Below are 144,179 nucleotides of genomic sequence, written 5' to 3'. Positions count from 1 at the left end.
TTTCTATCCACTTTACAGTCCATTCATCCAGCCCATATTTCTTTAACTTGGCGGCAAGAATACTGTGGGAGACTGTGTCAAAAGCTTTGCTAAAGTCAAGGAATAACACATCCACTGCTTTCCCCTCATCCACAGAGCCAGTTATCTCATCATAGAAGGCAATTAGGTTAGTCAGGCACGACTTCCCTTTGGTGAATCCATGCTGACTGTTCCTGATCACTTTCCTCTCCTCTAAGTGTTTCATAATTGATTCCTTGAGGACCTGTTCCATGATTTTTCCAGGGACTGAGGTGAGGCTGACTGGCCTGTAGTTCCCCGGATCCTCCTTCTTCCCTTTTTTAAAGATGGGCACTACATTAGCCTTTTTCCAGTCATCCGGGACCTCCCCCGATCGCCATGAGTTTTCAAAAATAATGGCTAATGGCTCTGCAATCTCATCCGCCAACTCCTTTAGCACCCTCGGATGCAGCGCATCCGGCCCCATGGACTTGTGCACATCCAGTTTTTCTAAATAGTCCCGAACCACTTCTTTCTCCACATAGGGCTGGTCACCTTCTCCCCATATTGTGCTGCCCAGTGCAGCAGTCTGGGAGCTGACCTTGTTTGTGAAGACAGAGGCAAAAAAATCATTGAGTACATTAGCTTTTTCCACATCCTCGGTCACTAGGTTGCCTCCCACATTCAGTAAGGGGCCCACACTTTCCTTGACTTTCTTCTTGTTGCTAACATACCTGAAGAAACCTTTCTTGTTACTCTTAACATCTCTTGCTAGCTGCAACTCCAAGTGTGATTTGGCCTTCCTGATTTCATTCCTGCATGCCTGAGCAATAGTTTTATACTCCTCCCTGGTCATTTGTCCAATCTTCCACTTCTTGTAAGCTTCTTTTTTGCGTTTAAGTTCAGCAAGGATTTCACTGTTTAGCCAAGCTGGTCGCCTGCCATATTTACTATTCTTTCTACACATCGGGATGTTTTTTTCCTGCAACCGCAATAAGGATTCTTTAAAATACAGCCAGCTCTCCTGGACCCCTTTGCCCTTCATGTTATTCTCCCAGGGGATCCTGCCCATCTGTTCCCTGAGGGAGTCAAAGTCTGCTTTTCTGAAGTCCAGGGTCCGTATTCTGCTGCTCTCCTTTCTTCCTTGTGTCAGGATCCTGAACTCGACCATCTCATGGTCACTGCCTCCCAGGTTCCCATCCACTTTTGCTTCCCCTACTAATTCTTCCCTGTTTGTGAGCAGCAGGTCAAGAAAAGCTCTGCCCCTAGTTGGTTCCTCCAGGACTTGCACCAGGAAATTGTCCCCTACACTTTCCAAAAACTTCCTGGATTGTCTGTGCACCGCTGTATTGCTCTCCCAGCAGATATCAGGGTGATTAAAGTCTCCCATGAGAATCAGGGCCTGCGATCTAGCAACTTCTGCTAGTTGCCAGAAGAAAGCCTCATCCACCTCATCCCCCTGGTCTGGTGGTCTATAGCAGACTCCAACCACGACATCACCCTTGTTGCTCACACTTCTCAACTTTATCCAGAGACTCTCAGGTTTTTCTGCAGTTTCATATCGGAGCTCTGAGCAGTCATACTCCTCTCTTACATACAACGCAACTCCCCCACCTTTTCTGCCCTGCCTGTCCTTCCTGAACAGTTTATATCCATCCATGACAGTACTCCAGTCATGTGAGTTATCCCACCAAGTCTCTGTTATTCCAATCGCATCATAGTTCCCTGATTGTGCCAGGACTTCCAGTTCTCCCTGCTTGTTTCCCAGGCTTCTTGCATTTGTGTATAGGCACTTAAGATAACTCATCGATCGTCCCTCTTTCTCAGCATGAGACAGGAGTCCTCCCCTCTTGCGCTCTCCTGCTTGTGCTTCCTCCCAGGATCCCATTTCCCCACTTACCTCAGGGCTTTGGTCTCCTTCCCCCGGTGAACCTAGTTTAAAGCCCTCCTCACTAGGTTAGCCAGCCTGCTGGCGAAGATGCTCTTCCCTCTCTTCGTTAGGTGGAGCCCGTCTCTGCCCAGCACTCCTCCTTCTTGGAACACCATCCCATGGTCGAAGAATCCAAAGCCTTCTCTCCGACACCACCTGCGTAGCCATTCATTGACTTCCACGATTCGACGGTCTCTACCCAGGCCTTTTCCTTGCACAGGGAGGATGGACGAGAACACCACTTGCGCCTCAAACTCCTTTATCCTTCTTCCCAGAGCCACGTAGTCTGCAGTGATCCGCTCAAGGTCATTCTTGGCAGTATCATTGGTGCCCACATGGAGAAGCAGGAAGGGGTAGCGATCCGAGGGCTTGATGAGTCTCGGCAGTCTCTCTTTCCTAGTTCTCTTTTAAACCCTGTTATAGTCCTAGCCTTCACAACCTTCTCAGGCAAGGAGTTCCACAGGTTGACTGTGTGCTGTGTGAAGAAGAACTTCCCTTTATTTGTTTTAAACCTGCTGCCCATTAATTTCATTTGGTGGCCCCCAGTTCTTATATGATGGGAACAAGTCAATAACTTTTCCTTATTCACTTTCTCCACACCACTCAAGATTTTATAGACCTCTATCATATCCCCCCTTAATCTCCTCTTTTCCAAGCTGAAAAGTCCTAGCCTCTTTAATCTCTCCTCATATGGGACCCATTCCAAACCCCAATCATTTTAGTTGCCCTTCTCTGAACCTTTTCTAATGCCAGTATATCTTTTTCGAGATGAGGAGACCACATCTGTATGCAGTATTCAAGATGTGGGCATTCCATAGATTTATTCTCCGTCTTATTCTCTATCCCTTTTTTAATGATTCCTAACATCCTGTTTGCTTTTTTGACTGCCGCTGCACACTGCGTGGATGTCTTCAGAAAACTATCCACGATGACTCCAAGATCTCTTTCCTGATTAGTTGTAGCTAAATTAGCCCCCATCATATTGTATGTATAGTTGGGGTTATTTTTTCCAATGTACATTACTTTACATTTATCCACATTAAATTTCATTTGCCATTTTGTTGCCCAATCACTTAGTTTTGTGAGATCTTTTTGAAGTTCTTTACAGTCTGCTTTGGTCTTAACTATCTTGAGCAGTTTAGTATCATCTGCAAACTTTGCCACCTCACTGTTTACCCCTTTCTCCAGATCATTTACGAATAAGTTGAATAGGATTGGTCCTAGGACTGACCCTTGGGGAACACCATTAGTTACCCCTCTCTATTCTGAAAATTTACCATTTATTCCTACCCTTTGTTCCCTGTCTTTTAACCAGTTCTCAATCCATGAAAGGATCTTCCCTCTTATCCCATGACAACTTAATTTATCTAATTTACATAAGGCAACCTTATGAGCCTTCTCCTGACCACATGTGGCCCAGGGGAGGGTCTCTATCACCCCTCCCAACATCCCCTGATATTCCCAGAGTGCCCTCTCCTGTCATGTGGCTTGTAAATTTGACACCACCACTCTCCAGAACCATCATTTCCCCAAAAAGCAGGGCAGTGGCTAATGGGCAGGTAACGCTGGAACTGGTCATTACACCTACTGTTCAGAGCCCTGCTGCAGCTACTAAACCACAGTCTTTCCCCAGGAATAATACCAAGCTCCTGTAGAGCCCTTTTCATCCATAGATCAAAGCCCTTTACAAAGGTCAGTATCATTATCTCCACTATACACTTGTGGAATTGGAGGCCCAGAGAGGTGAAGGACCTTGCTCAAGGTCACTCAGCAAACCAGTGTCATAGTGAGGAATAGAACCCCAGATCTCCTGACTCCCAGGCCAGTGCACTATACATCACAGCACACTGCCTCCCTGAGTTTCTCACAGCCAGCGCTCCTGCCCTGCTCCCTACAGAGCCCTGGCTGGGACAGGCTGGCACTGAAGTAGCCAGGAACGCTGACACAGCTAGTGCTCCTTCCCCATTCCTTCTGTGTGGAATGTCAAGCTCAATGACAAGCTCTGCTTTCCCCAAATATAAAACCTTTGGTTGCAGTGGCTGTGCTATCATTTCCAGCATTGTCCAAGCAGCCTCTTCAGACTTTCCTCCCTTCTTGTGTCTGCTCCCTGCACCCTTCCCTGATATCCTTCTCCCCAGAATGCTTCCTTCTCATCATCTGTCTGCAGAGGCTCTGAATTCTCATCCTTCTCCTCCTCCCCTTGTCCTTCCTCCTCTTATTGGTGTGTTACTGAGCTGTTGCTGAAGCTCTCAGAGGGGAGTTTACACTGCACTCCTTTCCATAATGTCGCTCTTAGCTCTGATCTACACTACAGACCTATAATCCATAGAACTAAATCGCTCACGGCTGTGAAAAATCCACACCCCTGAGCGATGTAGTTATACTGACCTACCCTCCCATGCAGACAGCGCTATGTCAATGGAAGAGCTTCTCCTGCTCACACAGCTATCGCCTCTCGCAGAGGTGGTTTTATTATGCTGACCGCAGAGCACTCTCGCGTTGGCATAGAATGTCTTCACCAGACACCCACATCAGTGCAGCTATGCTGCTGCAGCACTGTATGTATAGACAAGCCCTCAGAAATCACAGCAGCAGTAACAGCAAAGTTACCACAGCTTTGCTTTCTTCAGAGGCCTGTGGGAAGAATGAAATAATAGACCATTGTGAGATGACAGTACAGAAGTCCCCATCTGGGGTTGCTAATTCACATTTTCCTGGCCCCGTGCAAAGCTTAAAAGCCAGCTAATGGCCTGAGCTTTGATTGAGAAGATAAAAGTCTACACAAAAAAACCCCAAAAATATTGTGCCTCATTCTATGGTGAAAGTTGGGTGATTTTTCATTCTCAATTCTCTTCCTTAGGAAGGACCTAATGCTGATCCGAAATACTCAGACCAAGCATTCTCAAGAGGAGCAAAAACATGGGAGGAAATACAAATTCTAAACCAAGATCCTTTAACTTAATTTGCACCTCAATTAAATTAAAATGCCTTTGTCCAAATCAGAACTACCTTATGTAAGTGTATTCATCCATGGTTAGGAAAACAGGACTTGTGTATAATCAGAAACAGGACCAGTCTCGCAGCTGCTGAGAATAAACACAGCTGGGAACATTCATCTCTCTTATTATTATTTGTATTACCATAGCACTGGCCTAGGGACCAATCAAGGACCAGGACTCTACTGTGCTAGGCTCTGCACGAACACAGAATAAAAAGATGGTCCCGGTCCCAAAGAGCTCACAATTGGAGACAAGAGACAATGTCTGGATACAGACAAACAGATGGTGGGGGTATAAGAAGACAATGAGACAACATTGGTCAGCACTACAGGACAGGCAGGGGTTTCAGAATGCCAGTAGCCTGACCATTATCAAGATTTTGGAGGAATCACAGCAAAGATTGTAGCGAGTTTTGAAGGAAGACAATGAGGTAGCTTTGTGCATGTTTTTAGGAAGCTCTTTCCAAGTGTGAGGGGCAGCATGGGAGAATGCACAAAGGTGCTTGTTTGAAAATGTAACAAGTGAGGAATGGTGGCAGGAGTTCACATTTTTGCTAATGAACAAGAGCTGGTAGGTGGGGTGGAATAGACCATGAAGGGTCTTGACATGAAGACAAGCAGTTTATGTTTCATGCAACAGAGAAGAGGAGGAATGCAAAGAGACGAGTGAGATGGTCAGAGCAGCTAGCTAGGAGATTGCACTAGCATTCTGAATGGATATGTGTAGGGCAAGATTGCATTTGTCAAGACCGTGAGAAAAGGATGTTGTAGTAATGGAGAGGTGATATGATGAAAGCAGCTGTACGGATGGATAGGAAAGCCTTTATCTTAGAAATGTTATGCAGAAAGAATCTGCTTGACATGGGTTTGGCTGATTACATTCTATTCCTTTCAGCCACTCACACGCCTCCCACTGGCGCTTTACTGCATTGCTACTTATAATACCTAGCTCTTGCAGATCACGGTGTTGCTTTGGGTATCATTCCTGTTCAATTAAACTCATCTCCTCCCCTCCTGAGACTAAGGCCTGGTCTACACTACACCTTTAATTCGGATTTAGTGGCTTTAATTCGAATTAACTCTGGAACCGTCCACACAACGAAGCCATTTAATTCGAATTAAAGGGCCCTTTAATTCGATTTCTGTACTCCACCCCGACGAGCGGAGTAGCGCCAAAATCGAATTTGTCAATTCGAATTAGCGTTAGTGTGGCCGCAATTCGATGTTATTGGCCTCCAGGAGCTATCCCACAGTGCACCATTGTGACCGCTCTGGCCAGCAATCTGAACTCGCATGCACTGGCCAGGTGGACAGGAAAAGCCCCGGGAACATTTGAATTTCATTTCCTGTTTGCACAGCGTGGAGAGCACAGGTGACCACAGAGAGCTCATCAGCACAGGTAACCATGCAGGCTGATAATCGAAAAAGAGCACCAGCATGGACCGTACAGGAGGTACTGGATTTGATCTCTATATGGGGAGAGGATTCAGTGCTAGCTGAACTGCGTTCGAAAAGACGAAATGCCAAAACTTATGAAAAAATTTCCAAGGGCATGATGGAGAGAGGCCACAATAGGGACACAGATCAATGCCGCGTGAAAGTCAAGGAGCTCAGACAAGCCTATCAAAAAGCAAAGGAGGCAAACGGTCGCTCCGGGTCAGAGCCGCGGACATGCCGCTTCTACGCTGAGCTAAATGCATTTCTAGGGGGGGCCGCCACCACTACCCCACCTCTGACTGTGGATTCCGAGCTGGGGATAATCTCATCAGGGACACCTGATGATTCCGCGGAAGGGGAAGAGGAGGAGGAGGAGGACGAGCTGGCAGAGAGCACCCAGCTCTCCGTTCTCCCCAACAGCCAGGAACTGTTTCTCACCCTGACTGAAGTACCCTCCCAAGCCTCCCAAGCCAGCACCCAAGACCATGACCCCATGGAAGGGACCTCAGGTGAGTTTACCTTTTAAAATATAAAACATGGTTTAAAAGCAAGCATTTTTAATGATTAATTTGCCCTGAGCACTTGGGATGCATTCGCAGCCAGTACAGCTACTGGAAAAGTCTGTTAACATGTCTGGGGATGGAGCGGAAATCCTCCAGGGACATCTCCATGAAGCTCTCCTGGAGGTACTCCAAAAGCCTTGCCACAAGGTTTCTGGGCAGTGCAGCCTTATTCCGTCCTCCATGGTAGGACACTTGACCACGCCATGCTAGTAGCAAGTAATCTGGTATCATTGCCTGACAGAGCCTGGCAGCGTATGGTCCCGGTGTTTGCTGGCATTCAAGCAACATCCGTTCTTTATCTTGCTGTGTAATCCTCAGGAGAGTGATATCGCTTAGGGTAACCTGGTTGAAATAAGGGAATTTAATTAAGGGGACTGAGGTGGCCGTTCCTACTGGGCTGTTTGCCTGTGGCTGAAAAGAAATCCTTCCCTGCATTTAGCCAAGTGCAAGGGGGGGGGGGAGGATTGGCCCAGAGCTTTTTGCGTTTTGCTAGCAGGGATCTTCCCTGATACCAGCCAGGCGGTGGGGGGAGGGATAAAGCACTCATCCCAGAGAATTCATGGCGGGTGGGGGGGGGGTGTTAGTTTGGTTCCTGCAGGGATCTTCCCTGATACCAGCCACGCGGTGGGGGGAGGGAGAAAGCACTCATCCCAGAGAATTCATGGCGGGTGGGGGGGGGGGTGTTAGTTTGGTTCCTGCAGGGATGTTCCCTGATACCAGCCACGCGGTGGGGGGAGGGATAAAGCACTCATCCCAGAGAATTCATGGCGGGTGGGGGGGGGGTGTTAGTTTGGTTCCTGCAGGGATCTTCCCTGATACCAGCCACGCGGTGGGGGGAGGGATAAAGCACTCATCCCAGAGAATTCATGGCGGGTGGGGGGGGGGGGTTAGTTTGGTTCCTGCTGGGATCTTCCCTGATACCAGCCAGGCGGTGGGGGGAGGGATAAAGCACTCATCCCAGAGAATTGGATGGGGGGGGGGGTGTTAACCTTCAGCAGCAGAAAACAAGCTAACAGGAAAACTGCAGCACAACGGGCTTTGCTTGGTATGTGGGAAAGCAGGGCGCAGAAGCCTAAAGACAGTGGCTTACCATGGCAGCATGCAAGGTGAATTCTGTTGCCCCGACCTGCGTCTGTGATCTCTAGCAGCAAAGCCACAGGCACTCAATATTAAGAGGCAAAATGCGACCTTGCACAGAAATCACATGTGCTATGTAATGTGAATAGTATACACCGTGAAAGAGTATAAGCATTGTTCTGAAAAATGTATCTTTTAAAAAAATTCTCTCCTTTTTTCACTCCCTCCAGCAGGTGCAAATGTTTCAAGCCTCCCTCCTCCTTCCCGAAGGCTATCCCAGATAAGGCGTCGTAAAAAAAAAACGAGAGAAGAGATGTTTTCCGAAATCATGCAATCCACCAGGAATGAAAGAGCTCATCTGAATGAGTGGAAGGAGACGGTTTGCAAGTATAGGAAAGAAGCCAGTGACCGTGAGGACAGGAGGGACCAACGTGAGGACATGAGGGACCAACGTGAGGACATGAGGGACCAACGTGAGGACAGAAGGGACCAACGTGAGGAGAGGAGAGACGCTCGAGATGAGAGGTGGCGGCAGGAAGATCAGAGGAGTCGGGAAGCAACGCTGGGGCTGCTGCGTGAGCAAACAGACATGCTCCGGCGTCTGGTGGAGCTTCAGGAACGGCTGCTGGAGAACCGAGTGCCGCTACAGCCCCTGTATAACCCCCCTACCTCCTCACCATGTTCCATAGCCTCCACACCCAGACGTGTAAGAACACGGGGGGGGAGGCTCCATACACCCTCCCATTCCACCCCAGTGGACAGCCCAAGCAAAAGGCTGCCATTTTTTTAACCTTTTTTTACTGGGCTTTTCCTTCCCGCTGATCCTCCTCCCAAACCCCACTCAGGTTCTGTGCCGCTACAGCCCCTGTATAACCCCCCTACCTCCTCACCATTTTCCATAGCCTCCCCACCCAGATGTGTAAGAACACGGGGGGGGAGGCTCCGTACACCCTCCCATTCCACCCCAGTGGACAGCCCAAGCAAAAGGCTGCCATTTTCTTAACCTTTTTTTACTGGGCTTTTCCTTCCCGCTGATCCTCCTCCCAAACCCCACTCAGGTTCTCTCCCTCTTTTTATAATCAATTCATAAAGAATAAATGATTTTTAAACAATGGTGACTTTATTTCCTTTGAAAGCAAGCTGGGGGAAGGGGGAGGGTGGGTTCCTTACAGAGAATGAGTCAATAAAGGGGGCGGGTTTTCAGGAAGGATAAACAAACATAAATTTCACACTGTAGCCTGGCCAGTCATGAAACTGGTTTTCAAAGCTTCCCTAATGCGCAGCGCTTCATCGTGTGCTCTTCTAATCGCCCTGGTGTCTGGCTGCGAGTAATCAGCAGCCAGGCGATTTGCCTCAGCCTCCCACCCTGCCATAAAGGTCTCCCCCTTGCTCTCACAGAGATTGTGAAGCACACAGCAAGCAGTAATAACAATGGGGATATTGGTTTGGCTGAGGTCTGAGCGAGTCAATAAGGATCGCCAGCGACCTTTTAAACGGCCAAATGCACATTCTACCACCATTCTGCACTTGCTCAGCCTGTAGTTGAACAACTCCTGACTCCTGTCCAGGCTGCCTGTGTATGGCTTCATGAGCCATGGCATTAAGGGGTAGGCTGGGTCCCCAAGAATAACAATTGGCATTTCAACATCCCCCACGGTTATTTTCTGGTCCGGAAAGTAAGTCCCTTGCTGCAGCCGTTTAAACAGATTGGTGTTCCTGAAGACGCGAGCGTCATGAACCCTTCCCGGCCAGCCCACATGGATGTTGGTGAAACGTCCCTTGTGATCCACAAGTGCTTGCAGCACCATTGAGAAGTACCCCTTGCGGTTTATGTACTGGGTACCCTGGTGCTCCGGTGCCAAGATAGGAATATGGGTTCCATCTATTGCCCCACCACAGTTAGGGAATCCCATTGCAGCAAAGCCATCCACTATGACCTGCACATTTCCCAGAGTCACTACCTTTCGTAGCAGCACCTCCGTGATTGCTTTGGCTACTTGCATCACAGCAGCCCCCACAGTAGATTTGCCCACTCCAAATTGATTCCCGACTGACCGGTAGCTGTCTGGCGTTGCAAGCTTCCACAGGGCTATCGCCACTCGCTTCTCAACTGTGAGGGCTGCTCTCATCTTGGTATTCTGGCGCTTCAGGGCAGGGGAAAGCAAGTCACAAAGTTCCATGAAAGTGCCCTTACGCATGCGAAAGTTTCTCAGCCACTGGGAATCGTCCCACACCTGCAACACTATGCGGTCCCACCAGTCTGTGCTTGTTTCCCGGGCCCAGAATCGGCGTTCAAAGCCTATAACCTGGCCCATTAACATCATAATCTCCAAAGCACCGGGGCCCGCGGTCTCAGAGAATTCTGTGTCCGTGTCCATGTCCTCATCACGCTGGTCGCTGCGCTGCAATCGCTGCCTCCTCCTCCTCCTCGCCTCTTTTTTCTGGTCCTGTGTAAGCATAAACTCCACGAGAAAGCGCGAGGTGTTTATAATGTTCAAGACTGCGTTCTGGAGCACAACGGGATCCATGCTTGATGCAGAATGGAGTCTGCAGAGTTCACTCAGGAAAAAAGGCGCGAAATGGTTGTCTGCCGTTGCTTTCAGGGAGGGAGGGGGAGGCTGTACCCAGAACTACCTGCGACAATGTTTTTTGCCCCATCATGCACTGGGGTCTCAACCCAGAATTCCAAGGGGGGTGGAGACTGCGGGAACTATGGGATAGCTATGTAAAAGCTACCCACAATGCAACGCTCTGGAAATCGATGCTACTATGGTAGCTTGGACGCACACCACCGAATTAATGGTGCCTAGTGTGGCCGAATACATTCGAATTTATAAAATCGGTTTCCTAAATTCGAATTATATAAATTCGAATTAATCCTGTAGTGTAGACATACCCTATAAGTGACAACTGTCTGAAAAGCAAAACCTGGGCAGGAAGTGTCCTGCCAGAGAACCTCATCCCTGCTCTACGAGGGGACCTTCAAGCACTGGAATGCGTTACCTAGGGAGGTGGTGGAGTCTCCTTCCTTGGAGGTTTTTAAGGCCCGGCTTGACAAAGCCCTGGCTGGGATGATTTAGTTGGGAATTGGTCCTGCTTTGAGCAGGGGGTTGGACTAGATGACCTCCTGAGGTCCCTTCCAACCCTGATATTCTATGATTCTATGATTCTCCAGAGTTGGGAGAAGAAGTCAGCTTTCATGTACACCTAGGATAGATGGGAAAGGAATTGTAGTGAAAGAAATGGAAGATATCCCGTCTCGCTTATCTCCCAGAAGCCAAAGTAGGTATGTTCTGTTATACATTTTCCAGCCAAGCAATAGGCCTCACCCCTGTCCCCTTGGAGATGATCCCACAGCCCAAGAAAACTCACTATCAGCTAATGTGTCCCAATATTCAGCCTAAAAATCTCCTTAAACTCCTTCCAATGCTCTTAATTATAACTCCTTGCACCACGATAAATAAATCATCTCCATCCTTAGGGCCTGATTCTCCACTGACTCTGGTGCAAACTAGGTGTCAACTCATGGAAGTTAGTGACTGGCTGGTGTGAGAGGAGAATTAGGTTGGTGTAATGGCCCCCTGGGGAATACACCTAGTACGGAGCAGGTTCTGCTAGTTGCACACCACATCAGCAGGAGTCCTGGGGTGCAAGGGGCATTCCAGGAAAGTGAGAGGGGGTAGCTGTGATGTATCCAAGAAGTCCCCAGGGTTGTGAGGCACCTTGCTGCCAAGCCTTGTCTGTGCCTGCCATGGGTGAGCTCCCCAACACCATAGCCACGGGCAACACAAACACTCCCCTCTCTCTGTACAGGCTAGATATAGGGACACTCCAACCCCTGAACTCTCCAAGCATCCCTCTGGAGTGTCCAGACTCTGGCTCACTGGACGCTCGTAGTATTCACAGATTCGCTGTCCCCAAAGAAGCAGTGCACCCAGCTTACCAGTTCCACCTCAGATCACCACTCTGTTTAACACGCAGCACTTAGACATGTTTATAGTGAAAACAAGTTAAAATTTATTTAACAAAGTATAGAGATTTGAGAAGTAGCAAGCTGAAGTACTGGACACAAATGGTTACTTGTAAAACAAAATCATAACACACAGTCTAGAGCCTATACTTAATTACAAAGGTATTTTCCTGTCTAATGAAGTTTAGTTCACCCAAAGTCTTTGCAGCGTTTTCCAGTCAGGTTGTCTGTGACCTTCCTTTCACAAGACAGAACACACTGACAGTTTGTGTCCTCAGTGAAGGATGAAGGGCATCTCTCTGCACCCCAACTATCCATTGTCTTCACTCGTAAACATGGTCCCTCCCTGCTAGTTGTTCTCTCCTGTGTGCTCCTTTGTTGATTTTACAATCTCTTGATTAGCATTTGGCCTCCATTGTAAAGCAGACAATATACAATATACACATAACCAGCCAGAAAGAGGTAAGTGTCCTTTCCCTCCTGCCTGACGGGGGCATGTTGATCACCTTCTGGTGACCTGCCTTAAGAATATAACTTTCAGTACAGATATATGATTCCTTAAACATTACCCATACATACATTTCAAAATGAGTATGATGAACAGTGGGCTACTGACTCTCAGTAGAGACATCACAAGCCACCCTTTGGTGAACTAGTGTGCATATATTTGACCCAGGGGATCCTGGTAAAATTGTATGCGCCCCCATGCCTCTGCCAGTTAGCCCAAACAGGTTCCTCGGTGATAGAGGCCAGGATAGACCTTTGCACCAGTGATTCTGCACCCCTACAAAGCTATGCAGGGGCCTTAGAAGCAGTGATGCAAGTCAGGGGAGCCCTCAGGGGCTATTACCTACTTAGGTAATCTTTTTCTCTGTCAGTCACTCAAGCTTCTTGATTATGTTTCTTGCTCTTCTCTAAGCTAGTATCAGTTTTTCTATATCTTTCAGGTAAGGTTGCAAAATTTGCAGATGATACAAAACTACTCTAGATAGTTAAGTCCCAGGCAGACTGTGAAGAGCTACAAAAGGATCTCACAAAACTGGGTGACTGGGCAACAAAATGGCAGATGAAATTTAATGTTGATAAATGCAAAGTAATGCACATTGGAAAACATAATCCTAACTATACATATACAATGATGGGGTCTACATTAGCTGTTACCGCTCAAGAAAGAGATCTTGGAGTCATTGTGGATAGTTCTCTGAAATCATCCACTCAATGTGCAGCGGCAGTCAAAAAAGTGAACAAAATGTTGGGAATCATCAAGAAAGGGATAGATAATAAGACAGAAAATATCCTATTGCCTCTATATAAATCCATGGTATGCCCACACCTTGAATACTGCGTGAAGATGTGGTCACTCAATCTAAAAAAGATATATTGGAATTGGAAAAGGTTCAGAAAAAGGGCAACAAAAATGATTAGGGGTATAGAACAGCTTCCGTATGAGGAAAGATTAGTAAGACTAGGATTTTTCAGGTTGGAAAAGAGGCGACTAAGGGGGGATATGATAGAGGTCTATAAAGTCATGAGTGGTGTAGAGACAGTAAATAAGGAAGTGTTATTTACTCCTTCTCATAATACAAGAACAAGGGGCCACCAAATGAAATTAATAGGTAGCAGGTTTAAAACAAACACAAGAAAGTATTTTTTCATGCAACACACTATCAACCTCTGGAACTCCTTGCCAGAGGGTGTTGTGAAGGCCAATACTATAATGGGGTTCAAAAGGGAGCTAGATAGGTTCATGGAAGATAGGTCCATCAATGGCTATTAGCCAGGATGGGCAGGAATGGCATCCCTAGACTCTGTTTGCCAGAAGCTGGGATTGGGGGGAAGGGATAGCTCAGTGGTTTGAGCGTTGGCCTACTAAACCCAGGGTTGTGAGTTCAATCCTTGAGGGGGGTCACTTAGGGATCTGGGGCAAAATCAGTACTTGGTCCTGCTAGTGAAGGCAGGGGGCTGGACTCAATGACCTTTCAAGGTCCCTTACAGCTCTAGGAGATGGGATATCTCCATTAATTCATTTTATTTTTTTTAATTGTGTGACAGGGCATGGATCACTTAATTATAACCTGTCTGTTCATTCCCTTTGGGGCACCTGCCATTGGCCACTGTCAGAGGACAGGATACTGGGCTTGATGGACCTTTGGTCTGACCCAGTATGGCCGTTCTTATGTTCAGGTAATTACATGAATTACACAGAGAGCTGTAGAGGACTATCCCCTTCTTGTACCACGTGATGCTCTTATGAATACAACTCAAAATGGCAATGACCAATCCACTACTAGAAACACCTCCATTCAGTGATGATTGTGAATTACTTATTGAGATCTGCCAGTTAGCCAGTTCTTAATCAACCATGTACGTTAAAAAATAGCATCCTGGTTTATTGATATTGTAAAGTGCTGTGCAGTACTAAGTCAAACACCGTACAAAAGTCTATGTGATTACCTTTATCTATCAAACTTCTAATCTCATAACAAATTTAATCAAGTTTGTGTGTCAAGACCTATTTTCTATAAAACCACATTGATTGGCATTAATTATATTCCTGTCTTTTAACTCTTTATTAATGAAATCCCGTATTAGTTTTTGTATCTTTTTACCTGGGACTGATGTCAGGCTATCATTACCCGGATTGTTCCACTTGGTCTTCTTGAATATCAACACAACATTAGATCTCTTCCAGTCTTCCGGAATTTCCCCAGTATTCCAAGATTTACTAAAATGAATATCAGCCAGAGATCTCCTCAACCACCTCTTTTAGATTCTTGAATGCAAGTTATTTGGGCTTGTGCATTTAAAAATGCCTATACCTGGTAAATGTTGTTTAGCATCCTTTGTTACTAATGGACTGGAAAATGGTTCATCAGCCTCATCTGATATGACTAAATCATCGTCCTTCTTTCAAAATACAGTACAGAAATATTAAATGTTGCTGCATAATTGCTAACAATTTTACTATCTCCATCTAGTAACAAACCTGTACCACTGCTATAATTTTTGTTCCTAATAAACCTAACTCTTTCACTTAGACCATCCAATGGGCTCCTCAAAACTCTTGAGGAGAGCTGAACTTTGGCATTTTATTTATTCTGGTTCAGAATGAATCATCTGCTGACACCCTGTCATTGTGACAATGGTAAAGAATTACAGAAAGAGTCACTTTCTTCTAACACTGAACAAAGAACTTTATTAGAATAAGAAACAATATTATCCCTAAAGTTTCTCTCCCTGTTTCATTGCAAAGTTTCTGCCTAGAACCTTGCCCAGCCTCCTACTTGCCTGGATTCTTGCTACATATCCTCACATCAGGCTGAATTATAGATCAGAGCAGTTAAGTGCAAGTTACGGTACAGAGTGTAAAGTGCAAGTTACGGTACAGAGTGTAAAATGGCCAGACAGAAAAAGCAGATTCTAAAGCAGGAAATGTTTCTGCCAGATGCTGAACATAACAGATGATAGATGATATGTTTTCTGCTATGTGTAATATTCCAGCTGATTATAAAAGGAAGGCTCCATGACAATGCCATCTAGAAGCCTCATCATGTATTGAGAAAAGGTGAAGACTTAATTCTGCTGCAGGCTGCTCTTGAAAACGGTTGCCATGCTGATGTCAATGTTTGGGCTAAATTTCAGCTCCAGGGTGTGTACACTGATGACGTGAAACCTCATGCCAATGTGCTACAGGTGTCACGTGCGTACCTACTCATGTCACCAGGACGATAAATCTGAGATGCCAGCATCAGAATGGAGAGCAACTGTTAGCTCTAGCAGGAACCACCCTGCTGTCAAACAACCCCGCCACCAACAAACATGGGCTAAGAATCATTCTCTCCTCACGTGCCCCCATAAGAGACTCTCTGCCCTAGAATATTGCTGTGAGATTCCTCCCAGCTGCATACCAAGAGTCCTCAGGCTTTGAGAACTCCTTGTGTCCTGCTGCAGCAGCACCTTCATACCCCGTCATGCCCTTACCCCCCAGCAGGGCACCCTCACACCTTTATGCTCTTCCAAGTGTTTGCCCTTTTTTGCCCGAATATTCCCTGCCCTGTGTTGAGAGGTCTCATGGCAAGACTTCTACCACCAGAAGCACCCTCTGCAAGAAACACACCCTCCAAGCTTGTTCTCATTTTGCAGTCACACAGGGGACACCCACTCTCTTCATGACATGAGCCCCCAGGGGCTAATTTCACACATACCTGCTGTCTCCAAACTGCAGTGAAACAACAACTGGCAACCCTCTGGGCTGACATTCACATAACACAGCCCCAGGGCCAAAGGTTATAAACATCTTGCCTCCTCTTTTTTCTTTACAGACACTGCAAATCCTTCTTCCCCTCCCCCATCAACCCAAACCCACATACACACACACACACAGGCTCAGAATCACTTATCAGTGCTCCTCTACACTGTCTGAGAAACTGAACTCCAAGATGAGAATTGTGTGCTAATTTCACAATAGGGAAGGAATGCAGAAGACTGCAAGCAGCATAGACCAAAATAAATCTATTTTACGATGAATTCATCGTCTCAGAACATATGCATTGAGTTCTGTAATGAGAAATGAATGTGACTGTGTAGTCTGTGCTGCTCTGAGATGCATTTGGCTGCAGGAGGGTCTCAAAATTAGTTCACTCCTGAATGACAAATCTCAATGAGTATAAACTTCTCATGAATATTCATTAACTTGTCAAACTTTTGTTTGTGGTGAGGCTGACGTCACAGCAGGTCACAGCCATTTGAAAAGCTCCCCAAAGTCCCTCTCCCCCACCTCCTCCCTAGAGGCGGATTTTGCTTTTAAGTTCAGAGCAACTCATTTTTGTTCTTACCCTTTGGCTCGTCCATCAGTGCCAGTGTTCTCTCCCCTCCTTTCTCAGCCTCTGCTGGCTCTGAGCTGCTTAGCGAGAGGTGCATGTGAAACAGAGCTATTTAACGGTCCATGGCTGTGGGAGGGGTTAGTTTAACTCTGCATGACTCAGAAGGAACTTAGAAGCAGGTCACCCTGTGATTTTTCATTAAGGCAGAAATTAACTCATGATTGCAACCTGCTTCAGTCCCAGGCTTCCACTAAGAGAGTGCCACAAAGTGTTTGGTAATAGGACGCAAAAGCTGCCAAGAGAATACCTTGTGCCTTCCCCTTTTGGGACGTAAGCAGAGGCAGATATATGTCTGGCTGTGCAGGCACTTTTCAAAGAAAAATAGTGACTTGGACATAAACAGAAAGCAATTATTCATCAGTCTTTGAAGTCATCTAACACTCAGACTCCCTTGGCTCTGGCCAGACTGTATATGAGAGGAAGAGCTACTCTTAAAAGGAGATAGCTTTGCCCTCCCTTACTTCCATCTGCTACATTTCACCACCTAGATCCAAACACACAAGAAAAATGGAAAATACAGCTGGGAAAGGAGAAAAAAAGAGAGAGGTTGATTTATAATTAATTTTTGCAAACTTTGCTGCATCCACAAATTCCAATCACAACGGTACAAATCTGGGCTCTTCACCCCACCCCTTCTGTGCCCTGGGCCCCTCACCTTCACACACTTGGAGCTCCTGCAGAGAGGAAGAGTTGGTTTACTGCAGTGGTCCCCAACCTTTTTCGTCTGAGCCACGGAGGACTGTGTTGGCGGATGAGCATCCGCCGAAATGCCGCCGACAAGCGGCAACGTCAATAGGCGGCGCTGCCGAAATGCCGCCGACAAGCAGCGTCATCCAGAGGCGTCGCTGCCGAAATGCCGCTGATTCAGCATTTCGGCGGCGACGCCTCTGGATGACGCTGCTTGTCGGCGGATGCTCGTCCGCCAGCCACTACACGGGCGCACTTAGACGCCCCGGCAGGCGCCATGGCACCTGCGGGCACTGCGTTGGGGACCCCTGGTTTACTGTTTGGCTTGTGACACATGCACCCTGCTTCAAAGAATGGCTAAACTCTGAAAAATGACTATAAAAATACTTTGCAGCCTACATGTTTATCATCTCTCAGTAATCCCAGAAACAGTTTGCCCAGTTTACAAGTAAAAAAGATAAGCAGTGTTGTAGCCGTGTCGATCCCAGGATATTAGAGAGACAGTGGGTAAGATAATATCTTTTATTGGACCAACTTCTGTTGGTGAGAGAGACGTGCTTTTGAGCTACACAGAGCTCTTCCTTAGGTCTGGAAAAGGTACTGTCACAGCTAAATACAAGGTCATAGCTTAGCATAACTAGTTAGCATATATTGTAAGGGACCATTCAAGGCTAAGTGGCCCATTAACACCCCTATAATCATAGGACAAAAAGGGGGGTTACAGATTGTTGTAATAACCATAAATCCAGTGTCTTTATTAAGACCATGATTTTTAGTGTTTAGCCAAGTTATGACATTAAGCTCCCAGGCTTGTCTTTTGAAAGTGTTGCGCAGGTTCTTTTTGCTGCTTGGACTCTAAAGGGGCAAGAATCTCTAAGCATAAGCAAAAGACCCCCAGTTGTTTTGCCTGGGTTAGCCCCAAAGGACATATAGAGTTTGCTTATGATAGAAGTTTCTATTTAGCTACAGGCACTTTGGTTTGAGATCTGAGATTCAACTGACCTGGGTAAGTGACTGGCACTAAGTGACTGGGAGTAACATGAATATTGCTGTGATTTTTGGAGTATGTAACCATTTATGACGTAGGCCAGCTTGCCTGGATGCTTAAATTCACAACTTTGCTAGACATTAAAAATCATGGTCGTAATAAACCAACTCACCCCCCTTTTTGTCTTTTGACTACAGAGCTGTTAACGGGCCACTTCATCTTGAATGGTGCCTTAGAATATGTGCCAATGACTTATACTGAATTATCTGCTCAACCTTGTATTTAGTTGCCATCCTAGTGTACACTAGAATCGCTACAGTGACGCAGCTGTAGGATGTAGCTGTGCCACTGGAGCACTGCTGATGCAGACAGTCTCTCCCGTTGACATAATTACTACACCTTCCAGAGCAGCAGCAGCTATGTCGGCAGGAGAGCTTTCACATCAGCACTTAGTTTGGTGTACCTTATGAGTCCATTGCATACTCAGAAAGGGTAGGGGCAAGGAAGGACATGGGTTTTGTGGATATATGATTATGCAGTTATTCAATTTACCCCAAAATATGAATCCCCTGACTGAGGGAACGCAATGTGACCCAGCCAAGTATGGAAACCTCCTTTGTAGGGTCACAGAAGACAGTAGTCTATGGCAGGGGTTCTCGCAACAAATTTTTTGGTGGGCTCAGAGTGTGGCCACCAACTCTTGCTCGTGGCCACACTGACACTTTTCCCTAAAATTATTTATTTTTCCTAAAGTTAATAAAGTAATATGCACATATATACATCCAAATCATTGTAATTAATTTATGTAAGGTTTTGGGATTTTTTTGTAGACTCAATAATAAAAATATTGCACAGTTATCTCTATTCTTTACTGGACCTAACAGAATAGAACACAAATAAGGTGCTTTGCACGTTCTTGTCTTTTTTATTATTGTTTCTTTTGCTTTTTTGGTAAAAGTGGTTGTCTGTACAACAATTCTGAAGTAAATTTAAAAATGCTTTGACATAATAGAAGTCCAAATAACAACGAAAAACATATCTGGGAGGCTTGGGTCAGGGGAGGGGGGGCACAGCTGCAGCTGGCCCAGGGCTCCTCTGGGGAGGTGGGCGTGCTCGGTGCTTCGGCCGGCCGGGGGGGGGGGGGGGGAGGGGATGCACTCTGGGCTTCGGCCAGCCCAGGGCTCCTCCAGGCAGGTGTATGTGTGTGTGTGTGCGGGGGGGGGGCTGTCTCGGGGTTCGGCCAGCCCGGGGCTCCTCCAGCCAAGGGGGGGGGCACTCAGGGCTTTTCCAGGTGGGGGGCTTGTGGTTCCAGCCACAGGGCTGGGCAGAGGGTCTCGGGGCTCCGGCTGCAGGTGGAAGAGCTGGAGTCGGGAGCTAACCCCCTCAAAGGGAGGCTCAACCCACTGCCCATGTGCCACCACTTGCCTCCTCACCCCGCCGCTCGCTTCCTGCATCCCTCCTCAGTCCCCCATGCACCGCTCGCCTCCTGCGTCCCTCCTCAGTCCCCCATGCACCGCTCGCCTCCTGCGTCCCTCCTCAGACCCCCACCCGCCGCTCGCCTCCTGCCTCCTCCTCAGTCCCCCACCCGCCGCTCGCCTCCTGTGTCCTTCCTCAGTCCCCCACCCGCCGCTCGCCTCCTGTGTCCTTCCTCAGTTGCCCACCCGCCGCTCGCCTCCTGGGTCCCTCCTCAGATGCCCACCCGCTGCTCACCTCCTCTTACCCCCCCACCCGCCGCTTACCTCCTCACTCCCCTGCCACAGACTCCCCCCTGCCAGCCGTGAGAACCCCCGCTCGCTGGTGGCTCACCGTTCACCTCCTCACTCCCCAGCTTGGAGCCGGACCCGCCCCCCCGGCCTGCCGGCTCACCGCTTGCCTTCTTACCCCCCCACCAGACCCCCCACCAGCACTTGCCTTACTGCTCGCCTCCTCACACCCCCCCCGCTTGCAGCCAGACTCGCCCCCACATCCGCCCGCCTCCTCACCCTACTGCTGGCTCACCGCTTGCCTCCTTACTCCCCCGCCAGGCTCCCACCCACCGCTCGCCTCCTCACCCCCCTGCCCACTGCTCACCTCACCTCTCGCCTCCTCACCTCTGTGTCCCACCTGTGTCTCCAGAGAGGCCGCACATGCAGAAGCAACAGTGAGGAAAGGGAGGGGCTGATGCTCCCCCTCCCCACTGCCCAGGAAACTGCCGTGGCCGCAGGGAAACCCACTGGTGGCCGCATACGGCCATGGTGGCCGCATTTGAGAAATGGTGGTCTATGGAACTTCCCCATGGCCCAGAGTGGGGGAGGGCAGACTCTGTAGCATCATGCAACATGCTCGTTTAGACTCGGTCTGGAAGGGGAAGCGGGATCCAGCTTTTGCAATTTGACTTGTTTTCTCCCTCTGTTTATGGGTAGAATTTTAAATGTTAGTTACAAACTAGGGAAAGGTAACCATAGCTACTATGTTACTGAGGTTTCTATAAAGAAAACAAACCCCCAAAGGCAGAAAAGCATTTGTACTCTGTTAAGGTTCCAGACAATCTGGGGAGGAAGTTTTAAAATACAAAAATAAAAAAGAGGAAACCAGATGTAATTTCCAAACAGCTCAGGGTCTGGAGGGAGAATTCAGCCCGGAAATCAGAATAACAAAGCTGACAAATGGCTGCCAGTCTCCTACTACTGGAGGTGCTGAAAACCAGAGTTGAAATAGCAGGAGAAATTTTTCCTGCACCCAGATGGTGATCACCTTAAATGCTGAAATCTGTTGATCACAAACCTTTATTATTTTATCACAATTAGCATCATTGCAGATGCAATATTTATTCATGCAAATGTCCAGTCCCTTCTTTCTAGCCTTACCAAGCTATTTGCCTCAATAATATCCTGCTCCAGTAGGTTCTACAGATTAATTGTATGACATATAAACAATAATTTTTCTAGTTGTTTAAAATTTGCCAGGAGATAGGACATGCTGCCTTAAAATCCAAGCACAGACTGGAATTTAGGACATGCTAGCTTGACGACCAGGGAACAGGAGAGGAGGGAGGAATGGAGAAAGATACAGTGGAAGCCAGAGAGAATCCTTCCCTATGGAGAGCAGGGAAGGAAACAGCCACAAGAAAACGTGCTGGGTGGGAGCTTGGGAACAAATCTGCAGGAATTAAAAGCCAATGACATTATCTCTGGGGATTGAATGGGTATCAAGGTTTCTGAAACAATTAATCATGAAGTGGAAAACAGAAGGTGCCTTTGCCAGTCCCTAATGCAATATTAAATAGATCCACATTGTCTTTGCTTGCAGCAGGTTGCAGAGAAGGAGGGGAAGAGGGAAGTTATGCATGCAGCTGTGGTAACCATTTTCTACATATTTCAGAAGCAAAGCCAGGTGGCAGATTCAAGAATCTGTCTACATGTCAACACTGGCCTTGACAGAGGAACGTCAGGAACTGCTTCCTTATTTCACCATCAAAGATCAGCAGTCATATAACCAGCCCAGGAAGAAGGGCAACAGGGACACATTCTCATATGGTATCACTCAAAACAGACAGATTAGAAGGGGGGGGAGGGATAGCTCAGTGGTTTGAGCATTGGCCTGCTAAACCCAGGGTTGTGAGTTCAATCCTTGAGGGGGCCACTTAGGGATCTGGGGCAAAATCAGTACTTGGTCCTGCTAGTGAAGGCAGGGGGCTGGACTTGATGACCTTTCAAGGTCCCTTCCAGTTCTAGGAGATGGGATATCTCCACTAATTAATTAATTATTAGAAATGGTAAATCCTGAGAAAGACAAAGAACATGCTTAAAGGCTGGGAGGAGGAGGAGACTTCCGTACAAGGAGAGATTAAAGAGACTAGGACTAATTTACTTTTGGGAAGGAGGAGACCAAGAGGAAACATGATAGAAGGATATAGAAGAATGCACGGCCTAGGAAAGTTTGTTAGAAATCATGTTCCCCAATCCTATAACATAAAAACAAGGGAGCGCTCAATTAAATTAAAAAGCAAGAAATTTGGAATGAATAAAGAAAATATATCTTTGTGTTGTGTATAATTAACCTATGACATTTGCTTTAACAGGATGTTACTTAGCAAAAGCCTTAAATTATACACTTACATTAAGAATTCTGGCATCAGCCAGTGGTTCTCTAACAACTCATTAACTCAGGACCCACTTTTACCAAAGCTAGTGAGTTTATGTCCCATCTTCACATGTGGTAGATGCAATATTCATAGACTGAATATTAATAAAACAATTATTACTGAGATATATAAAATAATAGCCTTACCAGTACTGTGGCAAGCTTCAGTGAGACGGATGAGCTTGTTTTGTGTGCACAGAATATCCATTTCTGTAAAGACAGATGAAGCAATAATCAATAGCAACTCATAGGGGGAGCCTGGGGACAGAACACGTTTAGGGTTCCTGGTCCATTGTTTCAGCTGCTCCATCATTCTGAGAAACTCCACACTTTGTACTAGGCCATCTGCTCCTCTTTCCCTCTCCTCCCCTCGATGGTGCAGAGGCCTCCAAGGGAAGTAGCTAAGCAGCCCACTTGCTGGTTTTGAAGAGGGAAGAGTTGCTGGAGAAGCTCCATGTTTCACAGGAGAGAATGAAAGAGCAGGAAGCAGACAAGGCCCAGCACCAATGCTCTTTTAACAGACTGAGCAGGAGGAGAGGATCAGGAATCACTCTGCTCCCCCCTCCCTTCCTTTGAAAAATGCAGTGGCTCCACTCCCTCCTCTGAAACAACTAGTCTCACTGGGGCTGCTCAGCTCCTTCTCTTAGAGGTCCCGCTCCACTCCTGCAAGGCAAGGGAAGAAGGAGTAGGGCAGGGGTAGCCAACCTATGGCACGCGTGCCGAAGGCGGCACACGAGCTGATTTTCAGTGGCACTCAGACTGCCCGGGTCCTGGCCACCGGTCCGGGGGGGCTCTGCATTTTAATTTAATTTTAAATGAAGCTTCTTAAACATTTTACAAACCTTATTTACTTTACATACAACAAAAGTTTAGTTATATATTATAGACTTCTAGAAAGAGACCTTCTAAAAACATTAAAATGTATTACTGGCACGCAAAACCTTAAATTAGAGTGAATAAATGAAGACTCGGCACACCACTTCTGAAAGGTTGCCGACCCCTGGAGTAGGGTGACCATATGTCCTGATTTTATAGGGACAGTCCCGATTTTTTGGGGCTTTGTCTTATATAGGTGCCTATTACCCCCCCATCCCCTGTCCTGATTTTTCACACTTGCTGTCTGGTCACCCTAAGAAGGAGAAAGATGCAGAGAGGAAGAGGAGCAACTGGGAGGCTGTGTGTCTTCCAAGTGCGAAGAGAGACATGGGAGCAACAGCAGCAAATGTGTTCATCCTAAGTGGAAAAGGGGAGAGGAAAACAGGAAGAAACGGCATTCACTGTATTATTTCTGGGGAAGTGTCACGTGGTTGCTGGCCCCTTAAGGGGAACTGGGGCATTAGCCTCACCTGTGACAATATCAGCTCACCTCCCAAGGTGGCTAATGATGAAAGAAGGTCATGTGATTAACTCAGGCCAGACCCGGGGGAGATAACATTCCAGCTAAGAGGGCTGGGGGAGCCAGCCAGAACAGATGGGAAACAATAGCTGGTCGGAGAAAGCAGACGTAGGTGAGAGCTGTAATAAGCAGGAAGCTCGTGTCTGAGACTTGTGCTCAGAGGTTTGAGCCTGACAAAACACTCCAGTTAGGAAGGGGTAGGAGTGGCAGGGGGGATAGAAGCCTGGCAAGAGCTACCAAGACTGCAAGGACCCTGAGGATCCAAGAGGGTGCTGGAAGAGCAGCGGAAGAGGTTGGGTGGCTGACCTCTTAGAGCCTGAGATTTGACCAGGCTGGCAGAGGCCTGTGAAAGAACTCCAGCTAGATAGGGCTGGGGGTTGCTTATTTTGGGCCTTTATTTTGAGGATTATTTTGAATTACTTAAACAATGAGGAGTCCGGTGGCACCTTAAAGACTAACATATTTATTTGGGCATAAGCTTTCGTGGGTAAAAAAACCCACTTCTTCAGATGCATGGAATGAAAATTACAGATATAGGCATAAATATTGGCACATGAAGAGAAGGGAGTTACCTTACAAGTGGAGAACCAGTGTTGACAGGCCAATTCAGTCAGGGTGGATGTGAATAGTGTCGAGCCCAAAACAATCACTGTGGAACCCTTTTAGAAACACCTCTGTTCAGTGATGATTCCCCAATGACAACTACTTTTTGAGATCTGTCAGTTAGCCAGTTTTTAATGCATTTAGCATGTCCTTTTTTATATTGTATAGTGCTAATCTTAGGGGCAGTATTAACATATCGAGGGCAGAATTAATTGTATTATTTTACAAAAAGAACAGGAGTACTTGTGGCACCTTAGAGACTAACAAATTTATTAGAGCATAAGCTTTCGTGGGCTACAACCCACTTCTTCGGATGCATATAGAGTGAAACATATATAACTCCAGGAATGTATTTAGGGAGCAGCATTTTTACCTTTTTAAAAATACTTCTAAACAACTTTAAAAATCTCTTTTCCACAATATTCTGACAAGCCAGACCTGTGGTCCTTTTCAGCTCACTGCTGTAGGTTTCTGTGGTCATTGCCACATTTAATCTGTCCACAGCGGAAGTGTATCTAGGGAAGCTAGTGGGGAGCAGGATATTCATAGAAACATAGAATATCAGGGTTGGAAGAGACCGCAGGAGGTCATCTAGTCCAACCCCCTGCTCAAAGTAGGACCAACCCCAACTAAATCATCCCAGCCAGGGCTTTATCAAGCCGGGCATTAAAAACCTCTAAGGATGGAGATTCCACCACCTCCCTAGGTAACCCATTCCAGTGCTTCACCACCCTCCTAGTGAAAAAGTTTTTCCTAATATCCAACCTAGACGTCCCCCATGGCAACTTGAGAACATTGCTCCTTGTTCTGTTGTCTGCCACCACTGAGAACAGCCTAGTTCCAACCTCTTTGGAACCCCCCTTCAGGTAGTTGAAGGCTGCTATCAAATCCCCCCTCATTCTTCTCTTCTGCAGACTAAATATGCCCAGTACCCTCAGCCTCTCCTCATAAGTCATGTGCCCCAGCCCCCTAATCATTTCCATTGCCCTCTGCTGGACTCTCTCCAATTTGCACACATCCTTTCTGTAGTGGGGGGGAGGGGGTCCAAACTGGACGCAATACTCCAGATGTGGCCTCACCAGTACCAAATAGAGGGGAATGCTCCTACTAATGCAGCCCAATATGCCATTAGCCTTCTTAGCAACAAGGGCACACTGTTGACTCATATCCTGCTTCTCGTCTGTAATCTGCAGGTCCTTTTCTGCAAAACTGCCACTTAGCCAGTCGGTCCACAGCCTGTAGCAGGGCATGGGATTCTTCCGTACCAAGTGCAGGACTCTGCACTTGTCCTTGTTGAACCTCATCAGATTTCTTTTGGCCCAATCCTCCAATCTGCCTAGGTCACTCTGGACCCTACCCTACCCTCCAGCGTATCTACCACTCCCCCTATCTTAGTGTCATCCCCGATCTTGCTGAGGGTGCAATCCATCCCATCATCCAGATCATTAATGAAGATGTTGAACAAAACCAGCCTCAGGACTGACCCCGGGGCACTCCGCTTGATACCAGCTGCCAACTAGACATCGAGCCATTGATTACGACCCGTTGAGCCCAACGATCTAGCCAGCTTTCATCCAATCCATACTTCTTTAACTTGCTGGCAAGAATACTGTGGGAGACTGTATCAAAAGCTTTGAAGGGAGTCAGGGGAACATGGGTGGTGACAGGAGTCTAGCAGCTTGGAAGGGGATTATTGGGGGCAGTGAAGAATTTGAGGGGATCCCAGTGCAGACTCACCCATTGTGGCCCTACTTCCTGTTACGATCTGAAGAGCCCAGGCCACACCTTGCCAGCAAGGCCCTGAGATGACAAACTCCTTCCTCCGCTTAACTCTGTCTTTTCCATCTACCTGTGCACCAGTAGGGGAAGCACTTTGTAGAGGAGTGGGGACCTCTCCCTGCACTAAATGTCAACCCAACAGCAGATTCCAGGGGGGTTGGAGGAGTCAGTGCAGGAGAATCTACACTCAGTCCCTGCAACCCAGCTGGGTGCAGGAAGGACTTTAACAGGGAGGTTCCCAGCCACTGGCATATTCTTAATTTTAGGACTGTAAACAGAAGTGAGTCCTAATTCAGCCCCTTTCCCACAGATGGGGCCAGGCCCCAGAGTTTGAGATGGCTGCTCTAGATCATAGACTAAATGGTTTTCATTTGTTTTTAATGTGTAATTTTTATAATCAAATGTTTTCTAGCATAAGGAACCCAAACAAATTGAATACTTTAGGCCTCATTCTTCTCTCAAGTGTTACCCCAGTGTCACTCAACTGCCCTCAGCAGAGGTGAACATGACTGAACCTGGTGTAAGTGAAGGATAATTAATTCTGGGGAGCAAAATTCCGCCGAAGACCCCAGCCCCCCTGAATCCTCTGGGCGGCCCTGGGTAGTGCCTCACTCCACTCAACTGTTTTATAGGACAGGGATCTGTAAAAGCTACGTAAAGGTTGATAGAATCCAGAAGTCGCTTTTGTAGAGATGTAAGAATCAAGCCTGTGTACTTTTTCAGCTGGCTTAACAAACACTTCTTGTCTTCTTCTCTTAAGGATTCAATATAAGTGCCTTGATTAGTCAACTTCTGGACTGAAGTCTTTGCTTCTTCCAGTACTTTTTCAATTGATATCTCTCTGACTGATCCAAATGTAACTTCTCTGGCTGGACAGAGATCTAATACTGTTGTAGCAGATGCCTGGATGACATTGTTTAATGACCCAAGTGGTTTCAACAGTAGACTTACAAGAGAGAGAATGGCGATAGTCTTCTCTGAACTTAGTAACAAAAGTAGTCCACCAGCCCAACTACATAGATCTGTCCCATCTCGGTAGATACTTTCCAAAGCCAGTAATAATGGTTGCAGTAATTTTAAGACAACAGCCAAGGATCACTAATGAGAACAACCTGGGAAAACTCACAGGCTGACTAATTTGAACTTCAGTCCCAGTGTATTTTTTCCAAGATGTTCAGTCTTTTTGGACTCTTGCTGAAAAAAGAATATCATGAAGACATTAAATTTATGACTTTTTAATGCCTTTTGAAGATTCTGCAGCTCGTACTAGTGCTAGTTGGAGTAGACGGCCTCTGCAGTGTGTACAGGAGAGATTAGGGTTACACTTTTCTCTGAGCAAAGCTTGTACTTCACTGTGTCTTCTAGAGAAGTTTGCAGCTCCATCAAATGCACAAGCAGCCATCTGTTTGGGGTTCAATTTACAAGCATTTAACTCTTCTAAGAAGTGGGTTGTCACAGATGCAGAATTGGAATTAATTTGCAAACTGGACACCATTAAATTAGGCTTGAATAAAGACTGGGAGTGGATGGGTAGTTACACAAAGTAAAACCTATTTCCCCATGCTAATTTTTTCCCCTACTGTTACTCACACCTTCTTGTCAACTGTTGGAAATGGGCCATCCTGATTATCACTACAAAAGTTTTTTTTCTCCTGCTGATAATAGCTCACCTTAACTGATTACTCTCATTATAGTTAGTATGGCAACACCCATTTTTTTCATGTCCTCTATGTATATATATCTTCCTACTGTATTTTCCACTGTATGCATCCGATGAAGTGGGTTTTAGCCCACGAAAGCTTATGCTCAAATACATTTGTTAGTCTCTAAGGTGCCACAAGTACTCCTCGTTCTTTTTAGAGAAAGGTCATAACTCTGCACCTTTAACTCCAATTTTGATACATATACAGTATGCTTAAGTGATTTCAGTTTGGGATTACCTCGGCACTTCAAGTGTATCAAACCATCATGGCCCAGATCTATAAGGAGCTGATTGGGTGGAAGTAACCGTTGATATTCTACTAATTGGTGGTGAAAAATTATCAACACTACACTAGGAAACTGCATAATATCTTGTACTATGCCTCCTTACACCCCAATCTATAATGTGTAGGAGGAAAAAAACTGTGATGATGGGGGACTTCAATTTGAGTGACATATGCTGGCCATCTCATGTTGCCAGTACTAAAATATCCTTGGAATTTCTAAACATTATAAATGACAATTTTCTAATTCAAAAAGTGTTGCAGCCAACATGAGATAATTCTTTATTAAATCTTGTCTTAACAGATAGAGAATCTAATCACGGACCTAAACATTAATGGTAGCTTAGGTACAAGTGATAATGACTTGATCACATTTATAATGTGCAAGCAGAATAAAATCTAGACTGGTAATATATATACTTGGTGCTTTATCAGGGCCTAGTTCACAAAACTGAAAACCATTATGAGCCAAATCATATACCAGGAGGAAGAACTTAATCAGAAAAATGTGAATGATAATTGGGAATCATTTAAGAACACCATACTAGGTGCCCCAAAAGCCACAAGTGAAGAAGAAAGCTGTACTGCTTAAAAAAAATGCTGTGGTATAGAGGGGAAGTGAAGGTAGCTATTAATTTTATATATATAGCTCATAGGAATTGTAGAAAACTGATAAGGGAAGCTATGGCACACAAGGAGGAATCTATGACCAGCAGAATCAAGGACAATAAGGTGGGTGATCCAGTGGATATACTTGGACTTTCAGAAAGCCTTTGACTGGTCCCTCACCAAAGGCTCTTAAAGCAAATTATGCAGTCATAGATTAAGGGGGGAAGGTCCTCTCATGGATCAGTAAGGGGTTAAAAGACAGGAAACAAAGGTTAGGAATGAATGGTCAGCTTTCACAATAGAAAGAGGTAAATAGTGGGGTCCCCCAAGGATCTGTACTGGGACCAGTGCTGTTCAACATATACATAAATGATCTGGAAAAAGAGGTAAACAGAGAGGTGGCAAAATTTGCAGATGATACAAAATTACTCAAGATAGTTGAGTCTAAAGCTGACTATGAAGAGTTACAAAGGGAACTTGGGGGGGAGGAATAGCTCAGTGGTTTGAGCATTGGCTTGCTAAATCCAGGGTTGTAAATTCAATCCTTGAGGGGGCCACTTAGGGATCTGGGGCAAAATCAGTACTTGGTCCTGCTAGTGAAGGCAGGGGGCTGGACTCAATGACCTTTCAAGGTCCCTTCCAGTTCTACAAGATAGGATATCTCATTTAATTTAATTTATTTTAAATCTCACAAAACTGGATGACTGCACTGAAAAAGTTGATGAAATTCAATGTTGACAAGTGCAAAGTAATGCACACTGGAAAACATAATCCCAAATTTACATACAAAATGATGGTGGTTTAAATTAGCTGTAACCAGAACTGGGTTTACCATGGCGCCACTGGCACCAGGCCTACGCTCCAAAGTTCTTTGCCCCCCTCTCTCTCCTGCGGGGACAGCAGGCAGAAGCTTGGTAATGCAGGCTCCTGCTGCAGCAGGGCATGCTTCGCTAGCAGCCAAGCTCCCCTCTTCCCTGGAGCGTGCCGCGTTCCTGCCCCTCCCCCTCCCAGCACTTTCCCCACTGTCAAACAGCTGTTTGCCGGCATGAGAGAGGGGGAGGAGCTGGGCCGCAGGATGCTCACTGCTCGGGGGAGGAGGCGGAGAAGAGGTGGGGGCGGGGCCTTGGGGAAGGGTGTGGAATCGGGGCATACCCCCTCCAGCCCCCTGCCGTGAGCCACTCAGGGCAGGGGGCTGGGAGCACCCCCACGACCCCAGTCCACACCCCCACCTCCTGCCCCAACCCTGAGCCCCCTCCCTCACCCTAACTCCTAGTCAGACCCTGCACCCCTGTCAGCCATTCTCTGTGCAGACAGCATCATACCTGCCTAGGGCTCTGCAACAATCACACACCCTTATCCCACCACCTAGATACTTAAGAAATGCATAGGGGAAACTGAGGCACCCACACAGTATTCAGAGAAAACATTAAGAACATTCCCAATTCATCACACTGGAGGAGGGGCAGCTCAGTGCAGAGAGAGATGAAGAGAATGGGCTAGAACCAGGGAGAAGGTAGGTACCTGCTCTATTCGGGCATCCTGTTTACCCCCTCCCCAGCCTTGCTGTGCTTGCAGTTTACCCCCAGCCCCTCCCTTGCTCCAGGGACCAACCCTAGCTCCCGACCCACTGTGCTTTTGCCCCCGGCCCCTGCCTTGCTCCAGTCAGGAGGGACTAATCCTACCCCCATGCCCCACTGTGCTCATCTTGCCCCTGGCTCCTGCCTCGCTCCAGCTGGGGATCAATCCCCCACCACCACCATGCCCCACTATCAGGGTGGATAAAAATCAATGATTTTATTTAAATCGGATTTTTTTGATAAAATGCTTTTTGAGGAAAAATCCTATCTAAAGATAGTTTTAATTAAGATACATTATATCTCAGTATGGAATAGGGATTATAAATTCTAATTCTATAGTATGAGACAATATATTCATGTAATGTTTAAGAAAAGTTTTGTAAATGGGTTCTAATAGTTCATGGATTAGGGACCCAATCTTATGGAGTTCCACAGGCTTCTGTATGGATTATTTAGGTTAATCTTTCTATCTACCCAATGGGACTCAGTGCTCAGTCTAGAAGATACCATCAGAGATGCTTAGTTTTGCAGTTCTCAAACTGTGGATTTGTGTCTCCAGAGGTAACATGCTTGTTAATAGCAAAAATGCTTTTAAATAAATAAATAATATATAGAGGTGAGAAATAACAGACCTCAACGCTATTGTCCCTCTGCAAATTTGTGTACACAGAGTCAATCCCTTACCTCTCTCTAAAAGTGAAAAGTTTCAAAAAGTTCATAGATTCATAGATTCATAGATTCTAGGACTGGAAGGGACCTCGAGAGGTCATCGAGTCCAGTCCCCTGCCCGCATGGCAGGACCAAATACTGTCTAGACCATCCCTGATAGACATTTATCTAACCTACTCTTAAATATCTCCAGAGATGGAGATTCCACAACCTCCCTAGGCAATTTATTCCAGTGTTTAACCACCCTGACAGTTAGGAACTTTTTCCTAATGTCCAACCTAGACCTCCCTTGCTGCAGTTTAAGCCCATTGCTTCTTGTTCTATCCTCAGAGGCTAAGGTGAACAAGTTTTCTCCCTCCTCCTTATGACACCCTTTTAGATACCTGAAAACTGCTATCATGTCCCCTCTCAGTCTTCTCTTTTCCAAACTAAACAAACCCAATTTTTTCAGCCTTCCTTCATAGGTCATGTTCTCAAGACCTTTAATCATTCTTGTTGCTCTTCTCTGGACCCTTTCCAATTTCTCCACATCTTTCTTGAAATGCGGTGCCCAGAACTGGACACAATACTCCAGTTGAGGCCTAACCAGAGCAGAGTAGAGCGGAAGAATGACTTCTCGTGTCTTGCTCACAACACACCTGTTAATACATCCCAGAATCATGTTTGCTTTTTTTGCAACAGCATCACACTGTTGACTCATATTTAGCTTGTGGTCCACTATAACCCCTAGATCCATTTCTGCCGTACTCCTTCCTAGACAGTCTCTTCCCATTCTGTATGTGTGAAACTGATTTTTTCTTCCTAAGTGGAGCACTTTGCATTTGTCTTTGTTAAACTTCATCCTGTTTAACTCAGACCATTTCTCCAATTTGTCCAGATCATTTTGAATTATGACCCTGTCCTCCAAAGCAGTTGCAATCCCTCCCAGTTTGGTATCATCCGCAAACTTAATAAGCGTACTTTCTATGCCAATATCTAAGTCGTTAATGAAGATATTGAACAGAGCCGGTCCCAAAACAAACCCCTGCGGAACCCCACTCGTTATGCCTTTCCAGCAGGATTGGGAACCATTAATAACAACTCTCTGAGTACGGTTATCCAGCCAGTTATGCACCCACCTTATAGTAGCCCCATCTAAATTGTATTTGCCTAGTTTGTCGATAAGAATATCATGCGAGACCGTATCAAATGCCTTACTAAAGTCTAGGTATACCACATCCACAGCTTCTCCCTTATCCACAAGACTCGTTATCCTATCGAAGAAAGCTATCAGATTGGTTTGACATGATTTGTTCTTTACAAATCCATGCTGGCTGTTCCCTATCACCTTACCACCTTCCAAGTGTTTGCAGATGATTTCCTTAATTACTTACTCCATTATCTTCCCTGGCACAGAAGTTAAACTAACTGGTCTGTAGTTTCCTGGGTTGTTTTTATTTCCCTTTTTATAGATGGGCACTATATTTGCCCTTTTCCAGTCTTCTGGAATCTCTCCCGTCTCCCATGATTTTCCAAAGATAATAGCTAGAGGCTCAGATACCTCCTCTATTAGCTCCTTGAGTATTCTAGGATGCATTTCATCAGGCCCTGGTGACTTGCAGGCATCTAACTTTTCTAAGTGATTTTTAACTTGTTCTTTTTTTATTTTATCTGCTAAACCTACCCCCTTCCCATTAGCATTCACTATGTTAGGCATTCCTTCAGACTTCTCGGTGAAGACCGAAACAAAGAAGTCATTAAGCATCTCTGCCATTTCCAAGTTTCCTGTTACTGTTTCTCCCTCTTCACTAAGCAGTGGGCCTACCCTGTCTTTGGTCTTCCTCTTGCTTCTAATGTATTGATAAAAAGTCTTCTTGTTCCCCTTTATTCCCGTAGCTAGTTTGAGCTCATTTTGTGCCTTTGCCTTTCTAATCTTGACCCTGCATTCCTGTGTTGTTTGCCTATATTCATCCTTTGTAATCTGTCCTAGTTTCCATTTTTTATATGACTCCTTTTTATTTTTTAGATCATGCAAGATCTCGTGGTTAAGCCAAGGTGGTCTTTTGCCACATTTTCTATCTTTCCTAACCAGTGGAATAGCTTGCTTTTGGGCCCTTAATAGTGTCCCTTTGAAAAACTGCCAACTCTCCTCAGTTGTTTTTCCCCTCAGTCTTGATTCCCATGGGACCTTACCTATCAGCTCTCTGAGCTTACCAAAATCCGCCTTCCTGAAATCCATTGTCTCTATTTTGCTGTTCTCCCTTCTACCCTTCCTTAGAATTGCAAACTCTATGATTTCATGATCACTTTCACCCAAGCTGCCTTCTACTTTCAAATTCTCAACGAGTTCCTCCCTATTTGTTAAAATCAAGTCTAGAACAGCTTCCCCCCTAGTAGCTTTTTCAACCTTCTGAAATAAAAAGTTGTCTGCAATGCAGTCCAAGAATTTGTTGGATAGTCTGTGCCCCGCTGTGTTATTTTCCCAACATATATCCGGATAGTTGAAGTCCCCCATCACCACCAAATCTTGGGCTTTGGATGATTTTGTTAGTTGTTTAAAAAAAGCCTCATCCACCTCTTCCACCTGGTTAGGTGGCCTGTAGTAGACTCCTAGCATGACATCACCCTTGTTTTTTACCCCTTTTAGCCTAACCCAGAGACTCTCAACACTTCCATCTCCTATGTCCATCTCTACCTCAGTCCAAGTGTGTACATTTTTAATATATAAGGCAACACCTCCTCCCTTTTTCCCCTGTCTATCCTTCCTGAGCAAGCTGTATCCATCCACACCAACATTCCAATCATGTGTATTATCCCACCAAGTTTCAGTGATGCCAACAATGTCATAGTTGTATTTATTTATTAGCACTTCCAGTTCTTCCTGCTTATTACCCATACTTCTCGCATTTGTATATAGGCATCTAAGATACTGGTTTGATCTTTCCTCCCAGTTTTGTCCTGACCCTCCTTTCTCTCTGCCAATATAGCCCACATTCCCTCTCGTTTCCGACCCATCTCCCAGGTCTCCATGTTCCTCACTTACCTGCGGGCTTTGCTCACCTGTCCCCGTCGAACCTAGTTTAAAGCCCTCCTCACTAGGTTAGCCAGTCTGTGTCCAAATAGGGTCTTTCCCCTCCTCGAAAGGTGAACGCCATCTCTGCCTAGCAGTCCTTCCTCAAATAGCATCCCGTGGTCTAGGAAGCCAAAGCCCTCCTGGTTTCTATTCAAAGTTCAATGAATAGAAGATAGCTGGGGGCGGAATAGATCTGGACAAAGAGAAGAAGTCTGGAGATAAATGTGAGAAGCGAGGGACATATGCTTTTTTGTTAAAATATTATGTTTGCTGTTGAAGAAAAAAATCCAGAATACTTGTTGTTGCTTTAGTTAAATAAAACAATTTAAATGTCTCTCTGTCTGGTGATCTTCTCCTCCTAATACAGCATGGCAAGAAAATCCTCCAAATATTAATGATTAACCTGTTGAATTGGAGATAGTTCACCTCTCAATGACTTCATAAATATCTGCTTCAATTACCTTTGGTAAATGAAATAACCAAACAATCATTCATTTTCTGATATAGCTGTAAAACTCATCTGAAGTTTTCAAAATAAATCACTGTTTAAAAATGTATAGTGTGTACCTTCTAAAAATGAAACCACCATCTATCTCTGAATTGTGAAGAATGTGTATTAAGGTTATAACAACCAACAAGAATGCACTTTTCTGTAGAAAACCATGATTAAATTGAGTCTTCCTGACTAGTGATTTAAATCAAATCCACCCTGCCCACTGTGCTCTTGCCCCTGGCACCTTCATTCCTCAGTGGGGCCCACAAATATGCTTGGCGCCGGGCCCACAAAAAGTTAATCCGGCCCTGGCTGTTACCACTCAAGAAAGAGATCTTGGAGTCATTGAGGATAGTTCTCTGAAAACATCCGCTCAGTGTGCAACAGCAGTCAAAAAAGCTAACAATGTTAGGGACCATTAGGAAAGGAATTGATGATAAGACAGAAACTATTATAATGCCACTATGTAAATGCATGGTATGCCCACACCTTGAATACTGCATGCCGTTCTGGTTTCCCCCAAAAAAGCTATCTTAGAATTGGAAAAAGTACAAAGACAGGCAACACAATTGATTGGGGTATAGAACAATTTCCATGTGAGAGATTAAAAAGATTGGGATTGCTCACTTTAGAAAAACGATGACTAAGGGGGATGATACAAATGATGATACAGATGATACAAAACTAGTCAAGGTAGTCAAGTCCCAGGCAGACTGCGAAGAGCTATAACAGGATCTCTCAAAACTGGGTGACTGGGCAACAAAATGGCAGATGAAATTCAATGTTGATAAATGCAAAGTAATGCACATTGGAAAACATAATCCCAACTACACATATAAAGTGATGGGGTCTAAATTAGCTGTTACCACTCAAGAAAGGGATCTTGGAGTCATTGTGGATAGTTCTCTGAAAACATCCACTCAATGTGCAACGGCAGTCAAAAAAGGAAACAGAATGTTGGTAATCATTAAGAAAAGGATAGGTAATAAGACAAAAAATATCATATTGCCTCTATATAAATCCATGGTTCGCCCACATCTTGACTACTGCATGCAGATGTGGTCACCACATCTCAAAAAAGATACATTGGAATTGGAAAAAGTTCAGAAAAGGGCAACAAAAATGATTAGGGGTATGGAATGGCTGCCGTATGAGGAGAGATTAATAAAACGGGGACTTTTCAGCTTGGAAAAGAGATGACTAAGGGGGGATATGATAGAGGTCTATAAAATCACAACTGATGTGGAGAAAGTAAATAAGGAAGTGTTATTTACCTTCTCGTAACAGAAGAAATAGGGGCCACCAAATCAAATTAATAGGCAGCAGTTTTAAAACAAACAAAAGGAAGTATTTCTTCACACAACGCACAGTCAACCTGTGGAACTCTTTGCCAGAGAATGTTGGGAAGGCCAAGACTATAACAGGGTTCAAAGCCTGGGAAACAAGCAGGGAGAACTGGAAGTCCTAGCACAGTCAAGGAATTATGATGTGATTGGAATAACAGAGACTTTGTGGGATAACTCACATGCCTGGAGTACTGTCATGGATGGATATAAACTGTTCAGGAAGGACAGGCAGGGGGAGGTGCATTGTATGTAAGAGCAGTATGACTGCTCAGAGCTCCGGTATGAAATTGCAGAAAAACCTGAGAGTCTCTGGATTAAGTTTAGAAGTGTGAGCAACAAGGGTGATGTCGTGGTGGGAGTCTGCTATAGACCACCAGACCAGGGGGATGAGGTGGATGAGGCTTTCTTCTGGCAACTAACAGGAGTTACTAGATCATAGGACCTGGTTCTCATGGGAGACTTCAATCACCCTGATATCTTCTGGGAGAGCAATACAGCAGTGCACAGACAATCCTGGAAGTTTTTGGAAAGTGTAGGGGACAATTTCCTGGTGCAAGTGCTGAAGGAACCAACTACTGGCAGAGCTCTTCTTGACCTGCTGCTCACAAACAGGGGAAAATTAGTAGGGGAAGCAAAAGTGGATGGGAACCTGGGAGGCAGTGACTATGAGATGGTCGAGTTCAGGATCCTGACACAAGGAAGAATGGAAAGCAGCAGAATATGGACCCTGGACTTCAGAAAAGCAGATTTTGACTCCCTCAGGGAACTGATGGGCAGGATCCCCTGGGAGAATAACATGAGGGGGAAAGGAGTCCAGGAGAGCTGCTTGTATTTTAAAGAATCCTTATTGAGGTTGCAGGAACAAACCATCCCGATGTGTAGAAAGAATAGTAAATATGGCAGGCGACCAGCTTGGCTTAACAGTGAAATCCTTGCTGATCTTCAACACAAAAGAAGTGGAAGCTTGGACAAATGACCAGGGAGTAGTATAAAAATATTGCTCAGGCATGCAGGAGTGAAATCAGGAAGGCCAAATCACACTTGGAGTTGCAGCTAGCAAGAGATGTTAAGAGTAACAAGAAGGGTTTCTTCAGGTATGTTAGCAACAAGAAGAAAGTCAAGGAAAGTGTGGGCCCCTTACTGAATGAGGGAGGCAACCTAGTGACAAAGGATGTGGAAAAAGCTAATGTACGCAATGCTTTTTTTGCCTCTGTCTTCACGAACAAGGTCAGCTCCCAGACTACTGCACTGAGCAGCACAGCATGGAGAGGAGACGACCAGCCCTCTGTGGAGAAAGAAGTGGTTCAGGACTATTTAGGAAAGCTGGATGAGCACAAGTCCATGGGGCCCGATGCGCTGCATCCGAGGGAGTTAAAGGAGTTGGCGGATGTGATAGCAGAGCCATTGGCCATTATCTTTGAAAACTCATGGCGATCGGGGAAGGTCCGGGATGACTGGAAAAAGGCTAATGTAGTGCCCATCTTTAAAAAAGGGAAGGAGGATGATCCGGGGAACTACAGGCCAGTCAGCCTCACCTCAGTCCCTGGAAAAATCATGGAGCAGGTCCTCAAGGAATCAATTCTAAAGCACTTAGAAGAGAGGAAAGTGATCAGGAACAGTCAGCATGGATTCACCAAGGGCAAGTCATGCCTGACTAACCTAATTGTCTTCTATGACGAGATAACTGGCTCTGTGGATGAGGAGAAAGCAGTGGACGTGTTATTCCTTGACTTTAGCAAAGCTTTTGATAAAGTCTCCCACAGTATTCTTGCCAGCAAGTTAAAGAAGTATGGGCTGGATGGACTATAAGATGGATAGAAAGCTGGCTAGATCATCGGGCTCAACGGGTAGTGATCAATGGCTCCATGTCTAGTTGGCAGCCGGTTTCAAGCAAAGTGCCCCAAGGGTCGGTCCTGGGCCTGATTTTGTTCAATATCTTCATTAAAGATCTAGAGGACAGTGTGGACTGCACCCTCAGCAAGTTTGCAGATGACACTAAACTGGGAGGAGTGGTAGATACGCTGGAGGGTAGGGATAGGATACAGAGGGACCTAGACAAATTAGAGGATTGGGCCAAAAGAAATCTGGTGAGGTTCCACAAGGACAAGTGCAGAGTCCTGCACTTAGGACGGAAGAATCCCATGCAGTGCTACAGACTAGGGACCGAATGGCTAGGAAGCAGTTCTGCAGAAAAGGACCTAGGGGTTACAGTGGACGAGAAGCTGGATATGAGTCAACAGTGTGCCCTTGTTGCCAAGAAGGCTAACGGCATTTTGGGCTGTATAAGTAGGGGCATTGCCAGCAGATCGAGGGACGTGATCATTCCCCTCTATTTGGCATTGGTGAGGCCTCATCTGGAGTACGGTGTCCAGTTTTGGGCCCCACACTATATGAAGGATGTGGAAAAATTGGAAAGAGTCCAGCGGAGGGCAACAAAAATGATTACGGGGCTGGAGCACATGACTTATGAGGAGAGGCTGAGGGAACTGGAATTGTTTAGTCCGCAGAAGAGAAGAATGAGGGGGGATTTGATAGCTTCTTTCAACTACCCGAAAGGGGGTTCCAAAGAGGATGGATCTAGACTGTTCTCAGTGGTAGCAGATGACAGAACAAGGAGTAATGGTCTCAAGTTGCAGTGGGGGAGGTTTAGGTTGGATATTAGGAAAACCTTTTTCACTAGGAGGGTGGTGAAGCACTGGAATGGGTTACCTAGGGAGGTGGTGGAATCTCCTTCCTTAGAGGTTTTTAGGGTCAGGCTTGACAAAACTCTGGCTGGGATGATTTAGTTGGGGATTGGTCCTGCTTTGAGCAGGGGGTTGGTTCTGCTTTGAGCAGGGGGTTGGTCCTGCTTTGAGCAGGGGGTTGGACTAGATGACCTCCTGAGGTCCCTTCACCCCTGATATTCTATGATTCTATGAAAAAGAACAAGATACATTAATGGAAGATAGGTCCATCAATGGCAATTAGCCAGAATGGGCAGGAATGGTGTCCCTAGCCTCTGTTTGCCAGAAGCTGGGAATGAGCGACAGGGGATGGATTACTTGATGATTACCTGTTCTGTTCATTCCCTCTGGGGCACCTGGCATTGGCCACTGTTGGAAGACAGTATTCTGGGCTAGATGGACCTTTGGTTTGACCCAGTATGGCCGTTCTTATGATCGAGGTCTATAAAATCATGACTGGTGTGGAGAAAGTGAATAAGGAAGTGTTATTTACCCCTTCACATAACATATGAACCAGCGTCACCCAATGAAATTAATAGGCAGCAAGTTTAAAACAAACATAAGGAAGTACTTCTTCACACAACGCACAGTCAACCAACCTGTGGATCTCGTTGCCAGGGGAATATTGTGAATACCAAACATATAACAGGATTAAAAAAAGAATGAGATAAATTCATGGACGATAGATAGGTCCTTCAGTTGGCAGGGACGCAACCCCATGTTCCAGGTGTCTCTAAGCCCCTCATTGCTAGATGTTGGGACTGGATGAGAGGGGACGGCTCACTCGATGACTGCCCTGTTCTATTCATTTGCTCTGAAGCCTCTGGCACTGGCCACTATCAGAAACAGGGTACTGGGCTAGATGGACCATTGCTCTGACCCTGCATGACCGTTCTTATGACTGTGTCTTCGGCACTGGTGCATCGCACCACTGGTATTATCATGACATGCACACACTTCCCGGAACAGGAGACTGCACAACCCCGGCTGCAGGAGGGAAGCACTGGGGAGACCGGACCAGCTTTACTGGGGACGAAGCCGTAGGGCGATGGCACAGCCGGCTCCCGGCACTGTGGAGCCGGGCACTGCTCACACATCCCGGACTGGGTGGGGACTCGGTAGGGGGTGTCCCGAGCCCCCGGGCTAGGTCAGCCCACGAGGGGCGAGCTCTCTGGGTGACGCCTTGCCCGCTGTGGGAATGAGGCTAGCTCTCCTATCGCAATGGTCTCCAAAGTGGGGTGCGCAAGAGGATCCTTGGGGATGCGCGGCAAGAGGAGCGCTTTTTTTGTAATTATTATTTGCTTTGTCATGCGGGAGTCCGAGCAGCTTTTTTTTTTTTTTTGCTTCAGCAGTTCGGGCAGGGGGTGGGTGCTCAAAAAATGTTTACTGATGGGGTGCACGACCAAAAAAGTTTGGAGACCACTGCTCTATCGCCCTGGGTCCCGCCCGAACCCCCACGCTCGCGCCCAGGCCCCACGAGGCGTCGGCGACTCCCTACCAACCGGGGCTGTGCTTGGGGGAGGCCGAGGAGGAGACTGATGTACGCATGAGCACTGTGTGTGGCGGGGGAGGAGGGGTGGCTTCGACACGCGCCTGCGCTAAGATTCATCGCGAGACCAGATCGCTTACGACATGACGTCAGACGTTAATGTATCGGTTCCCTGGCAACGAGTTGATGCTATGGGCCCGAGGCGGCTGCTGCTCCCGCTCTTGCTATTACTGCAGCCGCGGTGGGGGGCTGGGACCCCAAGCCCGACCGCGGGGGGCAGCCCCAGCAGCCCCGCGCGCCCCAGCCCGACCGCGGGGATCGGCCCCGGCCCCCGCAGCCCGACCGCGGGGATCGGCCCCGGCAGCCGCGCGCCCCCCAGCCCGACCGCGGGGATCGGTCCCAGCAGCCGCGCGCCCCCCAGCCCGACCGCGGGGTTCGGCTCCGGCCCTGCCACCGACCCTGTTAGCCTCGGCATGACTCCGGGGGGAAGTTCAGGCCCCGGACCCACCAGCCCAGAGGGAGGCAGCTCCGCGGAGCCGGAGCCCAGCGCGTCTCCAGGAGTCCAGGGAGACCCATCCGCTCCCAAAGGTGAGGAGGCGCCCATAGTCCCTTCTCACTCATTCCCTGCAGGGCATTGCCCAGGCCCAGGGTGCGCTCTCCCCCGGCCCAGCCTGTTTCCTCCCTGCCCCATGCCCTGCAAGGCAGTGCCCAGGGTCCCCTGTCACTGATCTGGACCCAGCCTGTCTCTCCACCCATTCCCAGCAGTACAGTGCTCAGGGTCCCCTCTCACCCTGACCTGGGCTGTCTCCTGCCCATTTCCCTGCAGTACAGTGCCTGGGGTCCCCTCTCTGCTGACGCAGCCTCTCTTCCCCTCCCCGTCCCCTGCAGGGTAGTGCTTGGGTTCCCCTCTCCATCTGACCTGGCTTGTCACTCCCCCTCATCCCCTTCAGGGTGATACCCAGGGTCCTTTCCCATGTCAGCCTGTCTCTCTCGAATCTCCCACTGGCTGGTCTCCCTCACCTACCCCTTACAGGGCGGTCCCGAGGGTCCCCCTCCCCCAAACCAGCTTCCCCCCCACATCACCTAGAGGACAGTGTCTGGAGTCATCTCTCCCCCGATCTGGTGTCTCTTTCTCTCTTCTTAGCTTGTTTGCCCACCTGTATCTGCAACCTGCATTCTGGATCCTGTGACATAAACTGCTGCTGTGATACTGACTGTAACCTTGGCTGTGATCTGGGGGACTCAAGGGCTGCCTTCTCCTTCTGTCTTCCAGGCAGCACCAGGTAAGGTGTGAGGGATCAGCTTCCTGATGCTCTTCAATGCTGCATACAGATACCCTTGCAAAGCAGTGGTGAAAGGCCCAGGGCAGTGCTGATGCCAGACTGCTGTAATGTATTTTTGCCCCTTTTCAACCCAAGCGGCTAGTCAAACTCTGGGACCCGGGAGTAGAAATTGGTGATAGGCAGGTATATCTTTGATGCAGTTTTGTTTATTACAAATGTATCCCACACACCTCCTGGGTTGTGGTGTTCTGTCACATCTAGTGGCACCGAGACCACTTATCAACAGCTTTAGCTAAGGGCCATGGGGCTTTTAGCTCATGCAGTAGAGGCTCGTGCATTTGGCATCCCAGGTTCGATCCCGCCCGCTGACAAACGGGCAGGGCCGGCTCTAGGCACCAGCAAAACAAGCTGGTGCTTGGGGCGGCACATTTTTAGGGGCGGCATGGCCGGCGCCAGAATGCCGCCCCTAAAAATGTGCCGCGGCCGCCCTAGCTCACCTCCGCTGCCGCTCGCGCACCACGGCGCGCGAAACAGCTGATTCGCGCGCCGCTACTCGCCCTCCCTCCCAGGCTCTCAAACCTGGGAGGGAGGGGGAGATCCCGAGCGGCCGTTTCGCGCGCCGCTGCTCTCCCTCCCTGACTTGAGAGCCTGGGAGGGAGGGGGAGAAGCGGCGCCCGCGCCGCGGCCACTCGGAGTCTCCCCCTCCCTCCCAGGCTCTCAAACCTGGGAGGGAGGGGGAGATCCCGAGCGGCCGTTTCGCGCGCCGCTGCTCCCCCTCCCTCCCAGGCTTGAGAGCCTGGGGGGAGGAGGCAGGGCTGGGGATTTGGGGAAGGGGCGGAGTTGAGGCGGGGGGGGGGCGGCCAAAATTGTTGTTGCTTTGGGCGGCAAAAATCCTAGAGCCGGCCCTGCAAACGGGGTCTGTCGGTGTTACACAAAGAATGTACAAAGTTCTGTGTCTCTGAATGCAGAGAGAATCAAATAGCAGGAAATGGCTTTTTTTCCCTACAGCACTAAGAGCATTCTTTTCTAGGTTTCCTACTGGGTCAGCCACCATGCTTTCAGCTGCTCCTTGAGGCTGTGTCGCTCTCTCAGGCTTTGTCTACACTAGCACTTTTGTCGGCAAAACTTTTGTTGGTCAGGGGTGTGAAAAAACCACACCCCGACCGATATAAGTTTCACTGACAAAAGTGCCGGTGTTGACTGCGCTATGTCAGTGGGAGAGCCTCTTCTGCTGACATAGCTACCACTGCTCGTTGGGGGGTGGTTTAATTATGCTGGCTGAAGAGCTTTCTCCCACAGGCATAGAGCGGCTACACAAAAGACCTTACAGTGGCGCAACTGCAGTTGTACAGCTGTGCTACTGTAAGGTCAGTAGTGTAGACATAGCCTCAGTCGGTTCTGGTCTGGTCTCTGTGTATTTTCTCTTTCCACCCCCCCCACCCCCAAAAAAACCAATACTCAGCCAAAAGCTCTTGGGCAGGTTCACATATACCTTTTGTCCTGGGTGGGGTTTATGCTTACAGTTATGTTAATTGAAGGGTGAGTTCACACCTACCAATCTCAATGGTTTTTTTTAACTCCACTCATAACAAGCCTTCTCCTTCTAACACCCAGGCAGCAGTAGCTGAGGTGTGAGGGACTGGCTGCCTGATGCCCTTCCATGTTGCATGCAGACATCTTGGCTAAGCAATGGCTAAGGGGCCATGATAATGCTGATGCCTGACTGAAGTAAATACCCCAATCTCCTTGCACATATGTATGTTAACACTTTGAATCATAAAATCATAGAAGATTAGGGTTGGAAGAGGCCTCAGGAGGTCATCAAGTCCAACCTCCTGCTCTAAGCAGGACCAACCCCAACTAAATCATCCCAGCCAGGGCTTTGTCAAGCTGGGCCTTAAAAACCTCTAAGGATGGAGATTCCACCACCTCCCTAGGTAACCTATTCCAGTGCTTCACCACCCTCCTAGTGAGTTTTTCCTAATATCCAACCTAGACCTCCCCCACTGCAACTTGAGACCATTGCTCCTTGAACTCTCATCTGCCACCACTGAGAACAGCCGAGCTCCATCCTCTTTGGAACCCCCCTTCAGGTAGTTGAAGGCTGCTATCAAATCCCCCCCTCACTCTTCTCTTCTGAAGACTAAATAAGCCCAGTTCCCTGAGCCTCTCCTCGTAAGTCATGTACCCCAGCCCCCTGATAATTTTTGTTGCCCTCTGCTGGACTCTCTCCAATTTATCCACATCTTTTCTGTAGTGGGGGACCCAAAACTGGCCGCAATACTCCAGATGTGGCCTTGCCAGTGCCGAATAGAGGGGAATAATCACTTCCCTTGATCTGCTGGCAATGCTCCTACTTATACAGCCCAAAATGCTGTTAGCCTTCTTGGCAACAAGGCACACTGTTGACTCATATCCAGCTTCTCATCCACTGTAATCCCCAGGTCCTTTTTGCAGAACTGCCGCTTAGCCAGTCAGTCCCCAGCCTGTAGCAATGCATGGGATTCGTCTGTCTTAAGTGCAGGACTCTGCACTTGTCCTTGTTGAACCTCATCAGATTTCTTTTGGCCCAATCCTCCAATTTGTCTAGGTCACTCTGGACCCTATCCCTACCCTCCAGTGTATCTACCTCTCCCCCAAGCTTAGTGTCATCCACGAACTTGCTGAGGGTGCAATCCATCCTATCATCCAGATCATTAATGAAGATGTTGAACAAAACAGGCCCCAGGACCAACCCCTGGGGCACGCCTCTTGATACTGGCTGCCAACTAGACATTGAGCCATTGATCACTATCCGTTGAACCCGACGATCTAGCCAGCTTTCTATCCACCTTATAGTCCATTCATCCGATCCATATTTTTTTAGCTTGCTGGCAAGAATACTGTGGGAGACTGTGTCAAAAGCTTTGATAAAGTCAAGGTATATCATGTCCACTGCTTTCCCCATCATAGAAGGCAATCAGTTTTGTCAGGCATGACTTGCCCTTGGTGAATCCATGTTGACTGTTCCTGATCACCTTCCTCCTCCAAATGCTTCAAAGTGGATTCCTTGAGGACCTGCTCCATGATTTTTCTGGGGACTGAGGTGAGGCTGTCCAGTCTGTAGTTCCCCGGATTCTTCTTCTTCCTTTTTTAAAGATGGGCACTATATTTGCCTTTTTCCAAACATCTGGGACTTCCCCCAATCGCCACAAGTTTTCAAAGATAATGGCCAATGGCTCTGCAATCACATCAGCCATCTCCCTCAGCATCCTCGGATGCATTGCATCTGGCCCCATGGACTTGTGCATGTCCAGCTTTTTCTTTGCTTTCTCACTGTCTGAACACTTCCAATAGAAACTAAAATCCAGACACAGTTATTTTAATATCACTTGGGGTTTGTGTGATCTTTCTCCTGATGTTCAAATGCCTGAGGTCAGTTAAATGATTATGAGGGAGGAGCTGGGGATGTTTGGCCAGGGCTCATACATTGTCATGACAGTTTTGCAAGGCTGGACGTGATGACTTTATAATGAAATTATTAGGGATGGCAACTGAGAGGCAGGGGATAGGGAGACAGATTGGAGAGAAGGGGGAGGAGGTTGGGCTGGGCTGTTCTAGAAAGGGGGAGATTTCGGAGAAGGCTCGTACTCCTGCGATTATGAGATTGTAGAAAGGACAGAGGAGATCCATGCTGGCCCTATATTGCATTGGGAAGAATCCTAAAGTGCCTTGCAAATATACAGATCACTTCTCACCCACAGCTCCTTCTAGGGTGAGACACAATAGCTGTTTAATAATGCAAAACAGCTTGTGTTAGGAAATTAAGAAGAATTCGGTATCCAGTTGGTTGGGGGGGTGGAGGGACATGGAATGTAAATGTATCCTTAGCGTTAGCTCTCTCTCTCTCTTCTGTTTTTTGTGCAGAACTGTGAGTCAAGTGTGCGTGGAGAAGTCTCTTATTTTCAGAAATAACACCCCTCATCACACTGAAATCGTCACTGACCCCAGCGGATATGAGTCTCTGTTCTGTGTGCGTCTGAGTGATTGTAAGTAGTCTTACCCTCCGCACACTGAATGCCCAAGTTCTCCCTGATCAGGGAATCGGTTCTGTAACATCTTGTGAATATGAGGGGTGAACAGTCAGCTGTTCCACAGCACTTGCCAGCATCACTACAGGCCTAGGGTGGGAGAAGGAGTTATGCGCCTTTGAGCTGAAGCCGGCCAAGAAATCTACAAGATTGCCACAAGGTATTATTGAGGCCAAGAGCTCAGTGAGATTTAAAAAGTTAAGACATTTATGAGAATAATTATAACATTCACAAGGATAGTAAAGAAGATAAGAATGCTATAAGGAGTATAAACCCTCTGGCTTCATGGCATAAATCTTGAGTTAGAAAGCAGCTTCCCCAGGGGCACGTTACTCCATAATGGGCCATTATGTGTTTTCTTGCATCTTCCTCTGAAGCATTTGGCAGTGACCATTGTCAGAGACCGAGACCAGACTAGGGCTATGGCTACACTGGCGCTTTACAGCGCTGCAACTTTCTCACTCACGGGTGTGAAAAAACACCCCCTGAGCGCAGCAAGTTACAGCGCTGTAAAGCGCCAGTGTAAACAGTGCCCCAGCGCTGGGAGCCGTGATCGGCCTAGATGAACCAATAGTCTGATCTAATCTGAAAAATTCTGTATTATGTTACTGTGCCTGCCCCTGAGTCTCCCTACTAGTTTGTATTTAAGTTCACATTTCCTTATTGTATAATATGTTTTTCATTCACCTGTTGCTCTTTCAAGGATCCATTCAAATATGCAGATTCATATGGCCTACACTCAGCTGGCTAGGAAAACAAAAATATTTTACTTACTTGCTATGGGCCTGAGCCAAAGTGCTTTGAAGTCAGTATATCCCATTATATAATATATATACCAATGTAACAATTTCTCTTTCAAAAAGCCTGCAGAGGTTTATCAGCCATGTGGTATTTCTTCTTCTGGATCGGGGTGGCCAACCCGAGCCTGAGAAGGAGCCAGAATTTACCAATGTGCATTGCCAAAGAGCCACAGTAACACATCAGCAGCCCCCCCGTCAGCTCCCCCCTCTGCCCCCAGTGTCTCCCACCCACCAGCAGCACCGCTGATCAGCACCTAACCCTCCAACCCTGCGCCTCCCGCCCGCTGCGATCAGCTGTTTTGTGGTGTGCAGGAGGCTCAGGGGGCAGGGTGTGGGAGGAGAAGTAAGGGTGTGGCAGACTCAGGGGAAGGGTCAGGGGCCTTGGGGGAAGGAGTGGAGTGGGGCCAGGGCCTGGAGCAGAGCCAGGGGTTGAGCAGTGAGCACCCTGTAGCACATTGGAAAGTTGGCGCCTGCAGCTCCAGCCCCGGAGTCGGCGCCTGTGCAAGGAGCCACATATTAATCCTGTGAAGAGCCGCATGTGGCTCCAGAGCCACAGGTTGGCCACTCCTGTTCTGGATCATGGTGATGACATTAAAAACTTACATAAAACAGGGAATAAACCCATCTACAGGTTTAGTTTATTTTTTTTTCACCTCACGGATTCTAAAACATGCTTCTCCTGTACAGTAACTCCTCACTTAACATCGTCCCGGCTAACGTTGCTTCATTGTTACATTGCTGATCTATTAGAGAACATACTTATTTAAATTTGCGCAATGTTTGCATATAACATTGTTTGGCCCTGGGAGCTTGGAACCAAGGTGGGCTAGCAGCCCCCCTATCAGCCCCCCTCCACCCCCCTCAGCCCCTCCTGCCCGCGGCCCTGTGGATCAACAACTCCCCCCCCCCCCCCCGCACCTCCCGCCTGCAGCAATCATCTGTTTTGCGGCATTCAGGAGGCTCTGGGGGGAGGGAGGATGAGCAAGGATGTGGCGTACTAGGCAATGTATTAGCTAAAGCAGCCCCCTGCTTCTTCAATTCATATTTCAGCTCACCAAAAGGTAAGGCCAAAATTTTCAAGGGTGTTTTTTAATATTGTGCTTCTTAATATGGGCACCTAACTGTCTCTGTGGATATGGGGAAAGCAGTGGACGTGATATAGCTTGACTTAGCAAAGCTTTTGATACGGTCTCCCACAGTATTCTTGCCAGCAAGCGAAAAAAAATATGAATTGGATGAATGGACTATAAGGTGGGTAGAAAGCTGGCTAGATTGTTGGGCTCAACAGGTAGTGATCAACGGCTCGATGTCTAGTTGGCAGCCGGTATCAAGCAGAGTACCCAGGGGTTGGTCCTGCAGATGGTTTTGTTCAACATCTTCATTAATGAGCTGGATGATGGGATGGATTGCGCCCTCAGCAAGTTCGCAGATGACACTAAGCTGGGGGGAGAGGTAGATACCCTGGAGTGACCTAGACAAATTGGAGGATTGGGCCAAAAGAAATCTGATGTGGTTCGACAAGGACAAGTGCAGAGTCCTGCACTTAGGATGAAAGAATCCCATGCACCACTACAGGCTGGGGACCAACTGGCTAAGCAGCAGTTCTGCAGAAAAAGACCTGGGGATTACAGTGGATGAGAAGCTGGATATGAGTCAGCAGTGTGCCCTTGTTGCCAAGAAGGCTAACGGCATATTGGGCTGTATTAGTAGGAGCATTGCCAGCAGATCAAGGGAGTGATTATTCCCCTCTATTCGGCACTGATGAGGCCACATCTGGAGTATTGCATCCAGTTTTGGGCCCCCCACTACAGAAAGGATGTGGATAAATTGGAGAGAGTCCAGCAGAGGGCAACAAAAATTATCAGGGAGCTGGGGGAACTGGGCTTCTTTGGTCTGCAGAAGAGAAGAGGGAGGGCGGGATTTGATAGAAGCCTTCAACTACTTGAAGGGGGGTTCCAAAGAAAATGGAGCTCAGCTGTTCTCAGTGGTGGCAGATGACAGAACAAGGAGCAATGGTCTCAAGTTGCAGTGGGGGAGGTCTAGGTTGGATATTAGGAAACACTATTTCACTAGGAGGGTGGTGAAGCATTGGAATGGGTTGCCTAGGGAGTTGGTGGAATCTCCATCCTTAGAGGTTTTTAAGGCCCGGCTTGACAAAGCCCTGGCTGGGATGATTTAGTTGGTGTTGGTCCTGCTTTGAGCAGGGGGTTGGACTAGATGATCTCTTGAGGTCTCTTCCAACCCCAATTTTCTATGATCTTGAGATGCCTGGGGCCAGATTTAAAAAAACAAAACAAAATATGCATCTCCCATTTAATGGAGGTATAGGCACTCAGCACTTCTGAAAATCAGACCATCGATGTCTTAAGTTGGGTACTGAGAAACAGAGGCACCCATGATCAGACTGATTTGGAAAATTTTGTCCGGAGGCACTTGCTCAAGATCAGACAAAGTCTGTGGCAGAGGCAAGAACAGAGCTCAGATTTCCTTATTCCCTGTTTTGTGCCTTAACTTCAAGACTATCTTCCTTCCCCTTGGAATAGTCTCTTCTCTTTCTTCTTGAGAAAATGGTGTTTTGTGGCTTTTTAATCATCAAAAGGAAACAGATTTCCGAAATCCTTGCATGTCATACAGCCTTTTGCTGAATCCGGACTGCAGTGATGATGGCTTAAACAGGAATAGTTCCACCATGCAAGGATGCAGTTACCCAAACAGAGAATGCCTTTGAGGGGAATGGGGGGAACCCAGGCCCACCCTCTACTCTGGGTTCCAGCCCAGGGCCCTGTGGATTGCAGCGGTCTATAGTGTCTCCTGTAACAGCTGCGTGACAGCTACAACTCCCTGGGCTACTTCCCCATAGCCTCCTCCCAACACCTTCTTTATCCTCACCACAGGACCTTCCTCCTGATATCTGATAACACTTGTACTTCACAGTCCTCCAGTAGTACGCCTACTCGCTCTCAGCTTTTTGCGCCTCTTACTCTCAGCTCTTCTCATGCGCCCCTCACTGACTGAAGTGAGGTCCTTTTAAACCAGGTGCCCTGATTAGCCTGCTTGTCTTAATTGATTCTAGCAGCTTCTTAATTGGCTCCAGGTGTCCTAATTAGCCTGTTTGCCTTAATTTGTTCCAGCAAGTTCCTGATTGTTCTGGAACTGCCCCTGTTACCTTACCCAGGGAAAAGGGACCTGCTTAACCTGAGGCTAATATATCTGCCTTCTATCACTGCTGTAGCCATCTGGCCCGACCTGTCACACTATCTATCCCTTTCTTAATGATTCCCAATGTTCTGTTAGCTTTTTTGACTGCCGCTGCACATTGACTGGATGTTTTCAGAGAACTATTCACAATGACTCCAAGATCTCTTTTTTGAGTGGATAAACTAAATACATTGAGCTTTGTAAGGTTCTAACCTATAAGGCATGTTTCCCAAACCTCAGTGCATTCTTGTGCTCTTTTCTGAGTCATTTCCATTTTTTCAATATCCTTTTAGAAGAGTGGACAGTAGAACTGGACATAATATTTCGGTAATGGTCTCACTAATGCTGTGTTCAGGGTCGTTACCACCTCCTTACCCCAACTTGATATTTCCTTGCTAATGCATCCAAGGACCATGTTAGCCCTAAAAGAGTACATCTACACTGCCAAAAAAAAAAAAAAAAAAAAAAAAAACCTGATGGCAGCGAGTCTTAGAGCTTAGGTCAGTTGACTTGGGCTGATGACATTCGCGCTACAGGACTAAAAATAGCAGTGTAGATGTTTTGGGCTTGGGCTGAAGCCCTGGCTCTGAGACCTGGCAAAGGAGGAAGGTCTCAGAGCCTTGTCTCCAGCCTGAGTGGGAAAGTATACACTGCTATTTTTAGCCCTGTAATGTGGGACCATGAGCCCAAGTCTGTTCACCCGGGCTCTGGCACTCACTGCTGCAGGTCATTTTTTGTAGTGTAGGCATACCCTTAGGTCCATCAATGGCTATTAGCCAGGCTGGGCTGGGGTGGTGTCCCTAGCCTCTGTTTACTAGAAACTGGGAATGGGCGACGGGATGGATCACTTGATGATTACCTGTTCTGTTCATTCCCTCTGGGGCCCCTGGCATTGGCCACTGTCGGAAGACAGGATACTGGGCTAGATGGACCTTTGGTCTGACCCAGTATGACTGTTCTTATGTTCTACAGGATCACACTGGGAGCTCCTGTTCAGCTACTTATCTATCATGACCTGTAAATCCTTCTCAGTGTCACTTCATTCAAAGACACAGGCCCCCATCTTGTAAGTTTGACCTACATTTAGTGTTCCTAGATGCATGACCTTGGATTCATCTGTATTAAAATGCATGTTGTTCAAATGAACCCACTTTACCAAGCTCTCCAGATCGGTCTATATAACTGATTTGTCCCTTTTATTAGCCATTCTACAACTGTGTGCCCTCTGGAAGTTTTGCTAGCTGCAATTTTATATCTGTTCCAGATAATTTATAAAGTTATTGAATAGCATTGCGCCGAGAAGAGATCCCTGTGAGACCTCACTAGAAAGCCCCTTCACCCCCCCCCCCCCCGATGACTATTCCTCTGTCAAGGGATGAGCTTCTCCAGCATGCCTCTTTGTGGCTCTACTGGTGCACTCAATGCCCCTTTCAGTTCTTTCATTCAATTACCAGGCTTAGCTTGGTTCAGAAATATGCATACCCTTTGTAGAGTCTGGTTTATTACATTTTCTACAGAGGGTGACTGACTTTGTTAGTTGCCCCAGATCACCCTACTCTAGGTCCCAGTAAGAGTCCTGGTCAGCTCTTTGTGCCCGTTCAGGAGAGCACCCCCCTTCCCTGAGTTGGTGTTGTGCTTCAAACAGTCATTCTCTCTCTCTCCTTATCGCGGGATCCTCAATCCTCCTAGCTCTCTTCTTATACCAGGCTATACATCAATGACATGTTTGACATGTAATAAATCGCATACTTGATTGTTTGTCCACACTTTGGTTCTTTATGTAATTTACTTGAGGCCAAATAACCAATATCAGTCAGGTTTATTGCTAAAAATTAATAATATAGTATAGGAAAAAAGATTCAACCTGATAGTTTCTGGGAGGCTATATTGTTCAGCATTTTAAAATTAATCTTACACAGAAGATGTGCTTCCAAATTTCACATTTCCGCTGGTAGTATTTATAGGATGATTTTATAAGTTACAAAACTCTTTACACATCACTAAAATCTAGTTTGTACCAGTTCCTTAACTTGTTCTGTATCTTCCTTATCTTTGTTTTGGATACTAGCATTCCAGGTATTGGTCTTTGAAGGTAATGTACCTCCCTCCCCAGCCTGTATCAGGGCAGAATATTAATGTATTTTGTCTTTGACAGGATTTCCATTTCCTAATGCCAAATCTGACTTCAACTTTGCAAAGTGCTATACATAAATGAACAGGATTATAAAAAGACATAGGCCAGTTCAGGCCATGTGACTGCTAGAAATATAATACAATACAATATAATGGTATGTTCATATTGTGTGCTTAATACATATTAATATATGCGGTGTGAATGATTCATACTGATGATGTGATAGATAAATATTAGCTAAACACATATTGGTCAACAGAAACAGTCACTCTTCTCACAGCAGACACTCTAGCTCTCCTCCTTAGGGCTGGATTATAATTTAGCCAGTTTCATCTTCAACTGGCCCCTTTTCCCTCAATTAATCCTCAGGCTAGGAGGATACAGCAGGCAGCCTTCTGCTGCTGCTGTCTCCTCCCTGCTAGCTCAGGGCCCTGCAGGAGCCTTCTTACTCCCTATAGCAGTTTTGGGCAATCTGCGGCCCACAGGCCGCACGCAGCCGCCCAGAGTAATGCGCTGGCGGGCCACGAGACAGTTTGTTTACATTGACCATCAGCGTGCACAGTTGCCCGCAGCGCCCAGTGGCTGTGCTTTGCCGTTCCCAGCCAATGGGAGCTGCGGGAAGCGGCGCGGACCACAGGGACGTGCTGGCTGCCGCTTCCCGCAGCTCCATTGGCCGGGAATGGCGAACTGCAACCATTGGGAGCTGCGGGTGGCCGTGCCTGTGGACAGTCAATGTAAACAAACTGTCTCGCGGCCCGCCAGCGCATTACCCTGATGGGCCGCAGATTGCCCACCACTGCCCTACCGTGTCTGCAGGCATTTGCTGCCCTGCTGGGAGGAAGGAGAGAACATTATTTATGCTGGTCCCCTTCTCCCAGCTCATTCCCAGTTGGTTGGGAGGAGAGGGGAGCCTTGCCCCTCCCTCTCTGGAAGGCTCCTGGCCCTAGGCCCTTAAAGGATACAGTTACAGGATTTCCTCCCAAGAACTGCTCATTCCCAGGACTATTTCTTCCCCACATCCCCATTTGGTCCTCTTGGACCTTTCGAACCCTTGAAGGACCATGCCATGTGGTGGGGTGGGCTGACAACTACTACTGAGCTACTGCCCTTAAGGGGCAGACTACCCCGTCACATGCTCACTTATAATTACTTAGCGATTTATCATTTAATCAGTTTTAAATTAACTTAATATGGGCTACATTGGTTTGTATAGTTCTAATTTTTACTAAAATCAGAATATCATGTGGGACTAAGTCAACTGCTTTACAGAAGTCTAAGCATATTATGTCATGGTTACCTTTATCAACCATACTTGTAATAAAAAAAAGATAAAATTTGTTTGACATAAAATATTTTCCCTGAAATCATGTTGATTGGCATTAAATATACTATCATCCTTTACTAATTGCATATCAGCTTTTCCTTTTTTTTGCCTGGCATTGATGTCAGGCTAACGAGCCTATATTTACCCAAGTCATCTCTTTTAGAACAGTGGCACAACATTAGCCTTTCCACAATCTTTGTCTAGTGATTTGATGGTGGATTTGTTTGTTTTTTCCCTCCCCAACTTTAGCAAAGTTGAACTATTTCCAGGAGCCGCAAAAAGTTAAAAAATCAGATTTCTCGGTGTTCTTGGCACAGTATGGTGGACCATCATTCATTCCACCATCACAAGACCAGCCATCTTCCTCTGCATTTTACCGGGTGAGTTGGAAGAGCACTCACAAAAATCTAATTGTTTTTCTCTGGGGTTCTTGGTGTTAGCAAGGGGAATATAAGAATGCCATAAGGAGTTAGACCACTACTCTGTCTAACCCATTACAGTGGCTGGTGCCAGATGAACAGAACTGGACAAATTGGAGTGATCCGTTCTTTGTTGTCCAGTCCCAGCTTCTGGCAGTCAGAGGTTTAGGGACACCCAGAGTATGGGGTTGCGTCCCTGACCATGTGGCTAATAGCCATTGATGGATCTAGCCTTCATGAATTTAGCTAATCCTTTTTCAATACAAGTATCAAAGGGGTAGCCGTGTTAGTCTGGATCTGTAAAAGCAGCAAAGAGTCCTGTGGCACCTTATAGACTAACAGATGTTTTGGAGCATGAGCTTTCGTGGGTGAATACCCACTTCTTCGGATGCATGTTAGTCTATAAGGTGTCACAGGACTCTTTGCTGCTTTTTCAATACATTTACACTTTTGGCCTTCTCAACTTCTGATGGCAACAAGTTCCACAGGTTGTGTGTGTGTTAAGGAAGTACTTCCTTATGTTTGTTTTAAACTTGCTGCCTATTAATTTCATTGGATGACCCCTGGTTCTTGTGCTATGTGAAGGGATAAATAACACTTCCCTATTCACTTTCTCCACACCATTCATGATTTTATAGCGTCCAGTCTCCCATCCACCCTCCTCCTTCCCAGGGGTAAAACGGGAAGTCTGCTTCCCACCAAACTTAAACCCCTCTCTCTGTGATCTATACCTAATAGATGCTTGGGATTGTTCAAATTCATCAGCAAAAGTTGCAAGTTCTTTGACCATTTTTACCTTTTTATCCCATAAACACTGTTTTACATCATCATTAGACATATTCAGGAACTGTTCCTGAGCCACCAAATCACACAGTTCTTTAAAGCTTGAAATACCTTTTCCCCTTACCCACTTATCCAGTAAATCTCTCATTTAGTTTACATATGCCACATTACTCAATCCAGTCCCTCTCTTAAAGCTTCTAAATTTTACTCTATAAGTTTCAGGTGTAATCTGAAACTGTTTTAAAACCAATTCCTTAAATTTACCATAATTTGAAACATCATCAATTGACATTTTATTGAATATATCCAGAGCTCTCATAGAGAACTTTGCAACCAAAATGGTCATCTGTTGATCCTCAGGAATCTCATGGAGCACACACAGCCTCTCAAAGGTGATGAAATATTCAATAGTGTCCCCAGACTCGCTGTATGCAGGACACAACCCCTTCCACTTGTGGATTTTTGAAGAGGTTGAGCCCCTAGTGTGGGGTTCTGTTTCCTCCATTCCATTAAGGCTAGTTCATGCTTTCTCTCTTTTTCTTTCTCCTTGTGATGTTCCCCTGGTGTTAGCTGGACTGGTGATCTGCTAGGCCACTTCAGTCCTCGACTCTGGGAGCCAGCCTTACCTACTCTGCTGTGAGAACCCCCACTCCTGGGATGTTCACGCACAGCCTCTAGATGTAAGCTGCTCCCAGCTACGAGAGTGGGCACTTTTGGCCAGCCGCTGCTTGGATTGTGCAACTGAGTGACACGAGCCATTATCTCCGGTCCCAGACACAACCCTAGGAACCTCTGTCTTGCAGTGTCCAGTTATGCCCACTGGACGCTGCAAGCCTATATGGTTCATCAATTTAACAAAGAAATTGATATGTTCCAGGCTTGTTATTCCAAGGGGGGTCTCTGCACTGCTTCAGGTAGAATAAACAAACAAATTTATTCACTACAAAAGATAGATTTTAAGTGATCATAAGTCAAAGCACAAGAAGTCAGATTTGGTCAAACAAAATAAAAGCAAAATGCATTCTAAGCTGATCTTAACACTTTCAATGCCCTTACAAACTTAGATGCTTCTCACCGCAGGCTGGCTGGTTGCCCTTCAGCCAGGCTCTCCCCTTTGATCAGCACTTCAGTCGCTTGGTGGTGATGTCTGTAGATGGAGGTGGAAGAGAGAGGAAGAGCATGGCAAATGTCTCTCCCTTTTATCATGCTCTTTCTTCCCTCTTGGCTTTGCCACCCCCCTTCAGGGTCAGGTGAGCATTACCTCATTGTAGTCCCTGACTGACCAAGGGAAGGGGGGTGACTTACTCGAGAGTCCAACAGATCCTTTGTTGCTGCCTAGGCCAGTGTCCTTTGTTCCTGTGAGGCTGGGCCGGGTTTGTCCCATACATGTCCTGATGAGGTGTGAACCGCCCCTCTGTTCCTGGAGAGTTTTGTCTGGGCTTGTTTTAAGCCATGAGGACACATTTTCAGTCTCATAACTCTATAAACAACAATGCTTAGTGCACCATGAGCCTTCAAAAGACACCCGACATGACAAACTTTGCATTGGATATCACACAATCATATTATAAGGAAGAACATGGGGGTGCAGGGTGTTCCCCCGAAATACAGAGTTGTCACACTCCTCCATTGCTAGCTTCCAGCTTCACTTTCTTTATCGGCCTCTAGCTGTCTCAGTTCCATGGCTGGCTTCTGGGTTTCCATGGCCCTCTCATGGACTGCTTTTTGTCTGGCTTATTCTGCTTCCTGGAATTCCATACATCTTTTGTGTTCTTTTTTTGCTTTCTTCTATCTGCAATCTGTAGAGCTCCAACTTTTTGGTAGCTTTACTTGCACTCATTTTCCTACTTTTCTGCTCCTACTTCCCTTGCCCGAAATAAGCAAACAGAAAATAACAAACCAGTAATCACTTTGTCTGTTCCCTGGCCGACACAGTTAAAATCACCACCAGTGTCTCAGAGCAATAAGCTGTGCACACGACCCTGCTCGCTGCATCACTGTGATGGGTTGGACTCCCCTTCTGGGGTGCCACCTGATGTGCTTGGGGTCCCACTGAGCCTGCCTGTTCTTTACTATTCTTTTAGCCAATTTGTCTAGTACAGAAGTTAGACTTACCAGCCTGTAATTGTCAGGATTGCCTCTGAAGCCTTTGGCATTACGTTAGCTATCCTCCAGTCGTCTGATACAGAGTTAGTAATTATGGAGTTTCATATTTGAGTTCCTTCAGAACTCTTGGGTGAATACCATCTGGTCCTGGTGACTTATTACTGTTTAATTTATCAGTTTGTTCCAAAACCTCCTCTATTGACACTTCAATCTGGGACAGTTCCTCAGATTTGGCTCCTAAAAAGAATCCTCTGCAGTAAAGACTGATGCAAAATAGTCATGTACCTTCTCCATAATGACCTTGTCTTCCTTGAGTGCATCTTTAGCACCTCATTGTCCACTAACTGTTTGACAGAGTACTAGCAGCAGCACCCTGATCACTGACATTGCTGCAGCACAGAAAAGTCTGGAAACAGTTAACTACTTTCTGTTGGGGGATTATGAGCACCTGAGTGGTAATTACCAAGCTATTGATACAATTGGTAGTAATTGGTAGGAACAAGAAGCAGAGAGAGAATCATAGAATACCAGGGTTGGAAGGGACCTCAGGAGGTCATCAAGAAACTCAGGGGGTGATCTGTGTGAAGAAGAGAAGTTGTGTGGAGAGTTTCTGCTGCAATTTGCTTGTGACTTGGTCTGTTTGAAAAAGAGTTGTGGAATGAAAGGTACCCTTGGTGAAAGGGAAACACCCTCGGCACGTTTATAATTGTGAGGTAATGGAAGCAAGGCAGTGCGGCACGCCAGGTAGCTGAGGGAAAATCCTGTGATGGGCTTGATACCGGCTGCCAAGTAGACATGGAGCCATTGATCACTACCCGTTGAGCCCGATGATCTAGCCAGCTTTCTATCCACCTTATAGTCCATTCATTCAGCGCATACATCTTTAACTTGCTAGCAAGAATACTGTGGGAGACCGTATCAAAAGCTTTGCTAAAATCAAGGGTCGGTCCTGGGGCCGGTTTTGTTCAATATCTTCATTAATGATCTGGAGGATGGCGTGGATTGCACCCTCAGCAAGTTTGCAGATGATACTAAACTGGGAGGAGTGGTAGATACGCTGGAAGGTAGGGATAGGATACAGAGGGACCTAGACAAATTAGAGGATTGGGCCAAAAGAAATCTGATGAGGTTCAACAAGGACAAGTGCAGAGTCCTGCACTTAGGACGGAAGAATCCCATGCACTGCTACAGACTAGGGACCGAGTGGCTAGGCAGCAGTTCTGCAGAAAAGGACCTAGGGGTTACAGTGGACGAAAAGCTGGATATGAGTCAACAGTGTGCCCTTGTTGCCAAGAAGGCTAACAGCATTTTGGGCTATATAAGTAGGAGCATTGCCAGCAGATCGAGGGATGTGATCATTCCCCTCTATTTGGCATTGGTGAGGCCTCATCTGGAGTACTGTGTCCAGTTTTGGGCCCCACACTACAAGAAGGATGTGGAAAAATTGGAAAGAGTCCAGCGGAGGGCAACAAAACTGATTAGGGGGCTGGAGCACATGACTTATGAGGAGAGGCTGAGGGAACTGGGATTGTTTAGTCTCCAGAAGAGAAGAATGAGGGGGGATTTGATAGCTGCTTTCAACTACCTGAAAGGGGGTTCCAAAGAGGATGGATCTAGACTGTTCTCAGTGGTAGCAGATGACAGAACAAGGAGTAATGGTCTCAAGTTGCAGTGGGGGAGGTTTAGGTTGGATATTAGGAAAACCTGTTTCACTAGGAGGGTGGTGAAGCACTGGAATGGGTTACCTAGGGAGGTGGCGGTATCTCCTTCCTTAGAGGTTTTTAAGGTCAGGCTTGACAAAGCCCTGGCTGGGATGATTTAGTTGGGGATTGGTCCTGCTTTGAGCAGGGGGTTGGACTAGATGACCTCCTGAGGTCCCTTCCAGCCCTGAGATTCTATGATTCTATTCTATGGGCAGGTTTCTTGCTTCTATGTAATAAAAAAAAAATACTGTTAGTTTTTGTGTCTTTAGCTAGTTCACATTCTTTCTTGGACTGCCTTATTGTACTTTTACACTGGGCCTGCCAGAGTTTATACTCCTTTCTATTTTCCTCTCTAGGAATTGACTTCTAATTTTTAAAGGATGCCTTTTTGCCTCTAACCATCTCTCTTATTCTGCTGTTTAGCCATGGTTGAATTTTTCTGGTCCTCCTAATGTGTGTGTGGTTTTTGTTTTTTAAGTTTGGGGTGTACTTCTAGTTTGAGCCTCTATTATGGTGTTTTTAAATAGTTTCTAGGCAGTTTGAAGACATTTCACCCTTGTGACTGTTACTTTAATTTCTGTTTAACTAATTTCCTCATTTTTGTGGTGTTCCTCCTTTTTGAAGTTAAATGCTGCTGTGGTGGGTTTCTTCAGCATTTTTCCTTCTACAAGGATGTTAAATTCAATTAAATTCACTGTTGCCAAGCAGTTCAGCTATACTCACCTCTTGGATCAAATTCTATGTTTCACGTAGGACTAGATCAAGATTTTTCTCTCCCCTTTTGGGTTCCAGGACAAGCTGCTCGAAGAAGAAGTCACTTATGGTGTCTAGAAATTTTATCTCTACATCCCTTCCTGTGGTGACACATACCCAGTCAATATGGGGATAGTTGAAATCCCCCATTATTATTGAGTGCTCTCTTTTTTTTCCTATCGTCTCTAATCTCCCTGAGCATTTCACAATCACCATCTCTGTCAGATAGTTGGTAGTACATTCCTACTGCTGTACTCTTTATTATTCAAGCATGGAATTTCTATCCATAGGGATTTATGACCCAGTCTGATGAATTTAAGATTTTTAATTTTATTTGACTCTGATTTCTTTCGCATATAGTGCCACTCCCCCATTAGCGTGACCTACTCTGTCATTCCTATATATTTTGTACTCTGTTATTACCATGTCTCCTCCTTCCACCAAACTTTCATGATGCCTATTATATCAATATCCTTATTTAATACCAGGCATTGTACACCTCTCTTAGTATTTAGACTTCTAGCATTTGTATATAAGCACTTGTACATTTTGTCAGTGTTCAGTTGTTTAGCTTCGGGTGTTACATTTAACTAGGATTCTTATGTTTGATTCTTCCTTACTAACTCCTACCTGTACTTTACCAACATCTTTCTTATCCCCTTTAATAGAATATAGTAATAAATTCATCCCTAGGGGCTGGAGGAATAAGCTGTTCCCTTGTCAGTTTTCACCCAGCCCTTAGTTTAAAAAATCCTCTACAACTTCTTAAATTTTACATGTCAGCAGTCTGGTTCCATTTTGGTTTAAGTGGAACCCATCCTTCCAGTATAGGCTTCTCCTTCCCCAAAAGGTTCCCCACTTCCTAATAAACCTAAAACCCTCCTCCCTACACCATCATCTCATCAACAGATTGAGATCCTGCAGTTCTGCCTCTCTTTCTAGTCCTGCATGTGAAACTGGAAGCATTTCAGAAAATGCTGCTGTGTAGGTCCTGGACTTTAATCTCTTACCTAGCGACCTAAACTTGACCTCCAGGACCCCTCTCCTACCTTTCCCTATGTCCCTGGTACATACATATACCATGATCATCAGCTCCTCCCCAGCACTGCACATAAGTCTGTCTAGATCCCTCATGATAGAAAGAGGGTCTCCTCCTATCTAACTTCTCTCCCCTACAACCCACATCCTCCCTGCAGTTCTTTTCACTCTCCTTATCTGAGGTCCATGAAACTGGATTATGCTGTTGAATGGGGTTTATGATTAGCTGTATGCATTGGGGGGGGGGGGGTTAAGGTGCAGGGGCAGTGGGACTCTGCAGGGGCTTCCAGGTGAAGGTGGTTGGGGCTCAGCGGAGGGGTCTGGGTGTGGGGGCCTCAGCAGGGGGGTCTGGGTGCTGCGGGAGTGGGGCTTGGTGGGGTGGGGGTCTGGGTGCAGCTAGTTGGGGGTCAGTGGCGTGGAGGTCTGGATGTGGGGGCTAAGGTGGTGGGGCTCATCAGGGTGGGGGTTTGAGTGCAGGAAACTCAATAGGGGGTGGTCTGGGTGTAGGGGGGCTCCAGATGCACAGTTTGAGGTACAGTGGGTGGGGTTTGGGTATGGATGGCTAGAGGGATTCTGGTGTACGGGGTGAGGCTTGGCAGGGGTTTCTGGGTATGGGAGTCCAGATGCACAGGAGTTGGGTGGATGAGGGAGCAGCTTGCCATACAGTGACCCCTCCCCCCGCAGCTGAGGAGCAATGGGGCAGGAAGCAGGGGAGGATGCTGAGCTTCCTGCAGCTGGGGGAGGTTTCTGGGGGTGGGTCTGACACAGCCCCAGCCACTCCTTGCAGAGGAAAAGGAAGTCCCAGACTCTCCTGCATTGAGCCCAGCCGGGACTAGCAGCGGATCCCGGCTCAGGGTAGGAGCCACTGGCTGGGGTGTCCCCAGCCCTGCAGTGACCTCTCCGCCAACTGCTCTGGGTGCCTGAAACTATGTACCTGTGCAGCTAGGGAGTGGTGCGTGACTGCTGTTGCAGCTTCTCTTTGCGTCTCTGTCAGAAAGTCATTTTTCTTCGGGGAAGCAAAGAAATCTGTGAGGGACGTGAATTCTGCACACACACAGTGGCATAGAACCCCACAGGAGTAATAAGTATGTGTACTATGAGCATATTGAGCCATTGCTCAACAAAGGCAGAGTTAAAGTTGCATTGGCATGTATCTTAACTCTGTATTTTCTAGTTTTCAGAGGTCAGAGTTTTGCTAAACTTGACGTGCTGGAAGGGTATGAGATACCTCTGGTCAACCTTAGTTCTGCATTAACAAAGTGGTGTTTTTGTTTTTTTGTTTTTGGTCAGTGAATTACTTAGGAGTGGGGGGTTGTGTTTTTTTCGTTTTTTTTTTTTTTTAACAGCAAGAAATTTTGTTGGTAAGAGTGGTTATTTAGGCATTTGTAGTTCTCACTTAGGTTTGCAGTTGATACAATGCTATGGCTAGGTAATAACAAAAAGACTTTTTCATCAGTGGATCTCAAAGATCTTTACATCATTACACCATTTTCAGATGGGAAATTGAGTCTCAGAGGTGTGAAGTGACTTGCCCAGGTTCACCCAGCAGGCCAGTGGCAGAGCTATTAATTAACTCCCAGTCCAATGGTCTTCCCACTAAGCCACACAGATGCTAGGTGATTCCTAATTGCCACTCCCAACCCCCAGTACTTTTTGTTATCATGGATGGGGATTATGGTTATGTTTTGAGATGTTGGGAGTGTGTGGAGGGTCAGTGAGAGAAATCCCAGACATGGTATATGTCCCCAAATCATGGCAGTTCTATTATATGGCGCTTACAGTAACTAAGCGCATGAGAGAAAACTGGTGTGTCTCTTCTTCTCCAGTCCTCTCCCCCACCATTCCCAGTAACACGTTGGCTCGAGAAGGGCGAAACGTACATTTCTGGCTCGCCCTCCTCTTCCTGTTCCATTAAGCCATTCATTGGTATTGTAAAAGCCATTAGCACGTAATGAGCCATTGCTCTTGTGCTGTCTCCTGCCCTATGCTGCTGCATACTCATATCGTAGGTGGTAGTTTACTGGAAGGTTGTACACCTCCTTGGTTATGTAGCCTGCACTGCACACTGATCTGGGCCCCTCACTTCCACTACCTGTCCCCAGCTGGGACTCCTGCCTCTGCCTCAGCCAACTTCCTCAGGCCCCCGACCCCCTCATTTTGAAACCAGAACCCTCCCTTATACACTCTGGCCAGTCTCCCTCTCCCAGAGGAATGGTGTGGGAGTCTCATTGGAGGAGAAGGTATCTGTATTTGCGTCTGTCTTTGTAGTGCTTGTATGTGTAGAGGCCTGTAGGGGCAGCGTGCTGGGAGGGCGGCTGAGCCCTGATTAGGGGGCGGAGCTTGGCTGATTAGGGGGCCTAGAAAAGCGGCCACCCAGCCAGGCAGCGGCACAGGAGCCGGCGAACAGGGCTGCTAACAGGGGAGTTTGAGTGGGAGGTGGAAGGGGAGGCAGGAGGGCGCGGTGTCCCGTGTGCTGTGTTACCCCAGGTGCGGAGGGCACAGGTGAGCAGGCGGGCACAGACAACAGCAGCCATGAGCCAAGCAGCAGGGGACAGAATGCAGATGATTGCATGTGGCAGCTGCGGTATGTACATGGTCCTAGCGGGGGTGCCTGAACAGAGGTATGTCTGCATGAAGTGCCGCCTAATAGAGCTGCTGGAAGAAAAGATCCGAGGTTTGGAGATGCAGGTAGATACCCTGGTAGAGTTTAGAAGGGGGTTCGAGCAGCTAATGGAGCAAAGGCAAGGAGTGGCTGAAGGGGAATGCTCAGGGGTACAGGTGGAAGCAGGGGCAAAGGCCTGTGAGGGGGGAATGCCAGGGGGAGAACAAGGGCAGTGGAAGCATGTGAGAAGCAGGCCAAGGAAAAGGAGGGCCAGTGAAGGAGAAATAGAGCTCAGGAACAGGTTTGGGTGTTTGGACAACGAGGAAGGGGTGCAGCAGGTGGTAACTGAAGGTGGGAGGGTGAGGAAGAAGAGAAGAGCGGCTAGTCCCATAGAAAGAGGGGAGGAGTTGATGGAAACAGCACCAAATCTGGGCCCCGGGAGGATACAGGATGGCATAAGGGGGATTATAAGGGAAAATAGGAATGGACGGGGGTTGCAACTAGAGGGAACAGAGGATAGATTAGTAGATCGCACTGTCACCAGGCAAAGGCAGGTTTACGTGATTGGGGACTCCTTACTGAGGAGGTTAGACAGGCCTGTGACCAGGGCGGACCCAGAGAACAGAAGTGTGTGCTGCCTACCGGGCGCTAAGATACGGGATGTGGACCTGCGGTTGAAAAGGATCCTAAAAGGAGCAGGTAAGAACCCCTTGATCATCCTTCACGTAGGAACGAATGACACAGCTAGGTTCTCGCTGGAGACAATCAAGGGAGATTATGCCAGGCTGGGGAAGACGCTTAAGGAAATCGAGGCTCAGATCATCTTCAGTGGGATTCTGCCTGTTCCTAGAGAAGGGCAGCAAAGGGGTGACAGGATTGTGATGATAAATAGTTGGCTAAGGGAGTGGTGCTATAAGGAGGGCTTTGGGATGTATGGCCACTGGGAGGCTTTCGGGGACAGACAACTGTTCTCACGGGATGGACTTCACCTAAGTAGGGAAGGAAATAGACTTCTGGGAGGGAGGCTGGCTCATCTCATCAAAAGAGCTTTAAACTAGGAATTTGGGGGAGACGGTTGGGAGATGTCCAGTTAATCTCCACGCCAGATTATAACATTGAGAGGGAGGACAACGAGATAAGAACGGATATAGCCGGGGGGAAGAGATTGGACATAAGGAGGAGGGGGGGGATGGATACTAGACTAATAGGTCATACTGGCGGTACGGTGTCCGTACCAAATTGGATAACGAATGTGAGAGAGGCTAAACGGCATAAATTAAGATGTTTATACACCAATGCGAGAAGCCTAGGTAACAAAATGGAGGAATTGGAGCTCCTGGTCCGAGATATGAAACCGGATATCGTAGGACTAACCGAAACATGGTGGAACGGTAGTCATGACTGGAGTACAGGTATGGAAGGGTATGTGCTGTTTAGGAAAGACCGGAACAAAGGTGAAGGTGGGGGAGTAGCATTGTATGTCAATAATGAGGTAAACTGTAAAGAAATAATAAGTGATGGAATGGATAAGACGGAGTCTGTCTGGGAATACTCACATTGGGTAAAAGAACTACTAGAGCCTCCCCTGGGATAGTGCTTGGGGTGTGCTATAGACCGCCGGGATCTACCCTGGATATGGATAGAGAACTCTTTAATGTTTTTAGGGAAGTAAATACTAATAGGAACTGTGTAATCATGGGAGACTTTAACTTCCCGGATATTGATTGGGGAACAAATGCTAGTAACAATAATAGGGCTCAGATTTTCCTAGACGTGATAGCTGATGAATTCCTTCATCAAGTAGTTGCTGAACCGACGAGGGGGGATGCCATTTTAGATTTGGTTTTGGTGAGTAGTGAGGACCTCGTTGAGGAAATGGTTGTAGGAGACAACCTTGGCTCGAGTGATCATGAGCTAATTCGGTTTAAACTAAATGGAAGGATTAACAGAATTAAATCGGAGACTAAGGTTTACGATTTCAAAAGGGCTAACTTTAATAAATTAAGGCGACTAGTTAGGGAAGTGGATTGGACTAACATATTTATGGATCTAAAGGCGGAAGGTGCCTAGGATTATTTTAAGTTGAAGTTGCAGGAGCTGTCGGAGGCCTGTATCCCGAGAAAGGGAAAACGGTTCATAGACAGGAGATTTAGACCGAGCTGGATGAGCGAGCGTCTCAGAGGGGTGATTAAGGGTATGTCTACACTACGAGAGTAGTTCGATTTTACTTAAATCGAATATGTGGAATCGATATTACAAAGTCGAACGTGTGTGTCCACACTAAGGACAGTAATTCGACTTTGTGAGTCCACACTAACGGGGCAAGCGTCGACATTGGAAGCGGTGCACTGTGGGCAGCTATCCCACAGTTCCCGCAGTCCCCGCTGCCCATTGGAATTCTGTGTTGAGCCGCCAATGCCTTCTGGGTAAAAAAATGTGTCGAGGGTGCTTTTGGGTAACTGTCGTCATCCGACCGTCACTCCCGCCCTCCCTCCCTGAAAGCGCCGGCGGGAAATCAGTTCGCGCACTTTTCTGGTCAGTGACAGCGCGGACGCCACAGCACTGCGAGCATGGAGCCTGCTGCGACCATCGCTGCAGTTATGGCCGTTGTGAACACCTCGCACCTTATCATCCACCTTTCCCAGAGGCAGATGCTGAGAAATCGGGCGAGGAGGCTACGGCAGCGCGGTGAGGACCTGAAGTCTGAGAGTGGCACAGACCTGTCACAAAGCACGGTACCCCGCGCCGAGGACATCATGTTGGCAATGGGTCATGTTGATGTTGTGGAACGGCGATTCTGGGCCCGGGAAACAAGCACGGACTGGTGGGACCGCATAGTGCTGCAGGTCTGGGATGAATCACAGTGGCTGCGAAACTTTCGCATGCGGAAGGGAACTTTTCTCGAACTTTGTGAGTTGCTGTCCCCTGCCCTGAAGCGCAATGACACCCGGATGCGAGCAGCCCTGAGTGTCCAGAAGCGAGTGGCCATAGCCCTCTGGAAGCTTGCAACGCCAGACAGCTACCGGTCAGTCGCGAACCACTTTGGCGTGGGCAAATCTACCGTGGGGGTTGTTGTCATGCAAGTAGCCAACGCAATCGTTGAGCTACTGCTCTCAAAGGTAGTGACCCTGGGAAACGCGCAGGTCATCATAGATGGCTTCGCCGCGATGGGATTCCCAAACTGCGGTGGGGCTATAGATGGAACTCACATCCCTATCCTGGGACCGGACCACCAGGCCAGCCAGTACATTAACCGAAAGGGCTACTTTTCAATGGTGCTGCAAGCACTGGTGGACCATAGGGGACGTTTTACAAACATCAACGTCGGATGGCCGGGCAAGGTTCATGACGCTCGTGTTTTCAGGAACTCTGGTCTGTTTAGACGGCTGCAGGAAGGTATTTACTTCCCGGACCACAAAATAACTCTTGGGGATGTGGAGATGCCTATAGTCATCCTCGGGGACCCAGCCTACCCGCTAATGCCCTGGCTCATGAAGCCCTATACTGGCGCCCTGGACACTGAAAAAGAACTTTTCAACTACCGGCTGAGCAAGTGCAGAATGGTGGTGGAGTGTGCTTTTGGCCGTCTCAAGGGGAGATGGAGAACCTTACTGACTCGCTGTGATCTCAGCGAAACCAATATCCCCATTGTTATTGCAGCTTGCTGTGTGCTCCACAATCTCTGTGAGAGCAAGGGGGAGACCTTTATGGCGGGGTGGGAGGTTGAGGCAAATAGCCTGGCTGCTGATTACGCCCAGCCAGACAGCCGGGCGATTAGAAGAGCCCAGCGGGACGCGCCGTGCATCCGGGAGGCTTTGAAAGCTAGGTTTCTGAGTGAGCAGGGTAACCTGTGACTATTAAGTTTGTGTATAGAGAAGCTGAACCTGCCCCCGTTTCTTTACCAAGTAAATATTCACTATCCTCTCCAGTTACATACCCCGTTCCCCCCCTTCCAACACACGTTTAAAAATAAAATCACTTGAATTTTGTTAATGAACACCGTTTTCTTTATTACTGTTTTCTCGGTAAAGTGTTGAACCTGGGACGCAGACTGTGGTGGGGAGCGGGTGTAGTGTACTGATGCAAAGGACGCTTCTAAACTCTGTGTGTGTGGGCTATGTGACTTTGTGGCAGGGGGAGGACGGTTACAGATCCCCTGCTGCGTGGCTCTGTGATCCAGGATAAGGACCGCTGCATAAGATCTCTAACTGCCCTCCCCCACCACAAAGTCACAGAGCCCCCCCCCCCCCCCCCCCCGAACATGAAAACCACCTCCCAGACTGACCAGGGTAACTAGTGACTGCAATGTGTGTGTGCCCTGCTGCTGAACCTGTCCCGCCTCTGTACCCTGGTAAAGGTGACTGTCCTGTCCAATTACCAACCCCCTTCCCCCCGTTCAGACAGACTCTCCTCTAAAAGAACATGATGGAAACAGTAATTAACAGAAACGTATTTTTTATTAGCAACTGCACATGAAACTGGGGAATGAAACTTGGACGGGGGCTTGGGTGAGGCGGGAAGGAAAGGACTTTTCAAATTTTGGGGAATGAGAGCCTTCTGGTGCTTGAGCAGTCTGCAGGGGTGGAGTGAGAGTTTTCATGGACTCTGCCGCCCCTCCTTCTTTGGACTTTGGGTGAGGGGGGTATGGGACTTGGTGGCGGGGGAGGGCGGTTACAGATATACTGCAGCGGTTACAGATATACTGTCCTCCTGCCTCCGGTCCTGCAGAACATCCACAAGGCACCGGAGCGTGTCCGTTTGCTCCCTCATGAGTCCAAGCAGCGTTTGAGTCGCCTGCTGGTCTTCCTGCCGCCACCTCTCCTCCCGTTCCATGTCTGATCGGTGCATTTGGGACAAGTTCTCCCCTCACTGGGTCTGCTGGGCTGCCTGGGCTCGGGAGCAGCCCATAAGTTCCGAGAACATGTCCTCCCGTGTCCTCTTCTTCCTACGCCTAATCTGCGCTAGCCTCTGGGAGTGTGATGCCAGGCTAGGTCGGGAGACAGTCGCAGCTGTGGGATGGGAAAAAGGGAGTGAATTCCTCAGAAAGATTAAATTTTTGGGTGAACAAAGAACATAGTCTTTCTCTGTGAACAAGACCATGCACAGCACCTATCACATGCGCACTCAGGACAAGGTTGAATTTTCGGCCTTCGCATTCAGTGCCTGGGGTCTTGCAGTGCAGATCAGAGAAGCGGGGCAGGACACCGGAATTTGTGTAGCAGGCCGACATGGTAAGCCGTAGACTTGTGGCTGCTTAAAACTTTAATAATAGCACTGGCCTCCTTTCACGTTGAAAGCAATGCCAGTCCCTGCTGCCAGCAATCCGGCAAGCATGAACTCTGCCCCTGTCCCACCCCCTCGTGGCTGTCCCAGGGAAAGATCCCTGTATGCTGCCCCCTCCCGCCTCCACCGCGTGGCTGTAAGCCGCCGGTTACAGTTCTGTAAAGGAACAGGCAAGCAGTCCCAATACTAACATTCCCCTACCTAATTCAAAGCAGGTCACCATGAGCGACATCACTCTGATGAGGATTTCAGAGACGGAGAAAGAAAGGATGCTTCGGGAAAGCCTGCAAAGACCAGGGCTGTATGCCGCCATGCTCTGCAAGGCAATGATTCCCGAGTACTTGCTGATCTCCTGGCGCGGAAACGTCTCCTACTACGGAGGACACAATAAGGCCGCTCTCCCCAGGAACCTGATGCAAAGGCTTTCCCATTACCTCCAGGAGAGCTTCATGGAGATGTCCCATGAGGATTTCAGCTCTATCCCCGGATATATAGACCGGATTTTACTGTAGCTGCACTGGCAGGGACTAAACAGTAGAGCGCCTAGGGCAAACCAATCATGCTAAACCGGACATGGTTAGATTTTTTTTCAGTAGTTGCACTGCCAAGGACTGAAACGTTAAGCGCCTAGGGCAAACTAATCATGAAAAACCCATTGTTATTATTGTTAATATTCCTGTTCTGTTAAAAATAAATGTTTACATGATTAACACTTACTGACTGATCCTTCCCCTGATTCTGTGTCCGGGTTAACGGCTGGGGACGGTTGGTAGGGGATCTCTGTAAGGGTGATGAAGAGATCCTGGCTGTCGGGGAAATCAGCGTTGTAAGCGCTGTCGACTGCCTCGTCCTCCTCATCTCCTTCCTCATCTTCCCCGTCCGCTAACATGTCCGAGGAAGCGGCCGTCGACAATATCCCATCCTCAGAGTCCACGGTCAGTGGTGGGGTAGTGGTGGCGGCCGCACCTAGGATGGAATGCAGTGCCTCGTAGAAACGGGATGTCTGGGGCTGGGATCCGGAGCGTCCGTTTGCCTCTTTGGTCTTCTGGTAGCCTTGTCTCAGCTCCTTGATTTTCACGCGGCACTGCGTTGCATCCCGGCTGTATCCTCTCTCTGCCATGGCTTTAGAGATCTTCTCGTAGATCTTTGCATTCTGTCTTTTCGATTGCAGCTCGGAAAGCACGGACTCATCGCCCCACACAGTGATCAGATCCAAGACTTCCCGATCAGTCCATGCTGGGGCCCTCTTTCTATTCTGAGATTGCATGGCCATCTCTGCTGGAGAGCTCTGCATCATTGCCAGTGCTGCTGAGCTCGCCACGATGTCCAAACAGGAAATGAGATTCAAACTGGCCAGACAGGAAAAGGAATTCAAATTTTCCCAGGGCTTTTCCTGTGTGGCTGGTCAGAGCATCCGAGCTCGGACTGCTGTCCAGAGCGTCCACAGAGTGGTGCATTGTGGGATAGCTCCCGGAGCTATTACCGTCGATTTCCATCCACACCTAGTCTAATTCGACATGGCCATGTCGAATTTAGCGCTACTCCCCTCGTTGGGGAGGAGTACAGAAGTCGAATTTAAGAGACCTCAATGTCGAACTAAATAGCTTCGTGGTGTGGACGGGTGCATACTTAATTCGATGTAACGGCGCTAAATTCGACATAAACTCCTAGTGTAGACCAGGCCTAAGAAAAAACAGAAAGCGTACAAGGAGTGGAAGATGGGAGGGATCAGCAAAGAAACCTACCTTATTGAGGTCAGAGCATGTAGAGATGGAGTGAGAAAGGCCAAAAGCCGTGTAGAGTTGGACCTTGCGAGGGGAATTAAAACCAATAGTAAGAGGTTTTATAGCCATATAAATAGGAAGAAAACAAAGAAAGAAGAAGTGGGACCGCTGAAGACTGTAGATGGAGTGGAGATTAAGGATAATCTAGGCATGGCACAATATCTAAACGAATATTTTGCATCGGTCTTTAATGAGGCTAATGAAGGGCTTAGGAATAGTGGCAGCGTGACGGATGGGAATAAAGGAGGGGGGGTTGACATTACCGTATCCGAGGTAGAAGCCAAACTCGAACAGCTTAACGGGACTAAATCGGGCGGACCGGATGATCTTCATCCGAGAATATTAAAGGAACTGGCGTGAGAAATTGCAAGCCCGTTAGCGATAATTTTTAATGAATCTGTAAACTCGGGGATGGTACCGTTTGACTGGAGAATAGCTAATGTGGTTCCTATTTTCAAGAAGGGGAAAAAAAGTGACCCGGGTAACTACAGGCCTGTTAGTTTAACATCTGCAATATGCAAGGTCTTGGAAAAATTTTTGAAGGAGAAAGTAGTTAAGGACCTTGAGGTCAATGGCAATTGGGACAAATTACAACATGGTTTTACGAAAGGCAGATCGTGCCAAACCAACCTGATCTCCTTCTTTGAGAAAGTAACAGATTTTTTAGATAAAGGAAATGCGGTGGATCTAATATACCTCGATTTCAGTAAAGCGTTTGATACGGTACCGCATGAGGAATTATTGGTTAAATTGGAAAAGATGGGGATCGATATGAAAATCCAGAGGTGGATAAAGAACTGGTTAAAGGGGAGACTGCAGCGGGTCGTACTGAAAGGTGAACTGTCAGGTTGGAGGGAGGTTACCAGTGGAGTTCTTCAAGGTTCGGTTTTGGGTCCGATTTTATTTAATCTATTTATTACTGACCTTGGAACCAAATGTAGGAGTGGGCTGATAAAGTTTGCGGATGACACAAAGTTGGGAGGTATTGCCAATTCGGAGAAGGATCGGGATATCCTGCAGGGAGATTTGGATGACCTTGTAAACTGGAGTAATAGTAATAGGATGAAATTTAATAGTGAGAAGTGTAAGGTTATGCATTTAGGGATGACTAACAAGAATTTTAGTTATAAGCTGGGGACGCATCAGTTGGAAGTAACGGAAGAGGAGAAGGACCTCGGAGTCCTGGTTGATCGCAGGATGACTATGAGTCGGCAATGTGACGTGGCTGTGAAAAAAGCTAATGCGGTCTTAGGATGCATTAGGCGAGGTATTTCTAGTAGGGATAAGGAGGTGCTGGTTCCGTTATACAAGGCACTGGTGAGACCTCATTTGGAGTACTGTGTGCAGTTCTGGTCTCCCATGTTTAAAAAGGATGAACTCAAACTGGAATGGGTACAGAGAAGGGCCACTAGGATGATCCGAGGAATGGAAAACCTGTCGTATGAAAGGAGACTCGAGGAGCTCGGTTTGTTTACCCTAACCAAAAGAAGGCTGAGGGGGGATATGATTGCTCTCTTTAAATATATCAGAGGGATAAATACCAGGGAGGGAGAGGAATTATTTCAGCTCAGTACTAATGTGGACACGAGAACAAATGGATATAAACTGGCCGTCGGGAAGTTTAGGCTTGAAATTAGACGAAGGTTTCTAACCATCAGAGGGGTGAAGTTCTGGAACAGCCTTCCGGGGGAAACAGTGGGGGCGAAAGACCTCTCTGGCTTTAAGATTAAGCTTGATAAGTTTATGGAGGGGATGGTTTGATGGGATAACGTGATTTTAGTCAATAGGTCAATAACGTGCCATCGCTGGTAATTAGTAACAATGGTCAATGATGGGATATTAAAAGTTACTACAGAGAACATTTTCCGGAGGGTCTGGCTGGAGAATCTTGCCCGCATGCTCGGGGTTCAGCTGATCGCCATATTTGGGGTCGGGAAGGAATTTTCCTCCAGGGTAGATTGGCAGAGGCTCTGGAGGTTTTTCGCCTTCCTCCGCAGCATGGGGCAGGGGTCGCTTGCTGGAGGATTCTCTGCGACTTGAAGTCTTTAAATCATGATTTGGGGACTTCAACAGCTGAGTCAAGAGAGAGAATTATTCCAGGAGTGGGTGGGTCAGCTTTTGTGGCCTGCATCATGCGGGAGGTCAGACTAGATGATCATAATGGTCCCTTCTGACCTTAAAGTCTATGAGTCTGAGTCTATGAGTGTGCACCGTAACTATTTATTTCCTGGATTTCAGATGTTTAAATGTGTTGGCTTAGGATGTCCCCCCTCTTGTGCCTCCCAGATCCTGGCTGACATAGGGGCCAAGGAGAGGGATTCAGACAACCTGATAGGGGCAGGGTCTCTTAGATCTCAGGACACACAGGGGTCAGGGAAAGCCCCCAGGGGAAAGGCTCTCCCAGCTCTCAGCACACACAGAAGGGGAGAATTCAGGGCTGACATACCCCCTCTAATCCCCCAAGTTCCCTGCCACCACTCCCATCCTCTCCCTTCTCTACCCTACACTCCCATGAGGCACAGCAAATTTCAAGACAATCCAGGAATGTGTGTGGCTCGTGGAGCACTTAGAAAAGTTGTCCTTTAAACAGAAAACTCTTCTAAATCTTAACTACAGCCGAGCTGGTACTTTGCTATAATATTGTATGAAATTTAATCATCAGCAACAATTTTGGTATATACAGATCCAGCACAGAATAATCCTGAAAGTATAGGAAGCTGGGAGAGGTGTGAAGTGGCCCATTCATTTCTGTGATTGTCTTGGCTGAACAAGAACACCGCATGCAGATGAATATAGCCAGAAACAATAGTTCTGAGATGTCAACTGCTCCAGTCATCTCTGTGGATGTTCCCATCCCCATCTCCCCAGTGCTCGAGAAACCTGTGATGTGCAGCAAGTTTGCCTGTTCTCAACTTCTCAGTAGCAGTGTACTCTTGATGCATGCTCCCAGCATGCCTGTCCTTAGCTTCCTACCCAGAGGGCAGGGCTTTGCCAGATGCTGGCTCCCATGGAAGGCAGAGAGTGGGGCTCTGACCTCCCAGAGGGACAAGGCACCCATATCCCATGGGGGGACAGGGAGAGGGGCCAAGACACCCCCAGAATGGCAGACCTCACCCAGACTCCAGCTTATATGAGGGGGCATAGAATCATAGAATATCAGGATTGGAAGGGACCTCAGGAGGTCATCTAGTCCAACCCCCTGCTCAAAGCAGGACCAATTCCCAACTAAATCATCCCACCCAGGGCTTTGTCAAGCCTGACCTTAAAAACCTCTAAGGAAGGAGATTCCACCACCTCCCTAGGTAACTCATTCCAGTGCTTCACCACCCTCCTAGTGAAAAAGTTTTTCCTAATATCCAACCTAAACCTCCCCCACTGCAACTTGAGACCATTACTCCTTGTTCTGTCATCTGCTACCACTGAGAAGAGTCTAGATCCATCCTCTTTGGAACCCCCTTTCAGGTAGTTGAAAGCAGCTATCAAATCCCCCCTCATTCTTCTCTTCTGCAGACTAAACAATCCCAGTTCCCTCAGCCTCTCCTCATAAGTCATGTGCTCCAGCCCCCTAATCAGTTTTGTTGCCCTCCGCTGGACTCTTTCCAATTTTTCCACATCCTTCTTGTGGTGTGGGGCCCAAAACTGGACACAGTACTCCAGATGAGGCCTCACCAATGCCAAATAGAGGGGAATGATCACGTCCCTCGATCTGCTGGCAATGCCCCTACTTATACAGCCCAAAATGCCGTTAGCCTTCTTGGCAACAAGGGCACATTGTTGACTCATATCCAGCTTATAATTAAAAAAAAAAAAATAATTAATGGAGATATCCCATCTCCTAGAACTGGAAGGGACCTTGAAAGATCATCGAGTCCAGCCCCCTGCCTTCACTAGCAGGACCAAGTACTGATTTTGTCCTAGATCCCCAAGTGGCCCCCTCAAGGATTGAACTCACAACCCTGGGTTTAGCAGACCAATGCTCAAACAACTGAGCTATCCCTCTCATCTGCTGTAACCCCTAGGTCCTTTTCTGCAGAACTGCTTCCTAGCCATTCGGTCCCTAGTCTGTAACAGTGAATGGGATTCTTCCGTCCTAAGTGCAGGACTCTGCACTTGTCCTTGTTGAACCTCATCAGGTTTCTTTTGGCCCAATCCTCTAATTTGTCTAGGTCCCTCTGTATCCTAGCCCTACCCTCCAGCGTATCTACCACTCCTCCCAGTTTAGTGTCTGCAAACTTGCTGAGAGTGCATTCCACGCCATCCTCCAGATCATTAATGAAGATATTGAACAAAACCGGCCCCAGGACCGATCCTTGGGGCACTCCGCTTGAAACCGGCTGCCAACTAGACATGGAGCCATTGATCACTACACGTTGAGCCCGACGATCTAGCCAGCTTTTTATCCACCTTATAGTCCATTCATCCAGCCCATACTTCTTTAACTTGCCAGCAAGAATACTGTGGGAGACCGTATCAAAAGCTTTGCTAAAGTCAAGGAATAACACATCCACTGCTTTCCCCTCATCCACAGACCCAGTTATCTCCTCATAGAAGGCAATTAGGTTAGTCAAGCATGACTTGCCCTTGGTGAATCCATGCTGACTGTTCCTGATCACTTTCCTCTCCTCTAAGTGCTTCAGAATTGATTCCTTGAGTACCTGCTCCAAGATTTTTCCAGGGACTGAGGTGAGGCTGGAAGTGGGGGGTCAGATCCACTTAGATAGGCAGAGGCCCCTCAGATCTTGGCATAGGGGAGGCAGGGGGAAGGGCTTAGAGACCCCCAGATGGGCATGGTTCCCCATATCCTGACTCTCAGGGAGTGGGGGCTCAGCCCTCTCAAAAGAGGCAGCCCCCCCCTAGATCCTGACATACTTGGGAGGGGAAAATGTGGGGGTAACAAGTGCCTCTGCCTGCAGAGTGTAACCACTGAGTTTGTGGGTGATGGGTGTGCAGTTGAATGGACACAGCTCAACTCTTTTCTGCTAATAATGTTATGATTTTCTTGCTCCTCCAAAGGCCTAGTGTGTGACAAGCACTGTGGGGATAACTCTGAAGCGATTGAGACCCCAGAGTGATGATCTCAGCCATGGCTTGAGCCCTATCCTTGGGCAACAATACATTGATTAAAATTAACAAACCTTCAGGAAACTTTTTTCCCTACAGGGGACAGTATTCTGGGAACCCTTGGTCAAATGATCACCAATTAATTTGAGTCATTAACTCTACCCCTGTACCTCCAAATGAGGCACACCAAATTTCAAGGCAATCCAAGTAACCATGCAGGTTTTAGAGCACTTCAAAGAGTCAAGCTTTAAACAGAAAGCTGGTCTAAACCTTAACTCTAGCAGACCTGATGGTTTGCTATAATTCCTTCCTGCATTGATGGTGTTCAGTCCCTTGCACTTGATATGGGTTTTCCATGAACACTTTTCTAAATTCTCCAAATTTCCTTTTCAGGCTGGTGATCCAATCCAGACCTACTTTGCTGCATCATCTGTACTGAGCACACTAAGACAGCCAGTGGGAATGGGTGCCGATGGACTTTGTATTGATGGGAATCCTGCTGGTGAGTGTGGTGATGGTAGCAGTTCCAGCTTTATTGAGGATGACATTTCCTACTGATATTTTTTCATGTCTCTTGTTCCCTTTTTTCAGGTTTCCTGCAGAGTAAAAGCACAAGCTGTACTCGGACCTTCACCAACCTGAGCAGCAGCTGCACCACTGATCCTACCCTGGACGCAGCCTCATATTACCGTGACTTCACTATACTAAAGGTGCAGATCGTCTTCCCCACCCTCAGCAGCTTCTTGTACTGTGACTTGACATCCTGTTCTAATGACTTCAGCACTGTTTTGCCACTGCCTCTTCAGCTAATTTAGTAGAGCTCACTTGTGTGCAATTCTCAGGGTCTCCCAATCACCTTGGCCTGCCTTTCAGTACAGAAACTGATTTTAATGAAGGATTGTTTATTACTGTGAGCAGCCCATCCATTCCATTCTATGTTCCTACAGAACTCCTGGATCAAGAGCATCCTGTCTTGGTGACTTGCTGCTATTTAATGAATCATTTGTTTCTTCACCATCTCTTTCACCTGTTCTCTTCAGGTAAATAAGATATCTCTTCACATCTTTTGTGGTGAAGAAACAAATGATATTTAAAGAATTTATTGTGGTTTAACGTAACATAAAAATGGCCCTACTGGGTCAGACCAAAGGTCCATCTAGCCCAGTATCCTGTCTTCCTGGCCAGTGCCAGGTGCCCCAGAGGGAATGAACAGAACAGATAATCAAGTGATCCATCCCGTTGCTCATTCCAAGCTTCTGGCAAACAGAGGCTAGGGACACCATTCCTGCCCATCCTGGCTAATATGCTCCATGAATTTATCTAGTTCCTTTTTGAACCCTGTTATGGTCTTGGCCTTCACAACATCCTCTGGCAAGTAGTTCCACAGGTTGACTGTGCATTGTGTGAAGAAATACTTCCTTTTATTTGTTGTAAACCTGCTGCCTATTAATTTCATTTGGTGACCCCTAATTCTTGTGTTCTGAGAAATAGTAAACAACACTTCCTTATCTACTTTCTCTACACCAGTCATGATTTTATAGACCTCAATCATCTCTCCCCTAAGCCGTCTTTTTTCCAAGATGAAAAGTCCCAGTCTTATTAATCTCTCCTCATATAGAAACCATTCCATACCCCTAATAATTTTTGTTGCCCTTTTCTGAACCTTTTCCAATTCCAATATCTCTCTTTTGAGATGGGATGACCACATCTGCACACAGTATTCAAGATGTGAGTGTACCATGGATTTATAGAGAGGCAACATGATATTTTCTGTCCTATTATCTATCCCTTTCTTAATTATTCCCAGCATTCTGTTCGCTTTTTTGACTGCCGTTGCACATTGGATAGTTCTCTGAAAACATCCACTCACAATGACTCCAAGATCTCTTTCTTGAGTGGTAACAGCTAATTTAGACCCCATCATTTTATATGTATAGTTGGGATTATGCTTTCCAATGTGCATTACTTTGCATTTATCAACATTAAATTTCATCAGCCATTTTGTTGCCCAGTCACCCAGTTTTGAGAGATCCTTTTGTAGCTCTTTCGCAGTCTGCCTGGGTCTTAACTATCTTGAGTAATTTTGTGTCATCTGCAAATTTTGCCACCTCACTTTGTTTAGCCCTTTTTCCAGATCCTTTATTAATTTGTTGAGTAGGACTGGTCCCAGAACAGACCCCTGGGGCACACTACAATTTACCTCTCTCCATTCTGAAAACTGACCATTTATACCTACCCTTTGTTTCCTATCTTTTAACCAGTTACCAATCCATGACAGCACCTTCCCTCTTATCCCGTAGCAGCTTACTTTGTGCAAGAGCCTTTGGTGAGGGACCTTGTCAAAGGCTTTCTGAAAATCTAAGTACACTATAGCCACGTTTTGAGTCTTTGGCTAACTGTTTGTGTTCTGGTTTTGACTATTTGCACTTCAAAAATTGCTCCTTTCACCCTCCTAATTTCCATCTAACACTTTATCTGCCACAGCATTTGCTCCTTTATTTTGACTTCCCTAGGTTTGGATTTCTATTTTCTGAAGGATATCCCTCAAGAGGTGCCCTCGCTGCCCACAGGCCCAACATGTCCACAGCCGCCTGGATTCCCTCACCCCGCGGACTGTCGTAGGGACTTGTCCCTGTCCCTGCTCGGGGTGAGGCACCCTGCCCCCAGCCCAATAGGGACAATTTCTTTTTAAATGTCCATGCTTTGTATAGGCATAACATGCCCTACATTCCCTGCCCGGCCTGCGGGTCCTGGCGCTGGGCTTTCCGTCCCGCTCTCGGCAGCTCCTCTGAAACTCTCCGAAACAATTTTTCTCCCTCCTCCTTGTAACAACCTTTTATGTACTTGAAAACTGTCATCATGTCCCCTCTCAGTCTTCTCTTCTTCAGACTAAACAAACCCAATTTTTTTCAATCTTCCCTCATAGGTCATGTTTTCTAACCTTTCATCATTTTTGTTGCTCTTCTCTGGGCTTTCTCCAATTTGTCCACATCTTTCCTGAAATGTGGCACCTAGAACTGGACACAATACTCAAGTTGAGGCCTAATCAGCACGGAGTAGAGCAGAAAAATTACTTCTCGTGTCTTGCTTACAATACTCCTGCTAATACATCCCAGAATGATGTTTGCTTTTTTTGCAACAGTGTTACACTGTTGACTCATATTTAGCTTGTGATCCACTATGACCCTCAGATCCCTTTCCGCAGGACTCCTTCCTAGGCAGTCATTTCCCATTTTGTATGTGTGCAGCTGATTGTTCCTTCCTACATGGAGTACTTTGCATTTGTCCTTATTGAATTTCACCCTATTTACTTCAGACCATTTCTCCAGTTTGTCCAGATCATTTTGAATTTTGATCCTATCCTCCAAAGCACTTGCAACCCCTCCCCGCTTGGTATCATCCGCAAACTTTATAAGTGTACTCTCTATGCCATTATCTAAATCACTGATGAAGATATTGAACAGAACCGGACCCAGAACCAATACCTGCGGGACCCCACTGGTTATGCCCTTCCAGCTTGACTGTGAACCTCTGATAACTACTCTCTGGGAACAATTTTCCAACCAGATATGCACCCACCTTATTGTAGCTCCATCTAGGTTGTATTTCCTTAGTTTGTTTTTGAGAAGGTCATGCGAAACAGTATCAAAAGCCTTACTAAAGTCAAGATATACCACATCTCCCAAAGTCCTTTTTTGTGTCACAGTTTTCCAAAGTATAGTCTGCTATTCTGGAAGTGTGATTGTAACAGGGATCTGCCCAATTTTGCTCTGGTGCCTCATTTTCCCTTAATCTCCCATGGGTTTTTCATCTTCAGCAGGTGACATAGCTCTCTGGCCAAGTCACAAAAAGATCATCCCTTTAAATCAAACCAAACAAACACACATCTTCCATCCTAGTCTCACGAGGCACAGCCCTTTCTCCCCTAGGGTCTGTTTTCTTTTCTGCACCACACTCTTTCAGCACTGCACTTCTCTTGGGCTCAGCTCTGGCCCTCCTGGGCTCTTAGTTCCTTCATTCTCCCCGTGTTCCGAGGAGTCACCGCATGACCTTGCTTGATGGCAGCATGAACAGTCTGTCCATCCTCTCCTTAATATTAGGGGAGATTAAGGGAAACTCACAGGGTGGCAGCATAGGGGTAACCCACATCCATCGTCGGTTATGGGTTCCCAGCCTTGGGTATCCTGAACAACCAGGCTGTCTGCCCAGTCATCCCAAACTTCCCTGTCTTCCTCCTGTGTTCTCCCAGCCTGCTATCCTTCTCTTTATAGAGCACTGACTCCCAGGTCTATTTTTTTCTGGAGTCCTCCCACCCACTCCTGCTAAAGCATCCATTCCCAGTGCCACTCTCTCTGGAGTTTCTCTGATCTGATCTTGCTCTGATCACAGGTCACTAGCTTCCTTGAAGGCCCAGTTTAGTTGCATCAGCTTTGTAACATGACTTCAGCACACTCTCCCTTCAGTTGGGGAGGCAAGCTAAGCGTGGCACAGGTGCAGCTGAGGTCCAACCCATGAAAAAGGTCAGCTCACCCTGTAACAGTGACCTACATTCTTTGTTCCTAGATGTATGACCTTGCAGGTAGCTGTATTAAAACACATTTTGTTTGACAGGGCCCAGTTTACCAAGTAATCCAGATCACTATGTATGACAGCCCTGTCCTACTCATTATTACCACTCCACCAATCTTTGTGCCAACTACAAATTTTATTAGCAGTGATTTTGTATTTACTTCTGGGTCATTGATGAAAAGATTGAATAGCATCAGGTTTCAACCGATTCTGAAGAACCCCACTAGAAACACATCCCCTATTGATAACTGCTTTGAGATATGTCAGCTAGCCAGCTCTTAATCCATTTAATATGTGCTGTACTGATATTGTATAGTGCTAATTTTTTAATCAGAATGTTGTGTGATGCCCAGTCAAGTGCTTCACAAAAGTCTAAATCTATTACATCTATGCAGTTACCTTTATCAACCAAACTTGCAATCACATCAGATAATTAAATCAGGTTTGTTTGTCAAGAGCTGTTTTCTATAAAACCATGTTGACTGCATTAATTATATTCCCAGAATTTGATTGATTTGATATCAGCTTTTCAATTATTTTTCTTGAGGTTGATGTTGGGCTAGCTGGCCTATTTCACTAGGATCCTCCTGTTTTCCCTTTCTGAATATTGGCACACCATCATTGCTGTTCTATTCTTTGGGAATTTCCCTGGCAGTCCAAGATTTATTAAAATGAATATTGGTCTAAATATTAATATGCTGTTGAAATGGATGAGACAGTTTGCTCCTCCCAGAATTATTTTTTCAGGATGTCTGCAGAGTAGAACAGTTGTCACTGCATCAGTTACACTTGGTTTGTATTTTCAAGGTTTACTTCACAACCATGGGACCTAGAAAATTACATTTTCGTAAATGAAAGCTGAGGTTCTTCTGTAATCATCTGATGCCAGTTGCAGGAGCCCTCGGCACAGGCCTGTAGTACCTTAATTTGGCTTTGCACACAGCAGGTCACTAGCAGAACCAGGAAAACAACATAGGTCTCCTGGGTCACGGACTAGTGCCGTATCACTAGACCATACTTCTAGATTCTAGAGCACAAAGTTGGTGGCGAGTTCCACAGCCTTGGAATAGGCAGGGCTCTGCTTATCACCATATTATCTAGACACTGGTGTGTGATCTCCTAGTGACTCTGGGCACTTACAGTTAAAACACATCTGTTGATTTTTCTTTTCCAGGTCCCAGTTAATATGACCGTTGTCCAGCTCATGCAGGTGAGACTCTGCCAATGAAAATAATTCCTGCATCTGAGATGAAGGGAATCCTGAGTCTTGAGCCAAGCACTTTGGGGGAATGGAAAAATTCTGTGTCTGAGACAAGGTTTTGGAGGAGAAAGCCACATTGTCTCTGGAAAAGGAATATGGGGAAGGTTTCAGATATGAGATGGGGTATACTCTAAGGTGGTGTGTGTGTGTGTGTGTGTGTGTGTGTGTGTGTGTGTGTGAGTGAGTGAGTGGAAGATCTTTGGCTTGGGATGGGCAGAGATGGAGTAGAGAGCAGGCCCTGGTTCTGGGATAGATTGGGAGTGGAGGGGCAGGTCACAGACAGAAATGTGGTTGAGAAGGGAAAGGACTCAGACTTGGAAGTGGTTTGGAAAGAGGAAGCGGGGGAAGGCCCCAGTTCTTCAAGTGATGATCCCTATGTGTTTTCCACACATAGGTACACATGCAGGTCTGAGTCCGGAAATTCTTCAAAAGCAGTGTCCGTTGATCTGCACATGCAGTAGCTCCCCTTGTGCTCCCGACCAAGGATATCTGAGGCAGGGCGGGTCAATGCCTCTCCAGTTCCTTCTTACTTCTGCATAGCCTGAGTTGGAGTCATGTCCTCCTTCACTATAACCTGTAAAGTAGAAAATATTTTTAAGTAGTTTATATTGTAGTTTAGTAGTTTAATTTTCTAATAAGTTTAGAGTAGATTTTTCCTCCCCAGTTGAGGGAAACCATCCCTGGTTCCGGGATTATGCCCAGAGTCCTGGGATTCAAGAACTGCGTCTCCTGCCCTTGCTCCTTCTCCATCAATGATGAACATCAACAGTGCTTGTACTGTCTGAGTGCAGCACGTATCTCTGCAAAGTGCAGTATCTGTCGATCCTTACCACCCAGAACTTGAGAGGCACGGGGGCTTTGCCTAAGAAAGTACCTGATGGAGGAGGCTATGAGGCCCCTCTCTGATCCAGGCCCAGGAGAACCCCCTGTATGTCAGCCTCAACCAGCCAGCCGTGCCCTCCAAGCATGTGCCTTGGAGTGGAGCCTCTAACACTGAAGCCCAAGGGCTCTTCCTTCAGGGCTCCCCATGAAAGTAGAGAACACTCTGATGGGCACAAGGACAGAACCATGCAAAAGACAGTCAATAAGAAACGTGTTTCCTCCCTGAGCCGGTCCAGGTTGGGTGAGATGTCATGTCTCGCTCAGAACCAATGGAACCAGCTCTGCCAAAGACCCCCAAGTTGGAAGGCAAGGTGGGCAAAAAGAGAGATCTGCCGGTTCTGAAGGTGGTACCGAAGCGTAAAGCACAGATGCCCACCGGTTCTATGAGTCCTGGTCCGCACCAATTGTCAGCACCACCTTGTTCATTTAAAGACCATTCAACTGCAACAGATGAGCTGAGTCCTTCAGGTGTAACTGCTGGAACTCCTCAGACCCTAGGCTGTTACTTATGTAACACTGGAAGATATATTCAACTTGGTGGTGGTACAGGTGACTGCAGACAGTGCTTGGTGGCACTACCAGAAATTCACTCTGGCAGATAAGGGCTCTGAGAGACACGACCTCCTGGTAAAGAAGGTCTTCTCCTCCACAGGTCTGCAATTTTATGTCATTTAACGAACAACCTTTGTTAGCGAAATATGACTTTAATAACTACTCCAGGCTCACGGACTTCAGAGATAAACTTCCTGTCTTCTTTTATTTATTTAAATGTATTACATCACCATGGGTTCGTCTCTGGTTGCTATAGTGAAACTCAAGGAGCTCAATCTATTTAGATTAACAAAGAGAAGGTTAAAGGGGTGACTTGATCAGTATGTAAATACCTAGGGGGGACAGATATTTAAGAATGAGCTCTCCAGTCTAGCAGACAAAGGTATACAAGTTGAAGCTTGAGAAATTCAAACTAGAAATAGGCATAAAATTTTAATAAGGCTGTTGATTAGTCGCAGTTAACTCACGTGATTAACTCAAAAAATTAATCGTGATTAATCGCACTGTTAAACAATAGAATACCAATTGAAATTTAATAAAATATTTTTGGATGTTTTTCTACATTTTCAAATATATTGATTTCTGTTGCAACACAGAATACAAAGTGTACAGTGCTCACTTTATATTATTTTTTATTACAAATATTTGCACTATAGAAATGATAAACAAAAGTAATAATATTTTTCAATTCACCTAATACAAGTACTGTAGTGCAATCTCCTGCAAATTGTAACCAAACTTGTTTGTCTGAGCGATTGGCTGAACAAGAAGTAGGACTGAGTGGACTTGTAGGCTGTAAAGTTTTACATTGTTTTATTTTTGAATGCAGTTATTGTACATAATTCTACATTTGTAAGTTCAACTTTCATGATGAAGAGATTGCACTACAGTACTTGTATTAGGTGAATTGAAAAATACTATTTCTTTTGTTTTTACAGTGCAAATATTTGTAATAAAATATATATATAAAGTGAGCACTGTACACTTTGTATTCTGTGTTGTAATTGAAATCAATGTATTTGAAAATGTAGAAAACATTCAAAAATATTTAAATAAATGGTATTTTATTATTGTTTAACAGTGCGATTAATCATGGTTTTTTTTTTATCGCTTGACAGCCCTAAATTTTAAGTAAAAGTAATCAACAGTAGGAGCAACTTACCAAAGTTTGTGCTGTACTCTCCATCTCTGGTAATTTTTTAAATCAAGATTGGACCTTTTTCTAAAAGATTCTCTAGTACAAACAAGAATTATTTCAGGTAAATTCTGGGGCCTGTGTTATAACAGAGATCATACTAGATGGTCACAGTGGTTGGTCCCTTCTAGTGCAGATGACACTAAACTGGGAGGAGTGGTAGATACGCTGGAGGGTAGGGCTAGGATACAGAGGGACCTAGACAAATCAGAAGATTGGGCCAGAAGAAACCTGATGAGGTTCAACAAGGACAAGTGCAGAGTCCTGCACTTAGGACGGAAGAATCCCATTCACTGTTACAGACTAGGGACCGAATGGCTAGGAAGCAGTTCTGCAGAAAAGGACCTAGGGGTTACAGTGGATGAGAAGCTGGATATGAGTCAGCAGTGTGCCCTTGTTGCCAAGAAGGCTAACGGCATTTTGGGCTGTATAAGTAGGGGCATTGCCAGCAGATCGAGGGACGTGATCATTCCCCTTTATTCGACATTGGTGAGGCCTCATCTGGAGTACTGTGTCCAGTTTTGGGCCCCACACTACAAGAAGGATGTGGAAAATTGGAAAGAGTCCAGCGGAGGGCAACAAAACTGATTAGGAGGCTGGAGCACATGACTTATGAGGAGAGGCTGAGGGAACTGGGATTGTTTAGTCTCCAGAAGAGAAGAATGAGGGGGGATTTGATAGCTGCTTTCAACTACCTGAAAGGGGGTTCCAAAGAGGATGGATCTAGACTCTTCTCAGTGGTAGCAGATGACAGAACAAGGAGTAATGGTCTCAAGTTGCAGTGGGGGAGGTTTAGGTTGGATATTAGGAAAAACCTTTTCACTAGGAGGGTGGTGAAGCACTGGAATGGGTTACCTAGGGAGGTGGTGGAATCTCCTTCTTTAGAGATTTTTAAGGTCAGGCTTGACAAAGCCCTGGCTGGGATGATTTAGTTGGGAATTGGTCCTGCTTTGAGCAGGGGGTTGGACTAGATGACTTCCTGAGGTCCCTTCCAACCCTGATATTCTATGATCTACATGGTGCCATTTGCCAGATTCCAGATTGCAGATTATGGTGTCTGCAAACTTGGTGCCGCTCGATTTACCAACCGAACAGGGACCACATCGACTCCAGCTTACTGTTCCCACCAGAGTTATCTCCTCCCTTGCTTAGTGGTCGAATCTGGAAAGTCCTGTGGGGATTTCTTTCAGCCCTCCTATGCCTAGGACCACCCTTGTTACAGACGTCTCCCTTCTGGGATGAGGGGCACTCATCTGAACAACTACACTGCTCAGGGTACCTGGACCCCATGAGAGGCCAGGCTACATATAAACTTACTGGAACTGAGGGCGGTCTGCCTTGTGTGCAAGGCCTTCCTTCCCTTCATGCTGGACAATATCATTGCGATGGTGTATATAAACAAACAAGGAGGAGCAAGATCTCATCCCCTCTGTCCTGAAGCCGTCAGTCTTTGGAATTGGTGTGTTAAGCACCACATCACAATGCAGGCTGTATACCTCCTGGGTATTCACAACGCCCTTGCAGGCGAGCTAAGCAGAAGATTCTCTGCAGATCATGAATGGGAGATTCATGACTCAGTCCTAACCATGATATTTACACAATGAGGTGCTCACTATGGGACCTCTTTTCATCCTAGATGAACAGAAAGCTTCTCCTATGTTGGTTTAGGGGAGCCATAGGTTGCAACTCCCAGGGTGCTGCTCCCTTGCTGTCTTGGATGGATGGCCTCAGATCCTCCTTTCCTCCTACCCCCCCCCCCACAAGTTATAGAGAAAATATGCAGTGACAAAGTCAATATCAGTCTCATAGTACCTTACTGGACCAGACAGTTCTGGTTCATGGAACTTCTAACTATGTCCACCCACCCATTTATCAGGACCACCCATTTCTGGATCTCCTAATCCAGCATAGGAGGAAAATCAACCACCCCAACCTGGCTCATTCCACTTTATGGCCTGGTGTTTGGATGAGCATCGGAAATAGAATGCTTATGCTCTGCCCCCATTCAGGAAATCCTTAACCAAAGGAAAGGATTCCACTAGAACCTGCTACCTAACCAAATGGAGGCACTTTTTGGCCTGGGCATGACTCCACCAACATTTACTAGATACTATGGGCATTCTGGCTGTTCTGGACTCGCTCCCATTCTTGAAGAATTCAGGTCTACTCTTAGTTTGCTGCACCTAGCACCAGTGAAAAGATGTTACGATTTATGAAGGTCTTGATCAGGACCTTCCCACCAATCCTTAAACCTATGCCTCAATGGGACCTTAACCTTGTCCTGTTGACACTCACAGGACCACCCTTCGAACCTGTGGCAACATGTGGCATGACCCACCTGTCCATGAAGGTGGTGTTTTTAGTGGCCATCACTTCAGCCAAGGGGGTCAGTGAGCTAGGAGCCATCATCGCAGACCCTCCCTGTACAGTGTTTCACAAGAGAAATTTTCCCTTGGATACATTCCAGATTTCTCCCCAAGATTGATTCTGAGTTTCACATCAATCAAGCAATACACTTACTTGTATTTTTCCTGAAACCCCATGCTTCCTCCGAAGAGAAGAGATTCACTCCCTTGACGTCCAGTGCACCCTGGTGTTCTATCTTCAAAGAACCAAATCCATTAGAAATCTCTGAGATTTTTTACTGCCATAGCAGAAAGATTGTGTAGGCAAGCCATATACTCCCAGAGAATTTCTAAGTGGGTTTTGGGATGCATCTTTAGAGTGCTACAAAATAGCAAGAATTCCTGCCTCTATAGCATCCCTATCTGATGTCCCAGGGCAGCAACTTGGAGTTCTGTTCACATGTTTGCAACATACTACGCTCTAGGTCAGGCATCAGCTGTGGATGCAGTGGTAGGAATGGCAGTATTGCAAGCATCTTTGTTGCCAGCTTCCTCGCACCTTCCTGCAGTCTGAACATTGCTTGCCAATCACCCAGGTATGGAATACACAGAGGGACCATCACTTGAAAAAGAAGTGGAGGTTACTTACTGTTACTGGAGGTTCTTCGAGATGTGTGGTCCCTAGCTGTATTCCGCTACTTGCCCTCCCTCCTCTCTGCTTCAGATCCTGTTGGATTTGTAATAAGAAGATGAACTGGAGAAGTGTTGACTTGCATTGACTCTTATACCCTCAGTCAAGAGTACAGATAGGGACCACATATCTCTAAGAACCTCCAGTTACGGTAAGTAACCTCCACATCAGGGATGGATGGTCACACTCCACTCTTTACTGGATTAACTGATTTTTTATTTTTGCTGCCTCCAGGTGAGAATCACCCCTGTCACACAGCCTGGAGCTCCCCAGATGGATGGCAACACCTGTCACAATGTTGTTTCTGAGGTACCTGAACCACCTTTCCACCATCATTGAGGCAGTGCAGGGCTGGAGTTAAGGCCCCAGGTCCTTGCCCTTTCTCTGACTGTCCTCTGTGTTGGACTTGCAGGTGATCTATGAAATAGAGTTCAATGGGACCCATGGAATCCAGAATGTCTCTGTCCAGCTTAAAGTGACCAGTGTCTCTGGGAACTCTCTGCAGCAGCGGTTCACACTTCAGTTCTGGGTCAGTGCCCTAGTTTCACATGGATCCTTGCAAGGGCTGGGGTTAGTGTCCTGACTTCATTTGAGTCCTTGGGTGAGGAGATCTGGTTAGTACCATGAGAGCATGTGGACCTTGAGGGATCAGGGGTCAACATCCCAGTCTTATACGGGTCCTGTGGGGTATTGGGGTCAGTGTTTTGGTCTCGGGTAGGTCCTCAAGGTAGGGACAGGTGAGCTGAGTGCCCTGGTCTTGTGCAGGGTTGGAGGGGGTTGGTGTCCTGCTCTTGGATGGTCTCTGGGGGAGGGGAGGGAAGAGATCAGGGTCAGTTAGTGCTGGAGAGGCCCACTCTTGTGCCAAGTGGCTACAGTATAATGTGGGAGGTGTGAGGTTGTTTGGTTGACTCAGAACAACAGATGCTTGTTGAGGTAGTTGCCAAAACCCCTCTCCAGTGAGGACAGTGTAATAAGTGTGTGTTTGAGGGGGAGAATATCAGTGACCCAAAACTTCAGGGCTGTGGAAGGGCAAGGGTGAGTTCTTCCTTTGAGTATCCTCTGCATATTCCCATTCATGGGAATGCTCTGACCAGAGCAGCCTGAACGGTAAAATTCTACTAGAAGTAGCCATTGGAGCATCCACGCGCCTCCCTTGCTCGTCCCACTTCTTCCCCCCCCCCCAACCCCCTGCCCCAATTCCAGACGTTCTAGGGCAAGGGTTTAAAAGGAGCATGGCGCTCCATTGCCTCAGTGCCTTCAGCTGTGGCCAGCTGGACGGTTACATTGTTGCTATAGGATCCTTTCAGAACCTATAAGTAGATAGGCAGTTTGTATAGGTTAGTTGGTACATAAGTTCACAGGGTTACACAAAGGATAACATGACAGATCAGAAGGCTAAGAAGCCTGGATTCAAAAGATACATCTGGTGCCCAGGTGTATTCCTAGCATCGGGCACATATCCCAGATGCTTGACATGTTTGGGGGAAGGGCATTCTCCCTCTAAATGTCCAAACTTCTCATCATTTATCACAAGGGCAAAGAGAGACAAAACTGGCTCAAGACAATTTTATTGCATGAAGCACTGAAGTGGCAGCTTGTTTTCAGATACTGGCTTCAGCCCCACCTCTGCCTCCAGCCAACTGTGCAGGGAAGAAGTGAGATTCAGCTTCTATGTCAGGCACGGTATGCAAGAGAGATGTCAGGATCTGAAAAAAAGGTCTGGATCAGTGACAGACTGTTTCCAGAGCTGTCCCATTTCAGAGAGACTCAGCTGCAGTACCGAGGAAAAATTTGCAGCCCTCCTCGGTGTCAGCATTATTACAAAGAGTCAATCTGCGTGAGAAGGACATACCAGGACAGAATCTCATTTATAGAGCCAGGCTCTGATTTAAGCTCTCAGTGCAGTGCTAGGAGCCATTCCTCTATGGATCCAACAAGACTGGATCCAGAGGAGCCTGTCATGAGGGTGAGATTTATGGAGCCAATTAAGAGAACTCAGGAGGGTTTGTTAACTAGCACTGCTCTGCATAGTATTACCGTTAAGTAGTAAAGAGATAAGCAGTGCGAGGTAATATCTTTTTTTCTGGACCAACTTGTGTTGGTGAGAGAGACAAGCTTTTGAGCTACACAGAGCTCTTCCTGAGGTCTGGGAAAGGTACTCAGAGTGTCACAGCTAAATACAAGGTTGAACAGATAGTTTAACATAAGTAGTTATTACATTTTCTAAGGGACCATTGAAGGTGAAGTGGCCCGTTATCACCCTTGTAGTCCTAGGACTGCACCACTGGATAAATGCATCACAGAACCAATGATATACCTGAGATACATTGATGATATTTTTATCCTCTGAACAGACGGCTTAAACTCCCTCATAGATTTCCACCACAACTTCAACCACCACTACCCATCCATCAAACTCTCTCTGGAACGGTCCCACACAGCATCAACTTCCTTTACACCATAATCAGCTTCACCCTACAGACAACTATATACAAGGAACCCACAGATCATGACACCTATCTTCATAGATCCAGTAGCCAACCCGAACACACTAAGAACTCTGTTATCTACAGCCAGCCACTCACATACCATAGAATATTGTCTGAGGAGCAAGTCCAGGATATACACCTTAAAACACTCAAAACTGCCTTCACCAAACAAGGACACTCCCAGAGAAGTAGATTGCATCATAGAATGGGCCACCCAAATACCCCAAGAGAACCTGCTTAAATACAGAAATAAAACCCACTCTGACCACACACCCTCGTTGTCACCTACCACCTCACGCTGGAACCCATATCGGTTATCGTCAAACTAAAACCCATACTTGATGTGGACTCCACCCTGAAAGAAATCTTTCCTGAACCCTCTTTTCTGGCCTACAGACAACCTCCCCGCAACCTCTCCTAGCTCAACAGAAGCAAGTTCCCCACATATCAGGACACACTAACTCAAAGTGGCACCAGACGCTGCCGGAACAACAGATGCAAAACCTGCAGACATATCTCCATTGCTACAATGATCAACACCCCCTCACAACACAGCTTTCAAGACCTGTGGGTCTTACACATGCCTATCACAACTTCGGGGGGTACCTCATCCAGTGCACTAAATGACCCAATAACTATGTGGGTGAAAGCAGACAATCACTACGCTCTTGAATGAACTCACACAGGAAAATAATAGACAACAATACCACATCACCTATGGCTGAACACATTCAACAAAGTGATCACTCTATATCTGACCTATCAGTCTTGATCCTCACAGAAAACCTGCACACCACTTTCAAAAGACAAGTCTGGGAGCTTAAATTCATAACTTTGCTAGATACTAAAAGTCATGGTCTTAAATACAGACACTGGATTTATGACTAATTACAACAATCTGTAACCCACTAACCCTTCTTGTAGTTCTGTGACAACAGGGGTGTTAATGGGTCACTTCACCTTGAATGGTCCCATAGAATATATGCTAACTACTTATGTTGTACTATCTGTTCGACCTTGTATTTAGCTGCGACACTCTGAGTACCTTTTCCAGACCTCAGGAAGGGCTCTGAAGATTCTGTAGCCTTTCATGAGTTAATATTGCGAATGTCAAAGATGTTAGATATTCCTTCTGTTTTTGTGGTGGAATCATTGCATCCTATCTTCAATGTCTTTGGGGCAGCGGCTAGTCAATGAGTCACACTTCTCTTGTTAGAGGGAATATTCAGTCTGGAATATTCAGACCATTCAGCCTCTATGTAAGAAGGAAGATAAATTATGTAAGTTCCCGCAAAGAAATACTGTGCTTCATGCTCATCTGCCTCTTAATTTGTTGATGGTCGAAGTGGTACTTCACAGTGGTACTTCACAGAAAAGGTGCCCAAGTTCACTTTACTCCATCAGATGAGGAAAGGAAGAGGCTGGATATATTAGGAAGAAAAATATTTTCTTCAGCTGCATTAAACATGCTCATGTCCAGCTACGAAGCTGTCGTGGCTGGGTACCAATACCATTTCTGGAGCAAAATGTCCTCTTTTCTTAACTTTGTGTTCCTCTGGAAGTGCATTACCAAATGCTGTTTTGACTGAAGGACTGAATGTTGTCAAGCAACAGTTGAAAGCAGCTTTTGACTCCTCAGATACTTCAGCAAGGTCAGTAGCTTTGGCTGCCTCACTAAGAAGAGACACACTGTTAAGACCAATGGGATTCCCTCATGAGATACAAATGAGGATCGAGGACCATCCGTTTGAAGGAGAAGGTCTGTTTATTATTCAGACTGATGAGGTATTAGAGAAGATGAAAAATGTAAGATCTTTTGCTAGATCTTTACGTTTCTTTAATACAGGGAAGAGGCCATATTCAATTCCCATTACACAGGTATCTAAAGTAATACGCCTTCTTCATCTCCTTCACTTCATTACAATTATCAGAGAAGGGCATACCCTTTCTAACCTCAATATTATTCCCCACACCACCAACTACAACAGAGAAAGAAATTTAAGCCTCGCAATAACAAAGGGATTGTTTCATCTTTGTTCTCTGCAGTTCATCTAAGACATCAGATTTGACATGAGAACACAGAGCTTCAAGCCAGTCCACCTGGGCATTGTTTATCCATAGTTTGGAGTCCAGCAGTCCAGTTTTTATTACCAATGGGAGTTAATAACATCAGACAGATGGATTTTAGAAGTTATTTCATGCATGTACATAATTCAATACAAAACCTTTTCTCACAACAATCCACCTGCTTCATATCTGGGCAGAGATCAAAGTAATCTCAATTTGTTCAAAAATGAAGGTTAAGTCTCTGCTCCAGTTAGGTGCAATACAGGTAATTCCATGAGATCATAGAGGGAAGGGGTTTTACTCATGTTATTTTCTAATCCCCAAAAAAGATGGAGGGCCTTCACCCTATTTTGGATTTAAGCAGATTAAACACTTATATAAAGAAATTATGTTTCTACATGCTGCCTCTAATTTAGGTAATATTCTTTCACTCCAGGGTTGGTTTGCAGCTGTGGATTTAAAAGACGCGTACTTGCACATTTCATTCTATAAGACCATGTCAGTGGTTTGTTGTTGAAGAGGACCATTTTCACTACAAGGTCCTCCCTTCCAGGTTATCCACAGCACTTCGGGTGCTTACAGAATGTCTGTCTGGTGAAGGAGCATACCTAATGCTCAGTACCTGATGCTCAATACCTCAATACCTAATTAGTCCTGCACTTAGGACAGAAGAATCCCATGCACTGCTACTGACTAGGGACCGAATGGCTAGGCAGCAGTTCTGCAGAAAAGAATCTAGGGCTTACAGTGGACGAGAAGCTGGATATGATTCAACAGTGTGCCCTTGTTGCCAAGAAGGCTAACAGCATTTTGGGCTGTATAAGTAGGGACATTGCCAGCAGATTGAGGGACGTGATCATTCCCCTCTATTCGGCATTGGTGAGGCCTCATCTGGAGTACTGTGTCCAGTTTTGGGCCCCACACTACAAGAAGGATGTGGAAAAATTGGAAAGAGTCCAGTGGAGGGCAACAAAACTGATTAGGAGGCTGGAGCACATGACTTACGAGGAGAGGCTGAGGGAACTGGGATTGTTTAGTCTCCAGAAGAGAAGAATGAGGGGGGATTTGATAGCTGCTTTCAACTACCTGAAAGGGGGTTCCAAAGAGGATGGATCTAGACTGTTCTCAGTGGTAGCAGATGACAGAACAAGGAGTAATGGTCTCAAGTTGCAATGGGGGAGGTTTAGGTTGGATATTAGGAAAAACGTTTTCACTAGGAGGGTGGTGAAGCACTGGAATGGGTTACCTAGGGAGGTGGTGGGATCTCCTTCCTTGGAGGTTTTTAAGGTCAGGCTTGACAAAGCCCTGGCTGGGATGATTTAGTTGGGGATTGGTCCTGCTTTGAGCAGGGGGTTGGACTAGATGATCTCCTGAGGTCCCTTCCAACCCTGATATTCTATGATTCTAAGAAGGCAGGGGATGTATGTATATCCATACCTAGACAACTGGTTAATAAAAGTGTCATCCAAGGAAGGGATCTTACTACATGTATATCAGATATGTTCACCGTTTGTCAGTCTGGGATTACAGATAAATTGGGAAAAGTCATGTCTAAACCCTACTCAAGGGACTCTTTATAGGAGCAATCTTGCATTTATCTGTGGAGAGAGCTTTTCTCCCAGAGGTGAGATATATCAAAATAAACATATCTCCTCTTCCAGTTACCAAGACAACCGTTCAGTTGCTGGGTCTATTGGCGTTAACCACAGCAGTGACTCCTTATGCTCATCTTCAGATGAGAGACCTTCAGCACTGGTTAGCAAAGAACTATGAACCAGTGTAGATGATGTGCATTGAAAAATATTAATTCCACAACAAGTGCTAATGGGATGGACAGACAATCAAAATGCAATGAAGTGTACACTTTTCTGTCCCCCATAACATCAGTTACAGTGATCACCGATGCTCCTACCTCAGGATGGGGAACCCATTTGAACAATGAATCGTTGGAAAGAGATCATTGGTCACTAAAGGAAAGGAATGTACATAATATTTTAGAACTGAGAGCAATCAGATTAGCTGTCTGGTCTTTTCTACTTCAAATCAAAAACAAAGCAGTTGAGGTAGTAACCTACGCTAGGACAGCATTATATTATCTAAACAAGCAAGCGGGGGACTCACTCTGTGGAATTATGCAGGGAGGCCAAGAGTCTTATTAAGTACTCTATAGAACATGATATTAATCAGTAGCAATTCACATGGCAGGAGAACAGAACACTCTTGTAAATCATCTGAGTAGATCATCAGGTCAGATCCACGAATGGAAGGAAGAAGTAGTGAATCACCCCTTCCGTTTATGGGGGGAACCCAATAATAGACTTGTTTGCATCCCGCAGCAACAGGAAATATGAGAGCTATTGTTCTAGGGCAGGCAGAAACAAGGAATCGGTACTGAACGCTTTTCTAATACAGGGGGGTCAGGGCCTAAGGAATGCTTTCCCCTCATTTCCCCTCATTCAGAGAGTGATAAACAAGATAAGACAGGGCAAAGCCTGGGTGATTTGAATAGCACCAGCATGACCCAGACAGCAATGGTAGCCGGCTTTGGTACATCTGTCACTAGGATTAGTGGAACCTTTATCACTGATATTGGACTTGTTGATGCAATAAACAGGGAAGGTTTATCATCTGAACTTTCAGTCCCTTCTCTTGACTGCATGAGGAATAGACCTTTAGAGGTGCTAGAAGAAAGCCTTTCATTAGAAGTACACATTGTACTGTTAATTCTAGAAAGGAATTCACATGGATGTGCTGTAGTCTTAAATGGAATAGGTTTCTATTGTGGATTTCCATGTATAATGTGGATCCTTATATGGCATCAATTAATTATATATTAGCATTAATTGTATCTTAAGAAGACACCTCTTTCATTATCTTCAGTTATGATTAATCTCTCGGCCATATCATATCATATCATATCATATCAGGGGGGGGGGAGGGATAGCTCAGTGGTTTGAGCATTGGCCTGCTAAACCCAGGGTTGTGAGTTCAATCCTTGAGAGGGCCATTTAGGGATATGGGGCAAAAATCTGTTGGATGATTTAATTGGGGATTGGTCCTGCTTTGAGCAGGGGGTTAGACTAGATGATCTCCTGAGGTCCCTTCCAACCCTGATAGTCTATGAAATCTATGTATCCGTAAAGGGAAAATCAGTTTTTACTAATGATGAAATTTAGAGGTTTTTAAAAGGCCTTTGTATCCTCCAATTTTGTATCCTATAATTTGTATCCTCCAATAAGAATTCCTATGCCCTTCTAGGATCTGAATGTATTACTAGCATAAATAATGAGACTTCCCTTTGAACCTCTAGGACAGGGGTGGGCAAACTACAGCCTGGGGGCTGCATCCAGCCCTTCAGACATTTTAATCCAGCCCTCAAGCTCCTGCCGGGGAGCGGGGTCCAAGGCTTGCCCTGCTCCAGTGCTTCAGCCAGGGGCTTGCCCTGCTTTGCGCATGCAGTGGCTCCGCGTGGCTCCCAGAAGCAGCGGCATGTCCCCCCTCTGGCTCCTATGCGTAGGGACAGCCAGGGGGCTCCGAACTCTGCCCCTGCCCCAAACGCCGCCCCCACAGCTCCCATTGGCCGGGAACTATGGCCAATGGGAGCTGCAGGGGCGACGTCTGCGGACGGGGCAGCGCACCGAGCCGCCTGGCTGTGCCTCGGTGTAGGACCCGGAGGGGGGACATGCCGCTGCTTCCAGGAGCTGCTTGAGGTAAGCGCTGCCTGGAGCCTGCACTCCTTATCCCGCACTGATCCCCCTCCTGCCCGCCGAACCCCTTGGTCCCAGCTCAGAGCACCCTCCTGCACCCCCAACCCCTCATCCCCAGTCCCACCCCAGAGCCTGTACCCCCAGCCGGAGCCCTCCCTCTCCTCCCCCGCACCCATGCCTCAGCCCGGAGCCCCCTCCCACACCCTGAACTCCTCATTTCTGGCCCCACCCCAGAGCCCGCACCCCCCAGCCGGAGCCCTCACCCCCTCCCGCACCCCAACTCCCAATTTCGTGAACATTCATGGCCCACCATACAATTTCCATACCCAGATGTGGCCCTCGGGCCAAAAAGTTTGCCCTCCCCTGCTCTAGGGAGCTGGTCTTTATTTCACCTATCTGTAAAAACTCTGTTTTAGCAATCCCTTCTGCCAGGTGCGTAAGTCAATTGCATGCATTAATGCTGATCCACCATTCAGTGTGTTTCATAAGGATAAAGTGGTTCTTTGCACTCATTCTAAGTTTTTACCAAAAATAGTCTCCAATTTTGACATAGAACAATCTATAGTTTTACCATTTTTCCCCCCAAACCCCATACTCATGATGGGGAAGTTAAATTACACATATTAGTTATGAGGAGAGCATTATCTTTTTACTTAGGCCATGTCTACACTAGCACTTACATTGGCAAAACGTTTATCACTCAGGGGTGTGGAAAAAACACTCCTGGACGACATAAGTTTTGCCACCATAAGTGCTTATTTGCACAGCTCCATGTCGGTAGGAGATGCTCTCTCGCTGACATAGCTACCCTTGCTCATTGAGCTGGTTTTATTATGTTGATGGGAGAGCTCTCTCCTGTCGGCATAATGCAGCTACACGAGTGCTCTTACAGCAGCACAACTGTATCGATACAGCTGTGGTGCTGTAAGCTTGTAAGTGTAGACATGGTGTTAGACAGGGCTAAACAATTTAGACCGTGCTCAAGGCTGTTTAGAGCTTAGAGACCAAAAAACAAGGGTAAAGGCGTTTCTGTACAGATTCTAGGCGGGTTAGGCTAGGTATTTATGTTCTTATGCTCAATTTATAAGATTAATAAGAACATAAGAACAGCCATACTGGGTCAGACCAATGGTCCATCTAGGCCCAGTATCCTGTCTTCTGACAGTGACCAATGTCAGATGCTTCAGAGGGAATGAACAGAACTGGGCAATTATTAAGTGATCCATCCCCTGTCGTCCAGTCCCAGCTTCTGGCAATCAGAGGCTTAGGGACATCCAGAGCATGCGATCGAAGAGATTATCCTTTCCTCAAGGCATCAAAACTCATTCAACTAGATCAAAGTCAACTTGCATGGCTTTCCCTAGACATATTCCTCTCGTAGAGACAGGTAGAGCAACAACTTGGAGTACTGTCCACATTTTTACTAAACATTACTCTTTAGACTTGGAATCTAGATCGGAGGCGAAGTTTGGTAGGGCAGTCCTGCATTCCTTGTTTAACTAGAACTTTGGGTCCTACCATCCCAGGTCAAAGTACTGTTGATTAATATATCCCGTGAGTGGGAATATGCAGAAGACACTCAAAGGAAGAAACGAGGGTTACTTATGTGTGACCAAGGTTCTTTGAGATGGACTCTGCATAGTCATACTCCATGCCTCCCTTTTCCCACTGCCTCGGAGCCCTACTTACCAAAAGGCTTGGGGTCACGGGGGAAGGCACTGAGGCGGGTGAGTGCCACACTCCTTTTTAAGCCTTGCCCTGGAATGTCCAGAGTTTGGGAGGGGAAGGAGGCAAGGGAGGCATGTGGCCGCTCCAACTGCTACTGCTAGTAGAATTTTACAGTTTAGGTCGCACCACTCGGAGCATTCCAATGAGTTGAATATGTAGCATCCATCTCAAAGAAACTGGGTTACAAGTAAATAAGTTCATTTCTGGAGAACCACCTAACTCCCTATGGAGACAGCGTAACATGAATCATAAGTGTGATTATAGAATTCCTCAGGCTCTAGTACACTTTGTTGCAGAAAAATCTTAGGCAGTGGGAGTCTGATGCTTCAGGAACTGTCTCTGGGGCATGGGTACCCAAGCGTCAGGGCAGGCTGCAGTTTGGCTTGCCAGCTCCTAGGTTGCAGAGGTGCTGGTTAAGTATGGAAGAGGATTCTGAGACAGACCGAGGTAGGGGTTTTGTTTTTAATGAGACTTTTAATAGGGTGATTTAAAAAAAAAACACCTTTAGTCACACTCAGCCCTGCCATAAGTAGGCTTGACTCCCTTGTCTGAAAAAGAGTTTTCCTGTTTATCCCATGGCTGAATTGTTTGGGGTGGGAGAGATAGCTCAGTGGTTTGAGCATTGGCCTGCTAAACCTAGGGTTGTGAGTTCAATCCTTGAGGGGGCCACTTAGGGATCTGGGGCAAAATCAGTACTTGGTCCTGCTAGTGAAGGCAGGGGGCTGGACTCAATGACCTTTCAAGGTCCCTTCCAGTTCTAGGAGATAGGATATCTCCATTTATAAAATATATATATTAAAAAAAAAAGTTGATCAGTTCTTCTTTGAGTGCTTGCTCATATCCATTCCAGTCAGGTGTGCGCGCGCCACGTGCACGATCGTCGGAAAACTTTTACCCTAGCAACACCCGGTGGGTCGGCTGTGGAGCCCCCTGGAGTGGCGCCCTCATGGCGCTGGATATATACCGCAGCCGACCCAGCGCCCCCTCAGTTCCTTCTTACCGCCCCTGACGGTCGTTGGAACTGTGGAGCACAGCATAGCTGGTCTCCACACTCCCTAGCTTCTAGCTCTCATTTCTGTAGATAGTTGTGTATAGTAGTTAAAGTTCTTTAGATAGTTGTTTATTTAGTTTTGTAGTTGTTGTAAATTGTTAGCGGGGGTTAAGGGGGTTGTTCTCCCCCCTTTTCCCCCCGGAGCATACCGGGCTCATGCCCAAGGCTCCTGGCTTTAAGCCGTGCGCGTCCTGCGCGAAGCCGATGCCAACGAGCGACCCGCACACCTCCTGCTTGAAGTGCCTCGGGGAAGCCCATCAAGCAGATAAGTGCCCAATCTGCAAGGCCTTCAAGCCTCGAACAAGGAAGGAGCGGGACTTTCGGCTTCGGCAGCTCCTAATGGAGGCGGCGCTCAGCCCGGATCCTCCCTCGGCGCGCCCAGCCCCGGCACCGAGCGCCTCAGTGCGCAGCGCCCCAGCGGCCCCGACCGGCGCCGCGGACAAGTCCTCTCGGCACCGGCAGACTTCGGCACCGCGCCCGCCTCAGGGGACTCGGCGCCGATCTCTATCTCCGGGCCATAAGAAGGCCCGCAAGGCACAGGACATTGCTGCCCTGAAGACGCCGGCTCCCCCGGTGCCGGGGGTAGAGCCGCGTCCGCCTTTGGACCGCCAAAAGCAGGCGGCCACACCGTCGACTCCGGCACCGAGGCCGTTGAGTCCGGTGCGGACTGTTTCACCACCTAGGCTGGTGGTGGAACCTTGTCTCCCCTCAACTCCGGAGACATTTACGACCGCGAGGGACCTGATCGCCCTCACGGAGCCGGCACCGTCGCAACTCCCGGCACCGGTGGCTCCACGCATAGTGCAGTCGAGAGGCAAGCCTGCACTGGTGCGCCCACCGTCTCCAGCCGTAGACTCTCGGCACCGCTCCAGGTCCCGGAGCAGGTCCCGACGCCGCTCGGAGTCCCGGCGCCGACTATCACCTCGGCACCGGTCGTACTCGCAGTCGAGATCCTCTTCGCGACGCCGCTCTACATCTCGGCACCGTCGCGACCGCCGGCGCCGATCGGACTCGAGGCGCACCTCCCGGTACCGGTATGAGCGCCGCTCGAGGGACCGCTCCCGGCACCGGGTGTCGTCGCGATCGTTGTCTCGCTCCAGATCCGGATCGCGGCACCGCCAGGGCTACCGGCACCGATCCCGATCCCGGCACCACTCTTCGGCACCACGCTGGAACAGATCGCCCTACGACCGGCACCGACCGGCACCGCACCAGCCGGGGCCGGATGCATCGCGCTCGGCACCGCCATGGCCGTCGCGATCTGCATCCCATTCCTCTGAGGGGGCCTCTAGATCGGCCTACCCTCCCCAGGGGCAGGCGGCTTCGGCGGACTTCGCCCACTCACAGGACACTGCAGAGGACCCTACGCAGGGACCTGCACACTGGTCCTTTTGGACCCCATGGGCCTACCACCAAGCCCAAGGGGCTCCGCCGTCTGCCTCCCGCTCAGCACGCTCTGAGCCCAGAGCCCCGGAGGCCACCATCTCCTGCCCCCCCCCAGGGGGCATGGAGGCTCCAGTGCCCACGCCGGCGCAGGCCATGGACCCTGGGGCGAGCGAGGCCCAGCTCCAGGAGCACCTAGAGCAGGATTTGCCATTGGACCCCTTGCCACCGGGGGCATCCTCCTCCTCCTCCCCCGATGAGGCGGTAGCGGGGACATCCGCCATGGGCCCGCCCCCTATAGACCTTCGGGCCCATCAGGACCTGTTGCGCCGGGTGGCGCGCAATATGGACCTCCAGATGGAGGAGATCGTGGAGGTTCACGATCCGATCGTGAACATCCTCTCAGCGGACGCCCCATCCAGAGTGGCGTTACCGTTGATTCGCTCTATACAGGCTAATGCCACCACGATCTGGCAAACCCCGGCCTCTATTCCACCCACGGCCAGAGGCGTGGAGAGGAAGTACTTTGTTCCCTCCAAGGACCACGAGTATTTGTACACCCATCCCCAACCGTGCTCACTGGTGGTGTCTTCAGTGAATGCACGGGAGCGCCACGGCCAGCAGGCGGCCGCGCCAAAATCGAAGGACGCTAAGCGCTTCGATTTGTTCGGGCGCAAGGTCTATTCGGCGGGGGGGCTTCAGCTTAGGGCGGCCAACCAACAGGCGCTCTTAAGCCGATACAGCTTTAACACCTGGTCCTCAATCGAGAAGTTTAAAGAACTGGTTCCCCAGGAATCTAGGGAAGAGTTCGGCACTTTGGTAGAGGAGGGTAAGCGGGTGGCACGCACCTCCATACAGACCTCCCTGGATATAGCTGACTCGGCCGCTAGAACCCTGGCGTCGGGTATAGCTATGAGGCGAACCTCCTGGCTCCAGGTGTCAGGCTTGCCGCCTGAACTGCAGCAGACCCTCCAGGACTTGCCCTTTGAGGGTCAGGGCCTGTTTTCTGAAAAGACGGACTCGAGGCTCCAGAACCTCAAGGACTCTCGTACAATGATGCGCTCCCTGGGGATGCATGTCCCAGGGCCACAGCGCAGACCCTTCAGGCCACAGCCTCAGAGGTTCTACCCTCCCCCGCCTCGCCCGAGACAGGACTTTGTCAGGAGGCGGGGTCGAGGCGGTAGGCGAAGGTCGACCGGCCCTCAACCCGGTCAGAACCAGGGCCAGCCTAGGCCACCTTCAGGGCCTAGGCAAGCCTTTTGAAGGTGCGGTCGAGGACGGCACCAGAACCAGCACCCAGGATTCAACTCCCCCCTTCCGGGATCGCCTCTCCCGTTTCCACCGTGCTTGGTCCCTTATAACATCGGACCGTTGGGTCCTTCGCACGGTGGAGAGGGGATACGCCCTCCAGTTTTCCTCGCCCCCCCCCCCACTCCCCCTCCCCGTCCCTCTTCAGGGACCCTTCTCACGAGCAACTCCTTACACAGGAGGTTTTCGGGCTCCTCTCTATGGGAGCCATAGAGGAGGTTCCGCCAGAGTTAAGGGGCAGGGGGTTTTATTCCCGCTACTTCCTGATCCCCAAGTCGAAAGGGGGTCTACGGCCCATCTTAGACTTGCGCGGACTCAACAAATTCATAGTAAAGTTGAAGTTCCGCATGGTATCATTGGGGACCATTATTCCTTCACTGGATCCTGGAGACTGGTTCGCCGCCCTCGACATGAAGGTCGCTTATTTCCATATAGCAATTTATCCGCCTCACAGGCGCTTCCTGCGGTTTGTAGTAAACAAGGTGCACTACCAATTCGCAGTCCTTCCCTTCGGCTTGTCCTCGGCTCCCAGAGTGTTCACAAAGTGTCTGGCAGTCGTCGCGGCATACCTTCGTCGACAAGGGGTACAGCTGTTCCCGTATTTGGACGACTGGCTGGTGCGCGGCCGCACCAGAGACCAAGTTCAAGCTCACGTCCACATAGTGATGCAGACTTTCCACGAGCTGGGCATTCTACTCAACAGAGAGAAGTCCACTCTAGTGCCAACCCAGAGAATAGAGTTCATTGGAGCGATCCTGGACTCCAGAAGTGCACGAGCCATTCTGCCAGAAGGCCGGTTTCAGACCATCGCACGCGTCATTCACGGACTGTGGGCATCTCCATTCACCATCATAAGGACATGCCTTGCCCTGTTGGGTCACATGGCCTCGTGCACCTACGTAACCAGGCATGCCAGACTACGGCTTCGCCCACTACAGGCTTGGGTGTCATCAGTGTACCGTCCTCACCGGGACGACCTGAACATGCTGGTCACGGTCCCGTCCTCGGTCTTGACCTCCCTCACCTGGTGGTTGGATCGCGCGGCAGTCTGTGCAGGAGTGCCTTTTCACGCCCCACAACCCTCCCTCCACCTAGTCACGGACGCTTCGTCTCTAGGATGGGGCGCTCACCTCGGGGAGCACCATACCCAGGGCCTGTGGTCCGCGTCCGAACTAGCCCTACACATCAACGTCCGGGAACTGATGGCGGTGCGACTAGCCTGCCAGGCATTCCTCAATTTCCTACAGGGCCGTTGCGTGCTGGTCCTCACCGACAACACGACAGCGATGTTTTACATCAACAAGCAAGGCGGAGCCCATTCATCGCTCCTATGCCAAGAATCCATTCGCCTGTGGGACTTCTGCATCGCCCACTCGATCCATCTCACCGCATCATTCCTGCCTGGAGTCCAGAATACGCTGGCGGACCATCTCAGCAGGTCCTTCCAGACGCATGAGTGGTCGATTCGCCCGGACATCATCTATTCCGTCTTCCGGAGGTGGGGATTTCCCCAGGTCGACCTGTTCGCATCCCGGGCCAACAGGAAGTGCCAGGCATTCTGCTCTCTCTACGGCCGAGCTCCAGGCTCTCTGTCGGACGCCTTCCTTCTGACATGGAAGGGCCACCTGTTCTACGCCTTTCCCCCATTTCCGCTGGTCCACAGGGTACTGCTCAAGATCCGCACAGACCATGCACGAGTAATTCTAGTCGCTCCCGCTTGGCCGAGGCAGCACTGGTACACCACACTGTTGGAGCTGTCGGTTCAAGCGCCGATCACGCTTCCCTTGAGTCCGGATCTCATCTCCCAGGACCACGGCCGTCTGTGTCACCCCGACCTACAATCACTCCACCTCACAGCGTGGATGCTCCATGGCTGAATCAGACAGAGCGGCAATGCTCGCAGTCCGTCCAGCAGATCCTGCTGGGAAGTAGAAAGCCCTCTACGCGGTCCACCTACTTAGCCAAGTGGAAGCGGTTCTCCTGTTGGTGTGAGCAGCGGGCTACGTCCCCCTTACAGGCACCTATCCCTCTCATACTGGAATATCTCCTGTCCCTAAGACAGCAGGGCTTGGCGTTATCTTCAATCAGGGTTCACCTCGCCGCTATTTCGGCATTCCACCCAGGAGAACTCCCATCCTCGGTCTTCTCTAACCCGATGGTCGTTAGATTCCTCAAGGGCTTAGACCGGCTGTACCCACAAATACGCCAGCCGGTTCCAACGTGGGACCTCAACCTCGTTCTCTCCAGGCTCACAGGGCCTCCGTTTGAACCATTGGCGACCTGTTCGCTCCTGTACTTATCCTGGAAGACGGCCTTCCTCGTAGCCATCACCTCAGCACGGCGTGTTTCTGAACTCAGAGCGCTGACGTCCGAGCCCCCATACACGGTGTTCCACAAGGACAAGGTGCAGCTTCGCCCCCACCCTGCCTTTCTTCCAAAGGTGGTTTCACCCTTCCACGTAAACCAGGATATCTTTCTCCCGGTCTTCCATCCAAAGCCTCACGCTACTCGTCAAGACCAGCGTTTGCACTCTTTGGACGTTCGCAGGGCCCTGGCTTTCTACATCGACCGTACAAAGCCATTCAGGAAGACGACGCAGCTCTTCGTTGCGGTGGCCGACCGGATGAAAGGCTCACCGGTCTCTTCACAGTGCCTGTCCTCTTGGATCACGTCCTGCATTCGTGCTTGCTACGACCTGGCCGGTGTCCCGACGCCACGCCTCACCGCTCACTCCACGAGGGCCCAGGCCTCCTCGACTGCCTTCCTGGCTCAAGTCCCGATCCAGGACATTTGTAGAGCTGCAGTGTGGTCTTCGGTACACACATTCGCTGCTCACTACGCGCTGGTGCAACAATCCAGAGACGATGCTGCTTTCGGGTCAGCGGTTCTGCACACAGCGATGTCTCACTCCGACCCCGCCACCTAGGTGGGGCTTGGGAGTCACCTGACTGGAATGGATATGAGCAAGCACTCGAAGAAGAAAAGACGGTTACTCACCGTTGTAACTGTTGTTCTTCGAGATGTGTTGCTCATATCCATTCCAAACCCGCCCCCCTTCCCCACTGTCGGAGTAGCCGGCAAGAAGGAACTGAGGGGGCGCTGGGTCGGCTGCGGTATATATCCAGCGCCATGAGGGCGCCACTCCAGGGGGCTCCACAGCCGACCCACCGGGTGTTGCTAGGGTAAAAGTTTTCCGACGATCGTGCACGCGGCGCGCGCACACCTGACTGGAATGGATATGAGCAACACATCTCGAAGAACAACAGTTACAACGGTGAGTAACCGTCTTTTGTGCTGAATGAAGGTCTGATCTACCTGGTGCTGATGGTGTCACTTCCCTTTGTAACATTTTCTTTCCTTCTCTTCTGCTTGCCTCTCAGCAGAGCAGGACCCCTTCGTATACCTTGCCAAGAAGTGGAAACCCTGGCTATATCATTGGGGCACCACTCTTGTCTCTAAACAGTGGTGCCAGGCAGCAAGTATCCTTTCTGATATCAGGTTTTACCTGTCACCATCACCTTCTAGCGTGGCTGTACCCTTTAGATTTTGGATTAACTGGGGAAGTGTTACGTGAGTGTCACATTGCAGCTTTTGTCTAACCTTTCCCTTGGGGATAATGGGAAAGGTTCTTTGACAGGGATCTCCAGACGTTCCTCTACACATGAAACACCCTCCCTAAGCTCATCCATTAGGTCATCACCCTCTCCCTGTTCAACTCCCTCCTGAAGACCCACTTCTACAAGAAATTAACCGGCTGACTATAGCAACATTGTGAATACTAAGGAATATCTATGTAGTTAACACAGTGCTTGTTTGGTTTTTTGGGTATCTGCCAAGAGATAGCCATGTTCCACTTTGGGTGCTTTCCTGTACCCTCTGTCCATTTCTCTGTGTATTTCTTCAGAGAAAGGACCATGTTTGGGAAGCATTGGAAAGCACTGCTGGAAACAAATAACTGATAATAATATTGAAGGTGTCTTGACCATGACTGGATTGGAATCATGTGTAAGAGTTAAGGGGGCTTTTAGGGATTCTCTAACTTTGTTGAGGGTGTCACTGGCATGTTTGGGTGGGTATTTCTTTGGTCACAGTGGTTAACTTGGTTAGGGGTGGGTTAGGTACATGTGCTACAATAACTGGCACTGTTGGTAGGAGGTTGCTACTAATTAAAGGATGATCTTGTTGAGGACTGGTTAGTAACCCATGCTGTTTAACTTCTCTTCTATTTGACTTCTTGACACATAGCCCCTTCCCTCAGGTGACTATCTTACAGAGCCAGGGTGATGGAATATGCTCTCAGACTCTCAGGTACAAGGTACAGTTTGGAATGAATGTGAGGACAAGCTGCCAGCTCAGGTAACTATTTCCACCATTCCTTCCTCCCCAATCCTCAGACAAGTTTGCAAGGCTTGGGTAGCACCCTCTCCTGTCATTGCCACACAGGGTTTGCAGGGCTCAGGTTGTGCTGTAGAGCTCATGTAGTATCTTCCTCGTAATTCCCCACATGGGGCTCGGATAATCTCTCCCACACATGCTTGAAGGGTTTGAGCATCACTAGAGACAAGGAACCTCTACAAGAGAGGGCCCTTCAGAGCATCTTGAACACTATTAATTGTGGAGGTCTGTTGGAGAGGTTCTGAGGCTCCAGTTCTAAGCATGTATTTCACAGCACAATACAGGAATGCAGGGCTTGGATTCGAGGAGTAGTAGTATAATTAGGCTTGAAATGATTAGATTTTTATTATTCAATATCACTAAAGATCCATTTTGCACCATATACACACAAACTGATGAAAAATATTTCCATTGATAATAATGGACATTTACAGATAGGCAAAGTAAAACAAGTATCAGAGGGGTAGCCATGTTAGTCTGAATCTGTAAAAAGCAACAGAGGGTCCTGTGGCACCTTTAAGACTAACAGAAGTATTGGGAGCATAAGCTTTCGTGGGTAAGAACCTCACTTCTTCAGATGCAAGTCTTGCATCTGAAGAAGTGAGGTTCTTACCCATGAAAGCTTATGATCCCAATACTTCTGTTAGTCTTAAAGGTCTTAAAGTCTTAAAGGTGCCACAGGACCCTCTGTTGCTTTTTAAAGTAAAACAAGTGATACTTAAGAGTTTGATTTGAAGCTATTTGCTTTGTATGTTTTGACATGTGATGTTGACAATGTGTGTTTTAATGGTTATAAAGCTTGAATTTTTTGAATCTCAAGATCTGCTTGTGATGGGTTTGGTCACAGAGATCCCCTTGGGACTGTCACCTGATGTACTGAAATTACCTCTGAGCTCGTTTTCCCTGCCAGCTTGGGACTCCAGAACCCCGCCTTGTTGAGCCAGATACACTAGCCTGCTGCAACACAGACCCAGGTCTGGTCCATGCCCCCAAAGCTGCAGACTTTAACCAAAAACTGCTCAGCAGGTCACCTATCTCCAGCACCCAGACACCCAGCTCCCAATGGGATCCAAACCCCACATAAATCCGTTTTACTCTGGATAAAGCTTAGACAGGGTAAATTCATAAATTGTCTGCCCTCTATAACACTGATAGAGAGATATGCACAGCTGTTTGCTCCCCCCGGTATTAATCACTTACTCTGGGTTTACTAATAAACAAAAGTGATTTCATTAAGTATAAAAAGTAGGATTTAAGTGGTTTCAAGTAATAACAGACAGAACAAAATAAGTCACAAAAGCAAAATAAAACAAACTCGCAAGTCTAAGCCTAATACATTAAGAAACTGATTACAGGTAATATCTCACCCTCAAAGATGTTCCAATAAGCTTCTTTCACAGACAAGACCCCTTCCTAGTCTGGGCCCAATCCTTTCCCCAGTACAGTCTTTGTTAGATCCAGCAGACATCTCAGGTGGTAAGCAGGGGTTTTCTCATGACTGGCAGCCCCCATTGTCTTGCTACCCCCCCTTTTATAGCTTTTGCACAAGGCGGGAATATTTTGTGTGTGCTTGTCCCCACCCCTGCCTCATCAATGGAAAAGTACTAGGATTAAGGTAGATTCCAGTATTATGTGACATGATCACATGTCACTGTAAGACCCCTCGTCTCCATTCTTCCTGGGTTGGCCCACATGTACACAAGAAGGTTTGCAGGTAAATAAACCATTTACAAACAATTGTCCTAGTCAAGGAGAGCCATCAAGATTCTAAACCACCATTAATGGCCCACACTTTGCATAATTACAATAGGACTTCAGAGTTATACTTCATATTTCTAGCTTCAGATACAAGAATGATACATGCATACAAACAGGAGAAATATATTCAGTAGGTTGTAACCTTTGTTATGATACCTTACAAGAGACCTCTTGCATAAAGTATATTCCAGTTACATCTTATTCACACTCATAAGCATATTTCCATAAAACATATGGAGTGCAAAGTCACACTGCTGTCATTGTCTGACCACAACCCAATAATTTTCCACAACTGTGCAAATTTAAATGGAGAAAATTGAGAAAAATGCTTTAAAATAAAAATTGATTTCTGTAAAGTGGTGTGTGTGTGTGTGTGTGTGTAAAATAACATAGGAATGGTCAGACCAATGGTCCATATACCCCCAGTATCCTGTTTTCTGACAGTGCTCAATGCCAGATGCTTCAGAGGGAATGAACAGAACAAGGCAATCATCAAGTGATCCGTCCTGTCTCCAATCCCAACATCTGGCACTCAGAGGTTTAGGGACACCCAGAGCATAGGGTTGCATCCCTGCCCATCTTGGATAATAGCCATTGATGGATCTATCCTCCATGAACTTATTTAATTCTTTTTTGAACTCAGTTATACTTCTGGCCTTCAGCACATCCCCTGACAACATGTTCCACAGATTGACTTTGCGCTGTGTGAAGAAGTACTTCCTTATGTTTTGTTTTAAACCTGCTGCCTATTTATGTCATTGAGTGACTCTGGTTCTTGTGTTAGGTGAGGGTGTAAATCACATTTCCCTGTTCGCTTTCTCCATATCATTCATGATTTTATAGAGCTCTGTCATATCTCCCCCTTAGTCATCTCGTTTCCAAGCTTTTTAATCTGTCTTTGTGTGGAAGCTGCTCCATACCCCTTATCATTTTTGTTGCCCCTCTCTGTACCTTTTTCATTTCTAATGTTTCTTTTTATGAGATGGGGTGACCAGAACTGCAGTATTCAAAGTGTGGTCCTACCATGGATTTATATAGTGACAGTATGATCTTTTCTCTCTTATTATCTATCCCATTCCTAATGGTTCCTAGCATCTTGTTCACTTTTTTTGACTGCCGCTGCACACTGAGCAGATGTTTTCAGAGAACTATCCATGATGACTCCAAGATCTCTCTCTCTCTTTCTTTTTTTTTTTTTTTTTTTGAGTGGTAACAGCTAATTTAGACCCCATCATTTTGTATGTATAGTTGGGATTATTTTTCCCACTGTTCATTACTTTGCATTTATCAACACTAAATTTCATCTGCCATTTTGTTGCCCAGTCACCCAGTTTTGTGAGATCCCTTTGTAACTCTTCACAATCTGCTTTGGGCTGCATTATCTTGAGTAATTTTGTATTATTGGCAAACTTGTCACCTCACTGTTTACGCCTTTTTCCAGATAATTTATGAATACGTTGAACAGCACTGGTCCAAGTACAGATCCCTGGGGGACATCACTATTTACCTCTCCCCATTCTGAAAACTGACCATTTATTCTGACCCTTTGTTTCCTGTCTTTTAACCAGTTACTGATCCATGAGAGGACCTTCCTTCTTATCCCATGACGGCTTACTTTGCTTAAGAAACTTTGCTGAGGGACCTTGTCAAAGGCTTTCTGAAAGTCTAAGTAGACTGTTTCCACTGGCTCACCCTTGTCCACATGTTTGTTGACCCCCTCAAATAATTCTAATAGATTGGTGAGGCATGATTTCCCTTTACAAAAGCTATGTTGACTCTTTCCCAACAAATCCTGTTCATCTATGTGTCTGATCATTCATTTTTTTACTATAGTTTCAATCAATTTGCCTGGTTCTGAATTTTGGCTTACTGGCCTGTAATTGCCAGGACCAAATCTGGAGCCTTTTTAAAAAATTGGTGTCATGTTAGCTATCCTCCAGTCATCTGGTACAACAGTTGATTTAAATGATAGGTTACATACCACACTTTGTAGTTCTGCAATTTCATCTTTGAATTCCTTCAGAACTCTTTCATAGATTCTTATAGATTCATAGATTCATAGATTCTAGGACTGGAAGGGACCTCGAGAGGTCATCGAGTCCAGTCCCCTGCCCTCATGGCAGGACCAACTACTGTCTAGACCATCTTTGATAGACATTTATCTAACCTACTCTTAAATATCTCCAGAGATGGAGATTCCACAACCTCCCTAGGCAGTTTATTCCAGTGTTTAACCACCCTGACAGTTAGGAACTTTTTCTTAATGTCCAACCTAAACCTCCCTTGCTGCAGGTTAAGCCCATTGCTTCTTGTTCTATCCTTAGAGGCTAAGGTGAACAAGTTTTCTCCCTCCTCCTTATGACACCCTTTTAGATACCTGAAAACTGCTATCATGTCCCCTCTCAGTCTTCTCTTTTCCAAACTAAACAAACCCAATTCTTTCAGCCTTCCTTCATAGGTCATGTTCTCAAGACCTTTAATCATTCTTGTTGCTCTTCTCTGGACTCTCTCCAATTTCTCCACATCTTTCTTGAAATGCGGTGCCCAGAACTGGACACAATACTCCAGTTGAGGCCTAACCAGCGCAGAGTAGAGTGGAAGAATGACTTCTCGTGTCTTGCTCACAACACACCTGTTAATACATCCCAGAATCATGTTTGCTTTTTTTGCAACAGCATCACACTGTTGACTCATATTTAGCTTGTGGTCAACTATAACCCCTAGATCCCTTTCTGCCATACTCCTTCCTAGACAGTCTCTTCCCATTCTGTATGTGTGAAACTGATTGTTCCTTCCTAAGTGGAGCACTTTGCATTTGTCTTTGTTAAACTTCATCCTGTTTACCTCAGACCATTTCTCCAATTTGTCCAGATCATTTTGAATTATGACCCTGTCCTCCAAAGCAGTTGCAATCCCTCCCAGTTTGGTATCATCTGCAAACTTAATAAGCGTACTTTCTATGCCAATATCTAAGTCGTTAATGAAGATATTGAACAGAGCCGGTCCCAAAACAGACCCCTGCGGAACCCCACTCGTTATGCCTTTCCAGCAGGATTGGGAACCATTAATAACAACTCTCTGAGTACGGTTATCCAGCCAGTTATGCACCCACCTTATAGTAGCCCCATCTAATTTGTATTTGCCTAGTTTATCGATAAGCATATCATGCGAGACTGTATCAAATGCCTTACTAAAGTCTAGGTATACCACATCCACAGCTTCTCCCTTATCCACAAGGCTCGTTATCCTATCAAAGAAAGCTATCAGATTGGTTTGACACGATTTGTTCTTTACAAATCCATGCTGGCTATTCCCTATCACTTTACCACCACCTTCCAAGTGTTTGCAGATGATTTCCTTAATTACTTGCTCCATTATCTTCCCTGGCACAGAAGTTAAACTAACTGGTCTGTAGTTTCCTGGGTTGTTTTTATTTCCCTTTTTATAGATGGGCACTATATTTGCCCTTTTCCAGTCTTCTGGAATCTCTTCCATCTCCCATGATTTTCCAAAGATAATAGCTAGAGGCTCAGATACCTCCTCTATTAGCTCCTTGAGTATTCTAGGATGCATTTCATCAGGCCCTGGTGACTTGCAGGCATCTAACTTTTCTAAGTGATTTTTAACTTGTTCTTTTTTTATTTTATCTGCTAAACCTACCCCCTTCCCATTAGCATTCACTAGGTTAGGCATTCCTTCAGACTTCTCGGTGAAGACCGAAACAAAGAAGTCATTAAGCATCTCTGTCATTTCCAAGTTTCCTGTTACTGTTTCTCCCTCTTCACTGAGCAATGGGCCTACCCTGTCTTTGGTCTTCCTCTTGCTTCTAATGTATTGATAAAAAGTCTTCTTGTTTCCCTTTATTCCCGTAGCTAGTTTGAGCTCATTTTGTGCCTTTGCCTTTCTAATCTTGTCCCTGCATTCCTGTGTTGTTTGCCTGTATTCATCCTTTGTAATCTGTCCTAGTTTCCATTTTTTATATGACTCCTTTTTATTTTTTAGATCATGCAAGATCTTGTGGTTAAGCCAAGGTGGTCTTTTGCCACATTTTCTATCTTTCCTAACCAGCGGAATAGCTTGCTTTTGGGCCCTTAATAGTGTCCCTTTGAAAAACTGCCAACTCTCCTCAGTTGTTTTTCCCCTCAGTCTTGACAGGGTCATAATTCCCATGGGACCTTACCTATCAGCTCTCTGAGCTTACCAAAATCCGCCTTCCTGAAATCCATTGTCTCTATTTTGCTGTACTCCCTTCTACCCTTCCTTAGAATTTCAAACTCTATGATTTCATGATCACTTTCACCCAAGCTGCCTTCTACTTTCAAATTCTCAATGAGTTCCTCCCTATTTGTTAAAATCAAGTCTAGAACAGCTTCCCCCCTAGTAGCTTTTTCAACCTTCTGAAATAAAAAGTTGTCTGCAATGCAGTCCAAGAATTTGTTGGATAGTCTGTGCCCCGCTGTGTTATTTTCCCAGCATATATTTGGATAGTTGAAGTCCCCCATCACTTCCAAATCTTGGGCTTTGGATGATTTTGTTAGTTGTTTAAAAAAAGCCTCATCCACCTCTTCCACCTGGTTAGGTGGCCTGTAGTAGACTCCTAGCATGACATCACCCTTGTTTTTTACCCCTTTTAGCCTAACCCAGAGACTCTCAACACTTCCGTCTCCTATGTCCATCTCCACCTCAGTCCAAGTGTGTACATTTTTAATATATAAGGCAACGCCTCCTCCCTTTTTCCCGTCTATCCTTCCTGAGCAAGCTGTACCCATCCACACCAACATTCCAATCATGTGTATTATCCCACCAAGTTTCAGTGATGCCAACAATGTCATAGTTGTATTTATTTATTAGCACTTCCAGTTCTGCCTGCTTATTACCCATACTTCTCGCATTTGTATATAGACATCTAAGATACTGGTTCGATCTTGCCTCCCAGTTTTGTCCTGACCCTCCTTTCTCTCTGCCATTATAGACCACACTCCCTCTTGTTTCCGACCCATCTCCCAGGTCTCCATGTTCCCCACTTACCTGTGGGCTTTGCTCACCTGTCCCCGTCGAACCTAGTTTAAAGCCCTCCTCACTAGGTTAGCCAGTCTGTGTCCAAATAGGGTCTTTCCCCTCCTCGAAAGGTGAACGCCATCTCTGCCTAGCAGTCCTTCCTCGAATAGCATCCCGTGGTCAAGGAAGCCAAAGCCCTCCTGGCGACACCATCTTCGCAGCCAGGCATTCACCTCCATGATGCATCTGTCTCTGCCCGGGCCCCTACCTCTGACAGGAAGAATCAAAGAGAATACCACCTTGGGTGAGTACAGTCTGGTGCTAGTAACTTATTACTGTTTAACTTGTTAGTTTGTTCTGAAACCTCCTCTATTGACACCTCAATCTGGGACAGTCCCTCAGATTTGTCACCTTAAAAGAATGGCTCAGGTGTGGGAATCTCCCTCCCATCTTCTGCAGTGAGGACTGATGCAAAGAATTCACTTAGCTTCTCCGCAACGGCCTTGTCTGTTTGGAGTACTCCTTTAGCACTTCGATCATCCAGTGGCAGGCTTCCTGCTTCTGATGTACTTAAATTTTGTGTGTGTGTGTGTGTGTGTGTGTATAAAAAATAAATTCTGGCAAGCCTTCATTATAATGAAGTACTCTAGGAAGTAAAAAGCAACAGAGAGTCCTGTGGCACCTTTAAGACTAACAGATGTATTGGAGCATAAGCTTTCGTGGGTGAATGCCCACTTCGTCGGCATTCTGCTTTTTACAGATCCAGACTAACACGGCTACCCCTCTGATACTCTAGGAAGTGATATTCCTATTCCATGATTTACAGGGTCAAATTTGGTTCATTCTCTTCCTGGTGATAGTGGAGATACCCTCCTCCTCCAACAAACAAACAAAAAAACCAGGGTGACAGGATATCTGAGGCACTCCATCAGTCTCCTAAACATGCAGCAAATCACTGTCAGTGTTTTGTGCACTCTTCTTCTCCCTTCTACTTTCATGGAGGACATGGGCTGAATCCATACAGAATTGAACACTAACATTTCCAAAATTCCTCCTTGCAGTCATTACCAAAGGAGTAGACACCTTGAAATGGGGTCATTACTGAGGAAAAATGCTCTGTATTAAGAACTGGCTTCTTCTCTGCTCCAAAGGACTCAGACTGCCAAAGATGTGTTCTGTCTCATTTCCAGCATATCCCAAACAATGGAGGATGGAAACTGTAGCTACTTTCAGGAGAAGCTGTACCAGGCCCTCCAAGGGGTGAGCAGCCCACAGGCTCTGGCCATAATTGGCAGTGCTGAGCCAACCCAGACAGATCAGTGGACCAGCATCATTATCCGGAACTGCAGCATGCAGGTAATAAGAATGGAGGGTCAACTCTGAACCCAACTTCTTCTCTTCTGAGCTCGGCATGCAAGATGATATTGCTTTGGGGATTGTATGAGTGGGAGAGAGTCAGAGTTTGCTCTTCCTTTTTTGTTAGTAGCACTCTACTGGAGTCAAACAGGGTACATATTACTCTGTGTGTCAGGACCACTGACCCAGTTCAGGGGCCCTAATGCATACAAATAGATGTTGTTGTTCCGCACTCATGCTATCTAGAGGCTCATCTTTGACTAGGCAAGCAGAGAACCAGCAGGATTAACTTTTGTAACTCCGTATTACCAGTGTATAAATGGGTAGGAGAGGTCTAATACTGCAGCCAATGTTTTACTGGCCAGTTCTGAGACTGAGTGCAGTAGAGATCACTCTACACACTTCTTTGTTGTTGTTATAATGCTAGTATTATAATATTTGTGTTAATATTGGGCTCCGTCTGACCATTGAGTTATCCTGATTGTCCTTTGAGACTTACCCTTATCATAGAATCATAGAATATCAGGGTTGGAAGGGACCTCAGGAGGTCATCTAGTGCAACCCCCTGCTCAAAGCAGGACCAATTCCCAACTAAATCATCCCAGCCAGGGCTTTGTCAAGCCGGGCCTTAAAAACCTCCAAGGAAGGAGATTCCACCACCTCCCTAGGTAACGCATTCCAGTGCTTCACCACCCTCCTAGTGAAATAGTGTTTCCTAATATCCAACCTAGACCTCCCCCACTGCAACTTGAGACCATTGCTCCTTGTTCTGTCATCTGCTACCACTGAGAACAGCCGAGCTCCATCCTCTTTGGAACCCCCCTTTAGGTAGTTGAAAGCAGCTATCAAATCCCCCCTCATTCTTCTCTTCTGGAGACTAAACAATCCCAGTTCCCTCAGCCTCTCCTCATAAGTCATGTGCTCCAGCCCCCTAATCAGTTTTGTTGCCCTCTGCTGGACTCTTTCCAATTTTTCCACATCCTTCTTGTAGTGTGGGGCCCAAAACTGGACACAGTACTCCAGATGAGGTCTCACCAATGTCGAATAAAGGGGAACGATCACGTTCCTCGATCTGCTGGCAATGCCCCTATTTATACTGCTGGCAATGCCCAAAATGCCGTTAGCCTTCTTGGCAACAAGAGCACACTGTTGACTCATATCCAGCTTCTCGTCCACTGTGACCCCCTAGGTCCTTTTCTGCAGAACTGCTACCTAGCCATTCGGTCCCTAGTCTGTAGCAGTGCATAGGATTCTTCCGTCCTAAGTGCAGGACTCTGCACTTGTCCTTGTTGAACCTCATCAGGTTTTTTTTGGCCCAATCCTCTAATTTGTCTAGGTCCCTCTGTATCCGATCCCTACCCTCCAGTGTATCTACCACGCCTCCCAGTTTAGTGTCATCTGCAAACTTGCTGAGAGTGCAGTCCACACCATCCTCCAGATCATTAATAAAGATATTAAACAAAACCGGCCCCAGGACCGACCCTTGGGGCACTCCGCTTGATACCGGCTGCCAACTAGACATGGAGCCATTGATCACTACCCGTTGAGCCCGACGATCTAGCCAGCTTTCTATCCACCTTACAGTCCATTCATCCAGCCCATACTTCTTTAACTTGGCGGCAAGAATACTTATCCAACGGTTATCTATCTAAGGGCTGATCTATACTAGAAAGTTAGGTCGACCCAGCTACATCACTATGCTTTAGGGACTTAGTTAAGCTGACCTAACTCCTCATATAGACAGCACTAGGTCAACCTAGCTACTACCTCTTGGAGAAATGGATTTACTACAGTGACAGAAGAACCCCTTCTGTCGCTGTTGTGTCCACACTATAATGCTACAGCAGTGCAGCTGCAGCACTGCAGCTGTGCTAATGTAGCATTTCTAATGTAGACCTAGCCTAAGATTAAGAGGTGACTGGATCATAGTCTTCAGGTACTCACCATGGGCGTGCGCACGGGGTGTGCCGGGTGTGCACGGGTGGACAAATGGCTCCACTCTCCCGGCAGCAGCAAGCCGCTGGCCCCTCCCCTGCCTTCCCGGGCCGGCCCCCGCCTGCCACCCCCCCTTCGCGGGTCTCCCCCCCCGCCTGCCACCCCCCCCCCCGTGGGTCTTGCCTGCCACCCCCCCCGCGGGTCTCCCCCACTCCGACCCCGGAGCGTCCCTGCCTGAAAGAAAGCAGCGTGCGCCTCTCCTGTGCCTGCTTGTGCTGCTGGTGTAGCACATTCCTGCTCAACTGCTGTCTGCTGCCCCAGGGTCCTAGTGCCCCCCATCCCCTAATGGCAGGGCAGGCTGCCCTTACCCTGCCCTTCCGCCCTAGCCCTGAGCCTCTCCAACACCCCAAACCCCTCATCCCCAGCCCTTATCCACCCTAATCCTCTGCCCCAGCCCTGAGCCCCCTCCTGCATCGTGAACCCCTCATCCTCAGCCCCAGCCAGAGCCCTCATCCCCCCGCACCCTAATCCTCTGCCCCAGCCCTGAGCCCCCTCTTGCATCATGAACCCCTCATCCTCAGCCCCACAGCCCTCACCCCTGCATCCCCTCCTATCCCCAAACTCCCTCCCAGAGCCTGCACCCCCTCCCACTTTCAAACTCCCTCCCAGAGCCTGCAGCCCTCACCCCCTCCTGCACACCGACCCCCTGCCCCAGCCCGGAGCCTGCACCCAGCACCCAAACTCCATCCCAGAGCCTGCACCCAAACCCCCTCCCCCACCCAAACTCCATCCCAGAGCCTTAGGCAGGTGGGGGGCGGATACTAAGGGGCGGCACTCTGGCCGCTATTGGGGTGGCATGTCTGGGTCTTCAACTGCAATTCGGTGGCAAGTCCCTCTCGGAGTGAAGGACCTGCCGCCGAATTGCCGCAGAAGAGTGGAGCGGCACGATCGCGCTGCCGCGGCTTTTTTTTTTTGCCGCTTGGGGCGGCAGAAAACCTGGAGCCGGCCCTGGTTGGATAAGGGGTGGGGGCAGTCAGGGGACAGGGAGCAGGGTGGGTTGGATAGGGGGTGAGATCCCAGGGGGGTGGTTAGGAGTGGGGGGTCTCTGGAGGGGGCAGTCAGGGAGCAGGGGGGGTTGGATGGGGCATGGGAGTCCCGGGGTCTGTCAGGGGTGGGGGATGGATAGGGATCAGGGCAGTCAGGGGACAGGGAGCAAGGAGGGTCCTGGGGGGGCAGTTAGGGTGGGGGGTCTCTGGAGGGGGTGGTCAGGGGACAAGGAGCTGGGGGTCGGGTTGGCTGAGTCGGGAGTTCTGGGGGGGGGCCTGTCAGGAGGCAGGGGTGTGGAGAGGGGTTGGGGCAGGCAGGGAGCAGGGGGCGTTGTATGGGTCGGGAGTTCTAGGGGTCCTGTCACGGGGCGGGGAGCGGTTGGATAGGCGTGGGAGTCCCAAGGGCCTGTCTGGGGGCAGGGGTGTGGATAAGGGTCGGGGCAGTCAGGGGACTAGGTAGGGGGTAGGGTCCTAGGGGGGCAGTCAGGGGACAAGGAGCAGGGAGGCTTAGATGGGGGTGGGGTCCTGGGGGGCAGTTAGGGGCAGGGGTCCCAGGAGGTGGTAGTCAGGGGACAAGGAGCAGGGGGGGTTGGAGGTTCTGAGGGGGGCAGTCAGGGGGCGGGAAGTAGGAGGGAGTGGATGGGGGCAAGACGGGGGCAGGGCTAGGGCAGGGCGGGTCTAGGGCGGGACTCCCTGGGTACACACCCTAATGAAATGTGCTGCGCACGCCTATGGTACTCACATGGGGAAGAGATTTCTCATAGTAGGTGGCCCTATTCTAGCAGAAAAGGGCATAACAAGATCCAGTGATTGGAAACTGAAGGTGAACAAATTCAGACTAGAAATAAGGTGCACATCTTTAACAGTGGGGGTAATTAACTACACCTCTACCCCGATATAACGCGACCCGATATAACACGAATTCGGATATAACGCGGTAAAGCAGCGCTCCGGGGGGGCAGGGCTGCGCACTCTGGTGGATCAAAGCAAGTTCGATATAACGCGGTTTCACCTATAACACGGTAAGATTTTTTTGGCTCCCGAAGACAGCGTTATATTGAGAACATAAGAACATAAGAACATAAGAAAGGCCGTACTGGGTCAGACCAAAGGTCCATCTAGCCCAGTATCTGTCTACCGACAGTGGCCAATGCCAGGTGCCCCAGAGGGAGTGAACCTAACAGGCAATGATCAAGTGATCTCTCTCCTGCCATCCATCTCCATCCTCTGACGAACAGAGGCTAGGGACACCATTCTTACCCATCCTGGCTAATAGCCATTTATGGACTTAGCCACCATGAATTTATCCAGTCCCCTTTTAAACATTGTTATAGTCCTAGCCTTCACAACCTCCTCAGGTAAGGAGTTCCACAAGTTGACTGTGCGCTGCGTGAAGAAGAACTTCCTTTTATTTGTTTTAAACCTGCTGCCTATTAATTTCATTTGGTGACCCCTAGTTCTTGTATTATGGGAATAAGTAAAAAACTTTTCCTTATCCACTTTCTCAACATCACTCATGATTTTATATACCTCTATCATGTCCCCCCTTAGTCTTCTCTTTTCCAAACTGAAGAGTCCTAGCCTCTTTAATCTTTCCTCATATGGGACCCTCTCTAAACCCTTAATCATTTTAGTTGCTCTTTTCTGAACCTTTTCTAGTGCTAGAATATCTTTTTTGAGGTGAGGAGACCACATCTGTACACAGTATTCGAGATGTGGGCGAACCATGGATTTATATAAGGGCAATAATATATTCTCAGTCTTATTCTCTATCCCCTTTTTAATGATTCCTAACATCCTGTTTGCTTTTTTGACCGCCTCTGCACACTGCGTGGACATCTTTAGAGAACTATCCACGATGACGCCAAGATCTTTTTCCTGACTCGTTGTAGCTAAATTAGCCCCCATCATGTTGTATGTATAGTTGGGGTTATTTTTTCCAATGTGCATTACTTTACATTTATCCACATTAAATTTCATTTGCCATTTTGTTGCCCAATCACTTAGTTTTGTGAGATCTTTTTGAAGTTCTTCACAATCTGCTTTGGTCTTAACTATCTTGAGTAGTTTAGTATCATCTGAGGTAGAGGTGTATTAGAATAACTTAGTTAGAAATATGATGGAAGTCTTTAATCAAGACTGGATATCTTTATAAAAGATATGTTCTGGCTCAACCAGAAGTTATGTGCTTGATGCTAAAATTACTGGGTGAGGTTCTGTGGCCTTTGTTATGCAGGAGGTCAGACTAGATTATTTTAATGGTCCTTTCTTGCCTTAAAATCTGTGAAAACACGTGAGTTCCCCTTTTTTTTTCTCAGGCTGGGAATTGTGCCTCCTGCTGTATGGTTCCTGTGTCCTTGAAGATCCAGGTATTGTGGGCTGAGGTGGGCCTCCAGTCCAACCCACAAAGTCAAGTGCTGGGAGCACGGTATTGGTATCAGTGTCAGTCTCTGAAGGTATAGCACCATTATTATGCACCTCCACCCCCAAAGGCCATAACATGGGGCATATGGGTTACATGAAGTCTGAGGGATCCTTCATATAGCTCTGGTATTGAAGGGTTGGAGTTCACGGGATTTTATCATTTGTCCACATAGATTGGCAGTGGCAAGTATTTAATGCTCCCACAGAAGACGGTGGACAAAATCTCCCATAATGTTCTTAACCAATTGTATATGGCTGTGCAAAGGGAAGCTCCTTCCCACCTCTGAGCAGCTTCTTCCACTTTAGGCCTGAAACATTAAACTCTTGGTTATTCTTGTCATCACATTATGTACCTTTAAAGTTATGTAAACATAGAATTACCCTCTTTTCTTAAATTCTGACACAGAATTTGTCTTGACCCTCTCTTTCTAGGAATTCCACGTGCTGCAGAAGGAAATATTTCCTTTTTATTGGTTCTGAAATTACTGCCTTTTTAATTTTTAATGGCTCCAAAGGGGCTGATCAATTTTCATTTTAGTCTTTAAAATTTTATACTTCATTCAATATATATTTTCTCTAATATATATTTTTAGGTGAAGTGATCACAGGTAAACAGAGTACTCCAGATAAGGGTCCACTCTCAGATACTGTCATTTTATGGTCTAGGTTATTTTTTCTTCCTTTTGGAGGAAAACATGGTTAGAAGTATCAAGTATAAGTTTAACAATCTTTTTGGATCATACAGGAGAACAAGTCCTTTGCACACAACCCCTAACTTCCACAATGCACCAGTGTCCATCTATCTGATCTGGTGCCATGGAGTTGAGCATGCTCTCCAACAAACAGCTATGGAGTAATCTTTCTGCCCATGCCCTTGGTACAGAGCATGTCTCATCTTCAGCCACACTCTGTAGAATGAGTGTTGGGGTGAAGTTAGAGGTCCCTGCCATGGAATTGTTGCCTGCAGTTTCTTCAGTCCCACACCCACCCAGCTCATAATGTATTAAAAGTGTAAGGATGCCATACAGGCTATTCCTCCCTGGGAGCAGATCCTTGGTTGCAGTTTAGGAATCTGTAAAACGGTAACTGAATGCCACTGAGTGGCAGGGAGAGTATGTGTGTGCTGAACATCTGGAGTCATTGGGAACACAATAATAATAGAGAGCTTTAGGCTTTGATCAGCATTTCCTAGGACTAGAGCTGAGGAGACAGAGAAAGAAATATGTCCCCAGTCTGGGAGTATGAGGAAGAAAGAGAGAGACAGTCATTAAGGGCTAAGCCCTACCAGTGATGTCAGAACTGGTGAGTGTGGCTGGTGTGCTGCAGGGTGCTGTACCACCTATTGCCACTGGAGGACTCCTGGTGTATTAGGCTGCTCCAGCTCCTGGAGGATGCAGTGCCACCAGGATCCTTTGGCACTGCAGAACATAGACTGCAGTCAGAAGAGGGATGAGGCAGGGGATACAGGCTTCTTTGGGACTATTTCACATCCACTTCACTCCCTGTAGCCACAGTTCTTCCCTGCTGCTTCTGCTCCTGCTTCTCCAGGACCAGCAACAAGCAGTGGGTATGGTTCTGAACCTGGTAGTGGTGGATGTCAAGAAGGATTGTGAGCCTGGAAATTGGTTTTCTGAGCTTGGAGGTTTGTGGTAAGGTGGTAAGGGAAGAGGTTGGGGCTAGGAGAAAACAGTGAATTGGTGACAGAAAGGTAAGTATTGTTCTTCGAGTATGTGTCAGTGTGAATTCCACTGTAGATGCACACAAGATTGGATTGTGTAATAGCAGTGTCTGTCAGGGGCACACATGTATCATGTGCCTTTTCATGCTTCTATGCAAGGCCATAATGAGCAGAGCAGCCGTGACCCTCCCTCAGTTCCCTCGAATGGCAGTGAGACAGAACTTGGCAAGTGTCTGCATCCCTACTCTTCCTTGAGCTTCAGACTCATTCCAGATTAGTGTGTTTTTGAGAAGAATACCTTGATCTGGATATTCCACACAAAAATAAAAAAGAAAGGAAGGAAGGAGACACACCCCACTCCCTGGTACACCCTCCTTAAAGCAGGAAGAGACATTTTGCACCAACTGCCATGGCGGACTGCAAGCCTTCAGCATGTAAGCTCTGCTGACCCGTGATGGATTCTTCCTTCTTGTCAAGGGGCTTAGCCAGTGCCCTTTCTGTCAGGGGGAAGTGTTACATTCCTGATAATTGTGTGGTGTGAAAATAGTTTTCATTGAGGATACGCAAGTCAAGGGATTCATTGCCAAACTTCACATGCTTGAGCAATCAAGTAGCATTGCCTCAGACCTGGAGGAGATATCCACCCCCAAGGAACCAAAGAGAGGTTCTGCTCAGTGAGTGCCTCTTCAAGTAGACACCACACTCTGGGCAGTGAGAAGGGGGGGGGGCAGTGAAACAAACACCAACATTGGCATTGCCTACATTGGTGCCAGTCCCCCCAGCACCAGGACTGTTGATGGAGCCAGTTTCAATAACCACCTTGGCAATGGCAAAGCCATCCCCAGAGCCGACACACCAACACATGGGTCAAGCTGAGAGAAAAGACCAAGCGGAGGCCAGATGCAGCTTTAGACATTGGCAAGGGAGGAGAAGAAATGCCACTCCTTTGAGGACAAGACCTTCAGCAAGGGAGTAATGCTGGGTGGACAGGCATCACAGACGTCAGTACCAGCAAAGGCACTGGCATGGTGCCGAGGTACATCCACATAGAGTAGTCGAGATCTTCCTTGAGGGTGACATCGCTACTGACTCTGCACCAGAGCCAAGACATCACCCCCCTGCATCGCCATTTGAGGAATACTGTTCTTCCTCATCATTACCAGTCTATGCATTTTCTCTGGCATTGACCAGAGAAGCCTCCCTGCTATCATTCGCAAGCAACCGTAGAGCCCGCAGAGGAGGTGCTCCCCACAGGGCACTGACCCAGCACAGGTGTATAGCTGATCCCCTTCCTACAGACCCCGGAAGAGGAGGAGATGAGGCTTCGCAGTGGCATCACTGCCTGGACCACGAAACCAGAATCAGAGCCGCCAGGCCAGTGCCCAAGACCTGAGGGAAGAACAGCAACAACCTCAGTGTCCACTAAAAGAATCTTCACTGTAATTGGACAAGGGAGTCCATTCAGCCCCCATCCCTCCAGTCAATGATTTCAGGGCATGCCAGGATCTCCTAGCATGTATTGTGGAGAAGCTGGATATAGAAATGATAGTCATTCAGGAAAAGTCACGCAAACTCTTTGGCATCTTGACTAGGTCAGACCCTACCAAAATCACCCTGCCCACCAATGAGGATATACTGGAACCGGCCAAAGCCCTCTGGCAAACCTCAGCCACTGTTCAGCCAACTTCCAGGAGGGTGGAGAAGCATTCTCCTTCAAGCTCCTGTGCATGTGGATCTCACTCATGTGTACTGATGCCCTGCACAGGAGTTTGGGAATTTTTCTCTAATATTGTCCCATAAGGGTTCCTTCGTGCTTCTCCCGTTCCCCCCACAGCATAAAGGGCTGAATGACTCCAACTGCAGACTAGTTCCTTCTGACCACCCTTTTCAGAGAGTCAGAACCTCTCAGTGTTCCTCCATCTCCTTTAATTAGTTTTGGATTAGGATAGAGAGTTTGCTTGTATCTGTAGTAATTGGTTTAGGTTTTTTTCATATATACTTTATTTCTTTTTGACCCCCTCGTGCAATAAAATAAAAAAAAATGCAGCTTAAGGCTAGGTCAGTTGTATTTGTCAGTTTCACTAGGCTGCCCGCCATTTGTCTGTCTTGCTCCTCCAGCTTCAAGTCTTTTCCATTATGTAAAAGAATGATACCTCTGTATGATGGACGAGATATGTGTTTATACTGTCTTGGGAACAGTCATTTAACAGCAAAGCTGCAAGGCTTTTAATAAATGCACATAAAGCTAGAGAATCAAAGCTTTGACTTTCCATAAGAAATAGTTTGAGAGCACCTTCAGACACAGAGGCTTTGAGGGATCAAGGGACTTCAACCCCTTCCCTGCTCTAGTCATGCCTTCAGTGCTCAGGAGATGAGGGAGATCTCTTCTAGCCACAAAGGTCTTAAGAGACCTCATACATTGATAAAGAGTCTGCTGCAATACACTGAGTTCTTGTTGGAGCACGCAGAGACCCCTGCTGCCTGTGGAAGAAAAAGACAAGACTCTGGAATGTCAGCCCAGCACCAATAGTGTTCAGCCTCCCTACTATCATGTAAGGGGGGGGAGGGATAGCTCAGTGGTTTGAGCGTTGGCCTGCTAAACCCAGGGTTGTGAGTTCAATCCTTGAGGGGGCCATTTGGGGATTTAGTTGGGGATTGATCCTGCTTTGAGCAGGGGGTTGGACTAGATGATCTCCTGAGGTCCCTTCCAACCCTAATAATCTATGATTCTAAGAAGTCAGAGAAGCATGTGTCAAAGGAGTCTGAGTTGCCATTGAAGCATTCCTCTCTCCCAGCACTGTTGTCAGTTTCATTGATGCCAGCTACTGCAGTGGTTTAGAAACTCAGTGACTCATCAAGTGGGAGCATACATCTTTGAGTGCCTCACGAGCTATACTGTCTGCCACAGTACCTGAGTGGCAGAAACACCACTTCTCAGCCAAATTCTCAGCCCTGGGGGATTCTGTACTGAAGGTCTCAGCTCAGAAGAATTCAGCTTCTTCCTTGGTACTGCCTTTTTCATCAGAAGCTGCATTTTTATTCCCTGAGGTGATCAGGGTCACTCTGGGTCTGGAATCTACTATTCTCCTGATTCGTTTTCACCCAAATGTCCAGTACAGCAAGACAATAGGATGTCTATAATGAAACCTGCTGTGCGACTTCCGGTCATAAGAACGGCCATAGTGGGTCAGACTAAAGATCCATCTAGCGCAGTATCCTGTCTTCCGACAGTGGCCAATGCCAGGTGCCCTGGAGGGAATGAACAGAACAGGTAATCATCAAGTGATCCATTCCCTGTCGCCCTCCTATCCACTCCTAAGCAAGTTATTGCACTTCCTAAAGTAGCCCAGCTGTCAGAGAATTTTTCTCTTTCTTTGTCAACTGAGTCTAGTAAAGAGTTACCTCGAATACATTTTTATGATGTTTGACTCTCTTGTTAGGTATCTTCAAGAATTACTCAAGCTAAGAGTTCACCATGTGATTTTCAATTATCCCCGTGGATGGCAGTATCTTGTAGTGCCATGTCTGATGTGTATGGTTATTAGTCCTGGTCATACTGGTTTCCTTAGCACAATTCAAATCAGCAATTCCCTTCTCCCTCTAATTCAGGATGCAGATGCACAGAGACACGATTCATTGCCTTCATGTTCTCTTCAGAAGTCCACATATTTGGAAACAATATAGCCTCTGAGGAAGACGAAGAGCAGATTCAGAATGACCCTTCTGCAGAAGAGCAAATGCTGTCTCCTTCTCTTGATGAGGTTGTGGCATTGTTTACTCCTATGACATTAGACTTCAGAACCTTCCCAGAGCTGTTAAAGAGGATGGCAGAGACATTAGAAATTCCTGTGGAACTTATGCAAGAAAAGTCATATACATTGTTTCCTACAACCTTCTACTCCAAATAGGAGCATTGCCAGCAGATCGAGGGAAGTGATTATTCCCCTCTATTCGACACTGGTGGGGCCACACCTGGAGTATTGCGTACAGTTTTGGTCCCCCACTACAGACGTGATGTGGACAAATTGGAGAGAGTCCAGCAGAGGGCAACGAAAATGATTAGGGGTCTGGGGCACATGACTTATGAGGAGAGGCAGAGGGAACTGGGGTTATTTAGTCTGCAGAAGAGAAGAATGAGGGGGGATTTGATAGCAGCCTTCAACTACCTGAAGGGGGGTTCCAAAGAGGATGGAGCTCAGCTGTTCTCAGTGGTGGCAGATGACAGAACAAGAAGCAATGATCTCAAGCTGCAGTGGGGGAGGTCTAGGTTGGATATTAGGAAACACTATTTCACTAGGAGGGTGGTGAAGCACTGGAATGGGTTACCTAGGAAGGTGGTGGAATCTCCATCCTTAGAGGTTTTTAAGGCCCAGCTTGACAAAGCCTTGGCTGGGATGATTTAGTTGGTGTTGGTCCTGCTTTGAACAGGGGATTGGACTAGATGACGTCCTGAGGTCTCTTCCAACCCTAATATTCTATGATTCTATGATTAGCCTTACCTATTAATGAAAGTATTGTTGAGCCAGCGAAGGATTATGGGCAAGACCATCTTCTATATTGGCAGCTTCCAAACAAGCAGATCAGAAATAGCAAGTTTCTCCGAAAAATCCAAACAGGTTTTGAGATCTGAAAAGACAAGGAATGAAAAAGAAAACTATCTGTATCCTGGGAAGAAGTGACCCTGAAATTTTTTTGGGAATCATGACAGGTAATCAGCTGAACATGAGCTCACGGTGCAATGCTATGGCCAAAAGGGCTAATTTATCCTTGAATGCAGAAATGGGGATTTTGAGTAGGAGCAGAGAGATGTTATTTTGCCTCTGTACTTAGCACTGGTGTGACTGCTGCTGGAATACTGTGTCCAAGTCTGGTGTCCACAATTCAAGAAGGATGTTGATAAACTGGAGAGGGTTCAGAGAAGAGCTACGAAAATGATTAAAGGATTAGAAAACTTGCCTTATAATGAGAAACTCGAGGCGCTCAATCTATTTAGTTTAACAAAAAGAAGGTTAAGGGGTGACTTGATTAGTCTGTAAATACCTACATAGGGAACACATATTTAATAATAGGCTCTTCAGTCTAGCAAAGAAAGGTAAAAGATGATCCAGTGACTGGAAGTTGAAGCTAGAGAAATTCAGACTAGCAATAAGGTGTACATTTTTAACAGTGAGAGTAATTAACCATTGGAACGATTTACCAAGGATAATGGTGGATTCTCTATCACTGATTATTTTTTAATCAAGATTGGGTGTTTTTCTAAAAGATATGCTCTAGGGGAAGTTCTGTGCCTGTGTTATAGACTCATATCATAGAAATATAGTACTGGAAGAGACCTCTGTAAGTCATCTAGTCCAGTCCTCTGCACTCGACGCAGGACTAAGTAATAACTAGTCGATTCTTGACAGGTGTTTGTCTAATCTGTTCTTCAAATCCTCCAATGACGGAGATTCTACAATCTCCCTAGGTAATTTATTCCAGTGCTTAACTACCCTGATAGTTAGGAAGTTATTTCTAATGTCCAACCTAAACCTCTGTTGCTTCAATTTAAGCCCATTGCTTCTTTTTCTGCTCTCAGAGATTAAGGAGAACAATTTTTTACCCTCCTCCTTGTAACAATCTTTTATATACTTGAAAACTCTTATCATGTGCCCCCTCAGTCTTCTCTTCTCCATACTAAACAAACCCAATTTTTTTCAATCTTTGCTCATAGGTCATGTTTTCTAGACCTTTAATCATTTTTATTTCTCTCCTCTGGACTTTCTCCAATTTGTTCACATCGTTCCTAAAATGTGGCACCTAGAACTGGACACAATACTCCAGTTGAGGCCTAATCAGTGCAGAGTAGAGTGGAAGAATTACTTCTTGTGTCTTGCTTATAACATTCCTGCTAATACATCCCAGAATGTTTGCTTTTTTTGCAACAGTGTTACACTGTTGATTCATATTTAGCTTGTGGTCAACTATAATCCCCGATCCCTTTCTACAGTACTCCTTCCTAGGGAGCCATTTCCCATTTTGCATGTGCATTTTGATTGTTCCTTCCTTTGAATTAGTTCTTATTAAATTTTATCCTATTTACTTCAGACATTTCTGCAGTTTGTCCAGATCATTTTGAATTCTAATCCTCTCCTCCAAAGCACTTGCAACCCCTCCCAGCTTGATATTGTCCGCAAACTTTATAAAAGGGTATTCTTTGTGCCATTATATACAGGAGGTCAGACTAAATGAACACAAGGATCCCTTCTGGGCTTGGAATCTGTGAAGCTGTGAGTCCATGAAGTCCATCTGTGCAGGCTCAGAGCTGGTTTGTGGCTCTTGACATGCAGGATGTGTACTTACTTCCATGTTGCCGTCCACCCGGCCTATAGTAAGTACCTGAGATTTATGATAGAGTTGAATCAGAATTGGTACAAGGTATGGCAATTTGGACTCTTTACGGCATCAAGGATCTTCACAAAATACCTTGTGGTGATAATGGCCCACCTGAGGAGTTAAGGTATTCATGTCAATGCCTATTTGGACAACTGGCTGATCTGGGACAGGTCACAACGGAAGACCTCAGCGAGCTAGGACTGCGCTTTGTCTCTATTCAGTTGGGTGAGACTTCTAGTGAACTGTGAAAAGTTGTCATTCATGCTGTCACAGATAATAGCAGCTCTATGAATGTTAATCTACTTGACATCAGAAAGAGTGCACTGCCTGAGGACAGGTTCCAGTTGCTACTAGGACTCTTACTTCATTTGATATCACAACTAACTACAACAGTACAAATATGCCTCGCAGTGCTAGGCCACATGTCGGTATGCATATACATGACACCACTTGCCAGACTTTGCTTGTGGACCCTCCAGTTCTGGCTCAAGACTGTCTATTGGTCGATAAAACATCCAATGGCCAGAAAGGTCATAGTACCACATCATGTCATTGCTGAACTGGTTGTGCGGCTTGAACCTGCAATCAGGTTTTCAGAGTCCTCCCAAACAAAGACCCTGCTCATGGATGCATCAGTGACAGGTTGGGGAGCTCACTTAGACCATTGCAGATCAAAGACACCTGATCCCCAAATGACATGGGGCTTCATATGAATGTTCTAGATCTCTGAGCCATCGGACTAGCTTGTCTGGCATTCCTGCCTGTCCTCAAACTCGGTAATGCAGGTCTTCACAGACAATATGACAGCCATGCAACAACATAAACAAGCAACGGGGCACCTGCTCCTTGCTCCTCTGCCAAGAGGCCACCGATTTCTGGAATTGGTACCATCAGAGTGTGGTAAGACCAATATCCCTTCACCTCCCAGGAATCAGCAACAACTTAGAAGACTTCCTAATCAGGACAGTCAATGACCAACCAGGAATGGTCATTACACAGATCCACCACAGAACTGATATTCCATCAGTGGGGATTCCCATGAGAGACTTTTTTGCCATTAAGGACAATGCAAAATGCAAGAGCTTTTGCTCCACAAGAGTCCTGAGTCCAAGGATGCTAACAGATGCCTTCTTGATACAGTGGAACAAGGGCTTGCTTGTATGCCTTCCCACCAATTCCCTTGATTCCCAGGATGATTTCCAAAATCAAGAGACAAAGCTACAATCTTTCTGGTGGCTTTATATGGGCCAAGGCAGTTCTGGCTCACAGACCTACTCCAGATGTCCATTCAGCCTCTGATCCATCTCTCAGACAGCCTGGATCTGATCTTGCAGCATTGTGGCCAGACATATCACGCAGACCAGAGTCTCTGCACCTGATGGTGTGGCTAGTGGGTGGTTGACCACCACAGAGAAACTGCTCCATACAGGTCCAGGAAAACATCTACCAGAAGGACATATTCTTGCACAGGAAATAGGTTCTCAATATGGGTAGCCCAAAATGGCCTAGACCCAGCCCAGGCCTCAGTACCAAAGATCCTTGAAGATCTACTGTACCTCAAGCAGACAAGTCTCTTACTCAGTTCTACTGATGTGCACCTCACAGTGATTTCAACTTATCACCTGCCTGTGCAGTCGTGTTTGGTCTTCTCTCACCCCATGGTATCAAAGTTTCTTAAAGAGCTACTACATGCTCACACACTGGTCAGAGAACCCTCTCCTGCCTGGGACCTCAATATAGTCCTCTTGAGACTGATGGAGCCTCTCGTTGAGCCTCTCTCAGAATGCTTCCTGGACCACCTCACTCTGAAAACAGTCTTCCTAGTCGCTATCACTTCAGTCAGAAGAGTAAGTGAGCTTCAGGTGCTCCTGGCTGAACCCAAATGCAGTTCCATAGGAATAAGGTGATGCTGAGACCTCATCAGAACTTCCTCTCCAATGTGGTCTCAGAATTCCATCTGAGCCAATCCATCAGCTTGCCTGTCTCCATCTGAAAAGCACATTTATCACTGGGAGAAAAGAAATTACACACACTAGTCATTTCCAGGTCTCTGCTCTATTGACAGAACTAAATCGTTCCACCTGTCACCCTGTCTATTTCTCCCTATACCAGAGATTTCAAAAGGTCAACCTCTTCAATCTCAAAGAATATTGAAACAGATCACATGATGCATCCTCATGTTATTAGTTGGCTAGTGTACCTCTCCCACTAAATATCAAGGCTAACTCCACCAGCATTCAAGTGATTTCTTCCACCTTTTTCAGACATGTGCCACTATCAGATATCTGCAAGGCAGAGATGTGGAGTAAACCACTGACTTTTGTCAAGCACTGTGCCTTGGACTTAGCTGATCAGATGCCAAGTTTAGGAGAGTAGAACTGTGACACTGTATGGAATCTGGGAGACACTTGTGGATATTATGAATATCAATATTGTAAAATTGTGATGAGTTATGCCAGATATGCCGTGTATGGTATCGGCAAAAATGTTATAATTTGCCAGATATGATAATCTCATTTATGTGTTTGTATCACCTTTGTATTATGAGCTATAGATATGTATATATGTCTGTATTTCAAACTTGTGCTATGCTTCTGGGTGACACCCCCAGACAGTTTGGCATCAGCACTGCCTAGCCTGCTTGATTGCCCATTTAGGACCATCAGCTATACAACTGACCCATTGAGAGATGGCAGAGGATACACCTTATGACTCAGCAAGGCATGCATGGGCATGCCTATGGACAGAAAAGGTCCTCCAAGCCATGTGCTGGGCAGCTTGTGTTGGAAACAAAGGAAGCACAGGCCACATGTCAAAAGACTATAAAAGGCAGCTGCATCTTCTCCATTTTGTCTTCAATCCTGCTTCTTACCCCTGGAGGAACTTTGCTACAAACTGAAGTTCTGAATAAAGGAATGAATGACCCATCCCAGCTGTGGATGTATTCCAGAAGGACTTTCAAGCCAGCAAACTCACCAATACTGCTAGGAACCTGATATATGGACTTTGAAGTCTTTGTATGTATGTGACTGTTTTACCCTTTAACATCTCTCTTCTTGTTCTTTCTTTTTTCTTTATAAGAAACCTTTAGTTTTAGACACTAAGGGATTGGCTGGCAGCGTGGTAAGATCCAAACCAATACTGACCTGGTAACATGACTGACCCTTTGGGGTCAGAAGAACATTTTATATATGTGCGCAGAGTTTTTAAAATAACTTCTCATTGTACTGGACCTAGGCGCTGATTGGGAGCAGAGAACTGGAATGCAATAAAGGGGGCTGTGTGATTTCTTTTTTTGCTTTTTGATAACCAGTGTGGGGGATCAGAAGCACAGTTTGTGACTGGTTGGGGAGTGTAACTTCAGTGTTACCCACCAGTCTTGGGAGTATCTGCTCTCCCTTTTGCAGCCTGCCGTTACCAGTGAGGGCTGCCCCAGGCACAACGGGTCACAAGAACTACGATCCCTATTTGACTGACGCAGCTGGAATTCCTCATTCCCGCTGTCCTGAGGGGATACTGCTTGCCAATCACCTATAGTAGGGCTCCACACTGATACATAGTGGAAGAAAGGATAGTTAGTTACGCTACAGTAACTGTGATTCTTCTAGATGTTGTCAGTGTGGATCTCATGACCTCTCGGAGCCTTGGTTACCAGAAGCTTCAAATTGTGAGGGAACCAAGAGAAGGTCATGGCTGCTCTGCCTTTTGCGCCCTCTCATGGAAACATGACGCAGCACAGGGTGCATGTGTGACCCCAATGCACACAGCAATAAAAAAAAGTCTGGTTTTGCATGTATGAGGTGCATGCACACCCTACAGTGGGAACCACACTGACAAAAACATCTAGGAGAACCACAGCTACTGCAGGGTAAGTAACTATTCTGCTACACTGCTCTGTAAAGTGTCCCAGTTCTTCATTCTGAAGGGGGAAGGGAAAGGGACATACCCACACATGGAAGTACTACATTTCTCTTATACCTCACCGAAACACTTCCCTGTGATATGCCTGACCACAGTGTCAGAGTTCTTTTCGCTTTGAAAATATGATCAATCTGCAGAAGATGGTAATAATAGCTGGTGGAGACTGCTTGCTATTTGGAGCTGCACCAGTCGTTTTGGGCAGTCATTACCTTTGCAGAAACATGCCCTAGGTTGGAAGATGGATCTGTGGCTCTGGGAATGCTAAGCTGTTGGTGTTTTCCTTTTCTTGCAGTCCCTCAGCATGACCATGGTGCCTTTGACAACCGTTGTTGCCTTCACTGACATGACAGAATGGCCAGAGCCTCCACGTAGCCAGCCCAGCACATATTGGAAACTCCCATTTGACTTCTTTTTCCCCTTCAAGGTTGCATTGAATGGGGGGATAAGCTGTCAAGGAGACCTGGCTGGTGCTTTCCTGATGTCTCTCACATTCTGCAGCATTCTCAGTTTCTGAAGAGAATGAAGTCTGGTGCTCTGCTCCTCATGACAACATTTTTGCCCAGATAATACCAGAGAGCTCACTCCATCCTGTTGTATCCTGGTGTCATATCTGGTGCCTGTTCCTCACCTGGGTGAGACAATACAAGAGAGACAGTAACCTAAATGATTCCTCTTTGTTCTTGTGAACAGCAAAGAAGGTGTTTATCTGACAGCTAGAAAAGGCAGGTGTTTCAGGGAATCCTGTTAGTGTAATGGTACAGTCAGAATATGATGTAGACCAAAGACTCTTCTATTCTGTTTACGTTCTCATCCTGTGCCTATCATCATGCTATCCCTGTTCCTTCCTGTAGTGCATTGTGACATGATTAACATCTGTCACCTGTGATTCTTCCATGTCTGCAACCCCTTTATGCAGATTTGTGAAGGTCAACCCAGCGTTGCTCATGAGGGATGGGAGGGCAGAAGGAGCAGTCTCTGTGTGGAACAAAGAGGAGAGAGGGAATGAAAAGGAACTTTCTTTATTCTGTCCCCTACAAGAAGGAAAAGTCCCTTCCAAGCTGAGCGGTATGGAGAGAAGTGCAGCTTTCATTTCTAGTTTCCCTCCCTATTGGTGGGGAGTCTGGAGCTCACTTGTTCAGCTCCCTATTACAGAAGAGCCTCATCTTTTCATGTGGAATTGTAATTCATACATTTTAAATCTGATATAATTTATCCAGTGATAGTTTCTGTATGAAACCATCAGTGCCCCTGTGACTAGCTTTAGAATGTATGCCTTTTTTAGGGGACCTGAATTATTATTCAGTGATTGATACTATAATGACCTATCTGCTAGTCTCCTCTGGCCCGTTTTAAATAAGCTGGCCTTGTGCATCTGTGTCAATCTTTATCTCTTATTTTTGTATTAATCTCTTCAAATAAAATTGTCAACTGAACATGCATTACTTTATTAAAATGTTTTTATTTGCAAGATGGATATGCAAGACACAAGGAATTATGGAGGTTCTGTCCTTTGGGATTACTGTCCTGGGAATTTTATGCCCAGGTGTTTTGACAGCTCTCCTTTCCACCCTCACAGCTCTTCCCTCATGCATACAGGCTCAGTGCCACACTCCCCACCTGTGGTGGTTTAGGATTCTCTAAAACTGGGCAGTACTACTGCTCCAGGTCCAAGCAGAGGCTATACTGGCAGTGACAGCCATCGTGAATATTGGATGATGTATAAGAGATGAGCCATTGTGAGCAGTCAGAGTTGGAGATTAAAGTTAATTATTTTAGAAAAGGTTTGCAACTTATTATGAGACTGCAGTCTCATGCAACACCTAGGCTTTGACTCTGGCCTCCTGTGGCTCAGTGACATTTCATAGATTTCAGGGACAGAAAAGACCTCTAGATCTTGGGATAAATGAAGGGGGGGTAGCTTCCTTTTATGGACACCCAGCCAGCCAGTTAGCTATAACATCCCTCTTGGTAGCTGTTCTCTATTTTCTTTACCTGTAAAGGGTTAAAAAGCCCATAGGTAAAAGAAAGGGAGTGGGCACCTACCAAAAGAGTCAATGGAAGGGCTAGAACTTTTTAAAATTGGGAAAAAAATTCTCTTTGTCTGTCTGTCATTCTCCAGAGAGAGTGGACAGAGCAGAGGCAGGGCTGGGACTATGCTGTAAGAGCTTTGAGCCAGGTATGGAAAACCATCAAATCATACCTAGGAATTGCTTATCTGAAACCCCAGATATGTAAGTAAATCAGGGAATGTCTAGGAAGACGCGATTAGGGTTATTTCTTATTGGCTTGTGGACTCCTCTGTGCTAACCCCAGGTGCTTTTGTTTTGCTTGTAACCTTTAAACTGGACCTCAAGAAAACCATTCTTGATGCTTAATTATTATATTTGCTCTTTTTAAATCTAGCAATAGCCTAAGTTCCAGATGTATTTTCTTTCTTTTTGTTTTTAATAAAATTTACCTTTAAGAACGGGATTGTTTTTTTTTGTGTCCTAAGAGGTTAGCGCATATGTTGTTTAATTAGCTGGTGGCAACAGCTGATTTCCTTTGTTTTCTTTCTCAGCTTTTCCCCAGAGGGGGTGTGAAAGGGCTTGAGGGTACCCCACAGGAAGGAATTCCCAAGTGCTCCTTCCTGGGTTCTCAAAAGCGGGGGGGGGGGGGGGGGGGGGTTTGCACTTGCGTGGTGGCAGCATCTACCCATCCAAGGGGAGAGAAAAGCTGTAACCTTGGGAGTTTAATACCAGCCTGGAGTGGCCAGTATTAATTTTTTAGAATCCTTGCAGGCCCCCACCTTCTGCACTCAAAGTGTCAGAGTGGTGAATCAGCCTTGACAGATCTATTCAAGTTGTGGCCAAACTGCAGCTCGCGAGCTGCATGCAGCTTTTTTACAGTTAAAATGCGGCTCACGAGCTGAAGCCCCAAGCCCTGGTGTCTCCCGTGGGGCAGAAGCCAAGAGCCCCGGCGCCGCCCCCAGGCTAAAATCCCGAGACCCCCCCCCACACCCTCCCCCACATCTGGTAGCCAGAAAATGTGGTGGGGGGGAAGGGGCGGGAAATACTTCAAAAGATTTTAAGCCCTGAGCTACCGTGAGAGTGAGGCCGATAGAAAGAGAAGCTCTCACATGTGCATTATATCAGGAAATTGCATCATTCTGTTTTCAGATGTTGTGCTGTGCGGCCCTTGTGTGCTCACGATCTCCCTGCATTCCACAGAATACAGGCTGTATTTACTGTTCACAAATCTCATTTGGAGCATAAGCATTCACCCACGAAAGCTTATGCTCCAATATTTCTGTTAGTCTTAAAGGTGCCACAGGACCCTCTTTTCAGAGTAGCAGCCGTGTTAGTCTGTATCCGCAAAAAGAACAGGAGTACTTGTGGCACCTTAGGGTACGTCTATACCCAGCCGCTAGTTCGGTGGCTGGCAATCGAACTTCTGGGTTCGACTTATCGCGTCTTGTCTGGACGCGATAAGTCGAACCCGGAAGTGCTCGCCATCGACTGCGGTACTCCTGCTCAGCAAGAGGAGTACCGCGGAGTCGACGGGGGAGCCTGCCTGCCGCGTGTGGACCGAGGTAAGATCGAACTAAGGTACTTCGAACTTCAGCTACGTTATTCACGTATTTGTTAAGAAGAATGTTTGCCAGGCTGGAGTGCCCCCGGCTCCTCCTGCCCTTCCCCAGCACTGCACTGTCCAAGATACCTTTTTTCTCTATCAGGCAGCCAGATCCATCTCTCTCCAAGGCAGGAGAGAGACTGACTATCCCTTCTGGTCTGCTCCCTTTTATCCTGGCTTGGCCAGCTCTGATTGGCTGCCTCCCAGCCTTCTCTGATTGGCTCTTAGCCCCAGCCCCCTCCAAGGGCTGGCTTTTAACCCTTTCTGAGATGGAGCAGGGTGACTGCCCTGCTACATGGACTTAGTGGTGCTAAAAGAAATAACCCACGGTGTTGATGTAAAAAATGCACTTGACAAAGCATTGACAAATGCTGATGTACCACTGGATAAACTTGTCAGTGTTGCAACGGATGGAGCACCTGCAATGCTCGGGGGAAAAGTAGGCCTTATCAGACTCTTGAAAAGTGATCCCAAATTTCCAGAATTTCTCCCTCTTCATTGCGTAATCCATCATGAAGATCTCACAAGCAGATACTTCAACTATGAAAATGTTACAAAAATGGTCCTAGAAATTGTCAATTTCATCTGCTCAAACGGGAAGACTCATTGACACTCAAAAATTTCATCGAAGAGCTGGAGCTTGAAGACAAACCTAGTGACATCTCTTTCTACTGTATTGTGAGGTGGTTATCAACCAGCAGTGTCTTAAATAGGTTTGTGGAACTGTTGGAGTCTATCAATGCTTTCCTTGAAGAAAAGGAAAAGTCTTATCCACAATTGGAAGATGAGCAATGGATGCAGGGTCTGATGTTTTTCACTGATATTATGCAGCATCTGAAAACTCTCAATTTGGCACTCTAAGGGAAGGAGAAGATTATTTCTGTCCTTATTCAGACAGTCTTCAGCTTCCACAACAAGTTAAAGCTTCTGAAAAGAAACACAATGCCAAGAGACTTCAACGACTTTCCCTATCTCAAAAGTAGGGTAAACACATTCCCTGAAATGGAAGTAGATCACAAACTCGAGGAATACAAAGGTAAATTACAAAGATTGTTTAATGAATTTCAGGCCAGGTTTGAAGACTTGCAGAAGTTGAGATCCTGCTTTGCCTTTCTTGTAAACTGTGATGTGATCAACAAGAGCTGTCCAATTCCCAAAACTGTGGTTACGGAAATATCTACTGTAGAAATGGAACTACTGGACCGCCAGGAGAACAAGGCTCTAAAGATTATGCATAAATCACAATCTACAATCGTGAAATGCTGAGGGAGATTAGAGAAGCTATTAATATAAAAAACTCAATAATAATGGGGGATTTCAACTATCCCCATATTGACTGGGTACATGTCACCTCAGGACGGGATGCAGAGATAAAGTTTCTTGACACCTTAAATGACTGCTTCTTGGAACAGCTAGTCCTGGAACCCACAAGAGGAGAGGCAATTCTTGATTTAGTCCTAAGTAGAGCACAGGATCTGGTCCAAGAGGTGAATATAGCTGGACCGCTTGGTAATAGTGACCAAAATATAATTAAAGTTAACATCCCTGTGGTGATATGAGCCATATGAGCAAAGGCTGAAGGAACTGGGTATGTTTAGTTTGGAAAAGAGGAGATTAAGGGGGGAATATGATTGCTGTCTTCAAATACTTGAAAGGCTGCCATAAAAAGATGGAGAAAAATTGTTCTCTCTTGCCACAGAGAGCAAGACAAGAGGCAATGGGTTCAAACTACAGCATAGCAGATTTAGATTAAATCTCAGGAAAAACTTCCTAACTGTAAGAACAGTAGGAAAATGGAACAAACTGCCTACGGAGGTCATAGAATCTCCTACACTGGAGGCTTCCAGAAAGAGGCTGAATAGCCATCTGTCTTGGGTGGTTTAAACACAACAAATCCTGCATCTTGGCAGGGGGTTGGACTAGATGATCCTTGCGGTCCCTTCTAACCCTGTGGTTCTATGATTCTAGGAATAGGTAACCCCTGTTTGCTATGCCTGACCTAAACCTGAGTTTTGCCTTAGCAAAGAGCAGGTGATAGACTTTGTCCTATAGTGCTCATGCACTCTGTTCTCAAAGTGTTCGGTGGCATCTGCGTGGGTAGAATGCTAGTATTTGTGTTATTCGGGTGCTGGGGCAGTGCTCAAAGAAGGAAGAGTTAAGGTTGTGTTGTGGAGGTGGCGATTTTTCAGAGGTTTAAGTTTAACCACTCTGCACATTTTGGAAGGCCAGTAGGCATCGCTGGGCAATCTTAACTCTGTTAAAGTTTTTGGACATTTAATTTCCTTGCATAAAAAATATTCTCAGCACCCCTATTTACCAGAGCCCAGTTCTCCCTGCTCAACTGCCTCTGGCTCATTGGCAGTGATTACTGGCTGCATGTTAGTTCCTTCACTGCTTCTACATCATCTCCTCATCCCTCATCCCCCATTCCTCTTCCTAGCCAGCACAGCCTGGTTCTCTCTCCGAGCTGTCCTCTTCACATTGAGGCAGGCGTCAGCCTAAGAGACCTTTCAGTTGAGGAACGGGAGAGGGAGCAGGGACCAGTATGGAGTCAGTATGGACATTTTTTGAAAGCAGGGACAGACACGGAGTGAGGACATGAGAGGAAAGATGGGCCAGTGGTTAGGACCTGAGACCCCTGGGTTCAAATTCCTCCTTTCTGTCAGACTTCCTGTGTGACCTTGGGCAAGTCACTTTAGGCCCAGAAACTCAAAGGCACCAGTTAGGGACCTAAATACCTTTGAGGATCTGGGCCTTCATCTCTCCTTGTCTCAGTTCCTGTCTGTAAAAATGGGAATACTAGCCCAACCCTGCCTCGCAGGGGTGCTGAGAATTAATACATTGAAGATTGTGAGGTGCTCAGAGACTGCGGGGACAGGGCCACACACGAAGGCTTCACAGAATTCAATTTTGGGATTTTTTCCTAAATTTGATGATTACTATACATTTTTATTTATAAGATTTTTTCCCCTATTTTTATGTTTGTGATTGCTGGAAATTACCCCTTCCCCCTTAATGTTAGGCTTAGGGCAGTGCTGACAGGGGAGCTGCAGAGGGTTCCTGGCTCAGCCAAGGGGCCCAAGACACTGGCGTGCGAGGAGCAGGGTGAGTGGCGCGGATGAACAGTTCCTACCTGGGGTCAGCTCCACCTCCCCTCGCTGGTGAGTGAGGGTATGGGGCTGTGACCCTGGGGCCGCAGAGGGCTCCCTGCATGGTTGCAGGGCTGGTGACACCCAATCCCTGCAGGCACAAGGTGGGGGGAAGCTGTGTCCCTGGCAGGCCAGGAGCAGGAGGAGCAGACCCTGGCCAGGGGGCAGGCCACCTTGCTACTGAATGGCTCTGTCCCAGGCAGAAACCATACAGAAGTGGGGTGGCCTCTGCTATGGCTAGGGGCCCGTCCTCCTCAAGGCCCTGGTCAGGGTTCTCTTCTGCCCCTGCCAGGACCACAGCCTTCCCCCCACCTTGTGCCTGCAGGGAGCAGATGTCACCTGTCCTGTGGCAGTTCAGGGAGCCCTTGTAGCTCCAGTGAGGGGGCAGGGCCATGACAGCAGAGCTGGTGATTCCTAATCCCTGCAGGTGCAAGGGGGAAGGCTGCTCTCCCACCAACTGTTTCCAATCAATATGTTTTTTGCCAATTTCAGCGGGTCCGCGGAAACCAATGTTTACCGACAAATATTGATATAAATCAAATCTGGCCAAGCCTACGTAAGTATCTATTGAGGTTTTGGGGGGACAGAACTGAAGCCCTCCCAACAGTCCCCACTGCAAAGCTCTGACTCCCTCCTTTCTACCTGACTCTTCACTGCACTGTTCCAACACCTTCCGCTCCCTGCTCTGACCCCCACTTCCCCCAAATGGTCAGAATCACCTACCACAGCTCCAACTCCTCCAACATTCCTTCAACATGCCCATTGTTCCAGTCCACCCCCCTACATCTGCTACTTTGAGCCCCTCACCCCCGCACTGGCTGCCCCCTCCTCCTTGCCACACCATGTCCCTCCTGAGCTTGGAGGAGCCATGAGAAGATGGTTGGGCTGTGGAGACTGTATGTATTAGCTGGCGGTAGGTGGGAGCAGAGGAGTGGAGATGCAAAGCCCTTACCCCAGATCTGGGCCTAGTGTACGCAGAAGGGGCTGTACACGTCCCGCTACAACATAGAAGACTCAGAAGGGTGTGAAGTGGCCCATTCATCTCAATGTGGTGATCTCAGCTGAATGAGAACACCCCTTGGAAAGTTCTTGTGAGCCTAATATGCACCAAGCATGCCCATTTTCAACTTCTCATCCCAGTCTTAGCACTGCATAGCTAAACATACTTGTTCTCAGCTTCCCACCCAGAGGGGTAAGGATTCCCCAGAAGCCAGCTTGCATGGGGCTGTGGGCACAGGAAGAGGGGCTCAGACCTCCCTAAAGGAGCTAGGGCCCCCAGATTCCAGCACCCATATAGGAGGGTAGACGGTGGGGCTCACAGGCTCTGCATCCCTAATCTCCCTGTACTCCCCTTGACATCTACTCACATGTCCCCCTTCCAGTATCCCACCCCCTTCCCGTTCCTTACCACCCAACCCCACTTATCCCCATTGCCTTAGCCCCAAACGCCTCTCCCGTTGACCCCCCCCCACTCCTCTGCCTCCTAATCTCTCCTCCCCTTCCTGCACTTTTTCAGCTCTCAGCACTGCTCCCCCTCGCACATGCACTCCCCCTCACTGCTCTGCCCCCCATATTCCTAGATCTGCACCAAAAAGGTTATAAGAATTTTAAAAAGTTATGAGTACCTCCTGCTGTGGGCTGTATACCAGGAATGCCTTGACCTGAAACACACTCTGGTCTATTGTTCAGGAAACATGATTATATTATCCTATCTTTCATCCCCCCTAGTTAGTCAATGCTAATTTATGTAATCAGTGCTGACGCTCTCCTATAATAATCCCTCAGGTGCAAAAGTAGCAATATGCCCAGCAGGCATTCTCACATATCTGTGCAGAGTATGTGTAATTTGTTACCTTTCTGAAAATAGTTAGAGCCCCCTTCTAAATTAGCATGGCACATTTTCCCCCTCTCTCCTTCCCAAAAAACTGACAGAGGTGGCTAGTAGCAACATGCCTAGAGATCATTCTTATTGAATTTAAAGTGCTTGGGTCTAGCTCAGGTTCAATGACCACAGCATGTCCCTTTGAACCACCAACTTACTGGGACTATAGACTGCCTAGAAACCCTCTTACCTAGCCTTGCTGCATATGTGAAATCCAGTCTCTTTGGCATGTGAGTATTTGGCAGATCTAGTCAGCTAAACTCTTCCTGTAATAACATTTTCAATATTGCTTCCCCAAAGGAGCACTGGGTACCATGTACTAGCTGAGATAAATGTCAAGGGACTGAGATCAGTTGGGGGATGATCAGAGCCATCGTTTGAGCCCCAGGTGTGTGCACAAAACATTAAAAGAACCTGTTTATTTTGTAAAATGCTGTTTTTTTTTCAGGGGCTGTATCTCAAGAACCCCTTAGAATCATAGAAATGTAGGACTGGAAGGGACCTCAAGAGGTTAACTAGTCCAGCCCCATGCCTTGAGGCAGGACTCAGTAATATCTAGCCCAGTGGTTCTCAAACTTCTGCATTGGTGACCCCTTTCACACAGCAAGCCTCTGAATGTGACCCCCCTTATAAATTAAAAACACTTTTTTTAAATATTTAACACTATTATAAATGCTGGAGGCAAAGCGGGGTTTGGTGATGGAGGCTGACAGTGTGTGGCCCCCATGTAATAACCTTGTGACCCCCTGAGGGGTCACGACCCCCAGTTTGAGAACCCCTGATCTAGCCCATCTGTGACAGGTGTTTGTCTAACCTATTCTTAAAAACTGCCAATGACGGAGATTCTACAACCTACCTAAGGTAATTTGTTCCAGTGCTTAACTACACTTACAGTTAGGAAGTTTTTCCTATATGTCTAACCTAAATCTCCCTTGCTACATAACTTCTTGTCCTGTCTCAGTGTTAAAGAGAACAATTTATCATCCTCGTCTTTGTAACAACTTTTTACATACATGAAGACTGTTATCATATCCCCCTTCAGTCTTCCCTTCTCCAGACTAAACAAACCCATTTTTTCAGTCTTTCCTTATAGGTCATGTTTTCTAGACCTTTAACCATTTTTATTGCTCTTCTTTGGACTTTTTCCAATTTGTCCACATCATTCCCAAAGTGTGGTGTCCAAAACTGGACATAATATTCCAGTTGAGGCCTTACCGGTGCTGTGTAGAGTGGAATAATTACTTCTTATGTCTTGCTCTCAACACTCCTTCTAAAATATCCCAGAATATTGTTTGGTTTTTTGCAACAGTATTACATTGTTGACTTGTATTTAGTTTGTGATCCACTATAACCCAAGATCCTTTCCTGCACTACTCCTTCATAGGCAGTCATTTCCCATTTTGTATTTGTGAAATTGATTATTCCTTTCTAAGTGCAGTACTTTGAAATTGATTATTCCTTTCTAAGTGCAGTACTTTGCATTTGTCCTTATTGAATTTTACCTTATTTATTTCAGACCATTTCTCCTCAGGACATTTCTCCAGTTTGTGAAGATCATTTTGAATTCTAATCCTGTACCCCAAAGCGCTTGCAACCCCTCACAGCTTGGTATCGTCCACAGACTGTATAAGTGTACTCTCTATGCTATTATCCAAATCATTTATGAAGATATTGAATAGAACCAGACCCACTCAATATGTCCTTCCAGATTGATTGTGAACCATTGATAGCTAGTGTCTGATTTTCCAACCAGTGCTGCATCCACCTTATAGTCTATGCTATATTTCCCTTGTTTGCTTATGAGAAGGACATGTGAGACAGTACAAAAGTCCAAAACTTTCTAAAGTCCAGATATATCACACCTACTTCTTTCACCCTCTCCACAGGCTTGTCACCCTGTCAAATAAGGGTATTAGGTTGGTTTGGCATGATTTGTTATTGACAAATTCATGTTGATTGTTCCTTATACCCTATTATCTTTTAGGTGCTTGCAAATTTATTTTTTAATCATTTGTTCCCATATCTTTCCAGGTACCAAAGTTAAGCTGACTGGTCTGTAAGGTCCTGGGTTCTCCTTATTCCCCCGTTTATAGATGGGTACTATATTTCCCCTTTTCCAGTCCTCTGGGATCTCTCCCGTACTCCATGAGTTCTCAAAGATAATTGCTAATGGCTCAGAGATCTTTTCAGCCAGTTGCTTAAGTATTCTAGGATGTATTCTGTCAAGCCCTGATGACTTGAGGACATCTTGTTTGTCTAAGTATTTCTTAATTTGTTCTTTCCCTATTTTAGCCTCAGATCCTGCCCCATTGACACTGACATTCACTGTGTTAGTCAGCCAATCTCTGCTAACCTTTTTTGGTGAAAACTGAAACAAAAAGGCATTTAATACTTTGGCCATTGTTGCATTTTCTGCTGTTGTCTTTCTCTCCTCATTGAGTAATGGGCCTACTCTGTCCTTGGTCAGCTTCTTACTTCTAATGTATTTGTAAAATGTTTTCTTGTTACCCTTTTAGTTCCTAGTTTACTAGTTTAATCTTATTTTGTGTCTTGGCCTTTTTAATTTTGTCCCTACATGCTTGAGTTTGTTGTTTTTTTTATATTCATCCTTCGTAATTTGACCTAGTGTCCACTTCTTGTATGACTCTCTTTTTTTTAAAGTTTCAGGTCACTGAAGATCTCCTGGTTAAGCCAGTGTGATCTAGTGAGGGGTGTGTTTTTAGTGGCTCCCACAATGGGAGAAAGCAAAAGGGACAGGATGGGCTGGGTTGGATCTCACAAGATTTCCAGCCCTTACAGGACTTCCAGGATTGGCCTAAGGTGTTGTGGGATTTGGCATGTGATTTGGAGCCATGATAACAGCCATTTGTCCAGGACTTCCTATTTGCTGGTTTCCAGCAGTCAGCCCTCACTCCCTTATCTAGGTAGCTGTTGGCTATGCTAGTTGCCACTTTGGGGCTGAGAAGGAATTTTTACCCATATCACCTGATTGGCCAAAGCTGGTTGTTTTTTTTTCACCCTCCTCACAGTGAAACCTAGGGACTGGGTTTTGGGCAACCAGAGGGTTGGAATTCTTCCCTTCCCAGAGGGCACAGTTTGGACCTATGTAAGAGTCCTTTAGTTGTTGCAACTTTTGACAGGTGGTCAGTGCAGAAACTCACTGATTTAGGCTCCAGATCCAAAAAAGTATCATAAGGGGCATCCCGAGGGCATCTCCTTATGAGTTGGGAGCATAGGATCTAACCCCCTCGGGGAAAATATGAACCAGGGGGCACTATGCCAGGGGGACCACCCCACCAATGTGCTTAATGGCGGTGCTGACTGGGGGTCAAGGTCCCTTCTCACCTCATCCTCTGAAAGGGGGAGGGATGCTAGCAGGCAAGGTGCGGTGCCCAGAGATCCTCCATTTGTGATGATTGGCTCCCCGTGCGGTGGGCGCTCCAAGGATTGGCAAAGTATCAATGGGGTGTAAGTGACTGTGCTGGGCTGTCCCTAATGGGAACTTAGGATGTAATTTGACTAATAGAGTTACAGCCTGGTGTGATAGGTTCGGTCACAGAGACCCCCTTGGGACTGTCACTTGATGTGCTGGAATTACCTCTGAGCTCGTTTTCCCTGCCAGCTTGGGACTCCAGAACCCCGCCTTGTTGAGCCAGATACACTAGCCTGCTGCAACACAGACCCAGGTCTGGTCCATGCCCCCAAAGCTGCAGACTTTAACCAAAAACTGCTCAGCAGGTCACCTATCTCCAGCACCCAGACACCCAGCTCCCAATGGGATCCAAACCCCAAATAAATCCGTTTTACTCTGGATAAAGCTCATACATAGTAAACTCATAAATTGTCCACCCTCTATAACACTGATAGAGAGATATGCACAGCTGTTTGCTCCCCCAGGTATTAATCACTTACTCTGGGTTTACTAATAAACAAAAGTGATTTCATTAAGTATAAAAAGTAGGATTTAAGTGGTTTCAAGTAATAACAGACAGAACAAAATAAGTCACCAAGCAAAATAAAGCAAAAACACATAAATCTAAGCCTAATACATTAAGAAACTGATTATATCTCACCCTCAAAGATGTTCCAATAAGCTTCTTTCACAAACTAGACTCCTTCCTAGTCTGGGCCCAATCCTTTCCCCTGGTACAGTCCTTGTTAGCAGACATCTTAGGTGGAAACTAGGGGTTTCTCATGACTGGCAGCCCCCTTTGTTCTGTTCCACCCCCTTTTATAGCTTTGGCACAAGGCGGGAATCTTTTGTCTCTCTGGATCCTCACCCCTCCTTCTAAATGGAAAAGCACCAGGTTTAAGATGGATTTCAGTATCAGGTGACATGGTCACATGTCCTGTGCGACCCCAAGCCTCCATTCTTCCTGGGCTGGCTCACAGGAACACAGGAAGGCTTGCGAGTAAATAGAGCCATTTACACCCAATTGTCCTAGTCAATGGGAGCCATCAAGATTCTAAACCACGATTAATGGCCCACAATTTGCATACTTACAATAGGACCCCAGAAAAAAGAACAGGAGTATATACTTCATATTTTTAGCTTCAGATACAAGAATGATACATGCATACAAATAGGATGAACACACTTAGTAGATTATAAGCTTTGTAACGATACTTTACAAGAGACCTTTTACAGAAAGCATATTTCATTTACATCATATTTACACTCATAAGCATATTTCCATAAAACACTATGGAGTGCAACGTAACACCTGGTTAAAACACATACCACATGTCCTTGCCGCCTTCTGTGCAGTGAGCACACCAGTTTCAAACTCACTTTACTCTTGTGCCCTTAATAATGTTTCTTTAAAAAACTGCTAACTCTTCTGAACTCTTTTTTCCCTTGGACTTGCTTCCCAAGGGATCTTACCTACCAATTCTGAGTTTGCTAAAGTCTTCCATTTTGAGGTTCATTGTCTTTATTCTGCTGTTTTCCATCCTACTATGACTTAGGATATGTCTACACTACCCGCCGGATCAGCGGGTAGTGATCAATCCAGCAGGGATCGATTTATCGCATCTAGTCTAGACGCGATAAATCGACCCCCGAGCGCTCTTCCGTCGACTCCTGTACTCCAGCTCGGCGAGAGGCGCAGGCAGAGTCGACAGGGGAGCGGCAGCAGTCAACTTACCACGATGAAGACACCACGGTAAGTCGATCTAAGTACGTCGACTTCACGTAGCTGAAGTTGTGTAACTTAGATCAATCCCTTCCCCCCCCCCCCCCCCCCAGTGTAGACCAGGGCTTAGAATCATGAACTCTATCATTTCATGATCACCTTCACCCAAACTGCCTTCCACCTTCAAAATCTCAACCAGTTCCTCCCTGTTTGTCAGAATCAAATCTAGAACAGCCTTTCTTCTAGTTGCCTTTTCCACCTTCTGTAATCAAAGGTTGTGTCCAATGCATTCCAAGAACTTGTTGGATAATCTGTACCCTGCTGTATTTTCCCATTTGTAATCCTGTATTTCTTTTCCCTTGTTCAACTGACCCCAAATTTGGACTAATGCTGCCCAGCACCCCCATGAGCATGGGCGGTGGGTGAACACGTGATTGGGGGAGGCTAGCCCCCAGCCCCTCCCCCTCTGCCCCAGGCCCCCCTCCCCTTCTGCCCCCCCCATGCCGGAGACCAGAGCACACACACACCCCGTGGCCGTGGGCCCCTCTATGCACCCCCACCCACAGTACGCTGGGC

General features: G+C 46.9%; 1 protein-coding gene across 1 annotated transcript; it reads left to right on the top strand.

Annotated features, from left to right (window-relative positions):
• The first annotated feature begins 40,516 nt into the window (after positions 1-40,516).
• TCTN3 (tectonic family member 3) lies at positions 40,517-130,339 on the top strand. Its single transcript, XM_065408409.1, has 14 exons — positions 40,517-40,961; positions 41,518-41,656; positions 45,563-45,684; positions 53,432-53,562; positions 75,108-75,216; positions 75,306-75,424; positions 80,458-80,493; positions 86,444-86,518; positions 86,622-86,738; positions 103,323-103,421; positions 104,201-104,298; positions 112,245-112,449; positions 117,749-117,886; positions 130,118-130,339. The coding sequence occupies exons 1-14, from the start codon at positions 40,517-40,519 to the stop codon at positions 130,337-130,339; spliced, it is 2,055 nt and encodes a 684-aa protein (XP_065264481.1).
• The last annotated feature ends 13,840 nt before the right edge of the window (positions 130,340-144,179 follow it).

Source organism: Emys orbicularis, chromosome 7 (genome assembly GCF_028017835.1).
Source record: "Emys orbicularis isolate rEmyOrb1 chromosome 7, rEmyOrb1.hap1, whole genome shotgun sequence".
In the NCBI taxonomy this organism is placed as follows: Eukaryota; Metazoa; Chordata; order Testudines; family Emydidae; genus Emys; species Emys orbicularis.
The sequence above is the reverse complement of the archived record's forward strand: the minus strand, read 5'-3'. Positions and strand labels throughout refer to the sequence as shown.

Bases quoted from the DNA above. Each gene is read 5' to 3' on its own strand.
- TCTN3 (XM_065408409.1), top strand. From the start codon at position 40,517: ATGACGTCAGACGTTAATGTATCGGTTCCCTGGCAACGAGTTGATGCT. The intron at 80,494-86,443 runs GTGAGACTCTGC...TGCTGCCTCCAG, and splicing joins CCGTTGTCCAGCTCATGCAG to GTGAGAATCACCCCTGTCAC. The intron at 103,422-104,200 runs GTATCCTTTCTG...CCCTTCCCTCAG, and splicing joins ACAGTGGTGCCAGGCAGCAA to GTGACTATCTTACAGAGCCA.